Source organism: Ornithorhynchus anatinus, chromosome 5 (genome assembly GCF_004115215.2).
Source record: "Ornithorhynchus anatinus isolate Pmale09 chromosome 5, mOrnAna1.pri.v4, whole genome shotgun sequence".
NCBI lineage: Eukaryota > Metazoa > Chordata > Mammalia > Monotremata > Ornithorhynchidae > Ornithorhynchus > Ornithorhynchus anatinus.
This window is the reverse complement of record NC_041732.1, coordinates 17,859,977-17,966,925: the sequence shown is the minus strand read 5'-3', so window position 1 is coordinate 17,966,925 and position 106,949 is coordinate 17,859,977. Positions and strand designations below refer to the sequence as shown.

Sequence of the window (106,949 nt, the reverse complement as noted above, 5' to 3'; positions counted from 1 at the left end):
GGGAGGGTGTACCAGGCCAGAGGAAAGACGTGGGCGAGAGGTCAGCGGGGAAATAGATGAGATCGAGGTAGGTCGTCATTAGAGGAGCCAAGTGTGTGGGCTGAGTTGTAGTAGGAGAGCAGTGAGGTGAGGTGGGGGCGGGGAGGGGGAGGAATTAAGTACTTTAAAGCCTATGGAAAGGAGTTTCTATTGAATGTGGAGGAGAACAGGAAACCACTGGAGGATCATGAAGAGTGGGGAAACGTGAACTGAACGTTTTTGTAGAAAAACAGCGGAAGGAAGTGTGGACTGGAGTAGGGAGAGACAGGAGGCAGGGAGGACAGCAACCATCTGGGCATGTCACGGCTCTCCTCAAAAATCTCCAGTGGTTGCCTATCAACCTTCGTATGAAGAAAAACCTCCTCACTCTTGGCTTCAAAGCTCTTCATCCCCTTGCCCCCTCCTACCTCACCTCTCTTCTCTCCTTCTACAGCCCACCCCGCACACTCCGCTCCTCTGTCGCTAACCTCCTCACTATGCCTCGTTCTCACCTATCCTGCTGTCGACCCCTGGCCCACATCCTACCGCTGACCTGGAACGCCCTCCCTCCTCACCTCCACCAAACTAACTCTCTTCCCCTCTTCAAAGCCCTACTGAGAGCTCACCTCCTCCAGAAGGCCTTCCCAGACTCGCCCCGCCTTTCCCTCTGCTCCTCCTCCACTCCCCATCGCCCCAACTCCCTCCTTCTGCTCTACCCCCTTCCCCGCCCCACAGCACTCGTTATCTATTTGTACATATTTATTGCTGTATTTTATCAATGATGTGCATTTATCTATGGTTCTATTTATCTATTTTGATGGTATTGATGCCTGTTTACTTGTTTTGTTTTGTTTCGTTGTCTGTCTCCCCCATCTAGACTATGAGCCCGTTGTTGGGTAGGGATTGTGTCCATGTGTTGCCCAATTGTACTTTCCAAGCCCTCTGCGCTCTGCACACAGTAAATACGACTGAATGAATGAATGAGGTCGATACAGTGAACCAGCCGGCATAAGGAAAGTGCTTGGGTTAACCCTGTAGCAGTTTGGATGGCGAGGAACGGGTGGATTTTAGTAATGTTGTAAAAGTTGAAAAGACAGGATTTAGTGATAGGCTGAATATGTGGATTGAATGAGAGAGGGGAGTTGAGAATAATGCCAAGGTTACGGGCTTGTGAGACAGGAAGGATGGTAGTGCTATCTACAGTTGCCAGCAAAGGCAGGGGGAGGACAGGGTTTGAGTGGGAAGATAAGGCTTTCTGTTTTGGACATGTTAAGTTTAACATGTTAAGTTTGAGATATTGAGATATGGGTCAAACATCCAAGTAGAGAAGTCTTGAGGGCAGTAGGAAATGTGAGACTGCAGAGAAGGAGAGAGATCAGGGCTGGAGATGTAGATTTGAGAATCAGCGGCCTAGAGATAGTCGTTGAAGGCACGGGAGCGAAAGAGTTCTCCAAGGGAGTGAGTGTAGACTGAGAATAGAAGAGGAACCCAGAGCCGAACCCTGAGGGACTCCCATAGTTAAGGGGTGGGGAGGCAGAGGAGGAGTCCGTGAAGGAGACTGAGAAGGAGAGGCCAGAGAGACAGGAGGACAACCAGCAGAGGACAGCGACAGTGAAGCCGGGGTTGGATAACGTTTCCAGGGGAAGGGGGTGGTCCACGGTGCCAAAGGCAGTCGAGAGGTCGAGGAGGATTAGGATGGAGTAGAGGTCGTTGGACTTGGCAAGAAGGAGATCTCCGGTGACCCTTGAGAGGGTAGTCTCTAGGGAGTAAAAAGGACGGAAGCCAGATTGGAAGGGGTCAAGGGGAGAATTGGAGGAGAGGAACAGCAGGTTTAGACAACTCGCGCCAAGGAGCTTGGAGAGGAATGGTAGGAGGGAGATGGGGCGATAGATGGAGGAAGGGATTTTTTTTAGGATGGGGAGGCATGGGGATATTTGAAAGCAGATGGAAAGAAGCCACTGGAGAGCGAACAGTTGAAGTTGGCTAACAGGGAGGGAAAAAGGGAGGGGGCAGGCACTCGATGAAGTGCGTAGGGTTGGGCTCAGAGGCGTAGGTGGAGGGGGTGGATTTTGAGAGAAGGCAGGAGATCTCCTCTAGAGCTACTGCTGGGAAAGATGGGGGAGTTGAAGAAGGGACAGGAGAAGGGACTGACTGGAGAGGAGCAGGGGAGATTTTAGGGAGATCACACCCGATGGTTTCAATTTGCTCATTAAAGCATGAGGCCAGGGCACGAAAGTCAAGAGATGGGGGAGTTCAGGGGGCAGGGGGTTTGAGGAGGGAGTTAGACATCTCCAACTGGAGAGGGCGATGGGTGTGGGAGTCATTAAAGATGGAGAAATCATTTTGCCAGGCAGAGGAGAGGGCAGAGTTAAGGCACGCAAGGATGAACCTGAGGTGGACGAGGTCGGCCTGATGTCTACATTTCCGCCAGCGGCGCTCCGCGGCTGGTGCGCAGGAGCCAAGGAGGCGGACTGTGGAGGTGATCCAGGGCCGCATCTCAGCGGTTCGAGATAGACGAAGTTGGTTCAGTGCTCGGCTTCCGCTAGGTGTCCAGTACAGTGCTCTACCCCCGGTTGGCACTCAATTAAGCAGCGTGGAAGCAACATGGCCTAGTGGGAAGAGCACAGGCCTGGGAGTCACAGGGACCTGGGTTCCCAGCCCGGCTCCGCCACTTGTCAGCTGGGTGACCTTGGGCAAGTCACTTCTCTTCTCTGGGCCTCACTTCCCTCATCTGTAAAATGGGGATGAAGACTGTGAGCCTCATGTGGGCCAGAGACTGTGTCCAACCTGATTAGCTTGCATCCACCCCAGCGCTTAGCACAGTTCCTGGCACATAGTAAATGCTTAACAAATATCATTATTATTAGGAGAGCCAGAAGTTGGAGTTAGGAGGGGTTTGCTGACAGGAAGGCAGAAGGGCCCATCTCCGGAGATGATGAGGGCTGGGCTGACTCACCATCTCTCCAAGCTCCTCCTCCAGACTGTAAATTTGTCATGAGCAGGGAACGTGTCTGTTTATTATACTTTACCAAGCGCTTAGTACAGTACTCTGCACACAGTAATTGCTCAATAAATAAAATTGACTGACTGACTGAAGGTGGGGGATGGGCTCAAGGGTCTCTGCATTCTTTGATTCTCGGATTTTGGCACCACGCCCCTGTTCTCCCCGCTGGAACCCCTGGATTATGTGTAATTTATTTATATATCTGTAATGTATTTACATATCTGTAATTTATTTATATATCCATAATGTATTTATGTATCTTTAATTTATTTATGTACCCACAGTTATTTATATATCTCTAATATACGTTTATATCCTCGATTTATGTTTATGCCCGTAATTTATTTATATGTCTCTAACTTACTTATACACCTGCGATTTATTTATATATCTATAATTTATTTGTACTAATTTCTGTCTCTCTCTCTAGATTGTAAGCTCACTGTGGGCAGGGAACTTGTCTGCCAACCCTGTTCTAGTGTATTCTCCCAGACCCTTGTACAGTGCTCTGCACACAGTAAGTACTCAATAAATACGATGGTCTGACCGTTCATATTAACGCCTGTCTTGCTCTCTAGACTGTCAGCACGTTGTGGGCAAAGAACGTGTCTCCCAACTCTGCTGCAGCGTACTCTCCTGAGAGCTTAGTACAGTGCTGTGCGCCCGGTAAGCGCTCTATAAATAAGATCGATGAATTCGGAACCCAGGTACAAGCAGGAGAAACACGCTCCCACACCGGAGCCGGATCAGAGCGGGGCCCAGCAGGGGCGGGGGCTGGGCCACCTCATCGCCCCCCTCAACTGGAGGGAGGCTTGAACCCGCAACCCTCGGGTCCCAGGGCCCAGTTCCCTCCCGGCCCCTCAGGGGATGTGGAGTGACTCCCCCTACTCCTTGTGATGATGACGATGGTAATATTAAGCTCTTACTGTGTGCTCTAAGCGCTGGGTTAGATCCAAGGTAATCAGGTTGGACCCAGTCCCTGTCCCACACGGGGCTCCCAGCCTCAATCCCCATTTTACAGATGAGGGAACGAGTCCCAGAGAAGTGAAGTGACTTGCCCAAGGTCACGCAGCGGACAAATGGCGGAACTGGGATGAGAACCCAGGTCCTTTGGCCTCCCAGACCCCGGGCTCTAGCCATTAGGCCATGCTGCTTCCCTTGTCTCCACTTCCTCTTCCTCCGCCAAGAGAGCGTTTAACCCGGTCCACGAGATCCCCATGGCCTGTGTGACCTTGGACAAGTCACTTCACTTCTCTAAGCCTCAGTTACCTCATCTGTGAAATGGGAATTAAGACCGTGAGCCCCACGCAGGACGACCTGATTACCTTTGTCTACTAAAGTGCTTAGAACAGTGCTTGGCACCTAGTAAGTGCTGAATAAATACCATAATCATTATTATCATGATTCTTGTGCCCACTCCCTCCCCCTCCAGCAAGAGGGACTATCCGAGTCCCCTCTGGGGAAGAGCACCAGGTAGCCAGGCTGAGGGACAGTGCTGGGCGGGGCCAGGGCAGGGGCAGGGGGACAGGGGCAGGGCTGGGGCTGGGGCAGGGACAGGAGGACACAGGGGCAGAGGGACAGGGGCAAAAGGACAGGGCTGGGGGAGGGCAGAGGGGGAGGGGTGGGGCTAGGGAAAAGTCGAGGGAATGGGGACAGGGCAGGGGGCCGGGGGCAGGGCCAGGGCTGGGGCAGGAGAATTGGGGCAGAGCCGACTCGGGGTCAGGAGGCTGGCTCAGGGTCAGGGGGCCAGGGGTAGGGCCTGACTGGAGCAGAGAAGCAGTGTCCAGGCTGGGGTTGGGGCAGAGACAGGGGCCCAAGGGCAGGGCTGGGGCAGGGCCTAGCGGGAGCAGGGAATGGGTGCCAGGGCTGAGGTCTGGGCAGAGACGGGGGGCCAGGGGCTGGGGGACAGGGGCAGGGTCGGCTCTGGGGCAGGAGGGCAGGGGCAGGGCCAGGTCAGGGTCAGAAGGCCAGGGCCAAGGACAGGTTAAGGTCAGGGCGAGGAGGACAGGGTCAAAGCCGGGGTCTGGGCAGGGTCGGGGGGGACAGGGAGGGGGGTGGGGGGGTGGGCAGGGCAGGGGCAGGAGGAGAAGGGCCGGGCCCGGGTTATAGGGTGAGGGCCGGGGCCGGCCCGGCGCCGTCCAGTTGGAATCCGGGAAGGGGGCGGGGGAGAGGTCAGCCGGGGGAGGGGTCAGCGGGGCCGGACTGAATAAAGGCGGCGACCGGCACGGGGAGGCCCCAGAGGCTGCCTCATCCCTTGGGGCCGGCCCACGGACCGGTCGACGGACGGGCCGATGGACGGGCAGAAGGATGGACCGGTGGATGGACCGATGGATGGACCGATGGATGGACGTTGGGACAGAGCCGGTCAGGAGGAGGAGGAGGGAGAGGAGGGGGCACCGGAGGGACCTTTCTGGGGGCCCCAGCGCCAGGCCAAGGAGCTGCAGGAATATCGGGACAGAGGTAAGGTCTTCCCTGGGGCCGGGGGGGGGAAGGTCTTGTTTGCTTGTGTGTGAGTGTGTGGGTGTGGGTGTGCGTGAGTGTTGGGGTGGGGGGCCAGACTGGGCAGTTGAAGGGTCACTGACCCAAGGGGGCCTTTAGGGCGCCAGAGGAGAGAGTGCTGCGGGGGGGTGTGAATGTGTGTGTGTGTGTGGGGAGCGATAGACGCTGTCCCAAGCGCTTAGTACATGCTCTGCACACAGCGAGCGCTCAGTTAATACCATCGAATGAGCTCGTTGTGGGCAGGGAATGTGTCTGATGTTAGAGTGTACTCCCCCATGGGCTTAGAACAGAGCTTTACACATAGTAAGTGCTCAATAGATATGATTAATAATGATGATGATGCTGATGATGATGATGAGGCTTCTGACACACAAACACACACACACACACACTGACACCGACTCACACTGTCTCTCACCTGCACCCTCTCTCTCGGCCACACACACACACACACACACACACACACACACACATCACAGACTTAAACCCCACCTGGCCCACAGATCACAGAAGGGCTCCCGGCCCCATGCACAATCCTCACACACTCACACAAAGCCCCACACACTCTTGTTCCCACGCACTCACATTTAGCAGGGCTCACACACACACACACACACACACACACACACACACACTGTGTAGTGGGTGAGGAGAGAGAGGGAAAAGGAAAGAAACGGAGAGAGACAGAAAGAGGCAGAGAGCAAGAGACACGTAAAGATCCAGAGCCAGAGGGAGAGAGAAACATAAAAGGACACAGAAAAAGGGAAAGAGACAAGGAAAGGGGGCGAGACAGAGACAGAAAGAGAGAAACATAGAGACAGAGAGAGGGAGGGAGAGATTCAGAGACAGCAAGAGAGTGAGAGAAACATAAAGAGACACAGAGGGAGAGAGACAGAGGGAGAAACAAAGAAAAAGACTGAAGAAAAGAGACAGAGAAGGGAGAAAGGAGAAGGAGAGAGACAGAGAGGGAAGAGAGAGACACAAAGGGAGAAGGAGAAAGACGGAAAGAGAGGGGGAAGGAGACCGAAGGAGAGGTAGAGAGAAATATAAAGAGACCCAGGGAGACGGAGAGAAAAACATAAAGAGATACAGGCAGAAGGTGAGAGATAGTGAGGGAGAGGGACAGGAGATAGAAAGAGAGGAAGAGGTAAACAGCAGGAGAGGGAGAGAGAAATGTAAAGAGACACAGAAGGAGAGAAAGATAGATACAGTCAAAGGGAGAGAAAATCCCAAAGAGACCCAGACAGAGGGAGAGTCAGAGGGAGAGAGACAGAGACAGAGAGGGAGACAGAGAGGGAGAGAGACAGAAAGAGACAGAGAGAGACAGAGAGGGAGAGAGGGAGAGAAGAGAGGGAGAGACAGTGCGGGGGAGAGAGACAGAGAGACAGAGACAGAAGCGGCGTGTCCTGGAGCTGGGAGTTGAAAGAGGAGACCAAGTTGTAAGACTGGTGGGTCGAGCCCTGTGCGGGGGGCTGCGCCGAGGGCTGGGCGAGGGTCTGGGGGAGAGGGGTGCTGGGCTGGGCTGCCCCCAGCCTCCCCATGGCCCGAGCCGAGGGCTGGGGGGTCTCTGGGCCGGGCCCCGGGGGGGCTCTGGGCTGGACCCCGGGGGGCTCTGGCCGGGGTCTCCGACGTTTATCTCTGGGTCGGATCCCGGGGGGTCTTTGGGAGGGATCCCGGGGGTCTCTGGGTCGGATCCCGGGGATCTGCGGGCGGGGTCTCTAACGTTGATCTCTGGGCCGGTCCTCGGGGGTCTCTGGGAGGGATCCCGGGGGTCTCTGGGCGGGATCCCGGGGGTCTCTGGGCAGGATCCCGGGAGTCTCTGGGCGGAGTCTCTAACGTTGATCTCTGAGCCGGGTCCTGGGGATCTCTGGGAGGGATCCTGGGGGGTCTCTGGGTCGGAACCCGGGGATCTCTGGGTCGGATCTCAGGGGTCTCTGGACAGGATCCCGAGGATATCTGGGCGGGGTCTCTAAGGTTCATCTCTGGGCCGGGCCTCGGGGGTCTCTGGGCGGGATCTCGGGGGTCCTGGGCGAGATCCTGGGGAGTTTCTGGGTCGGATCTCGGGGAGCTCTGGGCGGGATGGGGGGTCGGGGGTCGGGTCCCACGGCCGCGGTTTCTCCGGCCCGCAGCGAAGGAGATGGTGGACTACATTTTCCGCTACCTGAGCACGGTGCGGGAGCGGAGGGTTTATCCCAACGTGAAGCCCGGCTACATGCGGGGGCAGCTGCCCGAGCGGGCCCCGGACGAGCCGGACGCCTGGGACAACGTCTTCGCCGACATCGAGAGGATCGTCATGCCCGGGGTAGGGGGATGGGGGTGGGCTGGGGGTCTGCTGTGGGACCCTGGCCCAGTCACTTCACTTCTCTGGGCCTCAGTTCCCTCATCTGGAAAATGGGGATAAAGACTTTGAGCCCCCCACGCGGGACAGGGAGCGGGTCCAACCCGATTCGCTTCTATAATAATGATGGTCTTTGTTAAGCGCTTACTGTGTGCCAAGCGCTGTTCTAAGCGCTCGGGGAGATTCAAGTCGATCAGGTTGTCCCACGTAGGGCTCACAGTCTTCATCCCCATTTTCCAGATGAGGTCACTGAGGCCCAGAGAATTGAAGTGACTTGCCCGAAGTCACCCAGCTGACAAGTGGTGGAGTTGGAATTAGAACCCACAGCCTCTGACTCCCAAGCCCCGGGCTCTTTCCACTGAGTCACGCTGTATCCATCCCAGGGCTTACTACGGTGCCTGACAACATAGTCAGGGCTGAAGCAGCATGGTGTAGTGGATAGAGCCCGGGCCTGGGACTCATTCATTCCATCGACAGAAGGTCATGGGTTCTGATCCTGCCCACTTGTCTGCTGGGTGACCTTGGGCAAGTCCCTTTGTTTCTCTGGACCTCAGTCCCCTCATCTGTAAAATGGGGATGAAGACTGTGAGCCCCTCGTGGGGCAATCTGGTTATCTTGTCCGTCCCCCCCCCGCCACCCAGCGCTTAGAACAGTGCTTGGCACATAGTTAAGTGCTTAACAAATGCCATCGTTATCATTATTATTATTACAGCGCCCGGCGCATAGCAAGCGCTTAACAAATACCATTCTGAGTATGATTATTATCCGGGTGGAGGGAGGGGTTAGGCCCAAGCCCGGCCCCAGGAGTCCTGGTCGCCCGAGCCAGGCTCTGGGGGCTTTCTCGGGGACCCCCAGTCCCCCCGGCCACGTCCAGTATCGACTGACCCTTCTTCCGGCTGGTCACCCTCTGCACCCCACGGGGAGGGGGAGGTTGATGGGGGTATGATGGGGAGGGGGTAATGAGGGGGCTGGCCCTGACACCCCCTCCCTCTGCCCCCACCCCGGGGGCGTGTGCGGGTTCTGGCGGGCAGGTGGTCCACTGGCAGAGCCCACACATGCACGCCTACTTCCCCGCCCTCAACTCCTGGCCCTCCCTGCTCGGTGACATGCTGTCCGACGCCATCAACTGCCTCGGCTTCACCTGGGTGAGATGCGCCCCCACCCGCCCCCCAGAACCCCTCGGGGGACCCCTACCCCGGGGGGCAAGCCGGGCACGGGACGGAGGGGAGGGGGCGGCCTCTGGAGTCAGGGTCGGAGGGCCCTGATGGGATCCGGGATGTGGCGGAGGAGGCAGGGAGGGAATTTGGGCCGTGTGTGTGTGTGTGTGTGTGTGTGTATGTGTCTGTGAGTATATCTGTGTGTCTGTGTGATGTAACTCTGGCTCTGTGTGTGTGTGTGGGGGGGGGAGTGATGTATCTCTGGCTCTGTGTGTGTGTGTGTGTGTGTGTGTGTGTGTGTGTGTGTGAGAATGACGCCCCGTTGTGTCTCCATCCCAGGCGTCCAGCCCAGCCAACACAGAGCTGGAGTTGGTCGTCATCGACTGGCTGGCCAAGATGGTGGGCCTCCCGGACCATTTCCTGCACTCCCACCCTGGCGGCCGCGGAGGGGGCGTCATTCAGGTGCCCGGGCCGGCGGGGAGGGGAGGCGGGCAGAGACCCTGGCACACCCACCTTCCCCACTACCTGGGGGCGGCCTCTGAGAGCAGGTAGCCTGGGTGGTCTCCTCAGTGGACCCGGCACCCTGCACCCAAGGGCTCCACGAGACGGGAGGGAAAGGGGGATTGCGTGCATGGCATCGTCCACATCCCTGCTGGACCAACAAGACAGCTGGAGGGCGAGGGAGGGGAACCTGGAGGTCCCTGACCTGGGGGAAACCCCCCGCCCCCCACCTCTTTCCAGAACAGCGTCAGCGAATCGACGCTGATCGCCCTGCTGGCCGCCAGGAAGCACAAGATCCTGGAGATGAAGAAGAGCGAGCCACACGTCGAGGAGTCCACGCTCAACTCCCGCCTCGTGGCCTACACCTCCAATCAGGTGAGCTCCCCGGCCCGGGAGTCCCTGCCCCCCAACCCCTCCCCGGCCTCCCTCTAGACCTCCAGTCAGGCTCCTCAGGGCGGGGGTCTCTGCCTTCCATATCCCTCCCCTCCGCCCCTGCTCAGTGTGGGGGACCATCCCGCTCCCGTCCTCCCGGAAAGCTGGGAGAGAGCTGTTTTGGGGAAGATTTCCCTGTCATCTGTTTATTGTATTGCCCTCTCCCAAGCGCTTAATACAGTGTCCTGCACCCAGTAAGCATTCAGTAAATACCATTGACTGACTGAATGAATGAAACCATCACCCTGAGCATTTTAGTATTTATGCCGGAGAGGTGCCGGGTGCGGGAAATCGTCCCCTCCCAGTCTCTGCTTCGTGGAGAATGGCCTCCCTGCTGGGGGTCGGGGGGTGATGAGGAATGGCAATACTTTTTGTTGGGGGCTGAGGGTTCTCATCCCAGATAGACCCTTCTAGGCCGGATTGTGGCTGAGCTGCCTGAAGTGCAAAGGGATTTCTGGAGAGGTTCGGCTGACGTGGTTTTGTTCTCTTTTTTTAAATGATGCCCCCACTCCTGAGGAGCAGCGTGGTGTAGTGGAAAGAGCACGGCTTGGGAGTCATGGGTTCTAATTCCGGTTCTGCCATTTGTCGGCTGTGAGACTTTGGGCAAGATGCTATACTTCTCTGGGCCTCAGTTACCTTGTCTGTAAAATGGGGATGAAGACTGTGAGCCCCACGCAGGACAACCTGATTACCTTGTACTTAAGCTACCCCGGTGCTTAGAAAAGTGCTTGGCATATAGTAGTGCATAAGAAATACCATCATCATCATCATCATCACTCCAGCTTCTCCCCAGCGCCACTCCCCCACCCCAACTCACCCCAGCCTCTCCTCAGACCCACCCCCAACCCAAGGACTGCGGCCAATTCCCACTCTCGTGTATTCTTTCCCGGGGTTTAATACCATGTTCTGCACAAAGTGTTTAATACATCCTCCTCCTCCTCCTTTTACTCCTCTTCCTCCTCTCCACCTCTTCCTCCTCTTCCTTCTCTTCTCCTCCTCCTCTCCCTTCTCCACCTCCTCCTTTCCTCCTCCTCCACCTCCTCCTTTTCCTTCTTTTCTCTTTCTCTTCCTTCTCCTCTTCCTCCTCTTCCTTCTCCTTCTTCTCCCCCTCCTTCTCCATTTTCTGCTCCTCCTCCTCCTCCTCCTCCTCCTCTCCCTTCTCCTCCCCCTCCTCCATTTCCTCCTCCTCCTCCATTTCCTCCTCCTCTTCCGCCTCCTCCTCCTCCACTTCCTCCTCTTCCTCTCCTCCTCTTTGTTCATTCATTCATTCATTCAATCGTATTATTGAGCGATTACTGTGTGCAGAACATTGTACTAAGTGCTTGGAAAGTACAATTTGGCAACAAACAGAAACAATCCCTACCCAACAATGGGCTCACAGTCTAGAAGGGGGGAGACAGACAACAAACTAATCAAGTAGACAGGCATCACTACCATCAAAATAGATAAATAGAACCATAGGTAAATGCACATCATTAATAAAATAGAGCAACAAATATGTACATATATGTATATACATATATGTACATATAAGTGCTGTGAGGAGGGGAAGGAGGTAGAGCAGAGGGAGGGAGTAGGGGCGATGGGGAGAGGAGGAGGAGCAGATGGAAAGGAGGGGCTCAGTCTGGGAAGGCCTCCTGGAGGAGATGAGCTCTCAGTAGGGCTTTGAAGAGGGGAAGAGAGTTAGTTTGGCAGATGTGAGGAGGGAAGGCATTCCAGGCCAGAGGTAGGACGTGGGCCAGGGGTCGACGGTGAGACAGGCAGGAGCGAGGCCCAGTTAGGAGGTTAGCAGTGGCAGAGGAGCAGAGTGTGCAGGTTGGGCTGGAGAAGGAGAGAAGGGAGGTGAGGTAGGAGGGGGCAGGGTGATGGACAGCTTCGAAGCCAACAGCGAGGAGATTTTGCTTCATGTGATGGTTGATACGCAACCGCTGGAGATTTTTGAGGATGGGAGTGCAGAGCATTTCTGCAGAAAGATAATCTAGGCAGCGGAGTGCAGTATAGACTGGAGTGGGAGAGACAGGAGAATGGAAGATCAGAAAGGAGACTGATGCAGTCATCCAGTCAGGATATTATGAGAGATTGAACCAGCAAGGTAGTAGTCCTAATTAATCATTCAATTGTATTTAAGGAGCATTCCCCATGGGCAGAGTACTCTATTAAAGAGCTTGGGAGAGTACAGTGTAACAGAATAGTAGACGTTCCCTGCCCACAGGAGATTACAGTCCAGAAGGGCCACTTTGAGAGTCAAATTGCCCCTGAGAGGCAGGGGGATTTGCCCCAAGACCTCAGGGCTGAGTCCTAGCAAACCAATGAAGCCTGTGTGTAAGTGCTTGGGAAAGTACAATACAGTAAAGCTGATGCACATGACCTCTGCCCACAAGGAGCTTAAAATTAAAGGAGTATTCTCTCTCTCTCTCTCTCCCTGTCTCTCTCCACTGTCTCTCTTTCCTCTGTCTCTCTCTCTTCTCTCTCCTCTGTCTCTCATCTTCCTCTCTCTTCTCTTTTTCTCTCCTCTCTTTCCCCCTCTGTCTCCTCTCTCCTTCACTTTCTGTCTCCCTCCCTCCCTCCCCTCTTCTCTCTCCTTTCTCTTGTCTGTCTCCCTCCCTCCCTCTCTCCCTCTATCTCTCTCTGTGTCTGCGCCTTCTCTCTCTTTGTCCCCCGAAGGCTCATTCCTCAGTGGTGAAGGCCGGCCTGATCGCGCTGGTGCACATGAAACTTCTGGAAGTGGACGATGATCTCTCCCTCCGAGGGGAGACCCTTCAGCGGGAGATTGAGAAGGACAGAGAAAAAGGGCTGGTGCCTGTCTGGGTAAGTGAATCCCTGTGAATCTCGTGACCACTTGGAGAAATGCAATAGGGAGATGTGGAATACTCAAGTGGACACGGCGTGGCCTAGTGGAAAGAGCATGTGAATGCCGGGAAGTCAGAGGACCTGGGTTCTAATCCCGCCTCTGCCACCTGCCCGCTATGTGACCTTGGATGAGCTACTTGATTTCTCTGTGCCTTGGTTTCCTCAACTGCAAAATGGGGATTCAGTACCTGCTCCCTTTCCCCTTTAGACTCTGATCCCCTTGTGGGATGGGGTCTGTTTCCATTCTATCTTGTCAGTTGGGGTACTAAGCTACCCCAGCGCTTAGTATAGTGCTTGGCACATAGTAAATGCTTCACAAATACAGCAGTTATTCTTAATCACGCTGCTGAAAGGAAGGAGCTCAATGAATCAATCAGTGGTATTTACTGAGCCCTTATTACATCCAGAGCAGTGTACTCCTTGCACTTGAGAAAGTACAACAGAATGAGTAGACTTACAGATCCTAAAAAAGCAAGGAGAGAAGCGTGGCCTAGTGGCTAGAGCAGCTAGGCCTAATCCCAGCTCCGCCACTTGTCTGCTGTGTGACCCTGGGCAACCCCCTTTACTTCTCTGTGCTTCAGTTCCCTCTTCTGTAAAATGGAGATAAGACTGTGAGCCTCATGTGATTACCCGATTAGCTTGTCTGTCAGTCAGTCAGTGGTATTTATTGAGTGCTTACTGTGTGCAGAGCACTGTACTAAGCACTTGGGAGAATAGAACAACAGACACATTCCCTGCCCACGATGAGCTTACAGTCTAGAGGGGGAGGCAGACATTAATAGAGATAAATAAATTGCCATCATGTGCTGTGGGGCTGGGTGGGAGGAATGAGTATAGGGAACAAGTCAGGGTGACACAGAAGGGAATGGGAGAAGAGGAAAGGAGGGCTTAGTTAGAGAAGGCCTTTAAGAGGAGATGGCCTTCAAAAAAGCTAAGAAGGCAGGGAAAGTAGCTTGAATCCACCCCAGGACTTCATGCAGTGCCCAGCACGTAGTAAGAGCTTAACAAATGCCATTAAACACCCGCCCCCCCCCCCAAAAAAAAACCACAAGTTGGGATTTCTCCACTTGAGTGCTATATTTAGTACAGTGCTTTACACACAGGAAATGCTCAGTAAATATGATTGAATGAATGAATGATCGCTGCTTCAGAGGTAACCTGATTCTGTCTCCCCCCGCTCCCTGCCGCCCCCAGGTCTGTGCCACGCTGGGAACCACCGGGGTCGCTGCATTCGACAACCTGGCAGAGCTGGGCCCGATCTGTAAGCGGCTATCCTGGCAGGGATCAGAGTTGGGGGGCTCTCAGAGGGGCACCAAGGTGGGGAGCGGGGAAGGGTCTGTTGGCTGGAGTGGGGCTTTCCAGAGATCTCTGAGGGGGCCTCCAGGGGAGAGACTGGCATTGGGTGGGGCTGTTGAGGGGCGTGAGAGGAGAGTCCCAGGCTGGTGAGCTGAGCCAAGAGATGTTTCCCGAGAGCAGCGGGGCCTAGAGGCTAGACCCTGGGCCTGGGAGTCAGAAGGATCTGGGTTCTCATTCTGGCTCCGCCACTTGTCTGCTGAGTCACCTTGGGCAAGTCACCTAATTCTTTGGGCTTCAGTTCCCTCATCAGTTAAAGGGGGATGAAGGCTGTGAGCCCCATATGAGACAGGGACTATGTCCAGCTTGATGAGCTTGTGTCTACCCCAGTGCTTGGCACATAATAAGTGTTAAACAAATACCATCATTAATAATTATTATTATTATGACTTTTCCTCTAGTTCCCAGTCCTCCCTCCCCAAGCTGAGCCCAGGGGAGGTTGGGGGTGAGGAGGGGCTCCATCACATTTAATATTATTATCATTATAATAATTAGGGTATTTGTTAAGCGCTTACTCTGCTCCAGGCCCCATACTGAGCCCTGCGGTAGATATAAGCAAATCAAGTTGGGCACAGTCCCTGCCCCACATGGGGCTCACAGTCTCAATCCCCATTTCACAGGTGACTTGCCCAAGGTCACCCAGCAGACAAGTGGCGGAGTTGGAATTAGAACCCAGGACCTTCTGCCCCCCAAGCCCATTTCCACACTTCCCTCGGGAGCGACATCCTGGGCAGAGCGGAGATGCCCTGGGCCACACCTGTGACCCCTCTCTCACGTGCTCTTCCCGACTTCCAGCTTGGCTTAGTGGAAAGAGCACGGGCTTGAGAGTCAGAGGATGTGGGTTCTAATCCCGGCTCTGCCTCTTGTCTGCTGGGTGACCTTGGGGAAGTCACTTCACTTCTCTGTGCCTCAGATACCTCATCTGCAAAATGGGGATTAAGACTGTGAGCCCCACGTGGGACAATCTGGTTACCTTGTATCTACCCCAGCACTTAAAACAGTGCTTGACACATAGTAAACGCTTAAGAAATACCATGGTCATCATCATCAGGTGCCCGGGAAGGCATCTGGCTGCACATCGATGCCGCCTACGCCGGGACGGCCTTCCTGTGCCCGGAGCACCGGAACTTCCTGAGGGGCATCGAGTTCGCCGACTCCTTCACCTTTAATCCTTCCAAGTGGATGATGGTCCACTTTGACTGCACTGGCTTCTGGTGAGCTTCGGGCCTACCGGGCCCCGCGACGGGCCACGAGACGGGCTGGATCCGGGCTCGAGGTGGCCGGGCTGGGACTGTAGGTGCTCTAGACTCTAGACTGGAAGCTCATAATGGGCAGGGAATGTATCTGTTTATTGTTCTATTGTCCTCTCCCAAGCGCTTAGTACAGTGCCCTGCACACAGTAAGCACTCAATAAATACAACTCACTGTAGGGAAAGGGGCTGGGATTTTAAATGGGGAACCGGCAAGAAGAGACAGAGATGGCAGGATGGCTGCCTTCAATTCATTCATTCCTTCATTCAATCGTATTTCTTGAGCACTTACTGAGTACAAAGCACTGTACTAAGCACTTGGGAGAGTACAATAGAAGAATAAGCAGATACATTCCCTTCCCACAATGAACTGACAGTCTAGAAGAAGGGAGATAGAAATGAATAGAAATGAATAAATGTCAGCTATGGACATAAGTGGTGTGGGGCTGGGAGGGGGGATCAATAAAGGGAGTGAGTCAGGGCGTTGGGGAAGGGAGTGGGAAAAGAGGAAAGGAGGGCTCAGTCAGGGGAGGCCTCTTGGAGGAAATGGGCCTTCAGTAGGCTTTGAAGCGGGGAAGGGTCACTGTCCGTCAGATTTGAGGAGGGAGGGGGTTCCAGGCCAGAGGCGAGACAGTCGAGATGGAGGCACAGGGAGAAGGTTGGCATTAGAGAAGCGAAGCTTGCGGTCTGGGTTGTTATAGGAGAGAAGAGATGTGGTCCTTTCCAACCTTGTTCGGATGTTCTCTGGACCAGTCGAGGTGCCAGGGTGGGTGAGGCTTGGGAATGCCACCCTGGCAGCGAGGGGTGGGGGAGAGAACTGTGACTTCCTCCCCTCCCCGCAACCTCTGCCAACCAGGGGGCCTTCATCACCCCCAAAGAGCCGGCAGCTACTCCAGGTCTCCTCCCGTGCAGATCGAAGGCACAGCAGGTGGTAGAACACAGACCTGGGAGTCAGAGGACCTGAGTTTTAATCCTGGCCCCGCCACGTCTGCTGCGTGACTTTGGGCAAGTCACTTCACTTCTCTGGGCCTCAGTTCCCTCATCTAGAAAATGGGGATGAAGATTGTGAGCCCCATATGAGACAGAGACTGTGTCCAACCTGATTACCTTGTATCTACAGTGCTTACAACAGGGCATGGCAACGCTTAAGAAATACCACTATGATTATTATTATATTTGTTAAGCGCTTACTATGTGTCAAGCACTGTTCTGAGCCCTAAAATAGCTGCAAGTTAATCAGGTTAGACACAGTCTCTGTCCCACATGGGGCTATTAATGGCCAATTACCCAGGCCATGCTCTTCCAGGATGGCACCTGTAGAGTTTCCAGTCCTCTACCAGTCTCGACTACAGAAGGGAGAGTCAAGCAGAGGCATTCCCATTCCATTCCCGGCTTGGGCAGTGGCTAGCGAGCGGAAGGCAAATCTGCTACAAGTCAAGACTCACCCGTGCTGGGCAGCAGCTGCACGGGAGAGAGTCGAGGGCAAAAACTCAAGTTTACTGCGTGGAAGAAGGCGATGGTAAACCACTTCCAGATTTTTATGAAGAAAACTCTGTGGATACACTACCGGAACAACGGGAGATGGAGAGTAGGGCTTTCTGGGATAGACGGGGGGGCATCAAAAATGGCCAAGAACCAGCGTGGAGCTGGGACCCCCGAGGCTGAGCCTCTGGGGCTCGGATGGGATGGTGACAACTCCCCAGAAGGGCATACTATGCCAACTGTGCCCATTTCCTCTCCACAGGGTTAAGGACAAGAAGAAGCTGCATCAGGCCTTTGGCATAACCCCCGACTACCTCAAGTACCCAAACTCCGAAAACACCACCGATTTCATGGTAATGGGAGAAACTCCGAGCTCTGAAAGCCCCCCGCCTTCCCTCACAGCGTCCTTGACCCGAGGCCGGACCACAGCAGACTCAGGCTGTGGAATAATAATAATAATAATCATCGTCAGGGTATTCATTAAGCACTTACTGTGGGCCGGGCACTGTTCTAAGCGCCGGGGTGGATCCAAGCAAATCGGGTTGGACACAGTACCAGCCCCACGTGGGGCTCACAGTTTAAATCCCCATTTTACAGATGAGGGAACTGAGGCCTAGAGAAGTGAAGTGACTTGCCCAAGTTCACCCAGCAGACAAGCGGCGGAGCCGGGATTAGAACCCATGACCTTTTGACTCCAGGCCCGGGCTTTATCCACTATGCCATGCTGCTACTTTAACAGAGACCTGGGAAGAAATGTGTCCATCAGTCCGTCGTATTTATTGAGTGCTTCCTGTGTGCAGCCACTGTGCTAAGCGCTTGGGAGAGGACAAGACAGATTTGGTGGACACATTCCCTGCCCACAACTAGATTACCATCTAGAGGGGAAGACAGACGAGGGCAAGTCACTTCAGTTTTCTGGGCCTCAGTTCCTTCATCTGTAAAATGGGGATGAAGACTGTGAACCCCATGTGGGACAGGGACTGTCCAACCTGATGAACTTGTATCTACCCCAGGGCTTAGAAGAGTGGTTGGCGCATAGTAAGCACTTAACAAATACCGCAATTATTATTATTAGACGGGGAGATAGGCACTGGGCAAGTCGCTTCACTTCTCTATGCCTCAGGTCCCTCATCTGTAAAATAGGGATTAAGACTGAGCCCCATGTGGGACAACCTGATCACCTTGTCCCCCCCCCCCAGCGCTTAGAACAGTGCTTCCTCACATAGTAAGTGCTTAACAAACGCCATCATCATTATTATTATTATTACAGTGCCTGGCATATATTAAGCACTAACAAATACCATGAAAAAAAAGGAACCCAAATGGGGGAACCCCAGCCCCTCCAAGCTTTTCTTGGGAAGAAATGAGCATGTCAGGGCAATTTCACTACTACCACGTCCCAGCTCCGCCACTTGCCTGCTGCATGACCTTGGGCAAGTCACTTACCTTCTCCGTGCCTCGGTTCCCCCAGTTGCAAAATGGGGGCTTGAATCGCTGGCTTCCTCCTACTTCGACTGTGAGCCCCAAGTGGGACCTAATTATCTTGCATCTACCCCAGCGCTCGGTACAGCATTTGGCCCATAGCAAGCGCTTAACAAATACCACAATTATCATTATCGTTATTATTATGTCCCGCTAGGGACAAGGGGGATCAAGGAAAGGAATTTCGGGAGTCTAACTGCTGGCCTCTGGTTGTCCCTCTGGCGACTTCCTCTCTCCTGGAGTCTGGTCAATTCCCGGAAGAAATAGGCCTAAGCAGGGCTGGTCCAGAGAGGTCCAGGATGGCTGAGCCGGATGGGAGGTGCCAGGCCAGCAGAGGTAGCCAGAGGAAGCCACGTGTAAACGCCCAAATCAATCAATCACGGGTATTTATTGAGTGCTTCGTTCATTCAGTGCTTGGCACCTAGTAAGTGCTTACTAAATACCATCATTATTATTATTATTATTACTAAGCGGTTGGGAGAGGGCAATAGAACAATAAACAGAAACCTTCCCTGCCCTCAGCGAGCTGATGGTCTTATCATTAACTGATATTGCCATTTCCTGAGCCCAAGGAGTATCAGTTCCGGGAATAAACTGGGCTGGTGGAAGCCGTGTGGTTTAGTGGGCAGATGCCGGGTCCGGGAGTCAGTGGGGCGGGATGTGTGGGTGGATCTCTCCGGACTCTAACCCGGACCTGTCGCTCCGTCTCTCAGCACTGGCAGATCCCTCTGAGTCGCAGATTCCGGGCCATAAAGCTCTGGTTTGTCATCCGGAACTACGGGGTGAAGAATCTCCAGGCCCACGTCCGACACGTAGGTGGAACGCTCCAGTCAGTCGTATTTATCGAACGCTTTACTGGGTGCGGAGCACTGTACTGAGCGCTTCTATGCTTCTCCATCCCGCCCCGCACACTCCGCTCCTCTGCCGCCACTCACCTCCTCCCTGGGCCTTGTTCTCCCCTGTCTCGCGGTCGACCCCCGGCCCACGTCCTACCTCTGGCCTGGAATGCCCTCCCTCCTCAAATCTGCCAAACTGGCACACTTTCCCCCTTCAAAATCCTGCTGAGAGCTCACCTCCTCCAGGAGACCTTCCCAGACTAAGCTCCCCCTTTTCCTCTGCTCCTCCTCCCCTCCCCATTGCATCGACCCTTTGCTCTACCTCCTCCCCGCCCCATGGCCCTTATGTATATATGTGGATATTTATAATTATAATTCTATTTATTTTTATATAGATATTATTGTTATAGATATAATATATTATTATAATATATATAATTCTATTTATTTATAATGATGCTACTGATGCCTGTTTACTTGTTTTGATGTCTCTCTCCCCACTTCTAGACTGTGAGCCCGTTGTGGGCAGGGATTGTCTCTATTTGCTGCTGAATTGTACTTCCCAAGTGCTCAGTACAGTGCTCTGCACACAGTAAGCGCTCAATAAATACGATTGAATGAATGAATAAATGGAGATAGACGGACACATCCCCGGCCCCAAAAGGGCTTATGGTCTAGAGGGCCTAGTGGATAGAGCCCAGGGCTGGGAGTCAGAAGGACCTGGGTTCTCATCCCGGCTCAGCCACTTGTCCGCTGAGTGACCTTGGGCAAGTCTCTTCATTTCCCTGTGCCTCATTCCCTCAGCTGCAAAATGGGGATGAAGACTGTGAGCCCTGTGTGGGACAGGGACCGTGTCCAACCTGATGATCTCGGATCTCTCCCCAGCGCTTAGAACAGTGCTTGACACATAGTAAGTGCTTAACAAATACCATCATCATCGTCATCGTCATCAGTCGGGGTCCCTCATGGTGAGATGGGAGGGGCCGAGGACTTTTTCTCTCCGCCTGAAGCTCTTCCCTCTTTATCCCCTTGTCCACCCCAGGCGGTGGATCTGGCCAAATATTTTGAGTCGTTGGTGAGGAGCGATCCCCTCTTCGAGATCCCCTACCAGAGGTACCTGGGCCTGGTGGTGTTCCGCTTAAAGGTAAAAGGTCTGGGGGTCCCCCGGGCAGGCGGGGAAGCCCTGGTGTCCGTGGACGCGGACGCCCAGACTCCCCGTCTTCTCCCTCCCGACAGGGCGACAACAACCGGACGCAGAAGGTCATCGAGGAACTGAATCGGTCCGGCCGGCTCTTCGTCATCTTCCTGGAGGTCCGGGAGCAGCTGATCATCCGCTTCGTGGTCACCTCCCAGTACACCACACGTCAGGACGTCCTCCACGACTGGCTGGTCATCCGGGAGGCGGCCACCCGGGTCCTGAGCCGGCCCAGCTGGGCCCGGCCCGCCGCGGATGACCGGAGGCATCCCTCCCTCGCCAGCGACCCTTACTGCGTGGCCCAGAGCGCCCACCCTCCGAGCCCCGGGGCGTCGGGGGATGATGATCCCGAGGCCTTCCCAGAGGTCGCCGAGCAGCCCGGGCCGGGCCGGGTCGACCCCGGCTCCCTGGACCCCCCAGAGGAGGACTGCCCGGAAGAGGCCTCCAGGCAGAAGCTGCCCTCCTTCCTGTTCAGCTACCTGTCCGGGCAGAAGAAGAAGACGGTGCGTTCGCTGAGTTGCAGCAGCGAGCCCCTGTGCGGTGCCCGGGAGCGGCCGGTGCCCGTCGGGGGGCACGAAGCGTCGCCGCCGGAGACGGTCTCCGCCAGGCCGCCCAGGGAGATGCCCGCGGCCGGGAAGAGGACCTTCAAGAAGCTCATCAAGTTCCACAGCGTCCCAAGCTTTCCGGACTGCGGGGTCCAGTGTCAGCTGGAGCTGCCATGCTGCTCCTTACAGACCATCTTGTAGGGGCCCACGGGGGGCCACCTTTTTTTGTGTTTGTGGTTCTTGTTAAGCACTTCCTGTGAGCCAGACACTGTCCTAAGAGCTGCGGGAGATGCTCGATGTGGGCAGGGCATGTGTCTGTTCATTATTAATAACAAGAAGCAGTTAATAATAATTATAATAATTGTGGTATTCGTTAAGCACTTACTCTGTGCCAGGCACTGTTCTAAGCACTGGGGTAGATACAAGGTAATCAGGTTGTCCCTCGTGGGGCTCCCAGTCTGCACCCCCGTTTTACAGATGAGGTCACTGAGGCCCAGAGAAGTCAAGTGACTTGCCCAAGGTCACACAGCAGACACGTGGAGGAGATGGGATTAGTACCCATGTCCTCTGACGCCCGAGTCCGGATTCTTTCCACTGAGCCGGTGGTCAATCGATGGAAGTTATTGAGCCCTCACTATGTGCAGAGTACTGTTCTAAGCGCTCGGGAGAGAATAATGCAACAGGATTAGCAGACACGTTTCCTGCCCCTAATGAGCTGATGGTCTAGAGGGGAGACAGACAATAATAGGAATAAATAAGTAATTTATAATACGGAATTTAAAGATATGCACACAGGTGCTGTGGGGTGGGGGGTGGGGTGAATATCAAACGACCAAAGGTCAAATATTCAAGTGCTTAGAAAAGAGAGCAAGCTGGGGAAAAGAGGACTTATTCAATAGTAATTATCGAGCGCCTTCTGTGTGCAGAGCACTGTACTAAATGCTTGGGAGAGAGCAGTAGAACGATAAACAGATACATTTCCTGCCCACGACGAGCTTCCAGTCTAGAGGGAAGGCCTCTCGGAGGAGATGTGTCCTTAATAAAACTTCCAACTTGAGAGGACGTGGTCTGGCGTATATGAGATTGCTGTGAGCAGAGAATGTATCCGTTTGTGGTTGCATTGTACTCTCCCAAATGCTTAATGCAGTGCTCTGCGCACAGTAAGCGTTCAATAAATACGACTGAATGAATGAATGAGTCTCTGGAGAGGGAGAGAGCTCCAGGCTCGGGGAGGATGTGGGAAAGGGGTCGGCGGCGGGATAGGCGAGATCGGGGCTCGGCGAGTAAGTTGGCGGTAGAGGAGCGGAAAGTGCCGGCTGGGCTGGAGTAGGAGAATATTCATTAATGAATTCATTAATGAATTCAACAACACTCCTCTCTGATTAAGGGTGGACCACCCAAGCATACCAACTACTCCTTTGCCCCCCCCGCCCCGAGTCTCCAAACGCCCCTCAGAACCCGCTGAGATTTGGGGCCGCTACCGACTTCCCGCTCACCCCGTCCCGGGAGGAGAAATGTGCCCTCGTTCTGGGGCTGTGGGATTCGGGGGGGACAGAAATTCCACATCCTCCCTGCCTGACCCTTTCCTGTCTCTGGAAGGCCCGACCTGGCTCCTCTGGGCCTGCATCTCTGCAGACTGCAGAGTCCCAGGCTGGAAAGAAGGCTCCTCGGGTTTGGGGTCATTTTGCTCCAAAGCCTCAGGCTCTTTTGGCAGTTTCTTTTCTCTGCCACCCTTCTCAGGCGGGCAGAGGAGGGTCTCCAGCACGCTCCTAGATGCAGAGTGACCAGCAAGCCGGGATGTTCCGGTCAGCTGCCGGTGAATTCTGGACCCCCAGACGCAGCCCGAGACCTGGGAGTCAGAAGTTCATGGGTTCTAATTCTGGCTCCGCCACTTCCTCTGTGTGTGTGACCCTGGGCAAGTCACTTCACTTCTCCGGGCCTCAGTGACCTCGGTAAAATGGGGATCGAGACTGTGAGTTCCACGTGGGACAGGGACTTTGTCCAGCACTTAGTACAGAGCCTGGCACATAGTAAATGCTTAACAAATACACAAATAGATTGGTATATTTACAATAATAATAATAAATATTATCATTAATGATTATCAAGGAACATCCAGACGGTGTTAACCGAACTAAGGCCCAATTCGGGATGTGCCAGACTCACCTCACTCAAGTCGGCCGCTTGGTGGACACGATTTCCGGCTAGTGGTGCAGACCGATGTCGACAATGCCCTTCTCTTTCCTCATCTCCCTGAGGAGAAGGACCCTTCTGCCTGTTGAGATTCTCTGGGACGTAGAGTCCTGAATAATAATAGTAATAACTGTGGCGTTCATTTAGCGCTTACTATGTGCCAGGTACTGTACTAAGCGCTGGGGGGATACAAGCTAATCGGGCTGGACACAGTCCCTGTCCCTTATGGGGCTCAAAGTCTCAATCCCCATTTTATCGATGAGGAGGAAACTGAGGCCCAGAGAAGCGAAGTGACTTGCCGGAGGTCACAGAGTCGACAAGTCAGAGCCCACAGCCTGGTCCCTGCTCCAAACCTGGGTTCTAATCCCCTCTCCGCCGCTGGTCTTCTGTGGGATCTCGGGCAACAAACTTCACTTCTCTGGGCCTCAGTTACCTCATCTGTAAAAATGAGGATTAACCTCGTGAGCCCCATGTGGCAGCGTGGACTAGTGGATAAAAAATGGGCCTGGAGTCAGAAGAAACTGGGTTCTAATAATAATAATAATGATAATAATGTTGGTATTTGTTAAGCGCTTACTCTGTGCCAAGCACTGTTTTAAGCACTGGGGGAGATACAAGGTAATCCAGTTGTCCCACGTGGGGCTCACAGTCTTCACCTCCATTTTACAGAGGAGGGAACTGAGGCCCAGAGAAGCGAAGTGACTTGTCCAAAGTCACACAGCTGACACGTGGCGGAGCCGGGATTAGAACCCAGGTCCTCTGACTCCCAGGCCCAGGCTCTTTCCACTAAGCCACCCTGCTTCTCAGCTCAGCCTCTTTTTTGCCGTGTGACCTCGGGTAAGTCACTTCTCTGGGCCTCAGTTCCCTCCTCTGTAAACTAGGGATTGAGACCACGAGCCCCATTTGGGACAGGGACTGTGTCCGATCTGATTAGCTCCTATCTACCCCAGGTGCTTCGTACAGTGGCTGGCACATAGTAAGCGCTTAACGAATACCAAGCCCATAGAACGGTGCTCTGCACATAACAAGCGCTCGATGAATACCGTCGATTGACTGAAGGATTAAAGAAAAAAAACTCGGACGGAACATAAGACACCAACAGATATCGTGTCGCCAAATCCCTTGTAATTAGATAAAAACCCAGCCGGGAAGATCGCAGATAGGAATGGAAGCCGGATACACGTGAGTTCCTCCTGGGGTCACAGGGGGTGAGTGGGGGCACCGGCCTCCTTGGAAACAGCCTTGGTTGGGCTGGTTCTCCGGACGGGGAGGTGGGTGGGCTGGGGGCAGCTCAGAGTTTCACACGGTTGCTGCAGATGGCCCCGTAGACGTCCTCCGTCAAGACCTCGTAGGCCTTCTGCTGGTTGTCCAGGAAGTACAACGGGTCTGAGATCAGGCCGGGGTTGAAGCCCTCCTCCACCAGGATCACTTTGCAGTGCTTGAAGGTGCCGGTGACCTCGATGACGTTCTGGAAAACACCCCGCCCGCCACCCCCCGCCAGTGACGGAGGGTCCGACTCTCGAGCCCCTCAGGGAGAGGGATGGGGGGGGCGCAGGGAAGCAGCGTGGCCTAGCGGGTAGAGCGCGGGCCTGGGAGTCAGAAGGACCTGGGTTCTCATCCCGACTCCTCCGCTCGTCTGCCGTGTGACCTTGGGCAAGTCGCCGGACTAAAGTGGGGGTTAAGACCGTGAGCCCCAAGTGGGGCACGGACCGCGCCCGTCCTGATTAGGTTGTTTCTACTCCCAGCACTCAATACAGTGCCTGGCACATAGTAAGCGCTTACCAAAGACCATAAAAAAAACAAAAAGGGGGCAGCCACAAATGAGGCTGGGCACTGCCCCATCGACTGTACTGATGGAGCGCTTACTTGGGAGGGCACAGTCCAAGGGAATTAGCGTACACATTCCCTGCCCACGGTGAGGGCAGGATCTGGGAGCTGATTAGCTGCCTTGAGCACAAATTCCTCTCCCGTGGGGGCAACAAGCTTCCTGCTGGGGTTTGGGCCGGTACGGCTACCGAACGAGGGCCCAGAGCCACGCCCCACCTTGCCCCAAGGAGGTCACTCCAACTCTGTGCTAGGGACTTGTTAAAAACAGCCAGGGGACCGGTCAAGGAGGGGGACGAAAGTGACAAGACCCACCCAACCCAACCGTAGCTAAGGGAGACCGTCAAGTCTCGTTATGCGGTTTCCACTAGTCTAGAAGCACGGGAAGAGCACGGGACCTGGGTTCAAACCCCAGCCCGCCCCTTGCCCACTGTGTGACCTTGGGTGAATCGCTTCCCTTTTCCGCGCCTTAGTTTCCTCATGCGCAAAACTGGGATTAAATTGCTCAGACTCCCGCATGTGGGACGGGGACTGTGCTTGATCCGATTGCATTTTATCTATTCCAGGGCTCAGTATGGTGCTAATCGAGTTAATCTCACGCTCTCAATCCCCACTTTACAGACGAGGTAAATGAGGCCCAGAGAAGTGAAGTGACGAGCTCAAGGTCACACAGCAGATCCGTGGCGGAGCCGGGATGAGAGCCCAGGTCCTTCCGACTCCCAGCCCGGGCTTTATCCGCTGAGCCACGCTGCTTCCATCCCAGCGCGTAAAGAGCGTTCAACAACTAGGAAGTGCTTAACGAATACTAAAAAACCCAAACGCGCGGAGGGGAGCAGTGGGGCGAGGGGTGGGGCAAATCCGAGGAGAGGAGGGCAGTCGGTCTTACTTGAATCCTGATGAAGTGAGGCCTGGCATAGCCAGGCAGGTAGTCTGTGACGTGGTTGTAGAGTTTCCTCCCCTCAAACTCCCGGTCCTGCTTCAGGCGGATGGACGCCATCCCAATCCGACCCTCGTGGCCTGGAGAACGATGATGATAACGGGATTTGCTATGCGCTTACTACGTTCCAGGCACTGCTCTAAGTGCTGGGAGAGATCCAAGCTAATCGAGTCGGACACGGTCCCCGTCCCGCGGAGGGCTCACGGCATCCCCATGAGGGAACTGAGGCCCGGAGAGCTGAAGTGACTTGGCCGAGGTCTCGCAGCAGACAAGTGGCGGAGTCGGGATCGGAATCCAGACCCTCCTGCCTCCAGGGCCACTGCTCTAATGATAATAATAATAATCACGGTGTTCGTTAAGCGCTCGCTACGCGCCAGCCGCCTACCACTAGGCCACGCTGCTTCCAGAAAGGGGTGGCGGAGTCGGCCCATTTGTTCTGCCGAGAGTCTAGAAGAGTGCACCGCACACAGTGTGCGCTCAATAAATACAACCGAATGACCGAACGAAGGAGCCAACGGTCAGACGGCAGCGGACAGGGTTCAGGCTACCGGAGGACATCATCTTCCTCCCCTTCCCCCACACCCCCCTCCGGGGGAGGCCTCCCCTTTCAACATCATCGTCACCAGCACTGGCTGACTCTACCGTAGGCAGGGCACTGTACTGAATGCCCACTGGGGCGGGGCGATGTATTCAGCTCCTACTTTGTGCAAACCACCGTAGAGGGCAGGGCTGGCTACCCGTTGGGGGCTTAGCGCTGTACTGAACCAAAGCCCCGCCCACCCTAAATAAGGTGAAGCAGCATAGCTCCGTGGAAAGAGCCGAGGCTCCGGGGCTCGGGAGTCAGAGGTCATGAGTTCGATTCCTGATTCTGCCACTTGTCAGCTGTGTGACTGTGGGCAAGTCACTTGACTTCTTTGGGCCTCGGTTCCCTCATCTGGAAAATGGGGATGAAGACTGTGAGCCTCACGTGGGACAACCTGATTACCCCGTATCTGCCCCAGTGCTTAGGACAGCCATCGCCCCCACCTCCCCGTGACTCCCTGCCCGCTGCTCCCCCGCCCTTCCTCCCTCCCTCCCATCAATCAGCCCCACCCCTGCTCCTGCTTTAGAGACGGGCTACTGGTTAAGGCCTCACTCTGTGGCAAAGGCTGATCTAGGTATCCCCCCCAGTGCTTAGCACAGTGCTTTGCACACAGTAAGCGCTTAACAAATACCAGCATTATTATCTAAGCGTTGCCGTTGGTAGGGGTGAATTAGGTGGGGCACAGTCCCTGGCCCATGTGGGGCTCACAGTCTAAACAGGAAGGATGACTGATATTTAACCCCGTTTTACAATTGGGGGAATTGAGGTACAGAGAAGTGAAATGACATAGCCAAGGTCACACAGCAAGCAATGGGCAGAGCGGGGATTAGAACTCAAGTCCTTTGAATCCCAAGCCCGTGCTCCTCTCACTAGGCCATGCTGCTTCTCTCCTCTTCCTTTCCTTCCTCCCTCCTCGCTTTTCCCACCTCTCCCGGCCTCTCATCCCTTTCTCCCTCAGCTTTCCCTTCTCCGTCTCTGACCCTCTCTCTGTCTCTCCGTCTCTGTCCCTCCATCTGTCCTTTCCCCAGGTCCCCTTACCTGGCACGGTCACACCGTACACGTTGGCTTCTTGGATAAAGTCCACCATGCCCAAAATGTCCGCTACCTCCGTGGTGGCCACGTTCTCTCCTTTCCACCTGCAGGGAATGATGTCCGGGAGGAAGAGTTACACCGTCTCCCCCTCCGCATCCCATCTCTGCCCCGGGGGAACGAGGTTGGGAGAGGGGAAGAGAGGGTCAGGTACCCCCAAAGAAGGAAGCAGATGGGGTTGGGGGGGTAGGGAGCTCGACGGGGTCGCACCGGTGTGCATGTCTGCTGAGTGACCTTGGCCGAGTCACTTCGCTTCTCTGGGCCTCCGCTTACCTCATCTCTAAAATGGGAATTAAGATCATGAGCCCCATGTGGGACAGGGACTGTGTCCAACCTGATTAACTTGCGTCTACCCCAGCTCTTAGGGCAGTTCTGGGCCCAGAGTAAGTGCATGAAAGAAAGAAACAAACTGTTCCTCGTAACGTCAGGGGGCTCTCGTTGGCGACAGCTGGAGGGAGTGTGGACTAGACTGGGGTGGAGGAGCTGACGACCCAAAGTCCGTGATGAGGTATGTTTTTGCTGAGCATTGGGCGCTCCCCAATCTCCTTGGGTCCTAATCCTGGCTCCTCCACTTGTCCGCTGCATGACCTTGGACAAGTCACTTCACTTCAGTGGCACATGAGAAGCAGCGTGGCTCAGTGGAAAGAGCCCGGGCTTGGGAGTCAGAGGTCATGGGTTCTAATCCCTGCTCTGCCACTTGCCAGCTGTGTGACTTTGGGCAAGTCACTTCACTTCTCTGTGCCTCATCTGTAAAATGGGGATTAAAACTGTGAGCCCCACGTGGGACAACCTGATCACCTTGTATCCCCCAGCGCTTAGAACAGTGCTTTGCACATAGTAAGTGCTTAACAAATACCAACATTATTATTATTCCCTGGGCTTCGGTTCCCTCAGCTGTAAAATGGGGATGAAGACTTTGAGCCCCGTGTGGGACAGGGGCTGTGTCCAACCTGATTAGCTCCTACCTACCCCAGCGCTTAGTACAGTGCCGGGCACATCGTAAGAGGCTCTGAGAGTTGGGTCTGGCTGAGTTGGTTATCTCCCCCTTGCCCACTTTTTTTCGTCTAACGGTAAGCTCGTCGTAGGCAGGGAATGTGTCTGTTTATTGTTCCGCTGTACTCTCCCAAGTGCTCTGCACACAGTAACTGTTCAATAAATAAGATTGAATGAATTTATTAAGCGCTTACTATATGCCAGGCACTGAACTAAGCCCTGGGCTAGATACAAGGAAACCAGGTTGGACAGTCCACGTCCCATGTGGGGCTCACAGTTTTAATCCCCATTTTCCAGATCAGGGAAGATCAGCCCAGAGAAGTAAATCAACTTGCTCAAGGTCACCCAGCAGACAAGTGGCAGGGCTAGGATCAGAACCCAGGCCCATGCTCTTTTTTTTTTTAATGATATTTTTAAAATTCTTACCATGTGCCAGGCTCTGTATTAAGCACTAGGGTAGATATAAGGTAATCAGGTGGGACACAGTCCATTTTCCACATGGGACTCACAGTTTAAATTCCCATTTTACAAGGTCCCGCATCGGGCAAGTGGCAGAGCCGGGATTAGAACCCAGGTCCTTCTGCCCAGGCCTGTGCTCTCTCCATTTGGCCACGCTGCTTGAGTGCTTACTGTGTGCAGAGCACTGTTCTAAGCACCTGGGAGAGTACAATGCAACAAAGCTGGTGGACACATTCCTGGCCCACAAGGAGTACACTGTCAAGTGAACGCTGTCAAGAAGCAGTGCGGCGTAGTGGCTGGAGCCCGGGCCTGAGAGTCAAAAGAACCCTGGTCCTAATCCCCGCTCTGCCAACTGTCTGCTGTGTGACCTCGGATAAGTCACTTCCCCTCTCTGGGTCTCAGTTCCCTCGTCCGTAGAACAGGGATTTAGGACTGTGAGTCCCCTACATGGAATATGTCCAACCTGATTTGGTACCCCACTGCATAGTAAGGTGCCTGGAACATGATAATAATAATAACGTTGGTATTTGTTAAAGCGCTTACTACGTGCAGAGCACTGTTCTAAGCGCTGGGGTAGATATAGGGTAATCAGGTTGTCCCACGTGAGGCTCACAGTTAATCCCCCATTTTACAGACGAGATAACTGAGGCACAGAGAAGTTAAGTGATTTGCCCACAGTCACACAGCTGACAAGTGGCAGAGCCGGGAGTCGAACCCATGATCTCTGACTCCGAAGCCCAGGCTCTTTCCACTGTGCCACGCTGCTTCCCAATAATAATAATAATAATAATTATGGTATTTGCTAAGAGCTTACTATGTGCCAGGCTCTGTGCCAAGCGCCGGGGTGGATACAGGCAAATCAGGATGGACACAGTTCCTGTCCCATGTGGGGCTCACAGTCTCGAGACATAGTAAATATCATTAAAAATGGTATTTATTGAGCGCTTACTATGCGCAGAGCACTGTACTAACCACCGGGAAGAGTACAGTCCAACAGAAGTGTCCAGATGCGACCAAAACTCAGCCGTGAGACACCCCACCCTCCATCACCGTGACTGTAAGCTCGTTGTGTGCAGGCAGTGTGTCTGTGTATGGTTCTATTGTACTCTCCCAAGCGCTCAGTACAGCGCTCTGCACACAGTAAGCCCTCAACAAACACGATCGAACGAATGAGCAGGAAACCACGGGGAAGACCCACCGGAAGGTGTCTCCCACCCTGTCGTGGAAGTAAATGAAGTTGTCGGGGCTGAACTGTAAGAGGTCGCCGCTGTTGAAGTAAACGTCCCCCTCCTTGAAGACATTCCGTAGTATCTTCTTCTCCGTCTGGGCCTTCGCCCCAGCGTAGCCAATGAACGGGGTCAACTGCGAGATCCTGCAGATCAAGAGCCCGACTTCACCTAGGACCGGAGAAAAATCCCGTTGCTCCGTGCCCCGGAGCAGCAGAGGGGAAAAAAACATTTTTAAAAATGATGGCATCTTTCATTCACTCTTTCATTCATTGAATTGTATTTATTGAGCACTTATTTTGTGCAGAGGACTGTACTAAGCGCTTGGGAGAGGACAATAGAGCCATAAACAGACTCATTCCCTGGCCGCAACGAGCTGACGGTCTAGAGGTATCTGTTAAACGCTTGCTTTGCGTCAAACCCTGTCCTAAGCGCTGGGGTAGGTACCAGGTACCAGTTGGACACGGTCCCTGTCCCCTGTGGGGATCGCAGCCTGAGGAGGAGGGAGAACAGGTCACGGGTTCTAATCTAACCTGCTATGTGACCTTGGGCAAGTCAGTTACCTCATCTGTAAAATGGGGATTGAGATCATGAGCCCCATGTGGGACAGGGACCGTGTCCAACCCATTTATTTGTATCTACCCCAGCGCTTAGTACAGTGCCTGGCACATACGGAGCCCTTAGCGAATACCATTAACAAAAATAACTGGTGAGAAAGAGCTTGGGAAACGTAAACTTGAAGGAGGTATTTTTGCTATCATTATTATTGTCATTAAGGTTTTCTCAGAGCTGTAACCCCTAGGATTATCATGCAGAACGCTTTGGGGAGACATGGGGGGAAATATGTGGGAAAAGGGGGTTACCCAGAGGCTGCTAAGGGGATGATAGTTGAGAAGCAGTGTGGTCTAATGGCTGGAGCGTAGGACTAGGATTCAAGATGGGGGTGGGGGCGGGAGGGATGCTCCCATATAATAACGATGGTATTTGTTAAGCGCTTACTATGTGCCATGTAAGCGCTGGGGGGGCGGCGGTGAATATAATCAGGTTGTCCCACATGGGGCTCAGTCTCAATCCCCATTTTCAGATGAGGGAACTGAGGCACAGGGAAGTTAAGTGACTTGCCCAAAGTCACACAGCAGACATGTGGTGGAGACAGAATTAGAACCCACGACCTCTGACTCCCAAGCCCGGGCTCTTTCCGCTGAGCCATGCTGCTTCTCTGTACGTGCCCAGAAAGAGCAGGATGGGTGGAAAGGGTTGCAAAGAGGGACAGAATGGCTCCTTTGCTAGTCCAAGTCTGTACAAGCCTACAGATAATGCTGGGGAGAGTCAGTCAGTCAGTTGTATTTACTGAGCGCTTACCTTGTGCAGAGCACTGTACTAAGCGCTTGGGAGAGGACAGTAGAACAATAGAACAGCCATATTCCCTGCACACAGAGAGCTTACAGTCTAGAAGGGGAGACGGACGGGAATAGAGAGAAATAAATGACAGATCTGGCCGTAAGTGCTCTGGGGCTGGGCCGGGGGATGAATATTGGAGAATGGGTCGTGAGGTTGCTAGACTAAGGAAGGGACCGTCAGAGGGACGTGGGTAGCCACAGGGTTAAGGGAGAGGGCTTGGAAATCGGGGGAAAGCCCAGAGAATTTGGCAATGGGGAGAAGGGGAGTAAATGAGCAGAGGCCTGGGTTATCATCTCAGGGAAGCAGCGTGGCCTAGTGGATAGAGCCCGGGCCTGGGAGTCAGAAGGCCCTGAGTTTTAATCCCAGCTCCGCCACTTGTCTGCTGTGGAACAGGGGGCAAGTTCCTGGACTTCTCTGGGCCTCAGTTCCCTCATCTGTAAAATGGGGATGAAGACTGGGAGCCTCTTGGGGGACAGGGACTGCGTCCAAACCCAACTTGCTTATATCTGCCCCGGCGCTTAGAAGAGTGCCTGACATTTGGTAAAGTGCTTAACAAGCACCACAGTCGTTATTAGCAGGTGGGCCAGGGACTGGGTCTGACTTGATTAACTGGCATCCACCCTCTAGTAGCCTCAGACCACAGCTGTCAGTGTCAAATGAGGATTAAAAGGGTGAGCCCCTTGTGGGACAGGGACTGTGCCCAACCTGGTTCACTTCTATCTACCCCAGCGTTTAGAACAGTGCTCGGCACCTTATAAGTGCTTAACAAGTACTATAACTACTCTTACTGCGCCACAGGCGTTAATTCAAGGAGGTAATCTTTGCCGATCTCCCCTCTTCTCCTTGTGTCCAGCTTGCCAACTCTCCTAGCCCCTCTGTCCTTTGTTTGGAAGGTCAGCGATGCCATCTTGACCAGTATGAAAGCGGAGGACTCCGGGAACGACTTTCAGCCCGTTGCTCGGCCCATCCCTGGCGGACCCTGGAAGCGACCTGGCTTTTGAGGGTCAGCATTTGGTTTTTGGGGACGCAACTATCACCGCTCATGTTTCCATTGGTCTCAGGAGAATTTTCGACTCTTTCAGGTGGCTTCTGAAACTCTGGGGAGTCAGAAGGGCCTGGGTTCTAATCCCGACCCCGCCACCTCTCTGCCGTACGACTTGGGGCAAGTCGCTTCACTTCTCCGGGCCTCGGTGACCTCATCTGTAAAATGGGGATCGATAATGTGAGCCCCATGTGGGCTGTGTCCAACTTGATGAACTTGTATCTACCCCAGCCCTTAGAATGGTGCTTGGCATTTAGTAGGTGCTTAACAAGTACCATAATCATAATTATTATTACTTAGTAAACAGGAACGATACCTTTGGGGACCTTGATGCAGTATCCATTGGCGTCTCGGGCAGGCTCATCCTTCTCTACATCATATTTAATCAGTTCGTAAGAGAAAATTTTCTAGTGAAAATAATATTAGTCAATGGGTGTCACAGGATTTCTTGCAGAACTCACTCCCTCATTCTGCCCAATTTCTGGTGAACATTCCTCACTTGATTCAGGGGGAACTTCTCACTTAGAGAGGTAGCCTGGCCTAGTGGCTAGAGCGCAGGCCTGGGAGTCAGAAAGACCTGGGTTCCGATCCCGGCTCCGCCACGTGTCTCCTTTGTGATTTTGGCCCAGTCACTTTACTTCTCTGGGCCTCTGTTGCTTCATCTGTAAATTGGAGATTAAGACTCTGAGCCCCACGCGGGACACTGTCCGACCCACTTACCTTGTATCTACTCCAGTCCTTAGTATAGTGTCTGGCACACGGTAAGAGCGTAACAAATACCACGGTTATGATGATGATGATTATAATTACAGTGACTAGAAAGCGAATCCTTTTGCACATGCCATTTCTCCTAAAATTAAGACTATTATAAGGACTTGGACCTATTATCCCTTCCTGCCTGAATTCCTCTAGCCGCCTGGAGGCTCGATCTGTACGTATCCCAGCGCTTAGGACAATGCTTGACATAGAGCAAAGCGCTTAACAGATACAATAATAATCAGGGTTGAGGTTTTAATTTGGGTCCTTATTTTCAGGGGAAAATGAGCCAAGATGACAACTTTGAATTGGAAAAACCTCTAAAGCTTCGTATCAGAAATAGAATACAATTAAGTTAATAGCAATTGAAATATTAAAATAACTTAAAAAGGAAAAAAATCCATCCCAGATCGCCGCTCATTCTTCTTTAAGTTGAAATACTGGACATCGGACAGGATTTAACTGAACTAGACAACAGCTCTGGGACTTGATGGAAGCAGTTTCAAAGCAAACAAGGAAACAGTTCTTCCCCCAGGGAGGAGTGAATGTCAATCAATCATGGGAATTAAATTGAGCGCTTACTATGTGCAGAACACTGTACTAAGCCCTCGGAAGAATTACAGCAGAATTAGCAGACACGTTTCTTGCCCATAATGAGCGGACAGTCTAGAAGGAGGTTTACCGTCTGCGGGGGGAAACTTGATTAGATGCCATAAAGTCGATGGCAACGTCCTAACCTCACTTTAGGTCCTTGGTTTCCTCATCTGTAAAATGGGGATTAAGAGTGTGAGCCCCATGTGGGACAAGGACCGTGTCCAACCACTAACTTGAATCTACTCCAGTGCTTAGAACAGTGCCTGGTGCATAGTCAGTGCTTAACAAACGCCACAATTATTATCATTATTATTATTATTATTCGAGTCTTCCCCTTGAGGTGACGCTTACCTTATGTAAGAAGTTCATTCTCCCCACCGCACCAACTTTGCCCGTGTAGTTCAGAAACCCAATATTCCCCTCCGTGGAGGCGTAGAACTCCCAGATGCGGATGTTTCCAAATCTCCGGATGAACTCCCTCCATACGTCTCCACGCAGGCCGTTCCCCAGAGCCATCCGCACGCTGTGGTTCCGGTCATCAGGTCTCTGAGGGGAGGAGAAGGGGAGACCCTCAGGAAGCAGAAATGCCATCTTCGGAGTGCCCCAGCTCACGACCTTCACCCTGGACCACCTTGGTCCACAGCCCCCATGCCACAGACCCCAACCGGAAGGCTTCTCGAGAAACAGGGCGGCCTAGTGGATAGAGCCCGGGCCTGGGAGTCAGAAGGACACGGATTCTAATCCCAGCTCTGCCACTTGTCTGCTGTATGACCTTAGGCAAGTCGCTTCACTTCTCTGGGCCTCAGTTCCCTCGTCTGTAAAATGGGGATTAAGACTGTGAGGCCCATGTGGGACAGGGACTGTGTCCAACCTGGTTATCTCGTATCTTCCCCAGTGCTTTGTACAGTGCCTGGCACATAGTAAGCACTTAATAAATATCATTATTATTATTGAGAAGCTGAGATTAGAACCCAGACCTGTGCTCTATCCACTAGCCCGCACTGCTTCCACTAGACCACACTGCTTCTCTGGCTTTGGTCCCCAAACCTGCCCGGGTGCCGGACAGCTTCCCTCCCCAGGTCCACTGGTCGACCTTCAGAAACCCGACGGTTGACATCTTCCCCCTCGCCAACCTCAACGCCAACCTCAGCTTCCTCAGCGGTTCCTCTGTCCTTTCCTCCTCTCCCACTCCCCACCCCGCCCTGCCTTTCTCCCTGCCCCTCGGGGGGCGTTTCCCTCCACACCCCCATCCCTTCCAGGTTCCCAAGTCCCCAGGTCCCGTCGCCCGGCCCCTCGGGCTCTGGGCCGGACCAGCCCTACCTCAGGGAGGTGGCACAGGTAACGGAGGATCTCCCCGATGTACTGGATGACCGTCACGTTGTACTTGCGGCAGTCGTCCCAGAAGTTGCTGGCTGAAAACTTGGACCTCAGCACTAGAGTGGCACCTGCAAGTAGTAATAATAACTGTGGTATTTTTTAAGAGCTTACTACGTGCGAGGCACTGCGCTAAGCTCTGGGGTGGATGCAAGCAAATCGGGTTGGACACAGTCCCTGCCCAGTGCGGGGCTCACCGTCTCAATCTCCATTTTCCAGATGAGATCACTGAGGCCCAAAGGAATGAAGCGACTTGCCCAGGGTCACACAGCAGACCAGTGGTGGAGCCGGGATTAGAACCCATGACCTTCTAACTCCCAGCGTTCTTATCCACTACGCCATGTTGCTTCTAATTTTCACACGCGGCCAAGGCACGGGCATTGGCATGGAGCAGGAGGGAGGCGGTTGTCCAGACCTTCAGGGTCAGGCACCGTTGCCCCTGGTGCCTGTCGTAGACTCCGCTCTTCCTAGTGTGCCAGCTGAGAAGCAGCGTGGTCTAATGGATAGACCCCGGGCCTGGGAGTCAGATCCCATCTCCCATGCTTGTCTGCTGGGTGACTTCAGGCAAGTTGCTTCACTTCTCTGGGCCTCAGTTTACTCATCTGGAACACTGGGATGAAGACTGTGAGCCCCATGTGAGAACATGACTGTATCCACCCCAGCGCTTAGAACGGAGCCTGGCATATAGTAAGCACTCATCAAATACCATTATTATTTTTATTATTATGGGGTAGAGCAGCTGTTGGCCTCTCTGCCAGGATGGGGAGCGAATCAGACTTCTTTTTTTATGTTATTTGCTAAGCACTTAGCATGTGTCAGGCACTCTACTAAGCCCTGAGGTAGAGTTGAGCTAGTCAGGTTGGACCTGGTCCCTGTCCCACATGGAGCTCACAGTCTTAATTGCCATTTTACAGATGAGACAACTGAGGCCCAGAGAAATGAAGGGACCCACCCAAGATCACACAACAGACAAAGGGCAGATCTGGGAATAGAAACCGGGTCCTATTAGGCGTGATCTCCCTAAAATATCCCCCTTTCCTCCACCCGCCACAGTCCCTCCCTCATCCTACCCCTTCTTCGGCTCTCCCATTTTTCCCAGCAGTCTCTCTAGAGGAGATCTCCTGCCTTTTCTCAAAATCCACCCCTTTCCACCTGTGCAACCGACCCCATCCCTTTGCACCTTATCAAACAGTTGCCCCCTCCTTTCTTCCCTTCCTAACCATCATCTTCAAGGTTTGCTCTCCGACGGCTTCTTCCCCACGGCTTTCAAACATGCCCGTGGCTTCCTATCCTCAAAAAAAACCTTCCTTGACCCTACGCCTCCCTCCAGTTATCGCCCCATCTCCCTCCTTACTATTCCTCTCTGAATTCCTTGAGCGAATATCTGTACCCCCTGTCTCCACTTCCTTCCCTCCAATTTTCTCCTTTGACCCCCTCCAGTCTGGCTTCCGTCCCCTTCACGCCACAGAAACCGCCCTCTCAAAGGTCACCCATGATCTCCTTCTTGCCAAATCCAACGGCCCCTACTCCGCCCTAATCCTCCTCACCCTCTCAGCTACATCTGACACCATGGACCGTCATCCCCTCTCTTCTGGTTATGTTTTCCAACCTCAGCTTCACTGACACTATCCTCTCCAGGTTCTCCTCTTATCTCTTTGGCCGCTCATTCTCAGTCTCATTCACGGGCTCCTCCTCTGCCTCCCACCCCCTAACTGTGGGGGATTCCCTCAAGGTTCAGTTCTGGGTCCCTTTCTATTCTTCATCTACACCCACTCCCTCGGAGAACTCATTCGCTCCCGTGGCTTCAACTACCACCTCTATGCGGATGATACCCGAATCTCCATCTCCCTCTCTGCGGTCTCACATTTCCTCCTGCCTTCAAGACATCTCTACTTGGATGTCCTCGCATCACCTCTAATTTAATATGGCTAAAACTGAACTTCTCATCTTCCCACACAAACCCTTTCCTCCCCCTGACTTTTCCATCACTGTGGACGGCACCGCCTGTCTGACAAGTCTTGCCGTCATCCCTGACTCCTCTCTTTCATTCAACCCACATATTCAATCCATCACTAAATCCAAACTGTTGCCACACGAATCCAACCACTTATCCTAACCCACCTTTATTACTATATCACTCTCCTCGCAGACCTCCCTGCCTCCTGTCTCTCCCCACTTCAGTCCATACTTTACTCTGCTGCCCGGATTATTTTTCTACAAAAACACTGAGGTCTATGTCTTCCCACGCCTCAAGAAACTCAAATGGTGGCCCATCCACCTCCACATCAAACAGAAACTCCTCAGCTTTGGCTTTAAAGCACTCATTCACCTTGCCCCCTCCTACCTCACCTCACTACTCTCCCACTACAACCCAGCCCGCACGCTTCGCTCCTCTAATGCTAACCTTCTCACTGAACCTCCATCTCATCTTCCTCACCGCTGACCTCTCGCCCCCGTCCTGTCTCTGGCCTGGAACGCCCTCCATACTCATATCCGATAGACGGTGACTCTTTCCCCCTTCAAAGACTTACTGAAGACCCATCTCCTCCGAGAGGCCTTCCCTGACTCAGCCCTCCTTTCCTCTTCTCCCTCTCCCTCCTGTGTTGCCCTGACTCGCTCCCTTGGTTCATCCCATCCACCCTCAGACCCACAGCACTTTTATCCATATCTGTCATTTATTCATTTATTTATATAAAGGCCCGACTACTCCCTCTTTAAACTGTCAACTCATTTTGGGCAGGGGATGTATCAGCTTATTTTTCTATCGTACCCTCCCAAGTGCTTTCTACAGTGCTCTGCATACAGTAAGCGTTCACTAAATACGATTGCAGGAATGAACGAATTAGCTTTTATCGACCCCAGCGTTTAGTATAGTGCCTGGCACATAGTAAGGGCTTAAAAAATACCATTAAAAAAAGAGCTTAGACCAGTGCTTCACACTCAGTAGGCACTCACTAAATAGCCCTGGTTGATTGTTTGAAAAGCAACAGACATCAGCTCCTTATGGGCAAGAAATGTGCCTGCTAATTCTGTTGTATTGTTACGGTTCCAAGCACTTAGTACAGTGCTCTGCACATAGTAAGTGCTTAATAAATACCACTGATTGATTGATTGATGTCTTCATCCATGGGGTCTTCTGAGCTCAGCAGGGAATTGTCGGGGGGTCCAGAAATGAGGTTCCTGGGAAGGGTCCAGGACCTCGTTCTCGTGACAGGGATGGTAGCTGTCATTTCTCGATCCATCAACTTGGGCTATTTACTGAGTGCTTACTGGGTTTGAGGCACTGTTCCAAGCTCTTTTTTTAAATGGTATTTGTTAAGTGTTTACTAAATGCCAGGTACTGTTCTAAGCACTGGGATAGAAACGGAGTAATCAGGTTGGACCGAGTCAAAGTCCCACATTGGGCTCATGCTCTCAATCCTCATTTTACAGATGAGGTCACTGAGGCTCAGAGATGTGAAGTAACTTGCCCAAGGTCCCCCAGCAGACAAGCGGTGGAGCCGGAATTAGAACCCAGATCCTTCTGACTCCCAGGCCCGGGTTCTCTCTACTAGGCCATGCTGATGAAGTGACAGTTACAGGAGAAGGGAAGGGATTTTCCCTAATAATAATAATAACTGTGGTATTTGTTAAGTGCTTAGTATGTGCCGGGTACTGTATTAAGCTCTGGGGTGGATATAAGGAAATAATAATAATAGTGGCATTAATTAAATACTTACTTATTAGTTAAGGCACTCTTCTAAGTTCTAGTGGATTCATTCATTCAGTAGTATTTATTGAGCGCTTACTAGGGGCAGAGCACTGTACTAAGCACTTCGAATGGACAATTCGGCAACAGAAAGATACCATCCCTGCCCAACGACGGGCTCACAGCCTAAACAGGTTGGACACGGTCCCTGTCCCATGTGGCTCTCACAGTCTCAACCCCCACTTTCCAGATGAAGTCACTGAGGCCCAGAGAAGTGAAGTGACTTGCCCAAGGCCGCCCAGCAGACAAGCGGCGGAGCCGGGATTAGAAACGACGACCTTCTGCCTCCCGGGCCCGTGCTCTGGCCACTAGGCCACGTTGTTCTTCCGCCACAGTTCCCTCCAACGGTTCTTTGGCAGGCTCGGAGCCCCAACCCCGGCCTCCTCTCCCCGGCTCCGCGTGCCCCCCGTGCCCCCCGTGCCCCGCGGAAGGATGCCCCTCTCCCAGCCGGCCCGGGGAGGAGATGACCTTTGACCAGGCAGCCGTGGAGTCCGATCATGAGGGCGGAGCTGTGGTACAAGGGCAGGGGGGTGTAGACCACGTCCTCGCTGGTCACGCCGCTCATTTCGAACAGGCCAGTCGCCATCCAGAGGCGCTGATGGTTGATCATGGCCGCCTTGGGAAGACCTGAGGGGTTGACACGGGGAACACAACCGGAAGGCCTGAGGCCTAACTCACGCCAACCCTGGCCCCGGCCCGCTCCGTGCGCCCTACGATCGGCTGGACTGGTGCGGTGTTCGTATTCATTTCCTATTTATCGTGTTTATTGAGAGCTTACGGTTTGCAGCGCACTGTAGTAAGTGCTTGGAAAGTACATTTCAGCAATGAAGAGAGACAATCCCCGCCCACACCGGGTTTACAGACTAGAGCGGGGGAGACAGATATCGAAACAAGTAAACAGGCATCAATATAAATAAATAGAATTAGAGATAAATACATAAACGCCTAAGTGCTGTGGGGCGGGGAGACGGAGGAAGAGCAAAGGGAGCGAGTCGAGGTGACGCGGAAGGGAAGGGAAGCTGAGGAAAAGGAGGCTTAGTATGGGAGGGCCTCTTGGAGGAGGTGAGCCTTCAGTAGGGTTTTGAAGGGGGGAAGATTGATTGGCGGATTTTGTTCAATCACATTCATTGAGCCCTTACTGTGGGCACAGCACTGTACTAAGCGCTTGGGAGAGGGTATTAGAACAACCGTTGTGGGCAGGGAACATGTCTGTTTATTGTTGTATTGTCCATGGCTTAATGGAAAGAGCCCGGGCTTGGGAGTCAGAGGTGGTGGGTTCTAATCCTGGCTTTGCCACTTGTCTGCGGTGTGACCTTGAGCAAGTCACTTCACTTCTCCGTGCCTCAGTTACCTCATCCGGAAAATGGGGATTAAGACTATGAGCCCCACGTGGGACAACCTAATTACCCTGTATCTACCCCAGCGCTTAGTACAGAACTCTGCACACAGTAAGCGCTCAATAAATCTGATCGAAAACGAATGAATGCTCGGCACATAGTAAGAGCTTAACAAATACCATCATCATCGTCAGTATCATCACCACAGTCCCTGGCCCACAAGGGGCTCCCATTCTTAATCCCCATTTTACAGCTGAGGTAACTGAGGCCCAGAGAAGTGAAGTGGACTTGGCCCAGGTCACACAGCAGCAGACGAGTGGCGGAGACGGAACGAGAATCCAAGTCCTTCTGGCAGGTCTCCCTGGCCCGTGCTCTAGCCACTAGGCCACGCTATCCCCTCGCATCCCGAACAACATGTACTCAGAGACTTTGACCCCTTCGGAATCCTCATGTCCCCAAAGAACAGCTGCCTCTGCTTGCTCCTTTTTTATGGTATTTGTTAAATGCTTACTATGATAATAATAATAATGATATTTGTTAAGCGCTTACTATGTACCAAGCACTGTTCTAAGCACTGGGGTAGATACAAGGTAATCAGGTCCTTCCATATGGGGTTCACAGTCTTAATCCCAATTTTACAGATGAGGTAACCAAGGCCCGGAGAAGTGAAGAAGTGTGAGAAGCAGCGTGGCGCAGTGGAAAGAGCATGGGCTTTGGAGTCAGGGCTCATGAGTTCGAATCCCAGCTCTGCCACTTGTCGGCTGTGTGACTGTGGGCAAGTCACTTAACTTCTCCGTGCCTCAGTTCCCTCATCTGTAAAAGGGGGATTAAGACTGTGAGCCCCACGTGGGACAACCTGATTCCCCTGTGTCTACCCCAGCGCTTAGAACAGTGCTCGGCACATAGTAAGCGCTTAACAAATACCAACATTATTATTATTATTATTATTAAGCGACTTGCCCAAAGTCACACGGCTGAAAAGTGGCGGGGCCGGGATTGGAACTCACTATCTCTGGCTCCCAAGCCTGTGCTCTTTCCACTAAGCCACACTGTTTCTGTGCCAGGCTCTGAACTATGTGCCGGGCTCCGTACTAAGCGCTCCCCAGAATTACCTGTGGTCCCCGAGGTGTAGATGTACAAGGCGGGGGTCTTGAAAGTGACATCGGACCTCCAGGATTCGGGGATCGTCTCGTCGGAAGCTTCATCCACCTTGTCCAGCAAAGTGCCCACGCCTTCCGTCGGGGAAGTCCGGCTGACGTAGTAAACGGAAACGTCTTTCCCCAGACTGGGGAGCACCTCTTCCACGGCTGCTTGGAGGTCTTCAATTAAGCATTAAAAAAAAATCATTAGTCTAAGAACAAAGGAATAGGATAACATAATAATAATAATAATTTGGGCAAGCCTCTTAACTTCACTGTGCCTCAGTTACCTCACCTGTAAAATGGGAATTAAGACTGTGAGCCCCACGTGGGACAACCTGATTAACTTGTTACCTACCTCGCCGCTCAGAACCGTACTTGACATATAGTAAGTGCTTAACAAATGCCATAATTATTAGTCTCTGGGCCTCGGTCCCCTCATCTGTAAAATGAGGCCTAGTGGATAGAGCACAGGCCTGGGAGGCAGAGGGACTTGGGTTCTAATCCCATCTCAGCCAAGTGTCTGCTGTGCCACTTTGGGCAATCTGCTTAACTTCACTGTGCCTCAGTTACCTCATCTGTAAGATGGGGATTAAGACCGTGAACCCCACATGGGACAACCTGATTGTCTTGTAGCTACCCAAGCACTTAGAACAGTGCTTGGCACACAGTAAGCACTCAATAAATACGATTGAATGAATGACGAATTCTCTGTTTCCTCCTCTGTAAAATGGGGATTCAATACCTGATCTCCCTCCTTCTTGACCCTGAGCTGCATGTGGGATAGGGACTGTGCCCCATCTGATGAACTCGTATCTAGCCCAGCGCTTAGAACAGTAGTTGACACATAGTAAGCGCTTAATACATGCCATTAAAAAAAAAAAGGAAGGAGGCAAAAGATGGGAGGACACATTTCCTTCTAGGGAAGCCTCTACAGAGCTAGCTTCGTGGACAGAGCCAGGGCCTGGGAGTCAGAAGGACCTGGGTTCTAATCCCAGCTCTGCCACTTGTCTGCCATGTTACCTTGGGAAAGTCACTTGACTTCCCTGGGCCTCAGTTCCCTCATCTGGAAAATGGGGATTAAGACTGGGAGTCCCATGTGGGACAGGGACCGTGTCCAGCCCAATTTGCTTGTATTCACCGCAGTTCTTTTTACGGTGCCTGGCACACAGAAAGCGCTTAGCAAATACCACGATTATTATTATTACTATCACAGAGGCTTGATCCCGCTGGGTGATCCTGAAAGTTGGGGAACAAGCTTCTCCAACACGGGGGAGGTAGTCTTTCAGGCCAGGCCAGGGCTCTGTCTCGTGTTGAAAGGGAACACGCCTATTTTCAGCAGAAGGCTGACTCAATAGCCCAGGGAATGAGCTGAGGGTGGTAACTTCTGATTCTTCTTTGTTTCCCAACTTTTACCATGCTTTTGTGTGTGTGTTGATGTTTCAGACAGCTTAGGAAATCAACTGGGGCTGCAGTTTTGAAGACACACTCAAACAATAATAGAAGAATCCTTTTAAGTGACAAATATGCACAGGATTATCATCAGTTTGCCTGTCAATTCTCCCGATCCTTGTTATTACGTGAAAGGAATGGATCAATCCTTCAATCTACTAATTATCTTTATTAATAATAATGATATTGCTTAAGTGCTTTACTCTGTTCTAATTGCTGGGGAGATACACTCTAATCAGGTTGGATATGATCCATGTCTCACATGGGGCTCACAGTCTTCATCCCCATTTTCCAGATGAGGTCACTGAGGCCCAAAGAAGTCAAGTGACTCGCCCAAGGTCACAGAGCAGACAAGTGGAGGAACCAGGATTAGAACCCAGGTCCTTCTGACTCCCAAACCCGGGATCTACCCACTGAGTCACGCTGCCTGTACAGAGCATCATACTAAGCACTAAACAGAATTAGCAGACACAGTCCCTGCCCCTAATGAGCGTACTGTCTAGAGGATAATGGATAATAATAATACAAATAGCAATTATTATCATTAAGAGCTTACTAAGTAATCAATCAATCAGTGCTCTTTATTAATAACGATGGTATTTGTTAAGCGCTTACTCTATGCCAAGCACTGTTCTAAGCACGTGATAATCAGGTTGAACACGGGCTATGGCTTTTACAGTCTTAGAGTGAGGGAGGACAGATGTGGAATCCCCATTCTACAGAGGAGGAAACTGAGGCATAGAGAAATTAAGTGATTTGTTCAGGGTCATATGGCAGGCAAGTGACAGAGGCAGGATTAGAATCCAGGTCCTCTGACTCGCAGGCCCGTACTCTATCCTCTAGGCCACATGGAAGGTTTCACGGAAGAGAATAGACATAGGATACCATCTGCAACAGTTTCTTGCTTACCCAGCCCGCAGGGATTTTCAGTGGCAACAAAAAACTAAAAAGTATTTATAATTCACCTGAATTTAGTTACTTACACAGTCTACTGTACACTGATGCACCGATAGAGAGATAGAAGACATGATGAAACAGGCTACTGCGTTTTTGGTCAGACTGCAAAACTGTGTGACATAAAGAGGGGATCAAGCTCCATACCAAGTTGAAGGCCTTTATGATGTTCAGCCTCACTTAGGTATAAATATATACTGGCTATTTGCTAAGGGCTTCCTATGTGCCAGGCATTGTACTAAGCGCTGGGATGGATACAAGCAAATCAGGTGGGATAGAAACCCTGTCCCACGTGGGGCTCACGGCCTTCATCTCCATTTACCAATGAGGGAACTGAGGCCCAGAGAAGTGAAGTGACTTGACCAGGTCACGCAGCAGGCCAGGGGCGGAATCAGAATTAGAACCCAGGTCCTCAGATTCCTAGGCTTTCCACTAGGTCCCGCTGCTTTTCTCTCTCTGCTCACTGCATTCTAGGACCTCGTTATTGGCAGCCTGGTCCTGTTTGATGTTAAGTATGTTGAGTTTGATTCCTCGGTAATAGAATTTGGCTACACACCCATACGTACATTTATGTATCTAGATAGATATAGATAAAAGTCCGGGTGCGTATGGCTTGATCCTGCTCCTCCTCGAGCAGAGCTTTGCAGTGATCGGGATTCTGAGGGGCAGGTTTAAAACCAGACAGGCCTTGGGCAGAAAAAAGCCTTAGCACAGCACAACTTGGATCTTAATCTTCCTGCCAAGAAGTTGTTGAATCACACATTGGCCTTTTCTTCCACAGCATCCTACCGCAGGAACAGCGTTCGTTACATAGTAAGCCTTTAACAAATACCATTTAAAAAAAAATAAAAGGATGCACATCTTCTTTGGGCTGTTAGAAAACTAGGGGAGATTCATCAGGAGGTAAAACTTGCTTACGTAGAGCACATCGCAGCGTTGGAAAAATCAGTCCGGGTTTCTGCGGGTCCGCAGGGCGGCTTTGGACACAGTGAGTGTTATAATCGATCAGTCGTATTTACTGACAGCTTACTATGTACACAGCACTGGACTAAACGCTCAGGAGAGTACAATACCACGGGATTAGCAGACATGTTATAACACACATTTTCCCAAGTGTGAGGTTTTGCGAGAATGCAATCCCCACATCCTAGAGAATCGGTTGAATATGAATCTCCCTCTCTCTACCTATGCCTTTCCCTCTCTCTCTCTCTATATGATTATAGTCATAACCAAGGCCAAAACTACTGCTAAAAATTTAGTCATCTATGACTTTCATAGTCCAAATGGCACCCTCAGCTTAATCAATCCTGGAATAAATTAAGCATGGGTGCTGCTCCTACAGAGGAGTGTGTGTTTGTGTATCCAGTTCAGGCTAGACTTTAAGGTCATCCCTCTAGACTGTAAAATAGCTACGGGCGGGGGCATGTCAATTTATTGTTTTATCGTACCCCCTCCAATTGCTTAGTGCACACAGCGTGCACTCAGTAAATACCACCGAATGAACGAATGGGTGAATGAATGAGTGATGAGCGTGTCCGCCCTCCACTAAATATGCATCGGCTAGGTGTCCCCCAAAGTCCGACCATCAGCTCACTGCCCGTGGGGGTTTGAAACATCCAGAAGGGGAAGGGGGTGAAGCACTGGCTCTGGCTACTGCTGCTGTGCCATCAGTTTCACATGAGGTACCTGAGGCCCAGAGAAGTGAAGTTACTTTCCCAAGGTCACACAGCAGACAAGTGGTGGCGCTGGGATTAGAACCCACATCCTCTGACTCCCAAGCCCGGGGTCTTTCCACTAAGCCACGCTGCTTCTCTTGTCTTCCAACGCGGAAGCATGAATCACTCAAACATCATTCTGTTGGTTGTGTGCCTGTTAGGTTGTTCTAGTATACTCTCCCAGGTCGTTAAACAGTGCTCTGCTCACAGCAAGCGCTCAGTAAATACGCTTGATTGATTGAATGATTGTGCTGAATGCCTTGGGCAAATCACTTAACTTCTCTGTGGATCAGTTCCCTCATCTGTGAAATGGAGATTAAGACTGAGCCCCCCGTGGGACGGGGACTGTGATGAACGTGTATCTGCCCCAGTGCTTCGTAAGGAGTCATGCACGTAGTAGACACTTAACAAGCTCCCTGGAGAACACACCACCTCTCGAGAAAGGGTCTAAGAGAGCCCCAGCTGGGCCCAAGTCACTCCAACTTTTCTAGCCCTGAGCCTGTTCTGTCTCCTGTCCTTCCGTCCACGGCCCCACATCTGGCTCCAGCTAGCCTCACTGAGTGCAGTGTGAGCCTGGGTGGGGGTGGAGCTCCTCATTGTAGTCTTGGGAGCCCTTGAATTGATAACCTTGAGGGGCCACAGAAGGCAGCTAAAATGCAAAAGGTATGGAAAAGGAAAAGGGGTTAGGATTGTTTAACTGGATGAAGAATCAATCAGTGAATCAACACTTACTGAGTATTTACTATATGTAGAGCAGAAAAGACTGATGTTGGGAAGGACCAGAGAGGAAGGAAGTGGCGACCTTTGGCACTTAAACTTTTAAAGGATTTTATGTGGGAAGAGTCAATCGATGGTATTTATTAAGCGCTTACAGTGTGCTGAGCACTGTTCTAAGTGCCTGGGAGAATGCACTTAATTCTAAGTGCAATAGAATTAGTAGACATCCCTGCCTCCAAGGAGCCTACAAGATTAGTGGGAAGAATATAGAGAAACTATTTACCATGCCACAGAACCCTGGACTGGAGACAGTGGTCTGAGCCTGAAGTGGGAGAGGAGCCTGTTAGTTATCAGGCAGAAGTGAATCAAAGATAGAGAGCCCTAGAAGAGATGGCAGGGAGATAGTAAACTGTAAACTCACTGTGGGCAGGGAATGTGTCTGTTGTATTGTTGTATTCTCCAAGTGCTTAGTACAGTGCTCTGCACACAGGAAATGATCAATAAATATGATTGACAGTCCTGAACATCTTAGCTGCTTGAAGGCAGGGAGCTAGAATGATTTCAGGATGCTTCAAACCTCTCATCATTGCTGGGCCTTGTCTCTTTCCTCCCTCCCTGGGCTTTACTCCCTATTTTAGCCAGGGAAGACAGGCCTCCCCGGACACAGAGGCCTCCCAGGTTAAGCATCTGTCCCCCTGAGCTGGAATCTGCACAATCTGCAACCCGGGTTGTGCCTGAGATCAGTTATGCCTGAGATTGCCCTGTTTGTACCCCCGCCGGTGTCCATAATGCTGTAGCTGGGAAGGTGGAAACTGAGGCAGAGAGAAGGGCTAGAGGTGATAGGGACTGGACCATCGGATCACTGAATTCCAGACGGAGCTGAGGGGAGGCTGTCTGCTTGGAACCAGCTGTGTATGTTCAGAGTGTGTGTGTTTGTGTGTGTGTGAGAGGAAGGTACCGGAAGGAGGTACAGGAATGGGGGAGGCCCCTTGGTGAGGGAGCAAGTAATAATAATAATGGTGGTATTTGTTAAGCACTTACTATGTACCAAGCATTGTTCTAAGTGCTAGGATTCCCTCCCAAACCCGGTCCTCTCCCAGACTTCCCTATCACCGTGGATGGCACGACCATCCTTCCCGTCTCTCAGGCCCGCAATCTCGGTGTCATCCTTGACTCGTCTCTCTCGTTCACCCCAAACATCCTATCTGTTACAGAGACCTGCCGGTTTCGGTACAATATTGCCAAGATCCGCCCTTTCCTCTCCACCCAAACGGCTACCTTACTGCTATGGGCTCTCATTATATCCCGGCTAGACTACTGTGTCAGCCTTCTCTCTGACCTCCCTTCCTCCTCTCTCGCCCCGCTCAGTCTATTCTTCACTCCGCTGCCCGGCTCATCTTCCTGCAGAAACGATCTGGGCCTGTCACTCCCCTTCTTAAACAACTCCAGTGGTTGCTTATAAACCTCCGCTCCAAACAAAAACTCCTCACTCTAGGCTTCAAGGCTCTACATCACCTTGCCCCCTCCTACCTCTCCTCCCTTCTCTCTTTCTACCGCCCACCCCGCACGCTCTGCTCCTCTGCCGCCCACCTCCTCACCGTCCCTCGGTCTCGCCTATCCCGCCGTCGACCCCCGGGCCACGCCTTCCCTCCTCACCTCCGCCAAACTGATTCTCTTCCCCTCTTCAAAATCCTACTTAAAACTCACCTCTTCCAAGAGGCCTTCTCAGACTGAGCTCCCCTTCTCCCTCTACTCCCTCTACCGCTCCCCCCCACCTCTCCACAGCTTAACCCTCTTTTCTCCCCATTTCCCTCTGCTCCTCCCCCTCTCCCTTCCCATCCCCTCAGCACTGTACTCGTCTGCTCAACTGTATATATTTTCATTACCCTATTTATTTTAATGAATTGTACATCGCCTTGATTCTATTTAGTTGCCATTGTTTTTACGAGATGTTCTTCCCCTCGACTCTATTTATTGCCATTGTTCTCGTCTGCCTCCCCCCGATTAGACTGTAAGCCCGTCAAATGGCAGGGACTGTCTCTATCTGTTGCTGACTTGTTCATTCCAAGCGCTTAGTACAGTGCTCTGCACATAGTAATCGCTCAATAAATACTATTGAATGAATGAATGAATGAAATACCGTAAAAATAATAATAATACTGTTTCGGGCTCTGGAGAAGATGCCTGCAAATTGTAATGTCCTACTTAAACAGTACAAATTAAAGGGGTCCTTCTTTTTTCTTTTTACTCCCATAGCTGACCTAGATTTGTCTTTTAACGTAAGGGTGCCTTCTACACATAAAGCTGTTTTCTTTAAGTACCTGATTTTCACTCCAATCCTCAGCACTCAGGTCCATATCTGGAATGTATTTTTATGCTTGACAACTATCGCTTGCTTAACAGATTCCATTTTAAAGAAATGTGCTGTTTACCCCCCTGGAGAGCGGGAATAGCTCATCCAACACTCCTGACTTTCCCCTCTAGTGATCCATCGTGGACTTTATCATTCACATCATCTGTCTAGAAACCTGCCCTCAATCTTTCAACATTTCTAACTGTTCCTTAACCACCACAATAACAATCACAACATATACTAAGTGCTGACTGTGAGCTGAGCCCTGGGGTAGAGACAGAGTTATGAGGTCAGACATGAGGCTCACAATCCATCTTACAAGGAGTTGCAAGGAGATTAAGTGACTTGCCCACAAGGTCACCAAGCAGGCAAGTGTCAGAACTGAAACTTGAACCCGGGGCCCTTGATTCCCAGTCCCGTGATCTTTCCACTAGACCATTCTAATCACCCCTCCTGGATCTCTTATTCATTTGTCTAATTCTTTAGGTATCATTTAGCATCACATTCTTTCCAATTTCTATCGTGGATCTCCGTGAATTCCCCTAAACCCTTATGAAACCGATTTCCCACGGTAACGGATACCACGCTCTCTGGAAACACAAGTGTCTCCTTTCACAGCCGTAGGGCATTTTTTTGGACACTAGTTTTAGAACCAAATAAAAGTTCCTTCTTCCTGCCAGCGAAGTTGCTAACACAGTCACATTTGCACACCCTAGAATTGTTGGAAGACGTTACCTTGGCATCCCCATTTTACAGATGAGGAAACCGAGGCCTGGAGAAGTGAGGTGACTTCGCAGAGCGGGATTAGAACCCGGGGTCTCCTGACTCCCAGGGCCATTAACAGCCCTGATATACAAACACATCTGAATCAGATTTCCTTGTTCCCTCCCCCATGTTTCCCACCTCAGTAGTTCCCCAGCATGGAAACCGGGGGCTACCTTAATAAGGTTATGGGTTCTTATCCCCGCTCCGCCACTTGTCTGCGGTGTGACCTTGGGTAAGTCACTTGACTTCTCTGTGCCTCGGTTCCCTCACCTGTGAAATGGGGATTAAGACTCTGAGCCCTATCTGGGACAGGGACTGTGTCCAACCCCATTATCTTGTATCTACTCCAGTGTTTAGAACAGTGCTTGGTACATAGTAAGCACTTAACAAATACCACGTATAATAATAATAATCATGGTGAAGTGATTGAGCAATGGGGTAGATGCAAGACAATCAGACCTGTCACAGTCCCTGTCCCACACAAGATTCACAGTCTAAGGGAGAGGGAGAACAGGTATAGAATCCCCATTTTACAGAGGAGGAAACTGAGGCACAGAGTACTTAAGTCAATCAGTCAGTCGTATTTATCGAGCACTGTATTAAGTGCCTGGGAGAGTGCAATATAACAGGACAACAGAGTTGGTAGATATGTCCCCTGCCCAGAGTGAGCTTAGGGTCTAGAGTGGGGGTTAAATGACTTGCCCAAGATAACAGAGCAGGCAAAGGATTAGAACCCAGTTCTTTGGACTCCTGGGCCCGAGATCTTTCCACTGGGCCACACTGCTCGCTCACCAGCCTGCCCCATCCTGTCCCTGTGATGGCAGAGTGGGGCTGCCTCTTGCTTCCCAGCAAACCCCCTACTTTCCCCTTCTTCTCAGGCTCCCCGGTCCAAAGCTCCAGTTACTTCTCTGCTGTGTGACCTTGGGCAAGTCACTTCACTTCGCTGGGCTAATTCTCTGAGGTCTCGAGGAGGGGGAGGAGGGTGCCACGTGGCAGGTGTTGGGTACAAATCCAAGTACTGTGTGACTTTGGGCAAGTCACTTCACTTCTCTGGGCCTCGGTTACCTCATCTGTAAAATGGGGATTGAGACTGTGAGCCCCATATGGGACGGGGACTGTGTCTAACCCAAGTTGCTTCTATCCATCCCAGTGCATAGTAAGTGCCTAACAAATACCATTCTTCTTCTTCTTCTTATTAAAACAGAAGGGAGATTGAGGCAGCAGAGTGAAATATGGACTGGAATCGGGAAAGACAGGAGGCAGGGAGGTCAGTAAGGAGGCAGATCGATCAATCAATCTTTTAATCAGTGGTATTAATTGAGCGCTTACTGTGAGCAGAGTGCTTGGAGAATGCAAGGCAACAGAATTAGCAGACCCGTTGCTTGCCCATAACTAGTTTACAGCCTAGGCATGTTGTAGTCATTCATTCCATCAATCATATTTATTGAGCCCTTACTGTGGGTAAAGCGCGCTGCTTCTCAGGAGCAGTTTAGGTGGAGAGGAAAGGTGCTCTGAAGGTAGAACCGGCAGGATTTGGTGACCGAATATCAAATACCGAATATCTGTCACCAAATATCTGTCATCCTAATCCTCTTCGACCTGTCAGCTACCTTCGCCACTATCGACCACCCCCTTCTCCTGGAAACCTTATCCAACCTCGGCTCCACTGACCCTGTCCTCTCCTGGTTCTCCTCCGATCTCTCTGGCTGCTCAATCTCCCTCTCTTTCCTGGGCTCCTCCTCTGCCTCCCACCTTCTCTGACTGTGGGGGTCTTTCAGAGCTCAGTTACCAGACTCTGTGTTGTGTTCAAAAAGGTATGTCAGAGACCAGTGTATTTCTACCAGCGCCTCTTCTAACCACGAATAGGACGTGGCACTTGATGGGCAGAGTTTCCTCTTCTAGTCAAGACCAGCTCAACCTCAAGGAATGAGTTTCTTTATATACGGTTCGTACAGCATCCCAGCTTCGGCCGAAAAGCACAAGAGATTGCATATCCCTTAAGACAAGCAGCAGTAAACTCTGTTTGGGGGCAATTACTAGGCCCTCCCTGGTTCTCTCCATTATAGGGATCTGGTGGACAAACACGACTGATAGCAGGTTAGAAATCCTGAGCTGGCTTCATCCTTTCTCAAGTTGATATGCTAATCTCCCTGATAGGCCAGCCAAAATGAAAAAAGGGAAGGGGATAGTGATGCGCCCACTTTGAGGAGACGGCGGGTCTCGGGCAGACAGAATGGAGTCCAGGCCCGTCGTATTCCAACCTTTGATATTCTACCACTCCTAGGGACTCTAGTCACCAGAGTTACTCTTGTTTGGTTAAACAAAGCAGTCGGGAGACAATCAAACAGGGCTGGAAACAAAGGGAATGTTCAGAGGGAACGATTGGCTGAGAAGGGACTGATGTAAGGCCGAAACCACATGCTTCCACTGTCCCCTGCTAGTCTCATTTAATCATTCCATCGTATTTATTGAGCGCCTGCTCTGTGCGGAGCACCGTACTAAGCGCTTGGGAGAGTACAAGAGAATAATAAACAGGTACATTCCCCGTCCAGGAGAACTCATTCGCTTCCACAGCTCCAACGACCACCTGTAAGCAGATGATTCCCAGATCTACTCTCCTTCACTGCCGTCCCATACTTCCTCCTGCTTTCAGGACATCTCTCCTCGGATGTCCCGCCGACACCTCAAACTTAACATGTCCAAAACAGAACTCCTTATCTTCCCACCCAAAGCCCGTCCTCCCGCTACTTTCCCCTCACTGTAGACAGCACCACCATGGCCCCATCTCACGAGCCCGTGACCTCGGCGTCATCCGCGACTCCTCTCTCTCATTCAACTCACGTATTCAACCCGTCACCAAATCCTGTCGGTTCTACCTCACAACATCGGTCAAATCTTCCCTCTCCTCTCCATCCAAACTGCTTCCACGTTAATGCAAGTACGTAGTCTAACCCTGCTGGATTACTGTACCAGCCTCCTTGCTAATAATAATGTTGGTATTTGTTAAGCGCTTACTATGTGCCGAGCACTGTTCTAAGCGCTGGGGTAGACACGGGGGAATCAGGTTGTCCCACGTGGGGCTCACAGTCTTAATCCCCATTTTACAGATGAGGTAACTGAGGCACAGAGAAGTTAAGTGACTTGCCCACAGTCACACAGCTGACAAGTGGCAGAGCTGGGATTCGAACCCATGACCTCTGACTCCAAAGCCCATGCTCTTTCCACTGAGCCACGCTGCTTCTACCTTGCTGACCTCCCTACCCCCCTATCTCTCCCTGCTTCAATCCATTCTTCACTCTGCTGCCTGGATCGTTTCTCTAAAAAAACGTTCAGTCCATGTTTCCCACTTCTCAAGAATCTCCAGTGGTGGCCCACCCACCTCTGCATCAAAAACTCCTCACCAGCGGTTTTAGAGCCCCCTCCATCCTCACCTCCCAACTCTCCTACTTCAGTCCAGCCCGCACGCTCCGCTCCTCCAATGCCGATCTTATCTCGCTACTGACCCCTTGTCCTCATCCTCCCTCTGTCTCGGAACTGCGTGCTCTGCACGCGGTAAGCCCTCGATAAATCCGATTGAACGAATGGAACTCCCTCCCCCTTCCTCTCTGTCAGCCCACCACTCTCTTTCCACCTTCAAAGCCTTATTAAAATCACATCTCCCCCAAGAGGCCTTCCCTGATTAACCCCTCATTTTACTTACTCCTTCTTCCTTCTGCTTCAGCTGGGCACTTGGATCCGTCCCCTTCAAGCGCTTGATACGCACCCCCTCTTCAGCCCCACTGCACTTCTGTACCTGTCCAAGATCCATTTTAGTGTCTACCTCCCCGTCTTGACTATATGTTCCTTGATGCAGGGAATGTGTCTGCCGATTCTATTGTATCTTGCTCTCCCAAACGCTTAGTACACTGCCCTGAGCACGGTGAGCGCTCAATAAATACCATTGATTGATCTCTCCCCGTGTAGACTGTAAGCTTGTGATGGGCAGGGAATGTGTCTACCAAGTAAGCACTTCACAAATACCATATTTATTACTATTATTACTATATTGAACTCTCCCAAATGCTTAGTACAGTGCTCTGCACACGGTAAGCGCTCAATAAATACCACTGATTGATTGAGAGAGTGAGGAAGGAGAGAGGGCAGGGCCACGGCCTTGGAAATTTGTCTAGGGCTGGGGGCTGGTGGAGTTGTGGCCGGGGGCAGGGACGAGCTGAGTGGGCTGGGTGGCCTAGTGGGAAGTACGCGGGCCTTAATGTCAGAGGCCGTGGGTTCTAATCCTGGCTCCGCCCCAAGTCTGCTGTGTGACCTTGGGTAAGTCACTTCACTTCTCTGTGCCTCAGTGACCACTTCAGTGAAATGGGGATGAAGACTGTGAGCCCCACGTGGGACAGGGACTTTCTCCAACCCGATTACTTTGTATCTACCCCAGTCCTTGGCAGATAGTAAGCACTTAATAAATCCCACGAGTACTATTTTCAAATGAGAGGCTTTGGGTTCTAATCCCGGGTCTGCCACACGTCTGCGGTGTGATCTTGGGCAAGTCATTTCACTTCTCTGGGCCACATTTCCCTCATCTGTAAAATGGGGATTCATTCCCTGTTCTCCCTCTTAGTTTGACAGTGAGCCCCATGCGGGACAGGGACTATATCTCGCCTGACTCCAGTGCTTGCCAAAGAGTAAGAACTTAACAAGTACCACTATGATGATAATAATAATTAACTTGTATCTATCCCAGCATTTGGAACAGTGTTTGTCACTTTACAAATTCCACAAAAAATTAGAGCAACCCTAGTGCTTAGAACAGTGCTTAACCTAGGGTAGACACTTAATAAATGCCATTATTATTCATTCATTCATTCAATCGTATTTACTGAGCACTTACTGCGTGCAGAGCACTGTGCTAAGTGCTTGGGAGAGTACGATACAACAATAAACAGCCAATTCCCTACCCGTTTCACTATTAGCCACGGAGCTTAGTGGAGAGACCCCGGGCCTGGGAGTCGAAAGGACTTGGGTTCTCATCCCGGCTCTGCCACATGTCTGCTGTGTGACCCTGGGTAAGTCGCTTCACTTCTCTGGGCCTCGGTTCCCTCATCTGTAAATTGGAGATTAAGAGTGTGAGCCCCATGGCACCCAGGGACTGTATCCAACCAGATTAGTTTATATCCACCCCAGTGCTTAGAACAGTGCTTGGCGTACTGTAAATGCTTAACAAGTACCATTATTATTATTCAAGTAACATGTGTTTGTGTGTGTTTGTGTGGGTGATTGTGTGGCTGTTTGCCTTGTCAGTTCCACTGGCTCAGGGTCAAACATAAAAAACCCCCCCAAACCAACACCTTAATCTGTGGGTCCTACCTTTGCTCTAGAAGGGAGTTGCTCAATAAAGGTTAAGTTCCACTTGGAAGCCAGTAACTATTTAATGGAAAAATTAATTATCTCCATTCACCTCTGCTAGGACAGGCTGCACTTGGGACTTTACCGAGAAACGGACCTTCGAATGATCAAGCAAACTCCTCCCCCCTAAGGGGAGACATCGTGGTCTAACGACTAGGGCCCGGGGACCTGGGACCCAAGAAGGATCTAGGTTCTAATCTCGGCCCTGCCGCTTGTCTGCCAGGTGGCCTTTGTCAAGTCACTTCACTTCTCCGGGCCTCAGTTCCCTCACCTGCAAAATGGGGATTAAGACCGTGATCCTCATGTGGGACAGGGACTGTGTCCATCCCGATTAGCTTGTACCTACCCCAGTGCTAAAAGCAGTGCTTGACACAGAACGAATATCATCATCATCACCCGCTGTCTTATTTCACGTCACTGAAACCTTGAACTCCTTCGGCAGGATTCGACCTTATTGTTTCCCAAGCAGGGCAGAAACCTGCCTCCACATCCAGGTTTCTGGCCTGCCACACAAGCCGGGGGTAGGTTGGGTCGCATTCATTCATTCAGTTGTATTTATTGAGCGCTTACTGTGTTCAGAGCACCTTACCAAGTGCTTGGGAGAGGACGACAGAACAAAAAACAGACACATTCCCTGCCCACAACGAGCTTATGCGTGACAAGGAGTGGGATGCACGAATAGAGCTGGTCAGGTGTGGTCTGTTGGCGTGACCTTAATAATGTTGGTATTTGTTAAGCGCTTACTATGTGCAGAGCACTGTTCTAAGTGCTGGGGTAAATACAGGTTAATCAGGTTGTCCCACGTGAGGCTCACAGTTAATCCCCATTTTACAGATGAGGTAACTGAGGCACAGAGAAGTTAAGTGACCTGCCCACAGTCACGCAGCTGACAAGTGGCCGAGCCGGGAGTCGAACCTATGACCTCTGACTCCGAAGCCCAGGCTCCTTCTACTGAGCCACGCTGCTTCCCCCAACCTTCAGGATGCCCGGGTAACTCAACACTGGAGAAGCTGGATAGAGCGATGGCCTGGATGTCAGAAGATCGTGGCTTCTAATCCTGGCTCCGCCGCTTGTCGGCTGTGTGGTCTTGGGAAAGTCACTTCACTTCTCTGGGCTTCAGTTCCCTCATCTGTAAACTGGGGATTGAGACTGTGAGCCCTACCTGGGACGGGGACTGGGTCCAACCTGATTTGCTTGCATCAACGCCAGAACTTAGTACGGTGCCCGGCAAATAGTAAGCACTTAACAGATACCACAGTTATTATTATTAGTAGTAGTATTATTAAAGCTGGAACTGCCCCACAGGCCCTCCTGAGGGTACCCTGCAGCTTCTCTTTCCCTTATCGATCAATCAATGGTATTTACTGAGCACTTACTGTGTGCAGAGCGCTGGACTAAGCGCTTGGGAGAGTACAATATAACAATCGAGAAGCAGGGTGGTCTAGTGGAAAGACCACGGGCCTGGGAGACAGAAGGACCTGGGTTCTAATCCCGACTCTGCCACTCGTCTGCTGCGTGACCATGGGCAAATCAGTTCACTCGGCTGGGCCTCGGTTTTCTCGTCTGTAAAATGGGGACGAAGACTGTGAACCCCATGTGGGACAGGGACTGTGTCCAACCTGATTAGCTTGCGTCTAACCTGGCTTTCAGACCAGTGCTTGACCCATAGAAAGCGCTGAACAAACACCATCATTATTATTATTATAGTATAACGTCGATTGATCGAAAGTGAGGGAGACATGAATGTGAGATATACTGGGAAGGGGAGGCAGAAATACAGGACAGTTAGCAACCATTCAAAGTCCTCTAGACTGTCAGCCTGTTGTGGGCCGGGAATATGTCTGTTGTATTGTTCTATTGTCCTCTCCCAAGCACTTAGTACAGTGCTCCGCAAACAGTAAGTGCTCAATAAATATGATAGACTGACATCGAAAGCCTCTCTCAGGGTCACACCTGGAGAGTTTCCAGTACTCTACCAATCTCGGCTATAGGAGGGAGAGTCAAGCAGAGTCCAATCCTAGCTCGGGAAGTGGCTAGCGAGCGGAACAATCTGCTATAAGTCAAAACTCCCCCGTGCTGGGCAGCAGCCGCACGGGAGAGAGTCGAGGGCGGAGACTCGAATTTACTGCGCGGAAGGCGGCGATGGTAAACCGCTTCTGTACTCTTCCCAAGAAAACTCTATGGATCCACTACCGAACGATTGCAGATGGAGAGCGGGGCATTCTGGGAGACGTGTCCGTGGTGTCGCTATGGGTCGGAAACGACTCGACGGCATAAGACAAGACATTCAAAGGTGCCACCTTCTACCAGCATTCTTCCCTAGCCTTGATTGTCCCTATGAAGCGGAGGGGGAATAATAATAATAATAATGTTGGTATTTGTTAAGCGCTTACTATGTGCCGAGCACTGTTCTAAGCGCTGGGGTAGACACAGGGGAATCAGGTTGTCCCACGTGGGGCTCACAGTCTTAATCCCCAATTTACAGATGAGGTAACTGAGGCACCGAGAAGTTAAGTGACTTGCCCAAAGTCACACAGCTGACAAGTGGCCGAGCAGGGATTCGAATCCATGACCTCTGACTCCAAAGCCCGTGCTCCTTCCACTGAGCCACGCTGCCTCTCAAAGAAGAAGGGACTTTTGGGAGGAAGGAAGCAAGAGGGATGGGGTTTGGGAATGGCTAACCAGTTCATGAGAACCTCTAGGAGACCCAATTTGGGGTCTTTTGGGCCCCATCCACAGCTTTCAGTCAGTCAGTCGGTCAGTCAATGGTATTTATTGGGCCCTTACTCTGTGCAGAACACTGTACTAAGCGCTTGGGAGAGTACGATCTAACAATCTAACAGTCACATTCCCTGCCCAGAACAAGCTCACGATCTAGAGGGAGAGACAGACATTAATAGAAATAAAGAAAATTACAACTAAGGACATATCTTGGGACCGATGAGGGAATTGGCGGGGAGCCCGCTACCGACAGCTGTGGAGGAGGCAAGAACCCCCGGAGTCCCGGTCCCCAACACCCCAATTTTTGCTGCCTCCTCCGATCCTCCCTCCTGGGACCACTGGGTATCACCCCACGTGCTCCTGAACTGCAGGTCTTCCCCCGTCCCCTAATAATAATAATAATTTATGAAGCGCTTACCATGTGCCGGACACTGTACTAAGAGCTGCGGTGGATACAAGCAAATCTGGAGCTCCTTATCTTCCCTCCCCGGGCCTGTCCTCTCCCGAACTTTGCCGTCTTTGTAGACGGCACCACCATCCTGCCCGTCCCACAAGTCCGTAACCTCGGCGTCATCCTTGACTCCGCTCTCTCATTCACCCCATCCATCCAATCCATCACCAAATCCGTTCGGTCTCACCTTCACAACATCGCTAAAATCCGCCCTTTCCTCTCCATCCAAACCGCCACCACGTTAGTGCAATCACTCATCCTACCCCGCCTAGATTACTGCATCAGACTCCTTGCTGACCTCCCAACCTCCTGCCTCTCCCCACTCCAGTCCAGACTTCACTCTGCTACCCGGGTCATTTTTCTAGAAAAACGTTCAGGACACGTCACCCCTCTTCCTCAAAAAAAAAAAGGTCCAGTGGCTGTCCATTCACCTCCATACCAAACAAAAACTCCATGCCATTGGCTTTAAAGGATTCCATCACCTCACCCCCTCCTACCTCCCCTCGCTTCTCTCTTCTACAACTCAGCCCGCACACTTTGCTCCTCTGGTGCCGCTAACCGGGGCCTCCGTCTCCTCTGTCTCGCCACCGACCCCTGGCCCACGTCCTACCTCTGGCCTGGACCGCCCTCCCTCCTCACATCTGCCGGACAACGACTCTCCTCTGCTTCAAAGCCTTACTGAAGGCTCATCTCCTCCAAGAGGCCTTTCCAGACTAAGCCCCATGTTTTCACATCTCCCACTCCCTTCCGCGTCACCCTGACTTGCTCTTGCCCCTTCTCCCGACCCCACAGCGCTAATGTATAAATATATGTAATTTTATTGTTTATCCCCCCCCCCCAGCCAAGACTGCGAACTCGTGGCGGGCTCGGATGGTCTCTCTTTCTTACTGTATTGTTCTTTCCCAAGTACAGTGCTTTACACACGGTAAGCGCTTAATAAATATGATTGAATGAATGCTTGGACCCAGGCCCCGTCCCACATGGGAGTCACAGTCTTCATCCCCACTTCACAGATGAGGGAACGGAGGCACGGAGAAGTGACGTGACTTGCCCGAGGTCACCCAGCAGACGAGTGGATTAGAACCCAGGTCTTCCCGACTCCCAGGCCCAGACTCTATCCACTGGGCCCCGCTGACTCCCCTCATCCCAAGCCTCACCCACGCCTGGTTTGAGTCGGTGATGTCTCCTGGGAACACAGGTGCCTCTGTCCCCGTCAGCCCCCAACCCGCCCCCCCCGGACTCTCTGCCGGCTCCTGACCAGCGTCGGGGCAACGGGGTCAGTCGGCCAGTGGGTCGTATTTATCGAGTGCTGACTGCGTGCAGAGCACTGTACTAAGCGCTTGGGAGAGGACAACGGAACACTATAACGGAAACGTTCCCCGCCCACAGCGAGTTTCCAGTGTAGAGGGGGAGACAGACATTAAGAGAAATAATGATAAATTACGGATAGGGATGTAAATGCTGTGGGGCGGGGAGGGGGGACGAGCGAGTCAGGGCGACGCAGAAGGGAGTGGGAGAAGAGGAAAGGGCAGGAGGTGGTGGTGATGGTGGAAAGGGGCAGTGGGCTTGGGGTAAACATGGTGGGCGTGGAAAGAGCGGGTGGGAGAGAGGAACGCTTCTCTCACCACTTGGCTCCCACTCCCTGCCTCCTCACAGAGGAGCTCAGCTCTGCTTTTCATTCATTCATTCAATAGTATTTATTGAGCACTCACTATGTGCAGAGCACTGTACTAAGCGCTTGGAATGTACAAGCCCCTCTGCCTCGCCCCTCCCTTGGGCCTCCCCGGCCCAGTGGACAGAGCCCGGGCCTGGGAGTCAGAAGGTCGAGGGTTCTAATCCCGCCTGCTGGGTGACCTGCGCGAATGACTACTAAGCGCTGGGGCAGATACGAGTTAATCAGATTGGACAGCGTCCCTGACCCACATGGGGCTCACGTTCTTCATCCCCATTTTCCAGAGGAGGGAACTGAGGCCCAGAGAAGCAAAGGAACTTATCCAAAGTCACCCAGCAGACGAGTGGCAGAGCCGGGATTAGAATCCAGGTCCTTCCGCCTCCGCTGGGCCGTAACTTCTCCTTGCCTCAGGCTATTCATCTGTAAAATGGGAGTTCTCCCTACTTAGACTGCGAGCTCCACGTGAGGCAGGGACTGGGTCCGATTTTCTTGTATCTACCCCGGGGCTTAGTAGAGTGCTCAGCACAGCATTAGCACTTAACGGTAGCCACAATAATTATTACAGACCTGTGGCAGCCAGTTGTAGCCACACCGGCAAGTAACTCCCCCTCCAAGCCAAGAGCCCTGATAGGTCAATCCCTTTAATGTTGGGGAGAACTGGGGGGTCTGGGGGTGGTCACAGCGCATTCAACCGTAGTGAGAAGTAGCCCGGGCCAGTGGAAAGAGCACAGGTCTGAGAGTCGGAGGACCCGGGATCAATTTCCGGCTCTGCCAGTTGCTGGCTGTGGGATCTGAGGCATGTCATTTTACTTCTCTGTGCCTCGGTTTCCTCAATTGTCAAATGGGGATTCAATCCCCGTTCTCCCTCCCACTTAGACTGCAAGCCCCATGCAGGATAGAGACTGCGTCCATATACCTGTATCGATCCCAGCGCTTAGAACAGTGCGTGCGCACATAGTAAGACCTTAACAAATACCCTCCCCCGCCCCCGCCCCCCCGATTCAAAAGCAAGATCACAGATCCTGAACAAGTGGTGCAATACGAGAGTGGATTCCAGCCGTGGGGCAGCCCAGCCTCAGGGGAGGAGGCCGGGAGTCAGGCCCAGGGATCCAGGTGCGAAAACAGAGGCCTGATCTCCGTGGTTGGCACCTGCGATACCTGCGACATCTCGAACCCCATGCCTTGTGCCGGGTGGCCTGGATTACATCCCTGGAGACTGAATGCCCACGGGACACATCCGCTGGCATCAACCCGACCCAAACAGCTAGGGGTCAGGGCCAGGATGGGGCAGGGCACAGAATCCCAGTTTCCGCTTCTCTCTCCTAATAACACTAATCACTGTACTGGTTAAGCGCTTACTATGTGCCAAGCACTGTCCTAAGCCCTGGGGTAGAGAAGAATTAATCAGGTTGGACACAGTCCCTGCCCCACAGGGGGCTCACACTCTTCATCCCCATTTTCCAGCTGACGGAACTGAGGCCCAGAGAAGTGAAGTGACTTGCCCAAGGTCACGCAGCACACGTGCGGCAGAGCCGGGATGAGAACCCAGGTCCTTCTGACTCCCAGGCCCGGGCTGTACCCACTAAGCCTCCCGGAAGCCATACGGGACTGAAACGTGAGTCCTTAGAGAGCACCTGCAAGCAGGATTATCGTGCCAGGGCTGGAGTGAGGGAAAACAAAACCAGTGGATTTACCCGAACGTGACCTCTGCCCTCTCGGGAAGGGCCGGGAGTCTTTTGGGAACGGGGTGACGGACCGGTCTCCGAGGTTTCCTGTTGGGCCTGGATTGAGCCCCTGAGGGAGGTGGCGGGCAGTCTTCCCCCGGGCCCTGGACACTTGGGTCCTGGGTCCACTGGGAGAGGTCGGGGGTCACTCCCTGTGGGAACCTGGTCCCAAGGCCCGGACAAATCCAGGCCTCTCCCGTCTGTGTCGCTGGCTATTTTTTTGGGCATCTGTTAAGTGCTTACTATGTGCCAGACACTGTACTGAGTGCTGGGGTAGATAACAGACTAATAATAATAATGATGATGACGTTGATGATGGTATTTTTTTAAGCACTTACTACATGCCAGGGTCTGTACTAAGCTCTGGGGTAGACAACAAACTAATAATAATGGTGATGATGATGATGATGGTATTTTTTTAAGCACTTACTATGTGCCAGGCTCTGTACTAAGCGCCGGGGTGGACACTAGCAAATCAGGTTGATCGCAGTCCCTGCCCCACGTGGGCTCACGGTCTCGATCCCCGTTTTCCAGGTGAGGTAACTGAGGCACAGAGAAATGAAGTGACCTGCCCCAGGTCATAAAGCAGACAAGCGGTGGAGCCGGGACAATAATAATAATGTTGGTATTTGTTAAGCGCTTACTGTGTGCAGAGCACCGTTCTAAGCACTGGGGGAGATACAGGGTAATAAAACTGAGGCACAGAGAAGTTAAGTGACTTGCCCACAGTCACACAGCTGACAAGTGGAAGAGGTGGGATTCGAACCCATGACCTCTGCCTCCCAAGCCCGGGCTCTTTCCACTGAGCCACGCTGCTTCTCTCAGATCAGACACAGTCCGGGTCCTACGTGGGGCTCGCGGTCTTCCTCCACATTTTACAGATGGGGTAACTGAGGCCCAGAGAATAATGATAAGGCGACAACTAGTAATAGTAGTAATACTTCTGGTATTTGTTAAGCGCTTACTATGTGCCAGGCACTGTAATAAGCGGCGGGGTAGACACAAGCTAATCAGGTTGGATACGGCCTCTGTCCCACACAGGGCTCGCGGTCTTCATCCCCATTTTACGGACGAGGGAACCAAGGCCCAGAGAAGTGAAGTGATTCGCCCAGAGTCACACAGCGGACAAGGGGGCGGAGGCAGGATCGGAACACAGGTCCTTCTGAATCCCAGGCCCGGGCTCTAGCCACTAGGCCCCACCACTTCTTCCTGCACTTTCCCCTCTCCCCCCAGATGCCGGTTGGCATCTTTCCTCAGGGAGCGTCTCCCTTGACTCCTGCTTCCATTCATTCAACTGTGCTCATTGAGCGCTTCCTGAGTGCAGAGCATTGTACTGAGCGCTTGGGAGAGTACAATAGAACAATAAACAGACACGTTCCCTGCCCTCAGAGAGCTCACTGTCTAGGAGGAGTTTACAGTCAAGAGGGACCTGGGTTCTAACCCCGGCTCTGCCAACGGCTTGCCGTGTGACCTCGGGCAAGTCACGTCACTTCTCTGGGCCTCAGTTCCTCAGTGGTCACATGGGGAGTCGATACCCCCCTGCTTAGACTGTGAGCCCCATGCGGGACAGGGACTGTGTCCGGGGTAATTCAGTTAGACTTACCTCAGCGCTTAGAACAGCGTGTGACACATGGTAAGTGCTTAAGAAACAGCACAAAAGAGTCCAGGGCCGGAAGGCGGGGGTGGTCCCTGACTCCATCCCGCTGCCCCCGAGCAGACCTGTTTTTCCTCGGGACCACCCCCCGCCTCCGGATAGAACCCGGGGCCTGCGAGTCAGAAGGACCTTGGTTCTCATCCCGACTCCCCCGACCTGTCCGCCGTGTGACCTTGGGCCGGTCACTTCACTTCTCTGGGCTTCATTTGGAAGATGAGGGGATGAAGACCGGGAGCCCCAAGTGGGACAGGGATCGGGTCCCACCCGATGTACTCGCATCAACTCCAGCGCCGGGAACGGTGCTTGCCACATAGTAAGGTGCTTAACAAGTACCAGGATTGTGTTTGTAGTATTTACTCCCATCTGTCCAAGCTCATCCCTTCCCCGAGACGGTGGGCAACGCTCAGTGCGGTGGCCAGTGTAGGGTGACCGGGGCAGATCCGACGGGCCCGGCCCGGACGAGCCGGGACTCTCCGGGGGCGGCCGGGTGCACCTGCTGCCCGGGAATTCCCGCAGCGGTGGCGATTCCTGGATCCCGGCCCTCAGGCGGGCCCGGGATTGGGGCGAGTGGGGTCCCTGGAGGGGGATGGGGTGGGTGGGCTTCCTTCCTCCTCCCCGGCCCCCAACCCGGGGAGCCGTCGGGGAAGCGCTCGCCGGAAGGGAGCATGGATGGGGCGCGTTGGAGCAGCGTCCGGAGAGCGCGGTGGGCGCGGGGCAGGAGCCGGAAAACTCGAGGAGCGCGGGCAGGAGCCAGACAGCGCGGGCAACGCGGAGGGGGACCCGGACAGCGCGGGGAGAGGGGAGCGGGACCAGGAGAGCGCGGAGCAGGGCCCGAAGAACTCGAGGAGCGCGGGCCAGGACCTGTAGGACGCGGGGACCGGGGAGCGGGACCTGGAAAACTCGAGGAGCGCGGGGCGGGACCCGGACAGCGCGGAACGGGACTCGGACCACTCGGAGAGCGCGGAACGGGATCGGTACAACACGGGGAGCGGGGATCAGGACCCGGGAAAGCTCCAGGAGCGCGGGGCAGGACTCGGACGGCGCGGAACAGGATTCGGACCCCTCGGGGATTCGGAGAGCGCGGGGCAGGTCCCGGACAACGCGGGGGATGCGCGGGTGAGGGGCCGTGTCCGGGCAACGGGGGACGATGTTAACGATGGTGTTCGTTAACCTCTTACTATGTGCCCAGCACTGTTCTAAGCGCTGGGATAGAGATACGGTAATCAGGTTGTCCCACGTGGGGCTCCGGCCCTAATCCCCATTTGACAGATGAGGCGACTGAGGCCCAGAGAAGTGAAGGGTCCGGCCCAAAGTCACCAGTGGGCAAGTGGCGAAGCCGGGATTAGAGGTCCAGAGAAGTGAGGCGACTGGCCCAAGGTCACACAGCGGGGAAGTGGAGGAGCGGGGATCGGAGGCCCAGAGAGGTGAAGGGACAGGCTCACGGTCACCCGGCGGACAGGTGGCGGAGGGGGCATCGGAGGCTCAGAGATCCGAAGGGACAGCAGCGGACAGGTGGTGGAGCGGGGATCAGGGGCCCAGAGAGGTGAGGGGCCGGGCCCAAAGTCGCCCGGAGGATAAGTGGCAGAGCGGGGATTAGAGGCCCAGAGAGGCGAAGGGACCGGCCCGAAGTCACGCAGCGGATAAGGGGCAGAGCGGGGATCGGAGGCCCAGAGAGGTGAGGGGCCGGGCCCAAAGTCACCCGGAGGATAACTGGCAGAGCGGGGATTAGAGGCCCAGAGAGGCGAAGGGACCGGCCCGAAGTCACGCAGCGGATAAGGGGCAGAGCGGGGATCGGAGGCCCCAGGGAGGAGAAGGCACCGGCCCAAAGTCACCCAGCGGATAAATGGAGGAGCGGGGATCGGAGGCCCAGAGATCCGAAGGGACAGGCCCGGAGTCACCCGGCGGACGGGTGGCGGAGTGGGGATTAGAGGCTCAGAGAGGCGAAGGGACCGGCCCAAAGTCACGCAGCGGATAAATCGAGAAGTGGGGATCGGAGGCCCAGAGAGGTGAAGGCACGGGCTCACGGTCGCCCGGCGGACGGGCGGCGGCGCGGGGACGAGAAGGGCCAGGGAGGCGAAGGGACCGGCCCCACGTCGGCCGGCGGATGGGTGGCGGAGCGGGGCCGGGAAGGCGGGCCCTCCGGGGTCGGCGGGGGGCGGGGGCCACTCACCGGGGTCGGCGATGAGGAGTTTGGCTCCGCTGGCCTCGAGGCCGTGGACGAGGGCCCGTCGGCGGCTGTGGTGGTTGAGGCAGGCCAGGGGGCAGCCCAGCTTGGCCACGGCCAGCCACAGCCAGACGTAGGCCGGCCGGTTGCGGAGCAGCAGGGCGGCGGGGCGGCCCCGGCCGAGGCCCAGGCGGAGGCGCAGGGCGCGGGCGGCGCGGTTGCTCAGGGCCTCGGCCTGGCCGAAGGTCAGCGTGTCCTCGCCCGCCCGCACGAAGGCCCGGCCCGGCTCCCGCGCCGCCCAGTCCCGCAGGGCGTCCAGCACGGTGCGGACCGGCCGCCGCCGCCCGTAGCCCCGCAGCCGCCGCCCGGCCCGCATCATCCGCGCCAAGAAGACCAGGTCTCCGGCCAGCCGGCCCACCGAGCTCCCCCCCGGCCGCGCCCGGCACAGGCCCAGCACCAGCGCCGGCCCCACCAGCGCCGCCAACACCAGCGGCCCCACCAGCGACCAAGGGGCCAGGGCCAGCATCCCGCACCCCGCGCCTCGCACCTCCCGCCGGGCCGCGACGCGCCTCCGGAGGGAGGGAGACCAGAGAGGGGTGGTCCCGCACGAGGGGGGGGGAAGGAGGGAGGTCAGAGGGGTGGTCCTGGCAGAGAAGGCGGGAGAGCGGAGGGGTGGTCCTGGGAGAGAAGGCGGGCGAGCGGAGGGATGGTCCCGGGAGAGAAAGAGGGCGAGCGGAGGGGTGGTCCTGGGAGAGAAGGAGGGCGAGCGGAGGGGTGGTCCTGGGAGAGAAGGAGGGCGAGCGGAGGGGTGGTCCCGGGAGAGAAGGAGGGCGAGCGGAGCGGTGGTCCTGGGAGAGAAGGCGGGAGACCGGAGGGATGGTCCCGGGAGAGAAGGAGGGCGAGCGGAGGGGTGGTCCTGGGAGAGAAGGAGGGCGAGCGGAGGGGTGGTCCTGGGAGAGAAGGCGGGAGACCGAGGGGTGGTCCCGGGAGAGAAGGAGGGCGAGCGGAGCGGTGGTCCTGGGAGAGAAGGCGGGAGACCGGAGGGATGGTCCTGGGCGAGGGGACGGGGGATCAGAGCGGTGGTCCCGGCCGGGAGGGAGGGCCGGCAGAGGGGTGGTCCTGGGAGAGGAGGCGGGGGACCAGCGGGATGGTCCTAGGAGAGGAGAGGGGTAGCCCCGGGAGGGCGAGTGGGCGAGCAGCTGACTGGCCCCGAGAGGGCGGGCGAGGAGAGGGGTGGTTCTAGGTGGGCGAGCAGTGGGATGGTCCTGGGCCAGCGGGCGAGGAGCGGGGTGGTCCTGGGCGAGTGGACGGGCAGCCGAGTGTCCCCGAGCAGGAGGACGGGCGGGCGAGGAGCGGGTGCGGGAGGGCTAGTGAGCGTGGGGATTGTGAGCGGGGCGGGGGCGGGGGCACCGAGCCCCTCCCCCTGGTTGGAGGGAGGGAGGGAGGGAGGGAGGGGAGGCCGGACTCCCGGGACCCCGGGACCACCCCCTCCCCACCCCATGCCGCTTGAGGAATAATAACCGTTATCGTGCTTGCTAAGGGCTTACTCGGTGCCAAGCTCTGTTCTAAGCCCTGGGGGAGATACAAGCCGATCGGGTGGGACCCAGTCCCGGTCCCACGTGAGGCTCACACTCTTCACCCCCATTTTCCAGAGGAGGGAACTGAGGCCCCGAGAAGGGAAGCGACTCGCCCGGGGTCACACAGCAGACACGTGGGGGCAGTCGGGATGAGAACCCAGGTCCTCGCGGCCACCAAGCCGGGCCGCTTCTCTTCGCCGGTGACTGGCCCGACCCGTGGGATGACAAGCCCCCCCAGCCCTTCTCCCCAGGCAGCCCACTCCTCAGGGGGCTCAGACCGCCCCCCTTGCCCCAGCCCCTTCCCCCACCCCCCACCCCGCAGCCAGAGAGGACGATGCTGGTTGAGGGGACGGGGCTTCCCCATTTTTGTTGTCTGCCTCAGTTGGCGGTTTCCGTTAGGCCCTTGGGTACCAACGAGTCCCACTCCGACACCTGTGGTAAAGGAACTAATGGGGCACCTGGGCATCGGGGGACAAAGCTGATCTGTGGTTGGCATGGAGACTGCACCCTGGGGGGCGGGGGGAGGTGAAGGAGGGTTGTTGGGGTCGGAGCTGTGATTACGCGACTCCTTCCTAGACCCCTTCCCCCTCCACGCCCACTCCCCCCCCGCCCACCCGGAACAAGGACTCCGGCACATCTGCCACTCGAACCCAGATCTAGACCCGTCTGGAGCTCCCGTCTCACCTTCTACTCGGCCTCTTAATGACGTATGTGTTAATGGCTTACACCGCGCCGGGCGATGTACTGAACGATGGGGTGAATAACGAACCCTGGGGGGTGGGTTGGACACAGTCCCTGTCATTCATTCAGTCCATCGCGTTTATTGAGCGCTTACTGTGTGCAGAGCTCAGCGCTAAGACCTTGGGAGAGGACGACGCAAGGAGCTTACAGCCCACGTGGGGCTCACGGTTTCACTCCCCATTTCACGGATGAGGTCGCTGAGGCCCAGAGGAGTGAAGTGCCTTGCCCAGGGTCACGCAGCATCCCATTAAGGCATTCACTGATGGTGATTCAGACTCCGTCGCCCGGAAAGACGGAGGCTGGTGGACGGGATGGGGAGCGGCGTGGCCTAGTGGCTAGAGCCCGGGGCCCGGGAGTCAGAAGGATCCCGACTCGGCCGTGCGTCGGCCGTGCGACCTTGGGCCGGTCGCTTCACTTCCCTGGAAGTGACCTCCCCTGGGAGATGGGGATCAAGGTCGCGAGCCCCTCCGCGGGACGGGGACTGTGTGCGACCCGATTATCTCCTCTTCGCCCCGGCGCTTAGAACGGTGCCTGGTGCATAGTAAGTGCTTAACAGATATCGCAATTAAGTCTACGGATCTCTCGGAGGAATGGGCAGGGCAAACGGGGAATTGTTGTTCAACCAGCTCCCATGACACCTGGGTGAGAAGGAACCCGCTGAAGCAGGGCATTGGCAAACAAAAGGAAACCTTTCTTCCCCTCAGCAGGGAGGATAATCCTATGGGATTTACCACAGAAGGTTGTTGAGGCAGAAAATATTGGCAGGTTCCAGAAGGGTTTGGAGAAATTTACGGAAGAGAAATAAGAATAATCGCGGTATCTGTTAAGCGCTTTCTACGTGCCAAGCACTGTACTAAGCTCTGGGGCGGATTCGAGCAAATCGGGTTGGACGCCGTCCCGGTCCGACTTGGGGCTCACAGTCTTCATCCCCGTTTTCCAGATGAGGGGACTGAGGCCCAGAGAAGTGAAGTGACACTCAGGGTCACACGGCAGACAAGTGGCGGAGCCGGGATGAGAACTCAGGTCTTTCTGACTCCCAGGCCTGGGTTTTAGCCACTAGGCCACGCTTGCAAACTGGGTTACCAAACAGAAAGCTACAATGGTGAGAGTGCCCGCTCACCATCCCCAACCATGAGTATTATAATACTCATAATAATGATGATGATAATAATAATAATAACGTTTGTTAAGCGCTCCGGGCCAAGCGCTGTACTGAACAGTGTGATAGAGAATAAGATCATCAGGTCAGAAGCACAGTCCCTATCTCACATGGGGCTCACAGTCAAAGTAGGAGAGAGAACAAGAGGGTTTGAATCCCCATTTTGCAGATGAGGAAACTGAGGCGCAGAGAAGTTAAGTGACTGCTCCAAGATCATTCAGTGGGTAAGCAGTGGAGCCAGGATTAGAACCCCGGTCTTCTGGCTCCCAGGCCCCGGGCGCTTTCCGGGAGGCCCCACCGCTCCCAGCATCCGGTGCCCGGCATCTAACCCAGAATCGTCGATGACCGCAGAGGGGAAAACACACACTCGTTTCCCAAAACGACCTTTTGGACCTACATTCTGCTTAACGGAAAAAATATGTTCCGCTCTGCTATTCCCTCAGACCAAAGAGCGTTTGGTAAGTTGTATAGAGATTTCTAGGTTGGAATGTTGACAGTCGTCTCGTCATGCGATCGGGTTTCCCCTTCCCGTTCAGAAGTCTCCTCCAGGACTCCGTGCTTCTCCCCGACACCCATTCCCCCGGGGATTCAGATTTCCCACCCTTTGCTAGAACCTAGCAGCTGGATATCACATTTGGAAATCTTTCTTCCCACACCATTTGGGGTTAGGGCTGTAGGGGTTCGGCGCCGGGATCAGGGCTAGGGTTCTTTGGGCTAGGGGTGCTTGGGCTAGGATACGGCTAGGGGTGTTTGGGCTATAGTCAGGGGTGGGATAGAGCTCTCTCCCGTGACTCGACGCCTTCTCGTGGCAGGAGAGTTTGCGTATGCCGTTGAAACATAGAGCTCTGCCACTCACGGGTGACCCAAAATGGAAAGACCCGAGCCAAAGAGTCGGACAAAGTCGCTTCAGCCGTGCTGGGCGGCAGAGGCACGGGAAAGAGTCAAAGGTGGGTGATCAGGTGATCGAAACGTTGATCAAAGACCACAGCGCAGACTCGAGTTTTTCACTGCACGGAAGAAGGCAGTGGTAAGCCACTTCCTTACTTTTTTTAAAACCAGGAAAGCCCTAGGGATACATACGTAGCAGAACGACTTGGAGGGCAGACGCCGGGACGTGCTGCAGAGAGCGGGTTCACGGAATCCCTGTGGATCGGAAACGGTCCGACGGCATTTGAAGAAGGAGAGCTGCTTGGGCTACCCTCTCTCAGGGTCTCACCTGTTGAGTTTCCAGTCCTCTACCAGTTTCGACAATGGGAGGGAGAGTCAAGCAGAGGCCTAGCATTTCCATTCCTACCTCGGCCAGTGGCTGGCCGGTGGAAGGCCGCCTGCTACATGTCAAAACTCACCCTTACTGGGCAGCAGCGGCACGAGAGGGAGTCGAGGGTGGAGACTGTAGTTGACTGCACGGAAGGAGACGGTGGTAAACCACTTCCAGATTTTTAACCAAGAAAACTCGACGGATACACTGCCGGGATGATTGCAGATGGAGGTGGGGCCCTCCGGGAGAGATGTGCCCGTGGCGTAGCCGTGGGTCAGAGACGACTCGAAAGCATAAGACGAGACGAGCTTGGGCTACGGTTAGGGCTAGGAAAAGGCTAAGGTGCTCGGGCCAGGGTTAGGGCTGGCGTGCTGGGGCTAGAATAAGGCTAGGGGTGTTTGGGTTATAGTTACGGGTAGGATAAAGCTAGGGGTGCTTGAACTATGGTTAGGAGTGCAAAATGGGGATTCAGTCCTCCTCTCCAAAACACACCGTGAGCCTCACGCAGGACAGGGACTCTGTCCAATCATATAAACTTGCTACCTCGACGCTTAGAACAGTGTTTGACACCTAGTAAGCACTTAACAGCTCCGATTAATTTTTTTTTAATGCCAAAGGCCCTCTCCCACACCCAACTCGTGCCCTTATCGGCATCCTAACGCTTGGCTGCAGGATCTCCTGGGTCCCTTCAGGTAAACTGCAGGATGCGCGGGTCTCGTCTTCCTACTCCGCTATTTCCCTAGCCCCAGGGCCGCTGGCCTTCACCCTAGCCAAACCCACCCCAGCCCTGAAACTAGCTCAAAGACCCCCAGCCCAAACCCTAGGGTGATTGGGCTACGATGAGGGCTAGGATAAGACTAGGGGCGCTTGGGCTAGAATCAGGCTAGGAGTGTTTGGGTTAGAGTTGGGGTGAGCCTTGGGACCGCCCGGCCCTTTGGATCCATCGCCACGTGGGCTCCGCTCCCTTGGGGCTGAGCATTGGACCGCCCATCCCCTATTCCCGGCCGAACCTTTCTCCTCCAGACATCGCCGCCACATCGACTCGAGACCTCTGTTTCCTTGGAACCACGCTATCAGTCCTCTGTGACCCGCCCCCGGGCTTATAGTCAGCCCTGCAACCCGGACCTCTGCACCCCCGCTCAAGGACTCCGACACTAAGGATACCTCCCCCCTCCCCCCGCAGCCCCCAGCCACCAGCTCCCATTGTGCTCCCCTGCTCGGGCCCGGGGACATTGTGCTCCCCTGCTCGGGCCCGGGGACATTGTGCTCCCCTGCTCGGGCCCGGGGACATTGTGTTCCCCTGCTCGGGCCTGGGGACATTGTGCTGCCCTGCTCGGGGCTGGGGACATTGTACTGCCCTGCTCGGGCCTGGGGACATTGTGTTCCCCTGCTCGGGCCTGGGGACATTGTGCTGCCCTGCTCGGGGCTGGGGACATTGTACTGCCCTGCTCGGGCCTGGGGACATTGTGTTCCCCTGCTCGGGCCTGGGGACATTGTGCTGCCCTGCTCGGCCTGGGGACATTGTGCTCCCCTGCTCCTCCCACCTCGGGCCTTGGGACATTGTGCTCCCCAACCGCTCTCCCCCCACTCCGCCTGAAGCGGCCATTTTGGGAAGCCCTCACTCCCTCTTCCCCCGTGAGGTGATTGATCTCCCCCGCCCCGGGCAACGATGTCGTTGTTCTCACTGTGCTACCTTACCTCAGCCGCCGCCTACGCCCACAACCCACCCCGGACATCCTCAAGGCTCCCGCCGCCTCCTCAGAGACATTTGGACATGAGCCCCGGGACTCTCCTTGCAGCTGGCCTTTTGACTTTGATTTTGATCAAGTCAATCCCCGACCCTGGTCGTCACCCGCTTATTAATACTATTTTATTGTATCGTGTTACTAGATTACCGCTTTCACATGATATCGTTAATTGTTGTCGGTGCTGCCACCTACGTCTCTGGCCTCACCATGTCCTTCCACCCCCCTCCTCCCATCTGCCCCTCCCAATCCTCTCCTTCCCCTTCCCCCTCCCGCTCAGCTCTTTCCCGCTCTCTCCTCTGCTTCCTCCCCCTCTCCTCTCCCCCAGCCCTAGAACCCCGCTTTACCAGCGCCACCCCTCTTCCCCCTCCCCCTACTCTCCCCCCCACCAAACCCCCTCCTCCCACCCTCCCCCCTTCCCTCTTCCCCACCCACGCCCCATCCCAGTCCCCCGTCCCACCGCCACACCTCCTCCCCCTCTCCCCGTCCAGGGCCCCACCACCTCCTTCCCATCCAAACCCTCCCCTCTCCCGGCTCTCCCCGCCTTGCACCCACAGCTACTTTCAAGTGTGGCCTCTGGAACCCCCGCTCCATTACAGGTAAACTACCTTTCACCCTTGACCTTTTCCTTTCCCGCTCTCTCCTCCTTTCGGAAACGTGGCTCACTCCCGAAGACACGGTCTCCTCCGCTGCCCTCTCCAGCGGTGGCCTCTCCTTCTCCCACTCCTCCAGACTCACCGGAAAGGGAGGAGGCGTCGGCTTCCTCCTCGCACCCCGTTGCCGCTTCCGCACTATCCCTCCTCCCCCTTCCCTCTCCTTCCCCTCTTTCGAAGCCCATATCATTCGCCTCTACCACCCCCTCCAGATACTTGTAGCTGTCATCTACCGCCCTCCCGATCCCACCACCGACTTCTTCAACCACCTAGACGCCTCTCTCACCTTCCTTCTCTCCTTCTCTCTGCCCACTCTGATCCTCGGAGACTTCAGCATCCACATGGATGTACCCGGTGACTCCGCTGCCGCCCGCCTGCTATCGCTCCTCGTCTGCCGACCACCTGCTCCACCATACCGCGCCCACTCACCGACTCGGTCACACCTTCGATCTCGTCATCTCGTACCGCTGCACTGTCTCCTCCCTCGCCAACTCTGAAATCCCTCTCTCAGACCATAACCTTCTCACCTGCCTCATCTTTCACACTCTTTCCCCCTGCAAATCTATACCACTCCCCCACAGAGACCTCCGCTCTCTTGATCCCATCCATCTCTCCAAAAGCATCTCTCCCCACCTTGCCCCCCCGTCCTCTCTTCCTACTCTCGATGATCAGGTTACCGCTCTCAACTCCACCCTCTCTACTGATCTCAACTCTCTCGCCCCCCTCTCCCTCCGCCGCTCTCGCTCCACTAACCCACAGCCCTGGGTCACTGCCTCTGACTGCCTCCTACGCTCCTATACTCGAGCTGCCGAGCGCTGCTGGCGAAGGTCCAAGCACCAAGCCGACCTTATCCATTTCAAATATATCCTTTCCTGCCTTAACTCTCTCCTCTGCCAGGCAAAACTTCTTTTCTTCCCTCATTGGCACCCCTGCCAAATGTTCCGGACCTTTAATTCTCTCCTCAGGCCCCCTGTTCCTCCCCCTCCCCCATCCCTCACCCCCAAGGATCTGGCCACCTACTTCATCACGAAAATTAACACAATCAGGTCTGAGCTCCCCAAAGTCACCCCTCCCCCTCCTGCCTTCCCCCCCCCACCAACCCTCTCCCCTACTTTCCCATCCTTCCCTGCAGTATCCTCAGAGGAGATCTCCCTCCTCGCAAGTGCCAGCCCCTCCACCTGCGCCTCGGACCCCATTCCCACTCACCTTATAAAAACCATCGCCCCTGCCCTCCTCCCCTCCTTAACTTCTATCTTTAAACATTCACTCTCCAATGGCTTCTTCCCCTCTGCCTTCAAATATGCCCATGTCTCCCCTATCCTAAAAAAATCGTCTCTCGACCCCACTTCCCCTTCCAGTTATCGCCCTATCTCCCTACTACCCTTCCTTTCCAAGCTCCTAGAACGAGACGTCTACCCTCGCTGCCTACAATTCCTTAACTCCCATTCTCTCCTGGACCGCCTCCGATCTGGCTTCCGTGTCCTCCACTCTACCGAGACTGCTCTCTCAAAGGTCACCCGTGACCTCCTTCTTGCCAAATCCAATGTCTCCTACTCTATCCTAATCCTCCTTGACCTCTCAGCTGCCTTTGACACTGTCGACCATCCCCTTCTCCTCCACACCTTATCTCATTTTGGCTTCACGGACTCTGCCCTCTCCCGGTTCTCCTCATCTCTCTGGCCGTTCATTCTCGATCTCCTTCGCAGGCTCCTCTTCCCCCTCCCATCCTCTAACTGTTGGGGTTCCTCAGGGGTCAGTTCTTGGCCCTCTTCTGTTCTCTGTATACACTCCCTTGATGAACTCATCCGCTCTCACGGCTTCAACTATCATCTGTATGCAGATGACACACAGATCTACATCTCTGCACCTCTCCTCTCCCCCTCCCTTCAGGCTCGTATCTCCTCCTGCCTCCAAGATGTCTCTACCTGGATGTCTGCCCACCACCTAAAACTCAACATGTCCAAAACTGAGTTCCTCATCTTCCCTCCCAAGCCCTGTCCTCTTCCTGACTTCCCTATCACCATGGATGGTACGACCATCCTTCCCATCTCTCGGGCCTGCAACCTCGGTGTCGTCTTTGACTCGGCTCTCTTGTTCACCCCACACAATCGATCCGTCACCAAAACCTGCCCGTCTCACCTTTATAATCTTGCCAAGATCCGCCCTTTCCTCTCCACACAAATGGCTATTTTACTGTTACAGGCTCTCGTAATATCCCGGCTGGATTATCGTGTCAGCCTTCTCTCTGATTTCCCTTCCCCCGTCTCTCCCCGCTCCAGTCTATTCTTCATTCCGCCGTCCGGCTCATCTTCCTGCAGAAATGCTCTGGGCATGTCACTCCCCTTCTTAAAAACCTCCTGTGGTTGCCTATCGACCTCCGCACAAAACAAAAACTTCTCACTGTTGGCTTCAAAGCTGTCCATCCCCTTGCTCCCTCCTACCTCACCTCCCTTCTCTCTTTCTATTGCCCACCCCGCACTCCGCTCCTCCGCCGCCCACCTCCTCACCGTCCCCCGTTCTCCCCTATCCCGCCGTTGACCCCTGGCCCACATCCTCCCGCGGTCCTGGAATGCCCTCCCTTCTCACCTCCGCCAAACTAATTCTCTTCCCCTCTTCAAAACCCTACTGAGAGCTCACCTTTTCCAAGAGGCCTTCCCAGACTGAGCTCCCCCCTTTCCCTCTGCTGCCTCTGCTCCCCCTCTACCCCTCTTCACCTCTCCTCAGATAATCCCTCTTCCCCCCCCTTTCTCTCTGCTCCTCCCCCTCTCCCTTCCCCTCCCCTCAGCACTGTACTCATCCGCTCAACTGTATAAATTTTCATTACCCTATTTATTTTGTTAATAAGATGTACATCACCTTGATTCTATTATTTTGTTAATGAGATGTACATCACCTTGATTCTATTTATTTGCTAGTGTTTTAATGAGATGTTCATCCCCTTGATTCTATTTATTGCTATTGTTTTGGTCTGTCTGTGTCCCCCAATTAGACTGTAAACCCGTCAGAGGGCAGGGACTGTCTCTATCTGTTACCGATTTGTACATTCCAAGCGCTTAGTACAGTGCTCTGCACATAATAAGTTCTCAATAAATACTATTGAATGAATGAATGAATAAAGCTAGGGGTGCTTGGGCTATGGTTAGGGTGATGATGAGACTAGGGGTGATAATAATAATAATAATAATGGCATTTGTTGAGCACTTACTATGTGCCGAGCACTTTTCTGAGCACTGGGGTAGATACAAGTTAATCAGGTTGTCCCATTTGGGGCTCACAGTCTTAATCCCCCATTTTACAGATGAGGTCACTGAGACCCAGAGAAGTGAAGTGACTTGCCCAAAGTGACACAGCTGATAAGTGATGGAGCCGGGATTAGAACCCATGACTAGGGGTGCTTGGGCTACAGTTTGGGCTGGGCCGCTCGGGCTAGAGTAAGGCTAGGGATGTTTGGACTAGGGTTAAGATCGGAGATGCTTGGGATAGGATTAAGTCTAGCTTGTTTGTTGCCGGGGTTTTAGGCTAGGGTTGGGGCTAGGGGTCTTGGAGGTCTTGGGGGGTCTAGTAATAATAATGATGATGGCATATGTTAAGCGCTTACTATGTGCCAAGCACTGTTCTAAGCGCTGGGGACGGTACAAGGTGATCAGGCTGTCCCACCTGGGGCTCACAGTCTTCATGCCCATTTTGCGGATGAGGGAACAGAGGCCCAGAGAAGTCAAGTGACTTACCCAAAGTCACACAGCTGACAAGCGGCGGAGTGGGATTTGAACCCAGGACCTCTGACTCCCCAGCCCGGCCTCTTTCCACTGAGCCACGCTGCTTGGGGGTGTTGTGGCTGGGGTGAGGGCTGGTGGTCTTTGGGCTAGGGTGAAAGCGGAGTAGGAGGACGAGACCCGCACATCCTACAGTTTATAGTAATAATAATTTAGTAATTTTGGTATTTGTTTAGCATTTACTGTGTGCCAGGCACTGTACTAAGCACTGGGGTGGATGCAAGCAAATCGGGTTGGTCACAGTCCCTGTCCCACATGGAGCTCACAGTTTACCTGACGGGACTCAGGAGTTCCTGCAGCTAAGCGTTAGGATGCGGATAAGGGCACAAGTTGGGTGTGGGAGGGCATTTTAATGCCTTTGGCATTAAAATAAAATTGAATCGTATCCGTTGAGTGCTTACTGTGTGCCAAGCACTGTTCTAAGCACTGAGGTAGATGCAAGTTTATAGGGTTGGACACAGTCCCCGTCCACATGGGCCTCACAGTCTATTTTGAAGGGAGGAGAATTGAATCCCCCTTACCCAAATGAGGTAACCGAGGCGGTGAGAAGTGAAGCGACTAACGGAATCGGCAGAATTGGGATCAGACTGTGAGCCCGTCACTGAGCAGGGATTGTCTCTGTTGCCCAAATTGTCCATTCCAAGCACTTAGTACAGTGCTCTGCACATAGTAAGAGCTCAATAAATACTTTTGAATGAATTAGAACCCAGGTCCTCTGACTTCAAGGCAGCCTGAGAAGCAGCATGACCTAGAGTATGAGCCTGGGAGTCAGAAGGTCATGGGTTCTAACCCCGTCTCGGCCACGTGTCTGCTGTGTGACCTTGGGTAAGTCACCTCACTTCCCTGGGCCTCAGTTCCCTCATCTGGAAAATGAGGGTTAAGAGTGTGAGCCTCAAGGGGGACAGGGAACTTGTCCAACCCGATTACCTTGTATTCACCTAATCGTGTTCATTTAGGGCTTTCTGTGTGCGGAGCACTGTGCTGAGCGCTTGGGAGAGTACAAAATGACAATAAACAGGCACAACTCTTGCCCACAACAAGCTTACAGTCTAGAGGGGGAAACAGCCACTAATAGAAATCACTAAATTGCTCATTCATTCATTCATTCAATCGTATTTATTAAGCGCTTAATGTGCGCTTAGGAAAGTACAATGCAATAATGAACAGTGACAGTTCCCATCCGCCATGAGCTCACAGTCTATGGACCCGAGTGCTGTGGGGCTGGGAGCGGGCATGACTCGAACCCAGTGCTTAGAACAGTGTCTGGCACATAGTAAGTGCTTAACAATACCACAATTATTATTACTGAGGACCAACCCGACCCCATCTCTCCTCCCAGAGAAGCGGCACGGCCTAGTGGCTAGAGCCGGGCCCCGAGCGTCAGAAGGTCATAGGTGCCAATCCCGGCTCCGCCACGTGTCTTCTGTGTGTGACCTTGGGCAAGTCGCTTCACTTCTCTGACCCTCAGTCCCCTCATCTGTAAAACCGGGATCAGGATCGCGAGCCCCTGTGGGACGGGGACTGTGTCCATCCCGATCCGCTCGTATCCACCCCAGCGCTTAGTGCAGTGCCTGGCACGTAGTAAGCAATCTACAAATTCCATACTTATTATTTATTATTATTATCTGCCTTTCGGAATAAATTCAAACGAACGACCTTGGGCTTCCTCATCCTCACTCTCCCGCATGACAGATCGTTTATCGGTCCTCCTCCCACTGTCTCTCGTTGGGTAAACACACTGGTGTATTGATCCCCGACCTACGTCATCAGTCTTTGCACACTGCACCCCAGCGAGAACGTGACCGGCAGAGAGGTGAAAGAGGGCTCAATCGGGAAAGGCCTCTTGGAGGAGGTGTGACCTCAGCAGTGCTTTGAAGGTGGTGGCCTTGGCGTCTATGGAGGTGAGCCCGCTGTGGGCAGGGATTGTCTCCCTTTATTTGCTTTATTTGTACTTTCCAAGCACTTAATCCAGTGCTCTGCACACAGTAGGAGCTCAATAAATACGACAGCAGGAACGAAGGGAAGGGAGCTAGGGGGAGGGCGCGGGTAAGGGGTGGGCAGCGAGACAGAAGAGATATGACTGAATGAATAAATGGATGAATCGGCACCCAGTGAGTAAACCGGCGCTGGAGGAGACTCAGTTATCTCTATGTGGGACGGAGTCCAACTTGATTAACTCATGTCTAAGTAGAGCACTTAGTACAGAGCCTGGAACATGGAGAGCGCTTAACAGATACCATAAAAAAAAAAATAAAAGCGAGAGCGGCTGATTCGTTGATCGATCGATTGACTGACCAGCGGGGAAGCTGATGCTGAGTCCACTACACTGGAATCTCCTTATTAGTAATAATAATTGTGGTATTTGTTAAGCGCTTTCTATGTGCCGGGTACCGTACTAAGCAACGGGGTGGTTACAAGCAAATCGGTGGGCTGGACACAGTCCCTGTCCCACATGGGACTCACAGTCTTAATCTTGGTCGTGGGTTCTAATGCCGCCTCCGCCACTTGTCAGCTGTGTGACGTTGGGCAAGTCACTTCACTTCTCTGTGCCTCAGTGACCTCATCTGGAAAATGGGGATTAAGACTGCGAGGCCCACGTGGGATAACCTGATGGCCTCGTATCTACCCCAGCACTTACAACAGCGGTTGGCACATAGTAAGAGCTGAACAGATACCCCTATTATTATTATTGTTAATGATAATAATCTCCATTTTCCAGGTGAGGTAACTGAGGCCCAGAGAAGTGAAGTGACTCGCCCAAGGTCACACAGCAGAGAAGCGGCAGAGCCGGGATTAGAATCCAGGTCCTTCTGACCCCCAGGCCCGGACTCTCTCTCCACTACGCCGTGCTGCTTCCCGAACGGCGTCGACAGGGGTCATTGGCACTGCTTTGACTGTGCTCTTCCAAGTGCTTAATGCAGTGCTCTGCACTCAGTAGATGCTGTCGGTTGGTTGACTGACTGATGGATGATCGATCAAAATCACACTCTCCACCCCCCAAAGCCCTCCTGAAGGCTCCCCTCCTCCAGGTGGCCTTCCCGGACTAGGTCCCCTTTTCCTCGCTCCCCGTCCGCTCCCCGTCGCCCCGACTCGCTCCCTCTTCTCTACCCTCCCTCCCCGCCCCATAGCACCTGTGCATATATGTACATATCCGTAATTCTATTTATTTATATTAACGCCTGTTTACTGGTTTCGATGTGTATATATCTACAATTCTATTGATTTATATCGATGCTGTCGATGCCTCTACTTGTTTTGATGTCTGTCTCCCCCCTTCTAGACTGCTAGCCCGTTGTGGAGAGGGATCGTCTCTCTTTGTTGCTGAATTGTACTTTCCAAGCGCTTAGTGCTCTGCACACAGTGAGCGCTCAATAAATGCGATCGAATGAATGAATGAAAAGCCCAGTTTTTCCGCTAGCTCCCCGAGTCACCCTTAGACCACAGTTTCCTCCCTGATCAGCAAGGAACCTTCCTTCTCCCTTCCCTCCAGTTGCCCACCCTTGCCCAGGCCTGCTCTGTTACCTTGGACAAACCATTCACTCAATAGTATTTACTGAGCGCCGACTTTGTGCGGAGCACTGTACTAAGCGCTTGGAATGGACAATTCGGCAACAGATAGAGACAATCCCTGCCCCAGTGACGGGCTCACAGTCTAAACCAGTTCATTTCTCTTTGCCTCGGTTCCCTCATCTGGAAAATGGGGATGAAGACTGTGGGCCCCAAGTGGGACAGGGACCGTGTCCAACCTGATCACTTTGGATCTACCCCAGTGACTTAGGACAGTGCTCGGCACATAGTAAGTGCTTAACAGATGCCACAGTTATTATTATTATTATTATTCCTGACCCCATGCTTTCAAACATGCCCATGTAGCCCCTATCCTAAAAGAACCCCACCTCACGGCTCCCTCCAGTTACCACCCCGTCTCCCTCCTACCCTTCCTCTCCAAAATCTTTGAGCCATTTGTCTACGCTCGCTGTCTCGAGTTCCATTCCAATACTCTCCTCGAACCCCCGCAGTCCGGCTTCTACCCCTTTCTCATCGTGGGCAGGGAACGTGTCTACCGACTCTTTTGTAATGTTCTCTCCCAAGCGCTAGGTACGGTAAGAGCTCAGAAAATATAATTGATTTCAAGACACAGAGGTGACCCTCTCTAAGGCCACTGACGTCATATGCCGTCGAGTCGTCTCCGACCCATAGCGATGGCACGGACACATCTCTCCCAGAACGCCCCACCTCCATCTGCAGTCGTTCTGGTAGTGGATCCGTAGAGTTTTCTTGGGACAAATCCCAAAGTGGTTTGACCGTTGCCATCTTCCGCGCGGTCGACTTGAGTCTCTGCCCTCGATTCTCTCCCATGCTGCCGCTGCCCGGCACAGGTAGCAGATGGCCTTTCGCTCGCTAGCCACTGCCCAAGCTAGGAATGGCATGGGTAGGCCTCTGCCTGATGCTCCCTCCCATAGCTGAGACTGATAGAGTACTGGAAACTCTCTGGGTCTGATCCTGAGAGGGGGCTTAGGTCGCTGGTGACCACCCAAATACAGTAGCCACTACTCCATCCTAGTCCTCCTTGTGTGTTTTTCACACAGTCTCCTCCTAGAAACACCATCCTTGGCTTCTCCGACTGGCCTCTCCTGGTTCTCCTCCCATCCCTCTGACCTCTCCTCCTCCGTCTCCGTGAAAGGCTCCTCCTCCGTCTCCCACCCTCTAACTGTGGAAGTTGCCATTGCCTTCTGTTCTCCATCTACACTCTCTCCCTTGGAGAACTTTTTCTTTCCCTCCACTTCAACTACCATCCCTAAGCAGATGATTCCCACATCCACCCCTCCAGCCCTGACCTCTCTCCTTCTCTGCAGTCTCGCGTTTCCTCCCGCCTTCAGGATATCTCTACTAGGATGTCCCTCCGACACCTCAAACTTAACGTGGCCAAAACAGAACTCCTCGTCTTCCCGCCCGAACCCTGTCCTCCCTTAATTGTCTTATCACTGTAGACAGCACCATCCTCCTCCCTTTCTCAAACGTCCACAACCTCGGCATTGTCCTCGACTCCTCTTCTTCATTCCACTCACACATTCAATACGTCCTACGACCCCGCCGGTCCGACCTTCACGGCATCACAAAAATCCCCCCTTTCTTCTCCATCCAAACTGCTACGCCGCCGATCCAGGCACTCGTTATTTCCCTCCTTTGACTAGCGCATCGGCCTCCTCGCCGATGCGTCTCTCCCCCTCCCGTCTGTCTCGCCCCTCTCCAGTCATCCTTCGTTCTGCTGGTCGGATCGTTTTTCTGAAACCATTCAGTCCACCTCTCTCCACTCTAATAGTTGCCCTTCTGCCTCCGCGTCAAACAGAAACTCCCGACCGTGCGCTTTAAGTCACTCCCTCACCACTCTCCCTCCTCTTCGCTGATCTACTGCAACCCAATGCACACGCTCCGCCTGAGGAGCTTTCCGTACCTCCGCCTCGTCTATCCCACTGCCGACCCCTTGCCCGTGTCCTCCCTTAGATCTGGAACTCTGCCTTCATTTTGGAGAGGCTACCCTTCTCTTCACCTTCAAAACCCTTCTAAAAGCACATTTCTTTTAAGAGATCTTCCCTGACTACATCTTCGTGTTCCCTCCCCGTCCTTTCCGTTGTGTAGGTTAGAGCATTGGAAAGGAACTTGAGACAGCGGGAGTAGACACATGGCTCAAGGATTTTGGAGAGGAAGGAGTTTATGTGTATTCCCTTTTACTCTATTTCCCCTGTCTGTAATTTATTATAATATCTATTTCCTCCTGTAGCCTGTAAGCTCCTCATGGACAGAGATTGGATCTTCCAATTCTGTTATTTTGCACTCTATCCAGCACTTTTATCCACTGTTTAGAATAGTGCCAGGCACACAGTAAGTGCTTAACAAATACTGTAATTATTATTCTCCCATGCATTTATCTCAGTGCTCCGCACACAGTAAATACTCCAAATATACCACCGATGGACTGATTGCAAGAAGCAACCTGTCTTGGTGGAAAGGGCAAAGGTCTGGGATTCAGAGGACCTGGGTTCTAATCTTGACTCTGCCACTTGCTTGCTGTGTGTCTTCGGGCAAATAACTTAATAAGAGTTTGCTCAGGGCTTACTGAGGATCGAGCACTGTACTGAGCGCCGGGGTAGAGTCGAGATAATCAGGGCAGACCCAGTCTCTGTCCCTCATGGTTTTCCCAGTCTAAGTAGGTGAGAAGCAGCGTGGCCTAGTAGATAGCCCGTGGGCCTGGGAGTCAGAAAGACCTGGCTTCTAATCCCTACTCCATCACATGTCTGCTGTGAGACCTTGGGTAAGTCACTTCAGTTCTCTGGGCCTCAGTTACCTCATCCGTTAAATGAGGATTATTATAAATAATAATAATAATAATGATAATAATGATGGCATTTGTTAAGCGCTTACTATGTACCGAGCACTGTTCTAAGCGCTGGGGGAGATACAAGGTAATCAGGTTGCCCTACATGGGGCTCACAGTCTTGATCCTACAGTAGAGGTAACTGAGGCCCAGAGAATAATAATAATACTAGTGTTGGTATTTGTTAAGCGCTTACTATGTGCCAAGCACTGTTCTTGCTTGTTGTCCCACGCAGGGCTCACAGTCTTCATCCCCATTTTAGAGATGAGGGACCTGAGGCCCAGAGAAGTGAAGTGACTTGCCCCAGGCCACACAGCTGACAAGTGGTGGAGCCGGGATTCGAACGCACGACCTCTGACTCCCAAACCCGGGCTCTTTCCACTGAGCCCACGCTGCTTTTCGTGGGCCCCGTATGGGTAACGGATTGGGTCCAACCTGATTAATTTGTATCTACTCCAGTGCTCAGCACAGTGCCTGGCACACAGCAAGTGTGTAACAAACATTTCAAAAAAAAACCAGTCAGGATCGGGTGGTGCTTACAAACATTTTCCCCACTGAGCCCTTTGGAACCTGCGAGGAATAAATGTGCCGTCTTCCAGATCTCATGCCAGTGTACATAGAAGAGGTACGGAGATCATTTTTTTTTTTCCGGTTCACAGGTCATTCGGACTCACGGAGCGCAGCGAAGGAGAGATCTGTCCAGACTGGGGACAGGGTGAAGAACGGAGCTGCTAAGAAGACCGGCAGGAGCAGCCACGATGGCGGGTTTGCTGGGCCGGGAGGAGCAGAGAGCTCTCTGATTCATCCCTCTGCCTCCAGGACCATCCTCCTGCTTGGGAAGGAAAGGGAAGAGCATCTCTCAAGCCCCGTCTTAGGATCTGGGTGGTCCCGGAGAGTCAGAGGGAAGCCCATACGGAAAGAACATCAGTTGGGAGTTAGTAGTCCCGGGTTCTAGGCCAAGATCGGCCACTAGCTGCCCGTGTGACCTTGGGTGAGTCACTTGGCTCTCCCTCGGCTACAGTTTCGATATCTGGAAAATGAGGGTAATAATGTCTGCCTTCCCCATCTCGAGTGTGGGGAAGAGTACGGTGCTCTGCACGCAGTAAGCGCTCAGTAAATACAGTTGAATCAATTCATTGAGATGGTTTTCTCAGTCAAGAAACTGTGGACGGAGAATGAGGGCGGAGAATGTGTCTGTTTATTGTTCTGTTGTACTCTTCCAGGTGTTTAGTACGGTGCCCTGCACACACTAAGTGCTCAATGAATATGACTGACTGAATGAATGAAAGAGCTCCAGAAAGATACGGGCGCTGGAAAAAATTCCACGCCGTCGTTAGTCTGGAATCCGCAACTATCTGTAAATTATAATTTTTAAATTATTTATCTGTATTTATATTTATTTCTAAATAAAGCCCCCTATTGCTATATATGTATTCATTTGCATTGTTAGATATATTGCTTATTTATATCAATTTATTTATATCCTTATAAATTATTTATTTCTATTAATGTAGGTATCCCTCTCTCCACTGTAAACTCACTGTGGGCTGGGAGATTGTGATGTTGTACTATCCCAAGCATTCAGCACAGTGCTCTGCATACAGTCAGGGTTCAATAAATGCCATCGATCATTATTTTTAGTAGTAGTAATAATAATAAAATAATAATGTGATTTGTTAAGTGCTTACTATGTGCCAAGCCCTGTTCTAAATGCTGGGGTAGATACAAGGTAATCAGGCTATCCCACATGGGGTCACGGTTTTATTCCCCTTTTACAGATGAGGTAACTGAGGCACGGAGATGTTAAGTTACTTGCCCAACGTGACACAACAGACAAGTGGCGGAGCCGGGATTAGAACCCACACGCTCTGACTCCCCAACCCAGGCTCTTTCCACTAAGCCACACTGCTTCTCTATGTATTGATTGAATCGCAGAACTATTCCTGCTTGGAATTATTTCTTCAAGAACCAGACTTTTGTATCTATTTAAGAGAGAGAGCTGGGCTCCTTCGATATCTGGTGGTATTTGTTAAGCGCTTACTATGTGCAGACCACTGTTCTAAGCCCTGGGGTAGATACAGGGTAATCAGGTTGTCCCACGTGAGGCTCACAGTCTTAATCCCCATTTTACAGATGAGGTCACTGAGGCCCAGAGAAGTAAAGTGACTTGCCCACAGTCACACAGCTGACAAGTGGCAGAGCGGGGATTCGAACCCATGACCTCTGAGTCCCAAGCCTGTGCTCTTTCCACCGAGCCACGCTGCTGCTTTAAAAGGAGTCAGATCGGACGGGGGGTGATTTCCCCACTGAATTCTGCTTTTCCCATATTGAAATGTCCGCTCCACTCTGCGCCGCCCTGACTTGCTCCCTCCATTCATCCCCGCTCCCGGCCCCAGAGCATTTTATGTCCATCTCTGTCATGGATTTATTTAGGTCAGTGTCTGTCCCCCCCTCTAGACGGTGAGCTCACTGTGGGCAGGGAATGTGTCTGTTTATTGTTCCACTGTACTCTCCCAAGCGCCTAGTACGGTGCTCTGCGCACAGTAAGAGCTCAATGAAGATGAATGAATGAATTCTTCTTGTTGGTTTGCTACTGGAGCAAGTCTTTCTTGCTTGCTGTAAGCAGGACGGGACATCAGAGGGCAACCTGGGCCTTGTAGTCTGAAGTTGGTGAGTAGCCACTGGCCAATCCGATATCCCTGGCCCGGAGAGCCGAGCGAGACCGGAGAAAAAGCAGCCCTAAACCGCCGCCCGGGCGGACTATTATTAATCTTAATAATAACCGTGGTATCTGTTAAGCGCTTACTATGTGCCAGGCACTGTAATATGCACGGGGGTGGATCCAAGCGAGTCTGGTTGGCCCCAGCCCTTGTCCTACATGGGGCTCACAGTCTCAATCCCCATTTTCCAGATGAGGTAACTGAAGCCCAGAGAAGCGAAGCGACTCGCCCCAGGTCACACAGCCGACACGTGAGCTGAGATTAGAACCTACGGCCTATGGTAGTCTCTCGAGCGCTTAGTTCAGTGCTTTGCACACAGGTAAGAAGCATACTGAGCGGCAGTGTGGCGTAGTGGATAGAGCATGGGCCTGGGAGTCCTGGGTTCTCATCCCAGCCCTGCCACTTGTCGGCTGTGTGACCTTGGGCAAGTCACTTCACTTCTCTGGGCTTCAGTCCCCTCATCTGGGAAATGGGGATGGAGACTGTGAGCCCCACGTGGGACAGGGACTGTGTCCAACCCGATTTGCTTGTATAATAATAATAATAATGTTGGTATTTGTTAAGCGCTTACTATGTGCCGAGCACTGTTCTAAGCGCTGGGGTAGACATAGGGGAATCAGGTTGTCCCTCGTGGGGCTCACAGTCTTAATCCCCATTTTACAGATGAGGGAACTGAGGCACAGAGAAGTTAAGTGACTTGCCCACAGTCATACAGCCGACAATATCTACCCCCGTGCTTAGTACAGTGCCTGTCACATAGGAAGCGCTTAACAAATACCATAATTATTTATTATTGTTATTATTAGAAATAGTAGGAAGCGCTCAATAAATGCCACTGATGGACTGTAAGAGCTCCAAAGATGGTTTAACCTGGTAATCAAACTGTCATCCCACCCCATTTCCCACAGGAAGCTCTCTCAAAGTGTTAGGAAGGGGACGGTGAGTGAGCGACGAACCAGGGCAGCCTCGGACGTTAGACCCGGCTCTGGGGGTCAGAGGGCGGCCTTAAGGAAGCCAGACCCCCTAGGTCATGTGTGGAGGTTTGGGGAGGGAGAGGAGGAGGGAGAGAGAGGGGGCTGGTTGGAGCCAAGGGTCTTCAGATTCTCGTGAGATTAGAGACCACAGAAGGCTCTCTGCAGCCTCCGCCTTCTTACTCGGGCAACCCGTGGACGAGAAGTCCACCCCCGGCTTCAGGGAGGAAGAGCTCCCACCCCAACCAGAACTCTCCCCCCACCCCACCTTCAAAATCTTTTTGAAGGCCCATCTCCTCCAAGAGGCCTTCCCTGACTAAGCCCTCCTTTCCTCTTCTTCGTCAACCTGACTTGCTCCCTTTGTTCAGCCCCCTCCTCCCAGCCCCACAGCACCCATGTCCATAGCTGTCATTTATTTATTTCTATTAATGTCTGTCTCCCCGTCCCGACTACAAGGGAATATGTCTGTTGATTGTTCTATTGTCCTCTCCCTAGTGCTTCATGCAGTGTACTGCACAAGGGGAGGTGCTCAGTAAATATGATTGACTGACCGATTGGCTCACTCCTCCGACACCAGATTGGATCCAAAGTCCTCGTGTCCTTTTCTGGATGGGCAGAGGGCTTCTTAAATGCTGTTGATTCTTGACCGTTGACCAGGATCTCTCTGGCCACTCCAAAGGACATGCAAGCCATGGCATTCAAGGGTATGATCTCGTGATATTTCTGGAAAAAACACCGAGTTTTGACAACTCCAGATCACCGAAGCCCAAATACATGTGTTTGGCTCCAATTAGTGGATAAGCAGAAAGGCTTAGCGGAGAGAGCGTGGGCCTGGGGGTCAGAAGGACCGGGGTTCTAATCCCGGCTCTGCCATCTGTCTGTGGGTCCTTGGGAGAGTCACTTCACTTCTCTGGCCCTCAGTTACCTCATCTCTAATATGGCGATGAAGGCTGTGAACCCTAGACAAGCGAATCAGATTGAACACAGTGCCTGTCCCGCATGGGGCTCACAGTCTTCGTCCCCATTTTAGAGATGAGGGAACTGAGGCAGAGAGAAGCAAAGTGACTTGCCCGAGGTCACCGGGCAGACAAGTGGCGGAGCCGGGATTAGAACCCAGGTCCTGCTGACTCCCAGGCCAGTGCTTTGTCCACTAGGCCAAGCTGCTTCTCTAAAATAAACTAACGGTCAATTGTTTGATAGGAACCATGGGTGACTCCGCACCATCCGCATTCCCTGGCTGCTGTGATGTGATCGGGAAGCTCCTTAGAGGAGTATTTTTGGCCCTCGCTAACCCCTCCCTTTTTCTCCTGTCTTCCCGGGAGGGCCCAGTTGGAAAATGGGGGAAGGATCCATAAATCAAACAAGCTTTTAATTTGAGATTCCTTGAACCTCCACCCACGGTGAGCCCTTGGATAACAAACTGAATGTCAGAGTGTGGATCTCCTCCCACAGACCAGTGGGTGGGGTGGATTAGGAGCGAGATTAGATTACTTTTCCTGGAAGGGTGACATTCAGAAGCTTGCTGCTTCCCAATTTGTAAGTCTGGAGAGGCAGGGACCTTAGACTGTAATCAATCTGAAGGGGTTTTGGGGGTTTTTTTTCATGGTACCTATTAAGCGCTTACTATATGCCAGGCACTGTACTAAATGCTGAGGTAGATACAAGGTAATCAGGTCGGACACAGTCCATGTCCCACGGGGGGCTCACAGTCATTTATTCATTCGTTCATTCAGTCGTATTTATTGAGCACTTTCTGTGGGCAGATCACTGTACTAAGCGCTTGGGAGAGTACAATATAACAATAAACAGACCCATTCCCCGCCCACAACGAGCTTACCCTCTCGAGTCTAGCCTTAATTCCCATTTTACAAATGAAGCAACTGAGCCCCAGAGAAGTTACAAGACTTGCCCAAGGTCAAACAGCAGATAAAAGGCAGAGCCCGGATTAGAACCCAGGTCCTAGGATTCCCAGGCCCGTGTTCCATCCACGAGGCCATGCTTCTTCTCCAGTATTCACCGAACCTGTCAGTCAGTCATATTTATTGGGCACTTACTGTGTGCAGAGCACTGTACTGAGTGCTTGGGAGGATACAGTAGAGCAATATAACAGGCACATTCCCTGCCCATAGCGAGCTTACGGTCTAGAGGGGAAGACTGACTTGTCCATATCTGTCATTTATCTATTCCGATTCATAAGTGCCGTGGGGCTGGGAGGGGGGATTCGTTCATTCATTCAATTGTATTTATTGAGCACTTACTATATGCAGAGCACTGGACTAAGCGCTTGGAATGGACAATTCGGCAACAGATAGAGACAATCCCTGCCCAACGACGGGCTCGCAGTCTAAACGGGGAAGACAGACAACAAAATAAAACAAGCAGTCAGGCGTCAATACCATCAAGATAAATACAGTCATGGATACATACAAATCATTAACAGAATAAATAGAGTAACGAATAATATATACAAATATGCACAAGTGCCGTGGGGAGGGGAAGGGGGAAGAGCAGAGGGAAGGAGTATGGGGAAATGGAGAGGGGAGGAGGAGCAGAGGGAAAGGGGGGAGCGCAGTCTGGGAAGGCCTTCTGGAGGAGGTGAGCTCTCAGTAGGGCCTTGAAGAGGGGAAGAGAGTTAGTTTGGTGGAGATGAGGAGGGAGGACATTCCAGGACAGTGGGAGGACGTGGGCCAGGGGTCAACGGCTGGATAGGTGAGAACGGGGGACGGTGAGGAGGTGGGCGGCACCAGAGGAGCGGATTGTGCGGGGTTGGGCTGCAGAAGGAGAGAAGGGAGGTGAGGTAGGAGGGGGCAAAGGGATGGACAGCTTTGAAGTCAACAGTGAGGAGTTTTTGCTTCGTACGAAGGCTGATAGGCAACCACTGGAGATTTTTGAGGAGGAGGGTGACGTGCCCAGAGCGTTTCTGTAGAAAGATAATGCGGGCAGCAGAGTGAAGTATAGACTCAAGCGGGGAGAGACAGGAGGTTGGGAGATCAGAAAGGAGGCTGATGCGGTCAGCCAGTTGGGATAGGATGATCGATTTATAGCCTAGGGGGGAGGCAGGCACCAGAATAACTTGCAGATAGGAGAAAACAAGAGGCTACAAAAATCTGTATGGAAGTCAAGAAACGCGTCTACCAAATCTGTTGTATTTAACTCTCCCAAGTTCTGAGTACATCCCCTGCGCAAGGTAAGCGCTCAGTATATAGCATTGATTGATTAAGTATTACAGGAGAGAGGGGTTAAATAGTCACCAAGTGTTGAGGTGATGCGGAAGGGTTGCAGAGGCAGTTGTGGGGGACGGGGGCGGACACAGAAGGTGAATGATCTATCAGGGAAGGCTTTCCGGAGGAGATGTGATTTCAGCAGGACCTTGAAGATGGGGAGAGCGGCGGGAGGGAATTCCAAATAACCTGTGTGGGGGTAAGCAAGGGTTCAGCGACAGGAGAGATGAGGTCAGGGTGCAGTAAAAAAGATGGCTTGATAGATTGGCCTAGTTAAAAGAGCCTGTGCCTGGGAACCAGAGGATGTGGGTTCTAATCCCGGCTCTGCCACGTGTCTGCTGGGTGACCTTGGACTTCTCTGGGCCTCAGTTCCCTTACCTGTAAAATGGGGATTGAGACCGTGAGCCCCAGGTGGGACAGGGACTTGGTCCGACCTGATTTTCTTGTACCTACTCCAGGGCTTAGAACAGTGCCTATCACCTAGCAAGCGCTTAACAAATACCACAGTTATTATTTTATTATTAATTTATAGTTCGGAATTGAAACGCTGCCTGGAAATTCTCTCTGTAGATCTCTCCAGCACTATTCAGCTGAAGTCGGAGTTTAACATTTTGGTTTCTGATAGTGAAAATATTTCTTTTATGACATTTGATAATAATCCTCCCCTTCCTCTCCATCCAAGCCCCCATGCTGGTCCAAGCACCTTTTTTTAAAAAATGGCATTTGTTCATTCAGTCGTGTTTATTGAGCACTTACGGTGTGCAGAGCACTGATCTAAGATCTTGGGGGAGGATAACACAATAATTAAACAGACACATTCTCTGGCCACAGCGAGCTTACAGTCTAGAGGGGGAGACAAACGTTTGGTAATCATTTACTATGCGCCAAGCACTGTTCGAAGCGCTGGGGTAGATGCAAAGTAATCAGGTTGGACACGGTCCATGCCACACAGGGAGTTCACAGTCTTAATCCCCATTTTACAGATGAGGTAACTGAAGCACACAAAAATTAAGAGTCTTGCCCAAGGTCACACAGCAGACATGCGGCAGGGTTGGGATTAGAACCCCGGTCCTTCTGACCCCTTGGCCCGGGCTCTATCTACTAGACCTCCCGTGTTGTTGACTAGCTAAAAAGTCACTTAAAAGTGTAGCGAATGAGTCTCTCTCAAAATCGATCCCAAATAAAGTTGCCTAGGCAGGAGAGGGTGAGAGAGGAGGCAGCTATTTAACTTAGCCAGGGAAAGCCGAAACCCTCTTCTATAATAGTAAACACGCATAGACCGCAACTTCTGTTGTGCAAGCTTTCCAGATGCAACTGTAATCCTTGAATTCTCTTTCCTCCTAGGCAGAAGAAATCATCTGTTACAGTGCTGGCCCAAAGGAGCGGCGAAAAGACGTCTCAAGTTTCAGGTAGAGTTTCTTCGGGGAATTCCGGTAGGAGTGAAATATATCCCACGAGGTGTCCAGCCCGGTGTCACATGCAGGGCGTGACTTTCTCGACAAGGCGATGTCATGGAGTAGAGAAGCCTCGTAGATCGAGCCCGGGCCCGGGAGTCAGAATCTAATCTCGGCTCCGCCACTCGTCCGCTGTGCCGCCCCAGGCAAGACACTTCACTTCTCTGCGACTCGGTTCCCTCATCTGGAAAACGGGGATTAAGACTGTGAGCCCCACGGGCCAGCTCCTTGTGGGCAGGGAATGTGTCCGTTTAATGGTATATTGTCCTCTCCCGAGTGCTTTGTACAGTGTTCTGCACGCAGAAAGCACTCAAAAAATACAACTGAATGACAGGGACTGTGGTCAACGCGATCTGTTTGTATCCACCCCAGTGCTTAGTGTGGTTCCTGGCACACGGTAAGCTCTTAGCAAATGTTACAATTGTCATTATTAGTAATAATAATAAAAACAATTATTAGTAATAATAATATTACAACCAGTCCTTTCTTCGCATCCATCACTGCTCTCAATTCCCGGTTTTATCCATCTTCAAGATTGCCAGGCCTTTGAGTCTTGCCCAGTTTTGCTTGGCAAGGTATCTGTGTAGCATGTGGTGGGTCTGTGGGCCTGGGTACGTGGGCACTAGACGACCATAGAAGGCGCTAGGATGGCTATTTTCTCCTGCTCCTGGAGAAGCATCGTGGCCTAGTGGTTAGAGCCCGGGCCTGGGAGTCAGAAGGACCTGGGTTCTAGTCCTGCCTCCACCACGTGTCTGCTGTGTGACCTTGGGCAAGTCACTTCACTTCTACGAGCCTCCGTTCCCTCCTCCGGGAACGGGGATTAAGTCTGGGAGACCTTGGCGGGGCAGGGACTGAGTCCAACCTGATTAACGTGTATCCACCCCCGCGTTTCGACCAATGCTTGGAACAGAGTAAGCACTTTACAGATATCATCACTATTATTTTTATTATTAGTGCTCTGCACACAGTAAGTGCTCAATAAATACCACTGATTAATTGATTGTACTCTCCCAAGTGCTTAGTACAGTGTTCTACACACAGTAAGCACTAACAGATGCCTTTGAGTGATTTTACTCTCCCAAGTGCTTAGTCCAGTGCTCCGCACATAGTAAGTGCTCAATAAATACCATTGATCGATTGATCGATTCCCCCAACTTCCGCTTCTCTCTTTCACCTTCAATTCCTTGTCTTTTCTTTTTCTCATCCCATTTCCTCCATCTCCTTTTCCCCTCCTGTGTCCCGTGTCCCTTCCCTGGATCGGGGCCCTAGCAGACAGTAAACAACCCCCACCTTCCCTCGGCAGAGTAAACCGATGCTCCGCGGCTAGGGTTGGATTTACTCCAGGCCTCAACTTGTGACCACTGTGGGGGAAGGGGTGCTAAGTGATATTAATAGGAGGGGCTGGTTGGCTTGGCCCTCACATTTGCCTCCGATTCGATCCTCTCCTCTGGATTTCGGTCCCCTTTCAACTCCACCAGTGATATCTGTCCGGCGTCTTTGCCATCCCCTCTCTCCTAAGAGAGGAGGGGAGTAGGGAGGGAGGAAGAGATGGGGGGGAAGAAGTGAGAGGAAAAGGGAAAAAGGGAAAGGACCCAGGAAAGAGAGCGGAAGGAGCACCAGGGCAAGCGCTGGTCAATTCCTGACCTAGGTAGTCAGTTCCATTGTATTTATTGAACACTTATTCATTCATACATTGATTCATTCATTCAAACGTATTTATTGGGCGCTTGCTGTGTGCAAAGCACTCTGTTAAGCTCTCAGGAGAGTACATTCCCTGCCCACAATGAGTTTACAATCTAGAGCTCTTCTCCCACTCCCTTTTCTGTCACCCTGACTCACTCCCTTTATTCATCCCCCCTCCCAGCCCCACAGCACTTGTTTCCACATCTGTAATTTATTGATTTCTATTCATGTCTCCCTCCCTCCCTAGATAGTAAACATGTTGTGGGCAGATTTGGGTTGTCTCTCTTCCCCCCACCCCTCCAACTTTGCTTTTTCTTTTCTTCCTCGGGCTATTTCTCAATGGATGTTCATCCCCCTCCACATCAGGCAGAAACTCCTCACCATCAGCTTTGAAGGACTCAGTCAGCTTGCCCACTCCTACCTCATCTTGCTCCTCTCCCACTGTAACCCAGAGCACCCACTTCGCTCCTTTAATCCCCCCCTACTCACTTTACCTCGATCTCGTCTGTAATAATAATTGTGGTGTTTGTTATGGGCTTACTCTGTGCCAAGCACTCTTCTAAGCGCTGGGGTGGATACGAGGCAGTCACGCCATCACGTCCTCCCTCTGGTCTGGTGCTCACTCCCCCTTCCTATCTGACGGACTCTCCCTATCTTCAACCCCCCCCTAAATCACATCTCCTCCAAGAGGCTTTCTCTGCCTCATTTCTCATCTCCCCACCCTATTTTTCTGCTCCTATGTCACCTTTGCACTTAATAATAGTAATAATAAATGTGATATTTGTTAAAGTGCTTACTATAAGCCAGGCATTGTACTAAGGGTTGGAGTAGATACAAGATAAGCAGATCCCACCCGGGGCTCTCTGTTTAAGTGGGAGGGAGAGCAGGTATTGAATCCCCATTTTGCAGATGAGGGAACTGAGGCCCAGAGAAGTGAAGTGACTTGCCCAAGGTCACACCGCAGACAAGTGGCAGAACTGGGATTAGACCCCGGTCCTTACGTAATTCACCTCCCTCTCACACTCAGTACTGATGTACAGATACTTGAACTCTGTCCTTTCCCCTACCTGCATTTTATTTTACTGCCTGTCTCCCCTGCTTGAGTATAAGGTCCTTGAGGGCGGGGATTCAAGCCTACCGACCCCATTGTCCTCTCCAAAGTGCTTAGTACAGTGCTCTGCACACAGTAAACACTCAGTAAACACCACTAAATTGACTGTTGGGGCCTCCTGGTGTCCCTCCAAGCGAAGTTCACGAACAGTGTAATTATTCTAGTTTCCTGAGAGCCTTGCCTTTTTCTCCCTTCCTTTCTTCTTTTCTTCCTTTCTTCCTCCTTTCTTCTTCATTTTTTCCTTCCTTCTTCCTTTCTGCTTTTCTTCTTCCTTCCTTCTTCCTTTTTGCCTTTCTGCTTTCCTGCCTCACTGTCTTCCTTTCCTTCCTGCCTTTGGCTTCCTCTCAGATTCTCCTTTTGACACAGAGGACCCACCAAGTCTCCCTCTTCATTTTCTCTCCATTTTCTGGGAAACGAACAATCTTCCCGACTCCAGGATCTGCTCAGAGGTTGTTGGTTTGTCTGCAAAGATCTTCCCAAACAGAAGGATGGTGGGTAGAGCCCGGGCCTGGGAGTCAGAAGTGCCCGCGTTCTCATCCCACTTCCACCACTTGTCTGCTGTGTGACCTTGGGTAAGTCACTTTTAATCATTCATTCCATCTCTATGGAGTGCTTACTGTGTGCTGAGCACTTTACTAAGCCCTTGGGAGAGTACAATACTGTATATTGTATACTGTATATATTGTATATATTGTATATTGTATATACTCAACTGTATATATTTTCATTACCCTATTTATTTTGTTAATGAATTGCACATCGCCTTGATTCTATTTAGTTGCCATTGTTTTTACGAGATGTTCTTCCCCTTGACTCTATTTATTGCCATTGTTCTTGTCTGTCCATCTCCCCCGATTAGACTGTAAGCCCGTCAAACGGCAGGGACTGTCTCTATCTGTTGCCGACTTGTTCATCCCAAGCGCTTAGTACAGTGCTCTGCACATAGTAAGCGCTCAATAAATACTATCGAATACAATACAACATTTCCTGCCCACAACAACTTCTCCAGACCTCAGTTCCCTCACTTGTAAAATGGGGACTGTGAGCCCCGTGTGGGACAGGGACTGTGTCCAACCTGATTAACTTGTGTCTACCCCAGAGCTTAAAACAGTGCTTGGCACATAGTAAGTTAAAAAAACCCTGATTAGCTCCTATCTACCCCCATGCTCGGTACGGTCCCGGCACATAGTAAGTGCTTCACAAATTACTGACATCAAATTTGGTCCGGTTGTTTACCATTCATAGCCACTCTATGGATATATTTTCTCCAGAATATCCTGTCTCATCCCATAATCTGTAACCTTGCTAACAGTTCTTCCGTTATCATTCCATGGTCTCTCTCCACCTAGCTGCCGGTCTGCCTCTTCCATGTTTTCCCTGGACTTTTCCTAGCATTAGTGTCTTCTCCGGAGAATTAGTCCTCTTGATTAGATGTCCAAAATATGCTCATCTGAGTCATTTGGCTTTCCAAAGACCACTTTAGCTCCATTTGCTCCAAAATCCATTTGTTTGTCTTTCGGGCAGCCCATGGTATTCGCAAAAGCCTTCTCCAACACCACATTTCAAAAGAATCGATGTTCTTTCTACCCTGTTTTTTCGCTGTACAGCTTTAAGTGAATGAATTAATGATGGCATATAAGTGTTTAGTATGTGCAAAGCACAGTTCTAAGCGCTGGAGAGGATACAAGGTGATCAGGTTGTCCCATGTGGGACTCACAGTCTTAATCCCCATTTTACAGATGGGGTAACTGAGGCACAGAGAAGTGCCCAAAGTCACACAGCGGACAAGTGGCTGACTCGAGATTTGAACCCATGACCCCTGACTCCCAAGCCCATGCTCTTTCCACTGAGCCACTCTGCTTCTATACATCGTCACGGGAAACACCACAGCGTTGACAATTTGCATTTTTGTGGCAATTGTTAAATCAGCACATTTCATGACTTTTTCCAGGCTTTTCGAAGCAAGTCTTCCTAACGCTTGGAGGTCTTCCCAGGCTGAGCCCCCCTTTTCCTCTGCTCCTCCTCCCCTCCCCCATCGCCCCTACCTCCTCCCTCTGCTCTACCCCCTTCCCCGCCCCACAGCACTTCTATATATTTGTATATATTATTCTATTTATGTTATTAAGGATGTGTATATATTATTCTATTTATCTTGATGCTCTTGATGTTTATCTACTTGTTGTGTTTTGTCGCCCATCCCCCCCTTCTAGACTGCGAGCCCGTGGTTGGGTAGGGATTGTCTCTATCTGTTGCCGAATTGTACTTTCCAACCGCTCAGTACAATGCTCTGCACACATTAAGGGCTCAATAAATACAACTGAACGAATGAATGAACATTAATCTTCAGTGTATTTCTTGACTACCGGTTCCCTTATTACCAATTATCGATCCCAGGAGAGAAAAAGCGTCAACTATTTCAATCTTCTCTCCATCCATCCATCCATTCATTCATTCAATAGTATTTATTGAGGGCTTACTATGTGCAAAGCACTATACTAAGCGCTTGGAATGTACAATTCGGCGACAGATAGAGACAATCCCTGCCCAATGACGGACTTACGGTCTAATCGGGGGAGGGAGACGGACAAAAACACGACACCATAATCACGATGCGTAGAGTCAAGGCGATACAGAATCAAGGGGATTTATAGAATCAAGGGGATAACCGCTACAGATGTATTAAAACTTCCAGTTGTCGTGATCTTTGTTTTCTTGGCATTCAAATGTAGGCCCATCTTTTTCCTCTGTTCCTTAGCTTTTAAACCCTTCACATCTTCACTTTCTGCTAGTAAGGTAGAATCATCAGCATAGCAAGGTTATTTATATCCCTTCCTCCAATCTTTACTCCCCGTTCGTCTTCATCCAGTCCGGCTTCTCTCATTTATTCAGTATAAAGGATGGACAGATATGGCGATTAAAAGCAAAGATGGACTGAAGATTAATGATGCTTAACAAATACCTTTTAAAAAAAAAAAAAGATGCTCCAGGTACTTGTCCGAAGTCACCGTTTCTTTCTCCGCTTTCAGGTGCTGGGTCTTCCTTCTCTATTTTTGCCCCAGGTCCTGCCTATCTCTACCACTGCCTCTCCTCTCTGCTCCTTTGACCTTGAGGTCAAACTATCGGATCCTGGATTAGGGAAAGATAAGAAGCCGGCTCAGACCGGACTCTCCTGATGGGTTGGGGGGCAGGGGGAACCATCTTTAGCCAAACCATAGGACAACTCAATTTCCCTCACTCTAGCTCTGAGTAGATCCAAATGGCAACTCCTAACAAGGTTAAAGATAAGGTCCTTGAGACATTTTATGTGTGATCAGTCTTTGCTTCCTCCTTATCTACAGGGGAGTTGACTTTTCATTATCCAGTCACCAAATGACCTTGGGATTTTTTAAGCAGGGATTTTCCCGGAGAAATGAATGCTCAAATTTCCTGTACTGAGGAGGGGGCTTCTCCCTCGGCCCCAGGCAAGTGGCCTAGTGGATAGAGCCTGGGCCTGGGCGTCGGAGGACCTGGGTTCTAATCCCGGCCTTTCCACTCTCCTGCTGTGTGACCTTGGGCAAATCACTTCACTTCTCTGGGCCTCCGTTTCCTCAACTGCAAAACAGAAATTCGATAGTTGTTCTCTCTCCTACTTTGACTATGAGTCACTTGGAGGACGGGACTGTGTCCAAACTCATTAGTTTGTATCTACACCGGGGTTCAGCACAGTGCCTGGCACACAGTCAGCACTCAACAGATACGATTTTTTTAAAAAAGTGATTTTTCATAGATTATTTTCTTCACTTGAAATATCTATATATGACCCAAATCTACGCAAAGTAAATCTCACATCTGGCAGTCGGGCAGCCAGTGGTATTTAGTGAGCGCTTACTGGGTGCAGAGCACTGAATTATGTGTTTGGGAGAGTACTATAGAATGATATAACAGATTCAATCCCCACCCAAAATGAGCTCACAATCTAGAGGGGGAGATAGACACTAATATTAATAAATAAATAAATGACAGATCCATACTTAAGTACCGTGGAATCAATCAGTCAATCAAAGGTATTTACTGAGTGCTTACTCTGTGCAGAGCACTGTACTAAGTGCTTGGGAGAGGACAATAGAACAATATAACAGACACATTCTGCCCGCCCTCAAGGAGCTGACGGTCTAGAGTGGGGGCTGAAAACGGACATCTGTCTGGGGAAGGGGCATGCTGGCTTGGAGGCTGTATTCAGCCCGGACCACCCTGAGATCTCTTTTTTTATGGTATTTGTTAAGCGCTTACTATCTCCCAGGCACTGTACTACACGCTGGGGTCGATACAAGCTAATCAAGTTTTATTTTTTTAATGGTATGTAATGAGTGCTTAGTGTGTGCCGGGCACTGTACTAAGCTATGGGGTAGATACAAGTCAGTCGGGTTGATCACAGTCCATGTCCCCATGGGGCTCACAGCCTCAATCCCCATTTTCCAGCTGAGAGACCTGAGGCCCAGAGAAGTGAAGTGACTTGCCCAAGGTCACACAGCAGGAACATGGTGGAGCCAGGGTTATTACCCACCAGACTTTCCGCTAGGCCACACTGGTTCCTCAGGAGGAGATGTGATGTTAATAAAGCTTTGAAGGTGGGGAGAGCGGAGGTCTCTCCTATATGAAGGGGGCATTAGTTCCAGACCAGAGGGGGATGGGGCAAGGGGTCAGCGGTGAGACAGTTGTGAGATTGAAGAACAGTGAGTAAATTGGCTTTATGAGAGTGAGGTGTGACGACTGGATGCTAGAAATCGTCAAGGAAAGATAGGAGGGGATGAACTGATTGTGTGCTTTATGATGATAAGGAGTTTCCGTTCGATGCGGAGGTGGATGGGCAACCCCTGAAGGTCCTTGGGGAGTGAGGAGTAGTGGGCTTAACTATTTTTCAGAAAGGTGATCCGGGCAGAGGAGTTAAGTATGGACTGGAGTGGGGAGAGACAGGAGGCTGGGCGGTCAGCGAGGAGGCTGATGCGGTAGTCAAGGTGTTAAAAAAGTACTTGGATCAAAACGATAGCAGTTTGGATGGAGAGGAAAGGACAGATTTTAATGACGTTATGAAGGTAGAATGAACAGGATTTGGTGGCAAAATGAATATGTGGGTTGAATGACAGAGATGAGCCGAGGATAGTGCTGAGGATAAAGGCTTGGGGACAGGGAGGGTAGTGGTGTTGTCTACAGGGATGGTAAAGACAGGTGGAGGAGAAAGTTTGGGAGGAAAGATAAAGAGCTCTGTTTTGGACGTGCTTAGTCCAAAGCGTCAGCGGGACATTCAGGTAGAGGTGTCCTGAAGGCGGGAGGAAATTCGAGACCGCAGCGAAGGAGAAAGAGAGAGATCAGGGCTGAAGAGGAAGATTTGGGAATCATCCACATAGAGACGGTAGTTGAAGCCACGCGAGCAGATGCGTTTTCCAAGGGAGCCAGTGTAGATGGAGAATAGAAGGGGACCAAGAACTGAGGTAGAGATGGAAGGCAGAGGAGGATCCTGCGAGAGAGACTGAGAATGAGCGGCCAGAGAGATCGGAGGAGAACCGGGAGAGGACAGTGACTGGGAAACCCAGGTTAGATCGTGTTTCTAGGAGAAGGGATTGGTTCACGCGATCAAAGGCAGCTGAGAGGTTGAGGAGGATTAAAGGATGGAGTCGAGGCCAATGGATCTAGCAAGAAGGAGATCGTCGGTGACTTTTGAGAGGGCCGTTTCCCTGGAGTCGAGAGGCTGGAAGCCAAACTGGAGGATGTCAAGGAGAAAACTGGGAGAGGGGAAGTAGAGGCAGCGGACTGTAGAAAACTCACTCCCGGGAGCTTGGAGAGGAACGGTAGGAGGGAGAAGGATGATAACTGAAGGGAGCTGTGGGGTCAAGGGAAGGTTTTTTAGATTAGGGGAAGTCAGCTCGTCGACTTCATTCCTTCCCGAGCCACCCCGGTCGCCGCATCTCACTCTCGAATCACCCGCCTCCTTCTCCCGGCTCACGCCGTTCCCTTGGCTTGGAACTCCCTCCCTCTCCTCATCCGAGAGACCACGGCTCTCCCAAATGCTCCATCCTCTCCTAAAATCCCTCATCCTCCTCAATTACTTTCCCAGCCCCCTGAGCCATAGCATCCTATCAACCAACCCTAACACTTACAAACTTATTTACACCCTCATTAACCCATGTGCTAAGGATTGTGAGCCCGTTGTTAGGTAGGGATTGTCTCTATTTGTTGCCGAATTGTACCTTCCAAGCCCTTAGTATAGTGTTCTGTACATAGTAAGTGTTCAATAAATACAACCGAATGAATGAATAATAATAATAATTGTGGTATTTGTTGAGCGCTTACTATTTGCCAATCCCTGATCTAAGCCTTGGGGTAATCGGCGTGGACACACTCCCTGTCCAATATGGGGCTCACAGTCTTCCCATTTTACAGATGACTGAGACCTAGAGAAGTGAAATGTCTCTCCCAAGGTCACACAGCAGACATGTGGCAGGGTCATGATTAGAACCCACGCCCTCTGACTCCCAGACCCATGTTCTTTCCACTAGGCTAAGCTGCCTCTAGCCCCATGTAGGGTAGGGACTGTGTCCAACCTGATTAACATGTATCTACCCTAGTGCTTAGAACGGTGCTTGGCGTGTAGTAAGCTCTCAGTAAGTATAATAATAATAATAATGATAATAATATGTTCTCCATTTTGCATTTCATTTATTAATTACTTAAGTGGTACACATTTTCATGTTTGTTTCTCCCATTAGAGTTTAAGCTTCTTTTGGGCAGGGGATCAATCACTTTTTAATTCCGTATTTCTTGGTACCTAGTACAGTGAGCATTCTATAAGTTACTTCTACTCAATAAATTGCTATTACTACTCTGAGACTGTGATCCCCATGAGGGGAAAGGACTGCGTCTAATTCCCACCTGTGTATTCTCCCCCAGCGCTTAGTACAGTGCTCTGCACACGGAAAGCACGCAATAAATACGCCTACTTCGGGCAGTCATTCGCTATTTATTGAGCATTTTCCCTGTGGAGAGCACTGTTCTAAGCACTTGGGAGAGTACAATAGAACAACATAACAGACACACTCTCTGCCCACAGCGAGCTTACAGTCTAGAGGGGGAGATGGGCACTAATACAAATTTTAAAAATTACAGAAATAAGCGGAGCTGGGAGTTGGGGCGAATAAATGGAGCAAGTCAGGGCGACACAGAAGGAAGTGGAAGAAAAGGAAATGAGGGCTTAGTCGGGGAAGGCCTCTTGGAGGAGGTGTGCCTTCAATAAAACACTTAGAACAGTGCGTTGCACACAGTAAGCGCTTAACGAATGCCATCATTATCGTTATTATTATTAATATTATTATAATAAGTCTCTGAAGGTAGGGGAGTCGTCGTCGTCTAGCGGATATGAAAGAGGGAGGGCATTCCAGGCCAGAGGCGGGACGTGGGCGAGAGGTCGGTGGTGAGATAGATGAGATGGAGGGACAGTGAGAAGGTTGGCAGTAGAGGAGTGAAGTGAGGGGACTGGGTTGAAGTAGGAAAGTAGTAAACTGAGGTAGGAGGGGGCAAGCTGATTGAGTGCTTTGAAGTCGATGGTGAGGAGTTTCTGTTGGATGTGGAGGTGGATGGTAAAAAATCTTTACCACTTGAGTAATTAATAAATGAAATGCATAATGCATATTATCGTTATTAGTATTATTATTGTACTTGTTAAGTGTTTACTATGCTTAGTCTTTCTTATTAGAGGAGAGTACAGTACAGCAGAATTAGCAGACATGTTCCCTGCCCATGACGGGCTAACAGTCCAGGGATGAGTTTAGAGTCTAGAGACGGAGAAGGCAAGGACTGCAAGGAAAGATATGGGTTTCTGGGAAAGGGAGGGCGGTAGTACGGATTGTGATGGGAGTGTTCTAAGCGCTGAATAATTATGGTACTTGTTAAGTGCTTACTCTGTGCCAAGCCCTGTTCTAAGCACTGGGGGAGATACCAGGTCATCAGGTTATCCCATGTGGGGCTCACCGTCTTAATCCCCATTTTAATGATGTTGGTATTTGTTAAGCGCTTACTATGTGCAAAGCACTGTTCTAAGCGCTGGAGGGGATACACTTGATCAGGATGTCCCTCCTGGGGCTCACAGTCTTCACCCCCATTTTACAGATGAGGTCACTGAGGCCCAGAGAAGTGAAGTGACTTGCCCAAGGTCACGCAGCTGACAAGGGGAGGAGCCGGGATTAGAACCCACGACCTCTAACTCCCAATCTCGGGCTCCTTCCACTGACCCAAGCTACCCCCCCCAAGTGCTTAGTGCAGTGCGCTGCACACTGTAAATACTCAGTAAATACCAATGATTGACTGATCACAATACTCCTGCTTATAACAGCCAGGGGTATTCCTGGGGGCTGCAGGCATGGTGTGTCCTTTATCTCTAAAATTAGTTTTCTCCCTCAAAATCAGGTAGAGCTCGTATTTGCGGACTTTCAAGAAATACAGCTCACTATCCTTAATATTTAAAGTTGCCCCATCCCCACCCCCCTTCCTACCAAAATCAAAGGTGGGCTTCAGAGTTCTCTTCACCTCTAGACCGTAAGCTTGTTATGGGTGGGGAATGGATCCGATAACAACTGTGAGCAACTCTAGGAGCCTCTTTTTTTAAAAAAGTGGGATTTGTTACCCAGCATTGAGCGCTAACTGTGTGCAGAGCACCGTCCACACTATACTAAGCGCTTGGAAGAGTACAGAATAATAGTATAACAGACATATCACCTGCCCACAGCGAGCCTACAGTCTAGGGGGTGGGGAAGACGGACATTAATAGAAAGAAATAAATGACAGATATGCATCGAAGTGCCATGGGGCCGGGAGGGGGTGATGAATGAAGGGAGCAAGTCAGGGCGACGTAAAAGGGAGTTGGGAGCAGAGGAGAGGAGCGCTTAGGTCAGGGAAGGCCTCAGTGAAGGTGCCCAAGGAGTTGTAGAAGATCTGTAATCATAATAATAATGATGATGGCATTTGTCAAGTGTTTACTAGGCGCCCTGCACTGTACTAAGCGCTGGGGTAGATACAAGTAAATCGGGTTGGGCCCAGTCCCTGTCCCACGCAGGGCTCACAGTTGCAATCCCCGTTTTGCAAAGGAGGTTACTGAGGCAGAGAGAAGCGAAGTGACTTGCCCAAGGTCACACAGCAGACAAGTGGCAGGGTCAGGATTAGAACCCATGACCTTTTGTATTGGACAGAAAGGAGGTTACTGGGCACCTGGGAAGGAATGATCTCAACAGAGTAAAGACAATAGCCACATTACAGTACATCAGGAAGGGAACTGGAGGAGAGAAATCAATCAATCAATCGATGATATTTATTCATTCCTTCAACTGCATTTATTGAACGCTTACTGGGTGCAGGCAGCTGTAAACAAGCGCTTGGGAGAGTGTGTGCAGAGCACTGTATTAAGCGCTTGGGAGAGTAAGATATAACAGAGTTGGTAGACACGTTCCCTGCCCACAAGGAATTTCCAGTCAAGAGGCGAGTTTACGGGAATTGAAGATAGCAGAATATAAAATCCAATTGAGGAGTTTTTTTCATTTCAATAGTATTTATTGAGCGCTTACTATGTGCAGAGCACTGTACTAAGCGCTTGGGATGTACAAATCGGTAACAGATAGAGACAGTTCCTGCCCTTTGATGGGCTGACAGTCTAAGCGGGGGATTGAAGGAGCTCACTGGAATGGGAACCTGGAAAAAGAATGGAAGCATTTCTCCAAGGGACTGTCCCTCATTAATCCCTCACTCATTTATTCATTCATTCAATCGTATTTATTGAGCACTTACTGTATGAGGAGCACTGTACTAAGCGCTGGGGTAGATACAGGGTAATCAGGTTGTCCCCCGTGGGGCTCACAGTCTTAATCCCCATTTTCCAGATGAGGTCCCTGAGGCCCAGAGAAGTGAAGTGACTTGCCCAAAGTCACACAGCTGACAAGTTTCGGAGCCGGGATTAGAACCCGTGACCTCTGGCTTAACAAATATCATCACTGTTGCTGTTGTGATTGTTGCTGGTAAGCGCTTACTATGTGCCAAGCACTTTTCTCAACACTGGGGTAGATACAAGTAAATCAGGTTGGACACAGTCCCTGTTTTCCATGGGACTCAGAATCTTAATCCCCATTTTACAGATGAGGGAACTGAGCCCCAGGCTAATAATAATAATAATGATGGCATTTATTAAGCGCTTACTATGTGCCAAGCACTGGGGTAGACACAAACGATAAGACACAGTCCCTTTTCCATGTGGGTCTCACATTCTTAATCCCCATTTTACAGATGAGGCACCTGAGGCACAGAGAAGCAAAGTGATTTGCCCAAGGTCCTATAGCCGACACATGGTGGAGGCGGGATTAGAACCCAGGTCCTTCTGACACCCAGCCCTGTGCTCTATCCACTAAGCTGATAGTCACCCCAGTCCCCAGCACTTATATAAATATCCCTGTGCTCTACTATTTCCCCTAAGTGTAATTTATTTTAATGTCCATCTCCCCCTATAGACCGTTAGCCCTTTGTGGACAACTCTATTGTATCGTTCCAAATCTACTCTACTGTACGTTTAGTACAGTGCTCGGCACTCAGTAATCATCCAGTACGTCCCATCGATTTGATTAATTGGAAAATGCAGGGTTTTTTTTACTCTAGAGGGGAAGGGGTTACCAGAGGCTGAATAAGGCAAATATAAATAGACGCGTACGAATATGATCATCTGAGTTTCCGGAGGCTAATTCTAATGTTTCGGGTCCACCGGGCTTAGAGCGGAGGGATTTAGAAATCTAGTGTAGGTAGAACGCCATTAGGGAGCTCACCCTGGGATGCAGTGTGGTACTGAGGTCAAAGCATTTTTATTAGTAATAGTACTAAAAAAAAAAGTTGGTATTTGTTAAGTGCTTACTATGTGCAGAGCACTGTTCTAAGCGCTGGGGTAAATGCAGGGTAATCAGGTTGTCCCACGGGAGGCTCACAGTTAATCCCCGTTTTACAGATGAGGTAACTGAGGCACAGAGAATTTAATAATAATAATAATAATGTTGGTATTTGTTAAGCACTTACTATGTGCAGAGCACTGCTCTAAGCGCTGGGATAGATGCAGGGTAATCAGGTTGTCCCATGGGAGGCTCACAGTTAATCCCCATTTTCCAGATGAGGGAACTGAGGCACAGAGAAGTGAAGTGACTTGCCCACAGTCGCACAGCTGACAAGCGGCAGTGCCGGGATTAGAACCCATGACCTCTGACTCCCAAGCCCGGGCTCTTTCCACTGAGCCACGCTGCTTCTCTAAGTAGTAATAATAATAATAATTGTGGTATTTGTTGAGCATTTACCATGTGTCAAGCACTGTTCTAAGCGCTGGGGTAGATACAAACTAATCAGGTCAGACAAAGTCCACGTCCCACTTGGGGCTCACGGTCTTAATCCTCATATTTAGACTGTGAGTCCGTCGTTGGGCAGGGTTGGTCTCTATCTGTTGCCGAATTGTCCATTCCAAGCGCTCAGTACGGTGCTCCGCACATAGCAAGCGCTCCATAAATATTACCGGATGAATGAAATACCCTATTGTTATTATCAGTATTATTAACGAGCCGACAGTCTACGGGGAAAGCCAAGTGCCCAGGGTCTACTCTCCCCTTCCAGACTGTAAACTCGCTGCGGGCAGGGAGTGTGTCTGTTTATTGTTCTACTGTACTCTCCCGAGCGCGTAGTAGAGAAGCAGCGTGGCCTACTGGATAGAGCCCACGCCTGCGAGTCAGAAAGACCTGGGTTCTAATCCCGCCTCTGCCACTTGTCTGCTGTGTGACCCTAGCCAAGCCACTTCACTTCTCTGGCCCTCAGTTACCTCATCTGTAAAATGGGGATAAGAGTGTGAGCCCCATGAGGGACCGGGACCATCCTGACTAAGTCGTATCTACCCCAGCGCCTAGAACGGTGTTTGACACTTAACGAGCACCTTGATTATCATTCGTTCTTTTTTTTTTTCATTCAGTCGTATTCATCGAGCCCTAACTGCGTGCAGAGCACTGCACTAAGCGCTTGGGAGAGCAGCGTGGCTCAGGGGAAAGAGCCCGAGCTTGGGAGTCAGAGGTCACGGGTTCTAATCCCTGCTCCGCCGCTTGTCAGCTGTGTGACTGTGGACAAGTCACTTCACATCTCTGCGCCTCAGTTCCCTCATCTGGAAAATGGGGATGAAGACTGTGTGCCGCACGTGGGACATCCCAATTACCCTGTATTTACCCCAGCGCTTAGAACGGTGCTCCGCACATAGTGAGCGCTCAACAAATATCGACATTATTATTATTCTCTGTGCCTCAGTTCCCTCATCTGGAAAATGGGGATGAAGACTGTGAGCCCCACGTGGGACAACCTAATTACCCTGCATTTATCCCAGCATCAAGATATGTTGTCTTGTTTTTGTTTTGTTCTGTTTTGCTCTGCCGTCCGTCTCCCCCGTTTAGACGGTGAGCCCGTCATTGGGCAGTCCAGTGCTCTGCCCATAGTAAGCGCTCAATAAATACTATTGAATGGATGGATGGATGGATGAATGAATGAATAATAAGCACTCAATAAAAACTATTGAATGAATGGTCTTGTTTTTGTTTTGTTCTGTTTTGCTCTGCCGCCTGTCTCCTCCGATTAGACGGTGAGCCCGTCACCACTGGGCAGGGACGGTGTCTACCTGTTGTCCAACTGTCCCTTCCAAGCGCTTAGTCCAGGGCTCTGCTCATAGTAAGCGCTCAATAAATACTAGTGAATGAATGAATGGTGTTGTTTTTGTTCTGTTCTGTTCCGCTCTGCCGCTTGTCTCCCTCGATTAGCCGGTGAGCCCATCACCCCTGGGCAGGGCCTGTCTCTATCTGTTGCCCAACTGTCCCTTCCAAGCGCTCAGTCCAGTGCTCTGCCCATAGTAAGCGCTCAATAAATACTATCGAATGAATGGTCTTGTTTTTGTTTCGTTCCGTTTTGCTCTGCCGTCCGTTTCCCCCGTTTAGACTGCGAGCCCGTCGTCGGGCAGGGACGGTCTCTCTCTGCTGCCCAGTTGTTCCTTCCAGGCGCTCAGTCCAGTGCTCTGCCCGTAGTAAGCGCTCAGAAGCAGCGTGGCTCACTGGAAAGAGC

General features: G+C 52.1%; 2 protein-coding genes and 1 long non-coding RNA gene across 3 annotated transcripts; 2 read left to right on the top strand and 1 right to left on the bottom strand.

Annotated features, from left to right (window-relative positions):
- Positions 1-5,292: 5,292 nt before the first annotated feature.
- Positions 5,293-21,239, top strand: HDC (histidine decarboxylase). Its single transcript, XM_039912228.1, has 12 exons — positions 5,293-5,487; positions 7,656-7,823; positions 8,891-9,004; positions 9,356-9,478; positions 9,758-9,892; positions 12,614-12,757; positions 13,994-14,060; positions 15,204-15,366; positions 17,147-17,237; positions 19,080-19,178; positions 20,245-20,346; positions 20,439-21,239. The coding sequence occupies exons 1-12, from the start codon at positions 5,314-5,316 to the stop codon at positions 21,141-21,143; spliced, it is 2,085 nt and encodes a 694-aa protein (XP_039768162.1). The 5' UTR covers positions 5,293-5,313; the 3' UTR covers positions 21,144-21,239.
- Positions 21,240-24,240: 3,001 nt separating this feature from the next.
- Positions 24,241-66,751, bottom strand: SLC27A2 (solute carrier family 27 member 2). Its single transcript, XM_029065774.2, has 10 exons — positions 65,383-66,751; positions 41,611-41,817; positions 39,630-39,788; positions 35,360-35,484; positions 34,391-34,585; positions 33,006-33,096; positions 30,219-30,417; positions 27,518-27,615; positions 25,846-25,976; positions 24,241-24,603 (listed from the first exon to the last, which is right to left on the bottom strand). The coding sequence occupies exons 1-10, from the start codon at positions 65,900-65,902 to the stop codon at positions 24,427-24,429; spliced, it is 1,902 nt and encodes a 633-aa protein (XP_028921607.1). The 5' UTR covers positions 65,903-66,751; the 3' UTR covers positions 24,241-24,426.
- A 16,560-nt stretch (positions 66,752-83,311) lies between these two features.
- Positions 83,312-94,371, top strand: LOC114812215. Its single transcript, XR_003759864.2, has 3 exons — positions 83,312-83,649; positions 90,915-90,979; positions 94,255-94,371. It is a non-coding gene; the product is annotated as an uncharacterized LOC114812215 (long non-coding RNA).
- The last annotated feature ends 12,578 nt before the right edge of the window (positions 94,372-106,949 follow it).

Coding starts and splice junctions, on each gene's coding strand:
- HDC (XM_039912228.1), top strand. CDS start 5,314: ATGGACGGGCAGAAGGATGGACCGGTGGATGGACCGATGGATGGACCG. Junction 9,005..9,355: donor ACTGCCTCGGCTTCACCTGG/GTGAGATGCGCC, acceptor TCTCCATCCCAG/GCGTCCAGCCCAGCCAACAC. Junction 15,367..17,146: donor TTTGACTGCACTGGCTTCTG/GTGAGCTTCGGG, acceptor TCCTCTCCACAG/GGTTAAGGACAAGAAGAAGC.
- SLC27A2 (XM_029065774.2), bottom strand. CDS start 65,902: ATGCTGGCCCTGGCCCCTTGGTCGCTGGTGGGGCCGCTGGTGTTGGCG. Junction 39,789..41,610: donor CTACACCTCGGGGACCACAG/GTAATTCTGGGG, acceptor TCAACCCCTCAG/GTCTTCCCAAGGCGGCCATG. Junction 25,977..27,517: donor GTACGGTGTGACCGTGCCAG/GTAAGGGGACCT, acceptor ATCGTTCTCCAG/GCCACGAGGGTCGGATTGGG.